Here is a 144179-nt window from a genome sequence, read left to right as displayed (position 1 = left end):
AAGCATATTTTGATAGACTCAGGCAACTGGCAGTGAGAACTCATGGGAGGCAATTAAACTGAAAATGGAGTAGACAGCTGTTTTTGTAAGGAAATGCTCTTAAAAAACAAAACTGCCAAATGTCCCAGAGAGTAGGAGGTATGCAAAGTTTAGAAAGAGGTGAGTGTGTCCGGTTACTGAGTTCTTCATTGACCTAAGATCACAGGGCACACAGACAAGAGAGAAAAGATTACTGAGTGTGACTCTAAAACAGGGAAATAGGGAAAAGAAAAACATGATATGAGATGCCTCTGTCTCTGGTCATAGAATTTCTTATTAGCTTCTGTAGGAACACCAGTAATGAGGAGACAAACAGAAAATGTGTAATCCCTTATCAGTAGAAGTGGACTGTGTTTAATGCCTTTTGCTTGCAACTGTTAAATTATTTTTTTTGCTCCCCTTAGTAAAAAGGTTAACTGCAATCAATTGACTAATCGTTTCACACCCATGACACAGGGACAAGATGCACCTCAGGGTGTATCGCAGCTGCAGCAAGGGCAGAGCTCTGTGAAGCCATGAAATAGATGAGCTTCTGGGGGGCTGGGAAAGGCAGGAACACTGCTGAGCCTGTGTGAGAAGTCAGGGAAGAGCCACGAAAATCGCAGTCTTTGGGTCTCAGAAAGATCCAGCAACAAAAGAAGCTTTCTGGAAGCACTTAGAAGAAAGCCAGATGTATCAACTGTCATGGGTTTACTGAGATTGCTTGGGAATAAATGTCCCAAGACAGTTTGCTAGAAGAGAGGTTGAGCTACAATTACCCCTGAATATGAGGCAGGAATTGCATGGTTTTGAAAAGCAAAGCAGACAAACATCAGCCCTCAGCAGGAAAATAGCCTACCCACAAGGAAAGGAGTTGTCTGCTTCTCTCAGCTGTGGGATGGTCAATTCTGGATTTCTGTGACCAACTTTTAGTGCTGGAAACACCAAAAAGAATTACTGAAGAAGTGGGAAAGATATGGATGATGGGGAAAGATCAAATGAATTGGGGTTGTTTAGTCTGTACAGAGGAGGCTGGTGTGTAGGTATGAGGCTGAAGACAGGTGTCTACCAAAAGGAAAAGAAGTTGATCTCTGCCTTGTGTGAGCTGGTGGGAAGTCATGGGCTTGCACTGCTCCAAGAAAGCTGATAGCTGTCAGGACCCTTACAGGCTGGGAAGATCCTGTCCTCTGCCCTGTCCATCTTTCAGCTCTGTGTCCTCCAATTCTCTGCAAGAACTGCAGTCCAAAGACCTCACAGCCAAACAGCCCCATGGAAACAGTATGGGTGGGTTTGGGTGGGCTGGATGAGAAAAAGATAGTGTTTCACCTTCAGGCTCCCTGATGGCATTGCAACCACTTGAGGACGAGCTGTGTTTAATAACTTCAGTGACAAGCTGAAAAGTCTTGCAGGGTTTTTTGGAACAGCTGCTTGGAAACATCAGGGAACATCAATGTCATTGAGGCAATGCAACACAAGCAACCAGCCCTGCGTCTCTAGACAAGGACCCTAGTGCCCCACAGCTCCTCTGCCTGGCAGAGGGGCTTGGAGCTGAGATGTTACTGAACTCCCCAGAGCTTTGCAGCTTTTTTTCCTATCGCACCAGTGACTGTGAACAGCTTCCAAATAAAAACTACACTTGCATAAATCTCTCTAAAGACCTTGCCACTGCTTTTCTCATTTGTCATGAATATGGTGCTGAGCCTGAGACAGGACACAGGAAAAGCAAATGGACATTTGCAATTTGTCAGAAATATCTATGCAGCTGAATCAACTGCTACACAAGGGTCCCCATGGAAATAGGCCCTTTTTGTGATGTGCTAGTGCCAAATTTTGGCTCTGATTATCAAATTTCAGCCTTGTCAAATCATCTCAGCCAGTGAAGCCGCTTATTTAGAGACAGCCAGATCAGTCCCCTGCGTGAAAGGCTGGATCTCCGCACTGCAGATGGATGGATGGAGCAGCCACAGAATGAGGCCCCTTCTGCAGCAGACATCAGTGCACAGAAACTGACATCCAGCTGCCATTCAAGTGGCTAAAGCCTCTGAAATGCTGAGATAAATAAAATGGGTAAGGTTTTTTGGGCCAGCCAAAGGTAGCTCTGAGGAGTTGTGGCTCAATTAAAGTCTGCAGCAGCAGCCATATGGGATGAATCCAGCTCAAGAGGTAGGCATGAAATAGATCTAAAGTGAAAAGATAGCTCAGGTCCTGGTAAAAGGCCAGGTTACCATCCTGGCTCCAGTGTGGCTGGTTTCCAAAAATCCCACATGTATTTTAGAGGAGTCATTGTCTTCTATACTGTCCCTACTTTAGCAAGCTCTGAAAGGATTTTACTTACATAAAATGCAGTTTCAGCATAGGTGTGCTGTGAAGATAAGACCAGAATGCAGAGCAGGGTAATTGTCAATCAGGCATCATCTTTCCGTGTGCCTTTGACACATGGCACTACCTTTCAATTTCAGTATGCAAAGTTTGCTTTGGTCAAACTGCTGAGCTGAATAAAACACATATGCTACCATCAAAGCTGAGAAGAAACATTGCCCATTTTACAAGTGGCTAAACTAAGCCTGGAGGACTCTGGCTTTCAGAGGCAGGGACGAATCATCTTTAATAGGTCCTTTCCATCTCTGGCTTTTCTGAAGCTCTGAGTCTTTGAAGACTGTGACTGACAGGCTCATTAACACTGCACAGCCTCAAATGCACACTGAATAACTCAGAGAGCTAATTAGAGGAACACTGGGATAAAGACAGCATGACAATAAAATATTTCTGACATTAATTAGTGGAAGCAAAAATGGGAGGCTGAACTTCCCAAAAGAAATGTGAATTGAGAATGACTAATCCTGCAGGATGCCAAGTACTCAGGGCGACTTCAAGGCACACTCCTGGGAGCCATTGTAGCAGGGCACCAAATGGGGATGTTGGGGTCTGCACATGGCAGAGGGATGTGTCCCAAGCAGATATCTAGTGGAAGAATGGGAGAATAGCACATGGAAAGAACTGTCTGAAAAAAGGAGTGATTCTGGAGTGATTCCTTTCTGTCTCCAACCTGATATGAAGGCTTTAAGTTATGCAGGCTTATGAGAAATGCAAAACAATGGGGAAGAAGTTAATTTAGCCCCAGCATAAGCAAAACTTAGGTTAGGAGTAAGGAAGTACTGGAATTAGAGAGCATCTGTGGGGCCAAAGTGGTATTGGCATGTGTTGCTGCACATCTAAACCATTTCCCACTGTTTAAAATGCACTAATGTTTCTTTCCTGTCTCTGTCTCTCTAATTGTTTCCGCTTGGATATCTCCAAGACACACGTTTTCACAGGTGTGCTTTACAGCTTCACACACTCATCTTCCTTTCTGGGAGTCTTGATAGCAGTGGCTCTGGGTTCTGCAAGATTCAGGGTCAAGTGTAGCCCCCAGGGGGAAAGCATCAGTGCCTGGCTCCATCCCAGCCCTCATCCAGTCCAGATTGTCTGTGCTGATCCTACTGCTCTGTCCATACACACAGACAACCACTTCAAATAGGAACAATATTATCCAAAACTGCTAGCATCAGTCTGGGGGAAAGCAGCACAGGGTGATTGCTACTGCAAGGGCATCCAAGAATCTCAGTGTGGTGGGAGCACAGCCCCAACACCCCAGAGTGTGGAGATACTCCAAAAGAAGTGCAAACATACCTGCATATGTCTTGCCTTTTTTGTATAAAAGAGAAGGAAAGGTGGTAGTAGGATTCAGAGACTAATCCTACGGATGGAAACAGATGTTCAGTAGCAGATGCAATTGCCATAGAAAGGTGGTGCAATTTCACCTCCCACACGTAACACAAAAGGGAAATGATGTGTTTTCCTGACTATTCTTTCTTCCTCATACCCACTGTCTCATTTTACCTCAGCATGACGTGTGTTTTCTTGTACTGGGCTTATACTTAAGCACCTTTTCCTTTATGTAAAATTAATGTATGTATTTTCACTTATGGTGGTATTAATATCTTCTTTGTGGTGTCCTCGTATCTGCTCAAAGAACAAAGAGTTGAATGTCACTCTTCTTTAGTGTGTAAAACATTCAATTTTTCTTAAAATTCACAAAATTGCTATTTCCCATAACAGCTGACTGTAGCATTTGTCATAATTTTTTTATGCTTATTTCTGATGAAATAGCTTGGAAGAAGCCAGATAGAATGATTTGGATAGGGATTAGAGCAGTATACATGACAGAAAAATCATCTCAAAATGTCACCAGGGAGATTGTGTTGGTTTTTTTCTAAAGGCTTTTATCACCATCACATCCGAGCAGTGTTTTTATATTTAATGACCAAAGAAAAAGAGTTTTCTCCTTCAAGGCGCAGTGTCTGTGTTGCATAAGACTGTCTGAAAGCACAGGAGATGGTCAGCCAGCCATCAAGGTTATATCAGGAAACCCTGTCCAAAGAAATATGGTCTGCATAAAGCTTAAAAGCTGGGGATGTGACAGCCTCCTGATGAGGCTGAATTTCAGCAGGGAAAACACTGTCACATCCCAGCTTCTGCAATGTGCTTCTTCCTTGCTGGGGTAGCCAGACCCCTCTTGGCAGCTCCAGTCACTGCCATGGAACATGACAGTTCTTCCTTTCAGGGGTATAAGAAGTGACTAAAACTTTGCATTTTTGCTTCTGAAAACCAGAAAAAGCCAAGAGCCCAAATGGAAGCAAAAACTTGGGGAACCAGGAGAAGAGATTATAGTATTTTCATTCCTTTTTCTATATTACTTACCTGTTTTGCTTGCAAAGAAATGGGCTCTTGCTTTTAATTAGAATTAGGAGTGTGAAAGTTTTAGCACACTCCCTCCTGGGGTAGTCACTGCTTTGAAATAATAAGAGATTGTTGATTTTAACAGTGGGCAGAGGATAAAAGGAAAGAATCGTGTGCAGGTGCAATTAGTGCCTATGAAATATCCTTTTGCTTCTTTGTTTTCATAGCTACTCTGTGGGCAGTGCATTGGATGAAGAGCTGCATGAGAGTAGGTGCATGCTTGGACCAGGAAGGAGAATGAGATCCCCAGCCACCACTAAAAGGCTCCTAGGGCAAATCGTGCCAGGAAACAAAAATTAAAATTGGGCAGCCTCCAGCGCCTAGAGCTGCAGACACCAAGCAGTTTTGTTTCTCTTAGTGCTGGAAAACAGCACCTGCAGGTCAGCAGAGCTGGCAAATGGCAAACCAGTTTGGTGTTCAACTGAGGAGGAACCAAAAGGGAAAAGTGATAAAAATCACTTTAATGAGAGAACACACTGCAGGATTTTCAAGCACAAACAGATCCTGACTCCTGCCCAACCCCAGAAGAAGGGATGCTTTTGAGAAGACAAACATTCTCAAGGAAGGCAGGCATACCAATTACTCATTTCTCAGGTACAAGGAGGGCAGCAGCCTCACCACTGTGCACTGTGCAAGGACTCATCCCTGGACCTGTTCATAAAGAATCAGTACCTTCCCCCAGCAAAACACTGGCAGCACTAAGTGCCCCAAATATTTACCTACCTTGGCTTCTTCAGCTCCTATTATTCCTTTTCTGTAGGAGTGGTTCATACTTTCTCTATTTTCCTTCACTTTTTAGGAAGTTACCCATCTATTTTTTTAACTACGCTGAAATTTTTAAACATGTAAGGAGCTGTAAATACCTGCTCCATTTCAAAATCATGGCAAAAAATTTGTATCTTCAAATAATGCTAGAAGCAAATATGAAATATGAAATGCAGAAGTATAAACACAGGTTACCATGTCTCCCTCCAAATACGAAAACATGGTGTAAAAAAGGAAGACTAAAAGCTTTGATGTGGGAGCTTTGAAACTCTTACCTAGTCTGGAATTTCATTCATTTAGGGAAAACAAACAAACTAATGAACAAACAAAAAAGGCAACAGCCTAAGTGCTTAAGCACGTAAGCTACTGACTGAACTTACTTGGGGTCACTAACATTTTTTCTGGAAGTCTCTTCAAATCAATACTTTCTTTATGCCGTAGAAGATTACTCCTCTGTTTCTGGAAACCAGGAGAGCAGGATGGTAAAACAAAGAAAGCTATTTCAAGGGGTTTGACAACTGAACTGGAGAAATTTTGTTATAAATGTGTTTCCAGAGGCTTTCTGCTAACAAGGGGCAAAATGCTATCAGGATAAAATACACACAGAAAAAGGTCTGAGAGGATGTATCGGAAAATTACAGTCCTTCTACAGCTTTTTAAGTAAGTTATAAATACTTGTATGAGTCCTGTCCTGTTCAAGCCTATACGTTCTGCTAGAGCATGAAATGAATACTCAGGAAAGAAGATAAATCCTCTGGACAAGTTACTTAAAAACATTGCTGCATGGATACAAAATATCGATTTAGCATCATAATAATCTAACATTATAATAACATAAGTCAATATCTACTGACTTCACCAGGCTTTCAGGATGGTTTCTGTAGTCATTCTAAAATGTATCAAAATTTTGACCTTGTGTGTTCCACTCAGACCTTTCCATGTAAGAAACAATCTAGATAGGTGTATATTTAAGGTTTTAATTTTTTTTCCTGTTGTTCTTCCCAGTTATGGTAAGGACATTAGAGTTCATCCACACAGGAAGGAAGCTCTAAGGCTTTTTGGCTGTGCTAATTCAGCTGTCAGCAGGCTCAATATTGACTGAGTAATGCTTAATGGCTTTCTAGCTATGTACGTGTAGGAGCAAAATTCTAGTTTTCAGCATATGTCAGATATATATAGATAAGGATAAGGAGAGTAGCAAATAGTTACACAACCCTAAAAAAAAGAAAGAAAGCTATAGACCTAAAATGGGATTTTTCTCAGCCACCTCAAGTTGTCAAAGAGTATCAGCAGGCTTCTTTCTTATTTAACTGAGCTTTCTAAGAGGTTCCTTCTAGTCAAAGAAAACTGTCCGGGCTTTATCAAGCTAGAGGAGACACTCAAGTGCCTCCAAAATCTGGTTTGTCTGTTTAACCAAAGGTGGGAGGACCTGGAGAGCCTTTCTCCAGTTGTACCACTGAAGCAGGTCCTGGTCCTTGGATGACTAAAAGTAAGAGAGATCCTCACTCACAGTGCTGCACCAGCTCCTTTCTGTCCACATCTGCCCTGCTCTTCTCTGAAATGAATAATTTAATCTGAGAGTGCAAAAGGACATTTATTGCGGAAAGAAACAGCAGCATCTTGACCTTCTTCCACAAATAAATGCTGGTAGGTGAATGGCAACCGCCCCTACATTCTCTAAATCTCTCCATCCATTTTTAAATTTGCTAATTAGATAATTGGCAGCTGATTAAGTGCATTTATTGTACCACGCTCTTCCCACTCTTCCCACACAGCAGCCTTTGTCTTGTTCTAGACATTAAGAACTGTGTGATTCCTACAAAAATAAACATGATCTCTATTCATACTCAGAGACTTTTACAGGTATTTTATCTAAGAAAAAACCTGTGAAACAGGTAGTAAAAAAAGCATGTTAGGATTTTAACTAAAGCCCAGACCATTTTGCCTGTATGCTTCACACTGGAATGAGATTATGGAAGCCAGTGATCACTTTTGTTTTGCAAGGTTTCAGGTTTTGGCCATTAACTCTGAACTTACCACAAAACCCCAGGAGATAAAAGTAGCACTCTTGATCATTGACATTTGAAACAATACTTTCATAAAGCAAACCTTAGGCAGCAGCTTGTCATCCCTTTCCAATCTGCAATTTTCTTGACCTAGCAGGGCAATATATCTGTCATATTTTAAAGGTATTGTATTTGGGGAAATGCCAAAGAATTGCTCCAGTCACTTATTCTTTTACAACCTAGATGATGTAACTTAAATATATATTTCTCTCCTGTCATGTATTCCACAGTGCATTTGGGAAACCTCATTTCTCTGATTAAACATGGATTTATTTATATTTAGGTGTTTCTATTATAAAAAGTTACTTGGGTCCTATATATATAAAATAAGTATATAGTAAGTATAGAAATCACCACCCCAGCTCCCAAATAACCACACTGGTTCAAGTTAAGCACATCCTGTCCTAACAGTTATGATTTTATCACCCTCTCACCTGATTAGCACAGACAATACAGCTACCAACCAGCTGCCTAGGGACAGGAGCTGGCTGTCTTTATTCTTAGACATATTACTATGCAGGACTAATTTCTTCTTTGCCCTTCAGTTACAGCTGTTGGCTCCCAACAATCTAGAAATACCTGAGCATCTGTGATCTCTCATTTGTTTTGATAAAAGACATATTTGATAAAAGACATATTTAACTGTAGATATGGCTTGTTAAAAGAGAAACAAATTTAACCCAGTGCACTGGCCATGAAATTACCTATTTTTGTGGTGAGCTCTTCCTATTACATTTTCCCTGAGTATCTTTTATATATATTCTATACATAACATTGGGTTGAACCTAAATAGCCTTGTTGGCTCTCTTTTAATCTCAAATGTCAACACCAGACAAAGGTCTGGATGCATATGTATACCCCAGTAATAAGAAGGAGAATGACAATTTACATGGTCTTGTGTATTTTGTGTTGGGATACAAGAATCATTCTCTGACTGAGCAGCACCACCTGAGCCACAGTTCAGGAAATCACTCAAAATTATTTATTTTTTATGCTAGACACATAGAATGGTTTGAGTAGGAAGGCACCTTAAAGACTGACTTGTTCCAGCCCCCCTGCCATGGGCAGGGATGACACACACCAGAACAGGTTGCTCAAAGCCCCTTTCAACCTGGCCTTGAAGACACAGTTCTCATAGTTCATCATAATTTGGCTACTACCTGCCAGTGAACTGTGTGTCTCCATAAAGCATAACATCCAGTGAATTTGTTCTGAATTCTCATTTACCAGTTCATCTCTCTGCCTTCCAATAACTATATGGTGAAGAAAGATAAGCTTCTACCCTGCTTTTCTTTCATGAGGTGCTTTCATTTCTCTACACTGACTGACATAAAAATGCTACAGGTACATTGAGGACCATGCTCATCCTCTGACAACACCTGCCTTTGGTCAGGGTAACTGGTTTGTCATGGCCTGTTTTTAAACTAATTTCAAAAAATACCCTAATAGTTTACAGAAAAGCTTGTATTATATATTGGTATCTGAGCACACCTTATTGGCTAGAAACTTCATTTGGGGGAGAAAAAGAAGAAGATTGTTCCTGATTATTAGGTGGTAGGTGACACCTGGAAAAACAACTTTTGTTGACAATTCCTTTTTCCAGTAAAATTCACATAAAAAGACTGTGCCCCAGTGGAAAAAAAATCTAAAGCAGGCATAAAGTAGTTGTGATTTTGTATCTCAAGGAAGGAGCTGCTTATTTGTTAACACAGTAACTTTTATCACTGAATCAGAAACCAAGTAATGTATAACCCAATCTTCTTGGGCTGCAATGTATCCCATATCAACCCATGAGTTATTTAATTAGTGTAGCAGTTAACACCTCATGTGAGCCCTGTAGTGCGCATCAGGATACCCTGCGGTGTTAGCTAACCGCAGTTTGGTTTACCCTTACCTCACATTGCTGTTATGGGCAATAATGTCACTTCTGCTCACCTTCCAGTGAGTGTCAGGAGAAACAACCAAACTCTTCTAACTGCCTAACCAGTTGCCACCAATTAAGTTGTTTCAGCACCTTAGTCTAAACATGTTCTGGCTTTAACACACCAGCACATCAGAGGGTTTGTTACTTTATTATCCAATGAACAGAAAGAAGCTCCTTTTGTTTTTATCCTGAAGGTAAAATTATTCATGTTCCAACCTCTTCAACTACAACTATTAAAACCCCATTTCAGAAATTAAGTTCCTATTAACTTACAGTACTAAAATAACTGGAATCTAAATGGAGAGGAAATAAATCCTGTATCTTAATGGATAATAAGGAAAGACAAGGCAATTCATTTATCTTACATGTTTTCCTCCTCTTGTTAAAAATGGCAATAATACACAAAAACATTGCTTTTTGGGAGCAAATTATGACAGATTCCTTTAAATGCAGGTTTTGGTGTGTATTTTGGGACTTAGGATTTTAGTAGAATTATAGAAATGTCAAGCAGAAGGGCTATCATCCCATCACACTGAGAATCAGATATCCTTGGACTGTACTAGAGAAATGTTTGTTTAAATTTCTTTATAGTGGGTCAAATAAGAAAGATTTTCCTCCATTCCTAGGCCATAGAAAGGATGCCAAGAGCAAGATTTGTTTAAATATTACTAGGTGGAGTTCATCTGACTTTAGGGATAGGTTTTAATATGGGACTGGATGACCTTACAGGTCTTTTCCAACTTAAATGATTCGAAGCATGGGCCAAATGTCATTTTTCAGTCATCTTGTACAAAACATGTACAGACTGTACAGTACACAGGGTAAGTTACCTAACCATGAACCTCCTCTCAGGATCATTTGTATTCATACAAGGCTCTGGTGGGGCAAGCAGCTGACTACTGTAATTTCTGGGTTTGCATGTGATCAGGTATGAGACACATGTTCTGCTGCGGCTGATGAAGCACAGCAGAACTGCACCTATGCAAGGTACAGTCAGTATGATGGTCTTTGAAAGCTTGTCAGCAACTGACTTAAAACATCAAGTCAAGGCAGGCGTGGGAGAGATCTGCAGCAGGGAAATTAAATGTTTCTGGTGCCATAAACAAATGGCATATAAATAGGAGCAATTCTCTTGGAAAAAGTGAGGACGTGAGTGCTGCAAGCACAATTCCCTTTGGGTAATGTATGGAGATTTCATGTTGATGTTAAATATTAATGAGTAATAATTGATTTGACTTAGTTATTTGAGAGATAAACCCACTGATTTTTGAGCTACAGGAGTTGGTAAACCAGCTAATATGATTATCGCCTTTGAGAGATCCTATCTACCACACGGCATAACAGGGATTGCAGCCTAACCCTAAAAGGTAGTGAGAGAACTCCTCCTGCAAGCCAGCCTACATCACATACCTAACATAATCTTGCTGCCATGGACACTGAACAGCTAGGGGAAAATATTAGCTACAACAAAATGCTTTGATAAACAATTGACTTAATATAGTTCTGCATTAATGTATTGGTAAAATGCCACCCCAGCACACCAAGAGCCAAGCTATAGGAACACAGAGGAAAGACATGTGCTGGCTCTTCCTTTTCTAATGTGGCCACAGGACACCAGCAGTCAGAACTGGGCACAGGCAGCAAAAATAAGCCCTGGAAACCCATTTGGTCTTCCCAAACACTTCACTAAGCACAGCAAAATTAGAAACAAAAGAGAAAGTGTTGGCCGGCTCAGGGATGTCTTTTGTAACTCTTGGCATCCAAAGAACACAAATAAAGAACAGGGACATGTAAGTGGCACGGAAGCTTAAATGAAGAGAATAGGTAAACAACGAATAACAGTAATGAGCAGTAAATGTAGCTCGGGTCCATACAAATCTTAGCACAAACATTGGGAAAATGAAAGAAAGGAAGAAGAATTTTCTCGACTTACATGAACGAGGATGAATGCAAAAGCCACAAAAGCAGGACAAGGCAAAAAAGGAGCGTCTTGCTAATATCCATGTGTAGGTAATACTGGGCATGTAGTGTGAATACTCTCTCAGGCTAATCAAAGCAGGACAGGGCAAGAGAGCTTCTTGCAAATAGAAGGCTTTTATTCAAATTTGGATGGGGAAAAAACTGTCAAAATAATGGAATGTATGCACTAATTAATCCTACAAGCAGGAAAGTAGTGCTCTTTTTTGCATTGTATCAAACAACACAACTAAGTCTGCTCTGCCAGTTGGCTTAAGAAGACTTCAAATCACTTGTAACCAAGCTTAGTTCTGGCTAAAGAAAATCCTTCATATGAGAAAGCAGACTCACAATTATTTGGATAAATTAAAGCAATATTTAATTTAGGGAAATGCACAGAATTTCAAAACACTTATAATCCAAACCAAACTTTTAGAATAAATTTCAGGAGGCTTATAGGATTCATTTGCACCTCATGGTTAACCACTGGAACTGACAGTGCTAACATTGGTGATAATAAGCTAAAATATGCCACATGTGATATCTTCCTCGCTGAAGTGTGAGAAAAGTCTGGACAGAGAAAACCTTACCTTCTGTATACAGGCTTGTTTTTTCCCAGAAATCTAAGCCAGTGTTGTAAATGTTGGTTGAAGCAGAGTAATTTTTCTATACAAAATCTAGTTGCCTCACATTTTTCATGTAATAAATAGGTCCAGGGGACTTGATCTGTCGAAGTGAAATTGAACCAGAGAACACATTTTCCAGGAAAACTGAAAACAGTTAATCCATGAAATAGAACATGTTTAATATCTTTTTCTGTCCTCAGTCATCACAGTAAGTAGAAAGGCTGATCTGCACCATCAGGTTTTTGTTGAAAAGATTTCTTATTGTGAATGTGAAGGACTGGAAATGTGCAAGTCCCTGAAGCCCTCTGAGAATCAGAGCCAGTGACTGTGACAAATAACACTTCCATCAAAGTGATAAGAGGATGAAGAAACAAAAATTCTCTATCACCCGGGGGAGGAAACCACCTGCTAAAGAGACATACATGGAGGTTTTCATACAAAAAATGTGTGTGTTTTTATTTTGTGCAGAATAATTTAAAATAGGAGATCAGCTCTTCACTAGTGCTCTGCAAAGCAAACATATTTTCTGTAATAGAAGGGCTGAATCCCCATTTTCTATTTTAGGCAAATTGCGCTCTTTTTTTTAGAAATGAGGGAATCAAAAATAATAGTAACATTTAAAGAAATTGAGAAGTATTTTTGTAATGTGAGACTGGAACAGATTTCTCAGAGAAGTTGTGATGCCATGTTTCTGGAAATGTTGGATGGCCAGGTTGGATGGGGCTTTGAGTAACCTGATCCAGTGGAAGGTGTCCCTGGCCTTCCACTGTGACTGTGGCAGGGAGTTGGAATTAGATGATCTTTACATCCCCTTCCAACCCAAGTCATTCTATGATCCTGTGACTGAAGCCATGGGCTGTTTGATGCCAGATGGAAACATCAGCAAATACCTGACCAGGATATCCTCTTCATACAGCACTACCTGCAATTAGTTTTTTGGGAACAGGATTTTTGATAATGGAAAGGTAGAATGCAAGTTTCACTAAGCAGGAGTAGTTATTGGGATATGCATCTATAAAATTGGCTAAATTAGCTCTAGATTCTATAGAGAATTGCAACACAAAAATCTGCTTGGTGTTAGAGAGAAAAAGAAAACTGTGGTATTAACAAATAAATAACACATAATCAACAGGGAACTTTAATTATCTAGAATTTATTCTTCAGCCCTGCAAGTATTAGAATTTTACTAAAGGGAAAGTAGCTTAGTAGCTGTTATTTTAGAAGATACAGGTCTTCTATGTTAAAATATCCTTACTCCAGATTTCATTTTCGCTCCCTATATATGAGTCAGTGTGGGACGAACTATAATTATGCCTTTTCCAATCTCTGTAGTGCAGCCATTATCCTAAAAGAACCCCACTGTGAGAATGAAGTTGACATGGTATATAAATAAGTAAGCTTTTGACATAATTTATGAACCCACTCGCCTTAAAACTTACAGTATTATTTTATTACAATGATGGTAAAATAGGCAATGCACAAAGGAGGAAAAAAACCCCTCAAAATTATATTGTATGTGATGTTGATTTAGAAACATGTCTCTAAGATTTGCACAAAAATTAGCTGTTCTTCACACACCCTAGTACTCTGCACACCAAAACACTGAAGCTGCACCACCACAAGGACTAGTGAAAGTCTGTATTTCTGCACCATGGAATAAGGGCAAGAATGTGTTATTCAGATATGCAACTGAACTTTACAATTAAAAGTCCTTAGATGCTAGAGTAAATTTAGAAAGAACAGCAAACTCAAATAATGGTATACACAGTTTATTGTGGTAACACCAACAGAAGTTTTTATTTCTAGTGAATAAAATAATTTATTCACTATTCACATTATTTATTTCTAGTGAATAAAAACAATGAGATGTTGCATTTAGTCCTTAAATAATGACATTCCACTTCTAATATCTATTTACTTGTATTTCTGCAATTTAATCCCAGGTAAGATTCTACATAAACCATAGTGCAAAACCACAGCTATACTTCATTGATTCCTGTCTTTTATGCTAAGCATTACACTACTGAAACTAATTAATAGTTGAACTTTGTGATCTCAGTTCTTTGCACATAGAGGTCCAGCAGACACAAGATGCATCTTCCTGTGAAGCCTTGGGAGGCAGAATTAGCACAAGGTCCTTTGAAAGTTTGCTAAAATCTGAGGTGCTAGGAACAAAAAAAAGATGACGAAAAGGTGGGTGAGATTTGTGAGACTGTGAAGAAATATCTGATGAAAACAAATAAACAGAAGTGATAGTTTTAAGAAATTAATAAATTCATAATAATATGTAAATTATCTCTCCTGTTGGTAATATAGGGACCAAAATATATATATTTTGCAGCTACTAAAAACCATTAAGTGACAATGACATCAATCTTCTGAGTTATCAAACCATTTTTGTTGCTGAAGTGGAAATTCTTTGCATCAGATATTTCCTACCTGTATGTAGTTATAATCCTACTAGAAGTCTGCCCCATTATTTGACAGGAATATAGTCCCATTCCAGCCAAAAAAAATGGTTCTTTAATACTTACATTGAGAGTTATAGGAGCAATGTTTCTTGCAGTACAAGAAGGTAAATTTTACAGATTGCATGCCTGATCCTATGGAAGTAGAGCTGACACAATCTTGTCTGTCTCACCTGCGTATAATTTCCTGCCTCTTTATATCTTTTCAATGTTGGCCAACTTCAGTGAAAAAAAATCTCAAAATTACTAAATCCCACTAATTTAATGCAAACCAGCGATGCGGGGAAGGGAACAGATTTGAATCAGTTAATGGATGGAGGGAAAGCCTGCTCACTGTCACATTATCAAACACTGGAGAATCCACAGGGCAGGAAACCACGGAGGTGAAGGCGGCTGTTTTGTTTTCTCATTCAAACCTGAACTGAAGCCTTAGGAAAGAGGCAGCCACTGGGCCGGTATCTGTCCTGTTGGGGCACAAAAATGCTGACACTTTAGACCCCAGACTGGCAAATAACTAATATCATGTTCTTACATGTTTCATGTCAGCTACACTTTTGTAACAAATGCATGCCGAGATTCGGCATTTACCCATGTCGAGTCTAGTCTTTTTATCATTGGTTATAATGATCTGTAAAATTAAAGAATCCAAGCCATGCTGTTGATAAGGATTAGAAGAGGGAACAAAAAGTGCCTGAAGATAAAATAATGTGAAATTGCTGTATTCAAGAGGAGGGGGAACTTTATAAAAAGGTTCTGCTCGGAAGAGAGCTTTGGGTTAGCAGATTTGTCAGAGCATACACAAAAAAGCAAGTGGAACACTTGTTTGCTGCTCTGCACTGGGGCTACAGGGAATTCAGAGAACAAAATTTGGTGAAGGTCTGGAGAAAATCTTACACTAGTTGAAATCTTTGGCACAATTTCCTCTGTCAACATTTATAAGATATACAAAATGTATTATGAAATTGTTCTGAATTTCAGCAAATGTAATGTCACTTTTCCATATTCAGTTGAATGAAAAACACGAGCAGAGGGTCCATCTTGAGATTGAAAATCAACCAAAAAACTCTGATAGTCAGCAGAAAATATGAAAGAATACAATTTTTTTATACATTAATAAAGATAAACATTAATCTGTTTCACATAATTCAATATTAAGAATAATTCAGCACTTCACAAATCTTCACTTGCTTTGTGTATACATGTACATACAAATGTAGCCATGCAAAATTTTTCAGTATGAAACCTCTTTTTCTAGTTGCAAATAATTAATTTCTGGATTAAAAAAAACCACAACAGTACAATATGTTAGTACAGGCTGGAATGGTATATTCACATATGCATATATATTCCTAATTCTCTACATAATGCTCTTTAAGCGCTACACATGTACAAACATCAATGTACCTGTGATGTATGTACACTGGAACCCAGAAATGCAAACATTTATAAATCAGATGTTATTATACTAGCATGGATACTTTTTTTTTTTTGTGAAGAAGGAACACCCCAGTGGTCCAAATACAAGCTATATTGTAAACCAGCAGGAAAAAGATGAAGCAGCTTTAAGTTCTTCTGAAGGTCTGGTTAATATCTGACACATTTCTGACACCTTTGCAGGGCTGGGTTACCACACACCTTTGACATGCAATCTGCTGCTGCCTTGGTTTTATTTCTGGAGGGTGCTGATAGGGTTACCTGCAAGAGATTGGGAATATGTGGTGCCCACAAAAAGATGATGAGACCATTAAGACTGGAAGAAGTTGATACTGGATTAGCTGGCCTTTGCATCCTTGAAGGATGGGCATAGACATGCCTCTTCCCCTTGCTTCCTTTCTCTGATCTGTGTTTATCAGATTTTTCAGACTCTTTTTGACTCTGACTTGAAGTTTTTCTTAACTACAACCAGAGAATGGCACAAACCATCCTACCCCAAGAACACTACTACTAACAGACTGGTATTTAGCTTAAGAGAAAACAAGAAGTCCCACAAAACAGAGGGGGAAACAAATGGCCCAAGCACAAACCAACTGCTTTTGCCACAGTTGCTCAAATGGAGCTGGAAACAGTGAAAACAGAGGGTCTTTCACCTCATTGGTACCCCGTGGTACCACCTAAAAACCTCAGCCTGATTCCCAGGGCTGAATGCTGAAAGCGGAAAGCTGAAGTGTGGATCAGTCAGTATGCTATATAGCAGCAAGAATAGGAACTAATGTATATTTCAATGTGTTAATTAGTGGAACATTGATTGCAAGCCCTGGGAAATGACAGAAGAAATAGTTTCTCTTTGAATTTAAAAGCATTGTAAACTTGTGCCTGAGGATTATTTCACAACAGATTTCCTTCTATCAGATAACTAATAATTAAACACTTTCAAAAGCAGGAAAATTGCAAAATTTTAAACATTAATATCTGATTTAACTGTGTTACTCTAAAGGTCCGTACATACCCTCAAATGAAAATACTTCAGTTTTCACAGCAGGAAAAAGAACACCACTGGGAAGAAAGGGAAAGGTTCACTTTGGAATAGAAGAATCACCCCCTAGAAGGATTTAAAATTCAATTCACCTACATCAGGTCCCGAACAATTGGAAGAAACATTTTCATATTTGTCCTCAATAGATTTTAGTTTGGCTTTTCGTTGCCTGCAACCTGAGGTTGCCAGAAATTCTGACTGACCCCAAGATGTGAAGCACAATGTTAAGTGCCTGAGAGATGCCCTCTGGTTTCTCTGGGCATTTCCTCATGTCTGGACACCACTTCAAGAACAATTTACCCAGAATGGCAACCCTCTGGCAGTGCTCTCTCTGCTCCAGGGGTGAAAACTACTCTCCCTCTTCACGGTCAGCATGTCTTTTTTCCTGGATGCCAAATATACAGCTGATCTAATGGGGATCCCACATGAAAATCAATGCCTGAATAACTCTGCAGAAAAAAAATTATGGTTTCCACTCAGATTTTATTGTATTCTAAATAGGAACCTCAGACTCCTGCATCATGTCAGCCCCACCTCTTCCTACCAATACATCCTGAAAGGATTTATGGAAAACTCCACCTGCCCATACTTGGCACCTTACCTGCTCTTTCCTCCTGGAACAACTCCACCAATGGGGTACCCCCCTGCATCAATGCTTTGTGTTTCCTTCTCCAGTATATGGACTAGACTGAACAGGGAAAACCCTAAAAAAAAAAAAAAAATTAATGTAAAGAGCTGACACCTTCATCTTTAACTACTTAAATATTCATAGTAGTGGTGGTGCTACTCTTCAGCCTCTTTTCCAGCTCTTCCCTTTCTCCCTTCCCCTTGCTCTAATCTGTCTCACTCAGGCTTTCAGAGAGCCACATATATCTTGGGATAAAGAAGTAATAAATTAAGAAACAAATAGTATTACCCAAAGAAGCAAAAGCTCCCAGGAATGGATATCTATTATTTATTTCATACCATCAAACTAATAAGTGTTCCTAGTCTTTCATGATTTTGCTTTAAAACTATCTGCTACATGACTTTTATGAAAAAAAATTAAGACATCCATTATACTAACAGCCCTTAGCACTTTCATATTCTTTTCTCAAAATACTTTGTAAGCATTACATGATATTAATTATATGGTATAGATTAAACTCCCTGCAACAAACTATTGTTTTCTTTCAGATACAATATGGCATATAGAATAGGGATAATATGAAGACGAGCATCCACAAGGGAGTGGCTTCAAGGAAGGCTGGATCAGAGGGCTGGAGCTCCTCTTCTGTGAAGACAGGCTGAGAGAGTTGGGGCTGTCCAGCCTGGAGAAGAGAATGCTCCAGGAAGACCTTACAGCACCTTTCAGTACCTGAAGGGGGCTTTCAAGAAAGTTGGAGATGGACTTTTTACACGGACATGTAGTGACAGTACAAGAGGGAATATCTTCAAATGGGAAGAGGTTAGGTTTAGATTAGATAATTAGGAAGAAATTCTTTTCTCTGACAGCTGTGAGGCATTGTAACAAGTTGCCCAGAGAAGTTGTAGATGCCCCATTTCTGGAAGAGTTCCAGGCCAGGTTGGATGGGGCTTTGAGCAACCTGGTCTAGTGGAAGGTGCTCCCTACCCATGGCAGGGGGGTTGGAATTGGGTGATTTTTAAGGTCTCTTGCAATCCAAACCATTCTGTGGCTATGGTTCTAAGACTGTTACTGCATCTCTTCTATTTTTAGTGCATATTCTGAACAAAATCTCTCAAAAGCCAACCTCAACTGTAGCCTCTTTTGCTTACCTGTTTCTCTTAAAGGTAGAATCAATGTGTGTGACGCATCTGGACTTGGACATTTCTGCTCTTTAAAAAGTGCAGATCCATAAGGTGTCTGGGGTCCATTTCCACATCCTTACATTCCACTGCCATCCTCCCCAGTCCCTCCTCCTCCATGCCATCATGGCCCTCACTTGGAAGAGAGGCCACAAATCCCAACCAGTGCTGCCGCTTCTGTGTGTAGCAGATACCCAGGTCTTACATGGAGCACTTTGATCTACCAAGCTATTCAATTATATTTGCCTGTACTTATGTATGCAAAACACTGGGTGCAATTCAGCTTGATGAATATATTAATGCTAATTAGATTTCATATTATAACAGATGAAATTCTGTCACCAGTTCATGTTTAACCACTGCTGTTCCCATTGTCATTGCTGCTGACTCTTCCATTATTGTCATTTTTGAGGATCAGAAGTGAAAATAACTCTGGCCCAAAAACTCGGAAAAAGGCAAAAAATCCAGTATGCTTTTGCATTAAATTTTTCACTGAAATGTGGAAGCTGGACCACTTGAGTAAAATTGAGTATCTTTCCTTTGATTTGCTTTGAATGGGTGGGGATTTATCCACTCAACTTCCTTTAAATTCATGGCTGAGTGATTCCCATATAACCAGTAATTTTACCATCAGCTACCATTCTGCTTAACTTTTAAGTAAAATAACATGGAGCAACCCTACAATCAGGCTTTTTATTGTCTCCAAACTTGGAAATACTCACAAAAGCCGATATAAGCTTTATTACTTTTTTGCATCCTATGTTCCTTTCTGCCTACAGAGTGACACCTGAGATTAAAAATGCTATTAATTACTGTTCTCTGCATAGCTTTCAGAGACTACTCTAACTAAAAGGAGACAAAATGTAGCTCAGAAAGGAACAATGTTAAATATTATAGTAAAACTATCTGATTAACAGAAGAGGCCCATATGAGACTGCTTTGACAACTTTCAATTTCAGACATAGCCTTGTTGTCCTGATGCATACAGAGCAGCATTAAGTCACCTCATCTTGTTCCTCCTTGCAGCAAGTTTTGATCTCCAAGACTGTGGCTATAATTTTAGTTACAACAGTGATGAGTTTAGAAATAGTCTATGGTCTTTAAAGCTGGTATAGTGGCATTTCCCTCTTCTGACTTCTATCTAGCAATTTAATTTTTCTACTTAGGTGTTCGTGCTGTGCTTTTGTTTTCAGAAAAGCTAATGAAATTAAGCGACCTCTTAGAAATGCTTCAGTGTCTTGCAGAATAAGATTAAATGAAGGAAAGAATATTCTTAACATATAAAATAGGACAGCTAGGAGGGATAAATGAAGAGCTGAGGAATATTCACACAAGACTGTTGACATCCTATAGAAGCAAATACATGTGGATTCCAGGTTGGTGACTGTCTTAGATGAAGATGGGAGTTTAAAGTACTATAAATATTTCCCAAATTCAGAATAGTAATCTGCTACAGAAAGTCATATACCCTGGTAAGGTTTAAGGGATAAATTCTGGCCATATAATCCTACCATGGGATATAGTGTGCAAAAAAAAAGTTCAGATAGTAGAGCAGTTTTAATGCCTCTTGAGACCTCTGGCAATGTGCAGGCTGTCTCTGCTGCAGTTGCTATATGTCCACCTGTATCTCTGCAGCCCACAAAAGGGTGAGAAATAGAGGAAAATAAGACTGTTCCATTAGGCAGTGACAGAATTAATTTGAAATGTGTCTTTCACTAGCACAGCTAATTTTTTGTACCTGAACCTTATATTGCTTTTCCTGCTTTTAGATCTCTGTCCCTCCACCAAGCACAAAGGTGATATTTCAGAGATATATCAACATACAGAATTAGTGAGCACATTATTAAGGCAAAGATATTATCCTCTATCAGCTTATAATTTAGTACCCTTCAATGAATAGGAAGGTAGGAGGCATAATGTCACAACTTGCATGATAGAAAACATGCACAATAGTTTAATAAAAATTTATTTTGGGGGAAAGTATGATGCCTTTGTTTTAATTCAAGTGACAACTTTGACTTTCTGTGTCTCTGGTACTTGTATAAAGAACATGTCAAAGCGATAAAACACGAGCATAGCCTCCAAGTCTCCATGGGGTTATTGCTAAAGCCTACAGAAAGTACACTGGTACAATTTAGAGCTATAATACACATTCAGTACTGTTCCCTTTGTGAGGTGATTTGACATGAAAAGAGCTGTGCTAATCCATTCAGTTTGGCATGGGTGATGGTTTGAAACAATCAGTCCTCTTTCAGAGAGACTAGCAAATAAATAGAAAGGGGTAAAACTGAAGACTTTGGCCATTACTGACTTGGGTCTTAATGGAAGTAAATTACTCTGGGATAAAGGCTCGAATATATGCCTCACATTGAAAACCAGTGAATTTTTAAAACTAATTCTGATATTTTTCTCTTTACTAGGTGGAAAAAAGGTAATAATCAAACTCCTATATTCAACTTATTGTCTGGGAATTTATTACTGATGCATAGTAATAACTCATTTATTATTTTTAACTATTTTGTGCATATTAAAAACAATTACTTCAATTTAAGGGCAACTGAAATAATAAATCAAATTCTTCTTTCATTTGTGATGTTATTTGCTGAAGACTTTGCACCCATTACACTACAGATTGTCCAAAACTTAAAAAGTTGACTAAATACCACTCTTGGTGTTTTCATGCTTCCAAATGTCAAGTACTTCACAATTCATGTGACCATAACCAGGGATGAGTTTACCTTTTTCTGACAATCAGGACTAAAGACCAAGAAACTCCAGCAATTTACTAAAATGCATGCATAAATACATGTGTAAATTATGAGAAAGCAACAATGGGTTGTGTCTGAAAAAGCTGGTGGAATTTTTCATTTCATTTCATAAAAAAATCAGATTTTAAACAGTGACGAATTTGTTATAATGGCAGAGAGTGAAAACCGGCATCAGCCAGTTTTAATTAATTATGAAGGACAACTTGGAACAGAGATTATAAATAAGCCAAATCAAAAATTCATTTTCCACAGCTCTTCTGTTAACAATCAGAAATAGCTGCCAAGCAGAATACTTTCATGGATTTGAATATTAGAAACCTGGCTCAAGAAATTTATCTTCCATACTAAGCAATGGGAATAAATCAATCAGTTTGTGGCACACTTCTCCTTATAGGGCCTTCTTCTGCCACTCAAGTGAATCACTGCTGCCCATGGAGCTGCACATGCATAAAATTATATGAGAAGTGAATCATCCCTAATATGCAGCTATTAGCCCACCATCCTGAAACTGCTAAACCATCTTTCTCAGTCATCCCTTGAGCCTTTGCAACAGCGATGCGTTTAGCCTTGCCCCATTTCATTGAGTAATAACGTATCATTAGGAAATGAAATCTTTTTATAGCATCTTTCATTGAAAGAGCTCTTACATAACCTACCACAAAAGAAAGGACATTGGGAAATGTCATGAAGAAGGCTCATCAGACACACCAAGTCAGGTCCTATTCTTCACATGCTGCCTGTCTCTCCCGCTACAGAGCTGGCCCTCCATACACCTTGAGTGGTTTTTGAAAAGAAAAGTAAGGTTTTCCAACCTTACTTTTCAACCTTACCTAGCAAAAACTGAAAATCAGGAAAAGGAAAAAATTAACATTAGAATTAATCAGACTGACAAAATACAGGACATTGTATTCATGACACAACCTGCATATGTCTAAGTGTTGCATTACCCTCCCTGTGTTGGGTGGCCCTGGGTAATTGTAATCGGCGTGAGCCTTGGCTGGAGACCACAACACAAAAATCTAACGTGATCTTGTTGATCTGCCTTTCACAAACAAACCCATCCCTTCAAATGGCTGGGTCAGGCATCTTACCTTACTGCTCTGGTTTACGCTTTAGCAGAGCTTTGAGCTTCCAAGCCTCAAAGCTGCAGTACAGGAAGACTTTGTCTGCTAGGTTTCCTCTGATCTGAAACACAGTCAAAAAGGAATAGCAAAAAAGAATTGCCTCTTTTTAGGTACACATGAAACTGGATGAGAAGTCTTCTGTTTAAAATTTGAGGAGAGACTATAAAAGAGAAAACCTAAGGAGGCAGGAATAAAAGAATTGTAGTTTATAAGAGGCCTGAAGGACAGCAGCATAACATAGGATATATTATATGCTTGCTTTATGGTGAGAGTGTAGAAAATTGCAAAGCTCTACTTTCAACAAGGAGGTAAGCACGTCCAGAGAATATTTATTTGCCTCTCTATCACTGTTATGCTTTAGCATCCTTGACTGTAGTGAAGAGATTCCAAAGGCAAAGGATCTGATACCAGTGCCAAAAGAGTACTCTCCTCATATATTGCTAAGCACATGTTTAGTACTCTTCAGAATCAGATCCAACTTATTGAAACACTGTCTCAGTTGAAAAGCTTATGAAAATTGCACTTGTCATTAACATGGGTGAGTTTTGAGAAGAAAAAGAACTGAAGTCCCTTTTGTGTATCTTTGGCATTTCTGTCCACAGATAACCTGTGATTATTTGCCTTCAATATTATAAGACTCTAAACCAGCAGGGAATCCACTTATTTTTTCACTAGTGCTTCAAATGTGAATAGATCACAAAAAGAGGTGGGAACAGCTGCTATTTCTTCACTCTTGGTTGGTGACAGAACTTGCATTTTATTATAGGGTTGGGATGAAAAGCTGATCTTCTCAGTGTATATGTTCCTGGGCTGGTATGTGCAGATGCACTCAGGAGCTGATACATTATCAAAATTATTCTATCTCAGTTCTGATATCACAGCACATTATGCTACCACTCCAAAAAATTACCTAAGGTTATCACACAGTTCATAGATTTTCTCTGACTTTGATGAAAAAGAGACACTACAGAAAAAGGCAATGTTACCTCAGGGACAAAGAAGCAGCAGCCACTGACCTTTGAGATGTTAAAATTATCAAAAAACCTCACATTTTAAGAATTATAATGAACAACCTTTCCTTACACTGCTTTTTTCCCCTCAGCTCAGAATTTATTACTGTATTAAAAAAAAAAAAAAAAAAAAGATGCCTCCTAAAGAGAGAGAGGACTCCTTTGGGAATATTTCATCCAACATAAAGAGATGGGCTGCAGTAGCTGTGCTTCATCCCCTGGGTAAAAGGCAGCTCCACGTGAGATCTGTCTTGCGCTTTGGGTTTGTTTTCCCTTCTTGCTGTGGGCTCTGCGGCTAGCTCTGTAGGCTTCAAACAGGAGGCCCCTGAAGAGATTTGTCTCTACTGTTGTTGCTTCTGCTATTTTGTGGAGATGAGATTGTTCTTTTGGTGGGATCATTTATCTTTGTGATGGAGGTCCTGATTTTCAATTATACTTAGGCCACTTTGGAGCACTCTGGCAGTGTAATTGGTCTTTAGAATCATCTCAGATGAAATTTTTACCCCCCTTTAAAGCACTTCTGCTCTGACAGAATGGTATTAGATGATTGCTGAGTACATGGGCATCAGATTTGTAATGGTTTGATTAACTGACAGGTATGTAACTATCTTTTGAAAATGACATGGACATTAAGATGTCACAGGTAAGGGTAGCAGGGTAGTTCTGCCTTGCTATATCCAGTATTCCTAAGTGGATCATCTAATACAGGTGCAATAGCAGCCAAGAGTGTGCCTGTGAACAGATGAAATACAGAATTATTCCTCAAAAGGCATATCTCTGAAAACAGTGGTTGTACTGACTGATGCAGTGCTGTGCTTTTGGGAGAGCTTGTGGGTTGCAGTGACGGCAAACGCACAGAACAACACTGGAATTTGGAAATCCTGGCTTGGCACTTAAAGCTTTTCTGGCTCCACAGTAAAATCTATGTGAATAGAAAACCCTTTCCAGATGTCAGTCACTGCCCCCTCCCCCTGCAACATAAGAAATAAAATAAAGTGTATATATGTGTGTGTGTATATATTTTTTTTTTATTTTTTAATAAAAAAAAGGTTGGAAGTTGGCTGGATTTTCCTTAAAATATTTAAGTATACGCGTACATTTGGAGATGAGTGCCCAAGATTCCAATACAGATACTAAAGAACTGGGGCTCAGCTCAGTGCCATTTGAGATGCCCTTAGGCATCCTGCCTGCATCCCAGTTACCAAGTGAAAAAATCTGAATGCTTCCTATAGGCCCTGCTCATATCTGCCAGCACTCCACAATGTCTCTGGCACCCTATGACATCTAAAAAGTCATGGATGGTATCTGTGGGCAAGATGCCCCCGTTTAATAGGTTTAATCTGATGTTACCAATACTTAAGTAAATCAGAATCAATTTCACTGAAACAGGCTAATTAGACCTTATGAACTTAGGGCAAGAAACATCTTGGTCCTTCTCACAGAGAGACAGACCATAAGAAAAACTACATATACATCCACGCCACCTTATAACTGCTCTGCCTAGCAAAACTTCAAGTGGAGCTTGTGTCTTTGTGAAGACAAGAAGTAATTAGCCACAAGACACAAACCTCCAAGAAAACAAACCTTCTGCAGTTGCAATACTTGGAGAACTATTTATTCATCATAAGTTATGTATGAATTTCATTGCCTTTAAAAATCAAGTGCAACTTTCTCATCTGGCTCCACACAGGATTTGCTGTTGGCTTTTAATGAACCCTGATTCCCAGAAGAAGCAGCAGTCCCTGGACATGAGAAGACACCACCATTTGCCCTTGGACATTATCCATGTACTTAATGTACCTCACTGCTGATATGCCCTAAACAAAGAGCCAGCTTATAAAATTAAAAAGATTCTATGAAAAATGCTGAGTACTAACAGACAGAGCTGATCCATGCCAAGGTTTTATATCACAGATAAGCAGTGTATGAGCCACTTGTCCTCTTATTAGAATGTGAATCTATTAATATGATCCAAGTGACATTTAGGGAAATGAATAGACCATTATTCCATAGGGGTCTCATTAAAGATAGCCTCTCCTGAGGTTGCTCTATGGCAAAGTTTGTAAGTGGATTAGTAAGAACCATGGAGAAAATGAATGAACTTCAGTGACTGCTCCTTATAATGACTCCAGGTAATTAAAAAGACCAGAGGTATCTGGAGAGTTCTAAGTCTAATAGTGGTCTAACAGTATTTTAAAAACATCTAATGATGGAGTTAATTGAGCTTTAGAATTCATTTAACTGGTCCTTGCATTAACAAGTAGCTTTTATGTGATGGAGGAATTAGAAGTTAAATATTGTCTCAAGAAGTCTTCAAGGATGTTTCCTATTTTCTGTGTTGGCCATTATTAAATAGTAATGCTTATGCAAATTATAGTGCCAAAGCCTTTTCAGTATCAGAAAAGGTTACCCTCAAAACTCATTAACTTTCAGCCACCATGTTCACAAAGAAGTACAAGACAAAATGGGTGCTCAAAGCAGTGCTACAAGCTGAGTACAAATCCAGGCACTAAGAGGACATGGTCAGGTTCAGGAAGGCATAACTATTCACTGCCTTCTCCTGGGATCTTGGTAAAGAATGAGGGGAGAGACAGTATTCACTGGTTGTCCAAATAGCAGAAGGTTTTATTTTTAACCTGGGTCTCAGTAGAACTACATTCTCTATATGTAAGTGTTTGAAGTGGAGAGCTCAGCTGAACAGATGAGGATCTGATTTTCTTGGGTGGGATTTAGTTCATTTAACTGCTATGTTCCTGTATCTTGGGAGTGCAATGAAGCAGACCTGTCTGAGGAAGTTCCTAAATTCCTTAGATAGTCAAAATGAGAAAGAGAAATGGCTTTAAGTCCACTAGAGAAGGTCATGTGCACCTAACTCCTGTACTCAAACTTGGATGAGTAAGAATTCCCTCTGGAAGTTTTTACAGTCACTGTTTGCTTATTCCACCAGCTAATGACTCTGAGAAGGTACAGGAAATCATATCAAGAACCATCAAATCAGTCATAATAACAATAATAACATTTAATTTTCCATATTTTTCTGTATTCTAAGAAAAGCTATTAAAAGCTATCCACTACAGCCATGCTGTCTCATAGACAGCCTAATAGCAGCAAGAATGACACTGAGCTCCAGAGGCCCAACCACACTAAGCATCAGTCAAGCTACATCTCCTTGATGTGCTCTTGCCAGAACCTCAGAGGCAACCAGACTCATCCAGACCCTCAACCTGTTGCTCTGACTCCAAGGAAAAGTCAGTACTTATCTGACTGCAATTGCATTAAAAAAAAAAATCTCTATTTGTTACTTTTTTTTTTATTCTCACCATCTCAAGACTCCATGCATTTTTTTCTTCTTTACTGTCATCTTTCTTTCTTTCAAACCTTCTCTGAAAATATCTGTCTTCCCATTTCTCTGTTTAACATTCCTGGTATATTTTATAATTGCAAAACATTTTGAAACACATTTTGCATGAAAGACACTGTCCTGAGGAAGGGCCAACTCACACTGTGTTGTTTGCATAGAGAGCATGAAGGAGGAAGAGCAATAAAAGAGCAACTTAATTACTTTGGAGCCGTGGTGCTTCCTGCTGCCACAGCCTCTGCATGAGGTCCTGACGCAGCCACCAGCCTTGGTGAGAGAGGCCTGATCTTGCTGACAACTCCTCTGGTGCAGCTTTACCCAAAGTCACTGAGCAGCTCACAGCAAATGAACAAGCCACAAAAAGTGGCAGGACATCAGTGACGTAGCACAGGCTAAAAAACTTACAGAAACAGCAGTGACCTCCAAAAAGAAACAAAAGCCTTTCTGCCCTGTTCCTCTTTCCGCACTGTTCTCTCTCCTCTGCTGAACAAATCATAACCTCTTCTAGCAGTGCTGTTCACCTCCCCTTGAGAGGTGCTTTATCCATGAAAAGAATGAAAAATCAGAGCACAGCTGCAAAAAGTAATTCTCACTTGTGGCCTAAGTACTCGTATTTTTTGTACCTGAGCATGCTAGGATGATATGACCTAGCCTACATTGCATATGTTGAGATTGTGAAACACAGTGGATAGATCTGGATCAGACTTCTCAGTTTCTTCCAAAGCCAAGGATTACTAGTGACTATGCCTGATGCTCTGGGGTAAGCACATTCATCAATAGGAAGAACTTGAGAATTTTCTCATTCTTCAGTGGATTCGGCTTTGAGCAAAAATCCACAAAAGTAATACAAGCCCAAGCAATCATAGTTTGTTTCCTTTAGAAAGCACCAGTGGTTTTTTTTTGGCCAGTCCTAGCAACAGCATGCCTGTCTTAGCAGCCACTTCAGCTCTGTTGCATTTGCCTTTTCTTCTATTCATCTTCCTGCTTGACCTTGGGAAAATTCTTTCTGCCTGTTCCAGGTTGCAATTCCACTGCTGGAATAATTGAGCTATAACAGAAACCCTTCCATTGACTTCTTTCTTATTTTCAAGATTCAAACATTTTGCTTTACTGCTTTTGGTTCTCTTATCTCCCTAGAATTTTATACCTGGGAACTTATCTATATGCAAAATCAATGCTGAGAACTTCAATGCACCATCTGTCTCTGTTTATACCCAGTGACATCCCAGACGCAGGGCTTGTACCAGAAAGTCTCTACCTCTAGTCTGAGTATACAAATAAAAAAGGATATAGCAAATTCTCTGTATTGTTTTAAATGGTTCCAGCAGGATTATCCACCTCTAATCTAAGCACTGCCAGTACTGTAGTAGGTGTCTACAACATTTCTTTCCCCATAGTTTCAACAGGCTTTGTTTGCTATTTCCACAGAAGTTAATGCAACCAGCAAGTTCACTGTCAAATGTGCCCTTTTCTGCAGTGGCTGCATGTTGAAGTGAGCCAGTGGTCTGCTTCCAGGTTAGGAATATCATGGCACTAACTGATGCTGTATTCTTTTTTTGTTCATATGCCATGCATGTGGCTTTCCACACTGAAAAGCCAAAACTAAACAAAAAAACCACCCCACAAAAACCCACAAAAACATTGATTTCCTTTTTCATAGGTGAAATATGGAGCATTTTTGCCATTTGAAAGCCAACCCATCTCTTATATGCCACTGCATTCACTGGTTATTATCAAGGAGAAATAAGGGTCATTCTTGGGAATTATTTTTCCTTTAAGTTTTGTCTTTTTCCTATCCATTCATATGTCTTGTTACTCCAAGACTGGCTGTTTCATGACATTCCAAGTTACTCTTCTACTGAAATTGTGTAGACTGTATCAAAGAAAGCACATCTCACAGAAGTGCCTCGGCAGCACATTATGGACTGCACATCTCCCTAAGAGCAATTTAAAATGAAGAACATCCTTTTCCAACATCCTTTCAGAGCTGCACATGGACATTAGCCAGACACAAGACTGAGCTGCACAGCGTGCATCTGCTCTTCACAGTGCTCATCACTGATGTCTAACCCACAGTAAAGTCATTTGGCCAAAAAAAGCGTGGATGAGACAAGCATACCAGAAGCCAGATGAACCTTTCCTTCCTCAGTGTCCATGGAAGGAAATGTATCTGATCCAGCCAACATTTTCTCAATATTTCATTCCAGAGCATGTGATATCTGTAGGCAAGTCGTTCTCCAAATGAACTAGGGAAGCCAGGTTTTGTTCTCATTTACACTACCTTATTATCTCAGTTGATCTTAGCACAATTAATATCACTCCAGTGTACATGATGTCAAAGTATAACTGAAGGTCTAAGCAGCCAGCCGAAAACCTGGCAGTATTTTCAAAAGTCATCTGCAAGTTTTCACTTTCCAGGAAACCTCTTTTCTAACCCACTCCTTCGCTTGGTCCAGTTCCCTTTATGGTGCCACGATCTGACCCTCTCTGCTCCGAAGGATCTCGCATTTCCCACGGGCAGCTCTGCCGGGTGGAATACGGACTTAATATGGGATTTTTTTTTTTTTTAAGGGACCAGCCCCGACTCGTTTCAGGGACGTATGCTGTGCGACGGCCGCGGGACGGTAAGAGCCAGGTGTCGATGCGGGTTTGTACGATGCCCGGTGCCTTCCATCGCCTAACGCCGGTGAAGTGGAGGGCTCGCCCCACTTCCAGCACAGCGCCTCGCCGGGACTCTCGCACAGCCCCAGCCCCCGCCCCAGCACAGCCCGCCCCGTCCGGGCGCTGGGGCAGCGGCCGCCCCGCCCGGCAGCGGGGCGGGGGGCGGCGGGGACGGGCGAGGGGCGGGCCGGGGGCGGTGCCGCCTCCGCGGCCGCGCGGGACGGCACCGGGTGGGGGGGCCGGGGCTGGAGCCGCGCCGGGGAGCGGGGAGCGAGGAGCGGAGCGCGGAGCTGCCCCAGTGGGGCGGCAAGGGGCCGCGCTGCCGCTTGCGCCCGAGCCGGAGCATCCCGAGCCGGAGCATCCCGGCGGCGTCAGCCGTCTGCTTTTCGAGGGAGGTCGGCACTCCAGGTGCGGGGTGTTTTTTCCTGCCCCTGCCCTCACCCGGTGCGCGTTGTTCGTGCTCTCGGTGCCAGCGGAGCCTCGGCGAGCCCGGCTGCCCGACTGCCCGGCGCTGTTGCTCGCACGTTCCCGCAGCGCCGGGGCCTCTCGCTCCCGCTGTCCGGCGCCGAGGGTGCCGCGCCGGCTGAGGCGGGTCCCGGCGGGTCCCCGGCGGGGTTGGGAGGTTGCTGTGCGCCCTGGAACAGCTCCCGCCGCGCCTCGCCCGTGCTGCTGCTCCGAGGGAGCATCTTTAGCGGTTTGCCTGTCCTGTGCTGTAACCAAGGGCATTTGATGTTCGTAAGTGTTTAACCGAGGTATGTGTTTTGTGGCCTGCGCGTGATCGTTCACAAACGTCTTTTGGAAAGAACCTGTATTTAGCCTAACTCACTTCGCGGGTTGGCGAGTGCTTGAATTGAACGAACGCTTCTTGGGTTTGGAGAAATTGCTTTCGGCGGAGGCAAAAAAGGAGAACGCTCTGGGAGAGCGTGGTGACAGCACGGGGCTGCACAGCTTCTGGAAGGAGGGATGCGGAGAGAAGGGAGGCACGGGCTGGTTTCTTTTGCTGAAAGATGCTGCAGCCCAGGGATGTGATAGCGCAGACCATTGGGTCATCACTATGTAAGAAAATTCTTGGCTCAGCGGGCATAAGCACAGGCTGCCACTCGTGTGCTCTTTCACAATGCTTGCAGAAAGATGACGGGGAAGGCATTGCTCCCTCTGCAAATAAATTGTAACATGCTTATCCAGTGTAGTGGGAGAAGAGCTGAGCTTAGACAGCACAGCATGGAAAAAAACACAGGATGGATGCACAAAAATATGCTCTTTGCAAGCATTTTATGTCTGCCTGAAAGCTGCAGGCTGTTTCAACATCATCTTGCTAGATGCAATAAAGTTTGGAACAGAAATCAAGTGACGCAAACTCTTCCTAGCCTTGCAAATACTAAACAGTTAAGAGGCAAATTGTGAAAATAGTGGTAAAGGGCTGAGAATTTGCAACGCTGATTAACATTTATATAAGCAAAGACAATTAGGAATGCATACTAGCTATTATTTAATTAATTCTCAGCTAATTATAGCAGAATGGGAGAAAGATGAATACGAGAAATGTATAAAATCTGGACCATATAAGATGCATATAGCACTGGCACTTTTATTATGATAAGGGATCCAGCTGGAATGTTACGTCTGTTTCCTTGTGCTTTTGCTTCTTACAGTCATTTTGAACCCACTCTAACTTTCCTGTGCCTGAACAGACTGAAACAAAAGGCGGCCTGAAACCACCAGCTGCCTTCTCTCTGCTATTATGCCTAGAGGGGCTTGTTCCCTTAGGGATGGTTGCTGGTTGTAGCTGTGTACGGGCTGCCTTCCTTTCCCACCTCTTCCTCAGACTGGGTCACCCCTATCTCCCAAGGTGGGGAAAGAACAGGCAGGCATGTCCCCCCTGCCTCCTTCTCGTTTCCCCAGCTTTCCTGTGCTCTGCTACACTGGCTGGCCTGCCTGCAGGCTGCTACTTGCTATATCCAGTATGTGTGCTTTGCTGTCAACAGGATATATGCTGCAGGCCCTGGAACTGCTGGGGAAGGGGTCTTGGGCTATTTCAGCATCCAGGTTTAATCTAGTACTATCACCATGTGTGTATGTATGTGAATTTATTTGGCATAGGAAGTTATTGTTGTGGGCATTTTGCTAATATTTTCAGATGTAGAAGGCCGGACTGGGATAACTTGTCTCTGCCAAGTGTCTTTGTTCATAATTGGGTCTTACTGGTGCAGTGCAAATTGTAAATCGTATTCTGTAAATTCCCCATCAGAGGCAGGAAGCAACAGCCTTTCCTTCTTGCACCCCATCTACACAGAAGCAGAAGAGGAATTATCTCAACAACAAGAATTACATTCAGAAGTTGCTGAAAAATCTGATGTTTTTTGATAGGTCTGAGACTTGGAATCTAAATACTAAAAAGTCGGTATATTTTCACCTCTACCTCCTGCACTCTTTTGCAAGCAGTCCTCCCCCTATGTCTTCATGACTGCAGTTGCCTCCTTTTCCTGGCTTGCGCAGAGGAAATCCTGTTACGACAGTCGATCCATGTCGCTGCTGCAAAACCCACTCCTTAGCCTGCCACTTTGCATCTCCCCTCTGTCAGCCCTTCTGCTGCTCCCTCTTTCCCCCTGCATCTGACATGAAAGTCTGAGGCTTCAAGTGTCCTTGGCAGTCACCCTATACATGAGGTACCAAGTCTCCTGTTTCCCCAGGATGTAGCCCTGGGCTTTGATCAGCCTGTGCTCTCAGCATCTTTCTCCCTCAAGCCGTCATCTCTTCATTTCTTCCAGCTCCACCTTGTGCTTACTTGTAACTTCATATAGGCACTTTGTCCATCATTCCTTTAATTTCCTTGAAATGTCCCAGCACATTTGCTTTGGTTTGATGCCTTCAGCAGCCGTCTGGTGAGGTGCTAAGACAAGCCCTCACCTGGTCTGTCATTAACCTTGCTGCTAGAATTACACTTGCTCTGGACTGGAGCACGACTGGAGCAGTGTCCTCTAAAGCTAGGACATCTGAGAGGCAGTTGTTGAACAGATCACTCTATCTAGCACCAGCAGAAACTCTCCTTCCATGGCCTACATTATCCTGACTTGCTCTTTTTTGGCATTTCAGGCGCAACCCTGCCCCCTTATGCTTGCACAGCACAGCGTGGCTTGCTGCAGCTCCCTTTGCAATTGTGTTGACTCTTTGCCTGAGTCGTTGGAGGCTGTTTTGCAAACAGGGATTATACGTGAATATTTGGCACACAAATATGCCATGGTTTCTTCATCAGGGGAGGGCATGCGTGCAGCCTGTGTCAGTAAAATAAGGAATGGTGAGGATAGGGATCTTCTGTTACAGCAGTGAGGGGAAGCAGAGAATCAAAAGAGAAGGGTGTTTTCTTACTTTTCTTAGTAAAGCATAAGGTACCCAAGTCAGGAAGCAGTTATGGTGAATGGAGTTACTGTGATAGCATATCTGTGCCTAAAAATCCCTTGACATTTAAGTGTACAGACATTTAAGTGTAATTAATACTGAATCTGCATTTTTTTGGAGAGAAAAAAATAAATCTGAAAATGATACATTAACAGAAATTTCTGTTGAACCAAGTGTGAAACGTTGTGTCCTAGCTTTATATTGTGACAAAGTTCCTAAGAAGGTTGAAATGAAATCTGCTTGACATTTTTGGGTGTGATATGGATTTATAAAGTTTGTGATTTATAAAATGTGTGATTTATACCTGTTGTTTTTATAAAATATATTGAAATCACCATATCAGCTGAATTTTGCAATAGAAAGGTGTTTTCTTATTATTCCGGACTCTACTTTCTGGGTCACATCTTTGCTAGTTAAGGACCAATAACCCCATTGACTAGCAAAGTTCACTTTGCTTTTGCTGTTCAGCAAAGCTCCTTGCTGTAGTCTGCCCAGAATTCTCCTGAGACAGGAGTGGATGTTCCCACATGGAGTGTGGGAGATGAGGGCTCTCAGGTACGCTCGTGCAGGCAGCCACGTCATCGGCTTCAGCAGGAGGATGTGCTGCAGCACAGGCAGAGACAATGGAGAGCTTAAGTCCATTCAGTTCCAGATTTAGCCACACTTTGTCCTAAAACTGCATTCCTTGTAGATTAAGGGGGTGGATATGATACTTACGAGGGGTTTTCCCCTTCTACCTGGAGGTGAACCTGAGGGTCTAAGTGCTGCAGGTTTTTTGTTTCACACATGAGTGTGATGGAAAATGAAAGCAAGCTCTGATAACAAGGACTGCTTGCCCTGGGGCTTGGTATTTTATCTGGGATGATATATCTGGTATGATATATCTGGTTTTGGTCTGAATAAGCAGTGTGCAGGAGCTGAAGCACTGCCCCATGGGAAGTGTGGTGGCTTCAGGAAGGGTGAAGACAGTGCACAGCCCTCCACTGCACTGGCCACTCGGTCTCAGTTGTGGAGTCCAGTGCTCCTCTGCCTGTGTCAGATAAAAGAGGTGGTTATTGGGAGCCCATGTGAGGAGTCAGGCGTGAAGTGGCAAAGCTTAATTAACTTTTCTTTGTTCTGAGATTAATTACATCACCACTATGCCACACAGATGTATGCTGGATGGAGTCTCCTGAGAGGCTTCTCAGTTGGTGGGACGCTCCACACAGCCTTTGGAAAGAAGGGGTAGCAGGAATGGGAGACTCAACCACAAAAGAAGGCAACAAGGCAGAAGCAGTTGAAATACTTTCATATACTTGTTCCACTGAGGAAAATGGGTTCTAATGGAATTTTCATTTCTCATTAAGCAGCCATTCCACACTACACGAAATTTTCTGTTCAAACAAAATTCCAAATCAGATGTTGCAAGAAATCAAACAAGAAGTCATTACACAAAATGCAGAAGTTAAGGATTTCTGACACCTGCTGGTTTCTCCTCTTCCCTGGCTAACCTTGCCCTGGACCTCCTTTCCAGCTGGGATCTGTCACTTTGACAGTGACACCTTAGTGGCTGGTTTTGACTGTAGAAGTCAATTACCAAGATTTAAAGCTGTTGTGAGCAACCAAATGACTGCATGAACCTTCATGTCTTCTCTGCCTGATCACCCACTGTTATTAAACTTCAGGAGCTCAGATCTGTTTGAGGTTTCTGCCTGGGTTGAATTTTGAATTTGGCTGAGAGTGGCAACAAAAGTTATTCAGAGTGGCAATAAGGGGAAAAGATTTGGGACTGGACACCAAGAAATTGAATATGAGCCATCCCTAAGGTCAGCAAAAATTAGGCTGTTGAGTTTTGAGTGGGTTTTTTTCAGCAACCTGTATTTTTCCACAGGATATTTTCAAAAGAGAAATAAATATTTTTAACAAACCAGCACAGGAAGGAGATTGATTTCCTTGGTGACTGTATCTTTTGGGTGATAGTCTCATAGGACGCTAGACCAGGAGGGCCCTATTTCTCTATCTAAGGTCTCAGAGGCACAGCAGTGAGACTCCTTACGCCTCTCCACATCCTGAGAGATACAGGGAACAGATAGATCCCTACTCCTTTCATATCTTACTGGCACAGTGAAGGAATACACTGTTTGGGCCAAATCCTTTTATAGGCTGCTACTACAGCTGAAATGGTAAAAATAGCTGTGAGGGGTATTAGAGTGGTGCAAGAGGATGAAGGACTGTGGGATACAACTGTGTATGGCAAGGGGTCTTCTGAAGATAGCTTGTTGATGTTCTGGTCTAAGTATTTCCCTGATCTTCAAAGATAATTAAAAGTTCTGCCCTCCCTGCCTCACTGTGTACACTTACCATTTGAATATGAATGCCTGCACTTAGGAAGCCTCGAGGATGTCTTGTGTTTTTCACTTCGTGTTTAGTGTTTAATCAGCCCAAGATTTGGTAGGCTCTGGTCCCCTTGCCTTGCTGGAGATTGTGGCACTGTTGTCTTGAATGAAGGCTAAAGCAGTGCTCTGTGTATCTGGGGGGAGAGGGACTAACAAAAGATTCTCCCAAGAGAAAAGAGCAGAATACGTTATATTTGCTTTGGTTGAAGATACAGCCCTGTTGCAGAGATCTATGCCTCTTTCCCCCAGGAAAGAAAGAAAGGGGAGGAAAAGGATCTCTGCTACAAGCAGACAAAACTGAGGGGTGTAGGGTAGAGCTCTTGGCTATGTGAGGCATATTTACCAGAGAAAATGCATACCAGGGCTGCTGTACCCCCTCTCCATCCTGTACTGCACCTGCCTCAGCCTCAGAAGCAGTTCTGGGCAAGATGACAAGGATGCACACCCTCACATCCAGTGCATATGCTGGGTCCATCTCTGGGGCAGCTGACTTTGGGATTCACCCAGAGCCTCCTACCTCTCCTTCATAAAGAGATAGTCAGGAAGCTGTGTGACTCCCTTAGGTGGAACATTAGTATAGTCAGTGTTATCAAAACATTTGGATTTCAACAATACTGTCTTTTAACAGCTGCACTAGACAATTTTCTTTATTGAACTTGGAGAGGCTTAAACCAGAAGTGATTCAGTGACTGAAGGGATGAAAGCAGCACAACAATGCATCAACATCCATCCCCAGAGATCTGCTTCTCTAACACAGTCAAACCAAATGTGCTGAAGGGGCAGAGCTCTAAGATGTACAATGATTGTGAAAGTGTCTTTTGTCTCCCAGAGGGGAAAATCTGTTTGAGAGTGGCCCTCTTTTGCTTTAATCTGCATCATTTCTTCATACACAAGAAATTTAATTTACTTTATTAAAAACGATTCAGGGGCTATGTTTTAATTTTAGGTATTGAATGCATGTAGCACACAAAATCCTTCTAGCTATTCATGTGCACATAACATATTCAGTTTGGATATTTCAAGTATGTGAAAATTTAAACTGCAGATAGTCAGAAATAAAGAGGATGAATAAATAATAGTGTGTAATCCAAAAGACCTGATTCCTGGCAGGAGTCTTCAGGGTATAATGTGAGATGAATTGGAGAGCAGATTCAGTGCTCTAGTACTTTAAAATGTGCCAGAGGACAAATGTCTGTCTTGGTCCTTGAGCATACTGCAGAACAAGAGTAAGGTGTTATCAAAGCCTGTCTGTAAAACAGTTCAGGATCATGGTTTTGATGCTGTACATGCCATGCTGTAACAGGGCCACAGAAGGATTTTGTTAGCAGGAATAAAACGCAAGCCAGTATTCCAGTTGGTTGGGCTTTTTTCCCCTGAAATTTCTGCCAGTAAGAGTAGTCAAAATTCAGCACTTGTCCTCCCTTTATTTTATTATTATTGTTGGAGTTATTACTAAACCCTTCCACTTTTATTTGCTTTTTTATAGGGGCTTTTCTCAGCATGCAGTCCCTTTGGATTTGGGCGTGATCACCAACCACTTCCTCTGCATTGGACATTTAGCTTCTATTTCCATATCTTCTTCCTGCTCGTAAGTATTTTATTCTTTCTCCTTGCACATTTTTCTTTTACTTTTAAAGACCAGATTTAACTCACGAGTTCTGGGTCTGATCCCAGGTCACAATGTTTTTGATTTACATTGATATAAATGACTCTATAATCCGCAGATCCATGGGAAATGTAAATTAGAGAATCATTGGAGCCTATCTGAATTAATCTAAGTATCCTTATGGCTCAGAGGGTTTCCTTTTTACAGCCCCACACAAACCCTCAAACAAAATATAACTTGATTTTAACCTGCAACCAAGCCATATGGGCACTTGTCTTCTTAGATCTTCAAAGACATACATTTAAATAATATTAAATCATAATTAAAAATGAAATTAGATAATAAATTAAAAGGAAAACTTTGCTTGTGGCAGGAAATAGTTTTTCTTTTCCTTCTGTGCTCTATTTTATTGAGTCAGTTGGCAATTGATCCTCTTTCCCAGGCAGAATGGAAAAGGGATTCTCTGCTCCTGGCAGGTCCATCTGTAATGGAAAAAGGAAGCATCCTACTTACTTGTGGTCTTTAATTGCCAAAGGCGTGTATCCGAGAGGAAGTATTAAGGATCATATTCTTGTTAAACTGCAAGCTAGAAGTCATTCTTTGCCTTTCCTACCTACATTTTAAATGGAATAAAGTGTTGCTCACATCTTTTTTCCTGTTTAGAGCTACTGTCTTGTTTAGTTGCATGATGTTAAACTGCTACACTTTTCCAGTCTAGAGCATATTGCCTTTCAAGACTGAAGTGCTCCTGATATGTAAAATTTATTCAGCCCCTTAGTATGAGCATGCAAACATATTTTTATTGGCATTAAATATTTTGTGTTACATGTTTGCTGGAAGGGAAATATTGGTAACTGTCCTGGTTCAGGACAAAATTAGGGGAAATCTCCAAAAGGGAGTTCCCCCCCCCCCCCCAAACACCGGGTTCGGGAAGGAATTCCTCGGAGGAGCAAAGTGGAAAACAAAACCTATTTATTGACAAATAACAAAAGAACACTCCCCAACACAAGAAAAGAAAAGAAAAACCAGTTCAGTGTTGTGGAGGGTGCCAAGCTTCTCTTGCAGGCTCCAGAGATCCCGCCGGACGTCGGACGTCCCAGGTCAGGTCCAGAGCCGGTCCAGTATCTTCAGGGGAGGGTAAGAAAGAGAGGACGAAAGAAAAGGGAAAAAAGAGGGAAAAAAAAAACAGCGCAGAAAGCAGCAAAGGGAAAAAAAAGCAGCTATCAGCTAGGGCTAAGGCAGTAGCAAGCAAGCGAAGCAGCAAGCAGAAGCAAGCCGGCCAGCCAGCCAAGCAGCTCAAAGCCAGGAAAAAAAAACCAAAAAAAAAAAGGCAAAGTGCACCCAGTCCCCGCTCCCTCCTCCCTCCCCGCCCCGCCGCGGCAAGACGGCCGGGAGGGGGGAAGAGAGAGAGAGAGAGAGAGAGAGAGAGGGGGAAAAAAAACACAGCTGCCAGACACAATACACGATATTGGGATAAAAGCGGTCATCCCACAACAGTAACTTAGGAAGGAAATAAATGTAGAAAACAAGACTGGGAGGATGAAAGAATTAAACCAGGAGCTCCCTGGCCTTCATACGTATATCAGTCTAGTGAAGACTTGCTGCCAGCTTTTGGGACCAATCACTGAGATAGCAGAACTTGGGGAGGAGCTACACATTTTAGGGATGAGTAAGTCTTAGAACTGGCATCACCATATCACCTGGGAACCTACACAGTCTTCCTCCTGCTCTTCCTGCCCTGCTACAGCATATTGAAGTTTGGCCAGACAAGGGACCTCTCTGTTGTAACTATGCTAAAGGCAAATAAAGATCTCATCTGTTAGGAGATGTTTACCATAAGGGCTTTCTAGGATACCTTCTACCTGTAAAGAAACAGTTCATAGGAGATTGTGACAAAAGTGTTAGTTTATGTAATACACAAACATCGATTTTCTTTGATGTCAAGTTCTCTCTCTGCTTAAATGTTTTGAAGACACTGAAACAACCAAGATATTTCTCAGCTTGTAGTCACGAAAATACAGGAAGAGCCAAGAAAATGAAGTGCTTTTCTGTGGCTGATAAACTCACAAGAAATTGAGTCTACCAGACCTATCTTTGCTGCCTGCTCCTCAGTTTTTAGGATTTCAGTGGCAAGTGCAGGCCATTAAATTATATCTGACTGAGCCTGGAGAAGTAGAGTTGTTGCATCAAGATATATGAAGAAATACAGTACAGACAGTAAAGCATTTACAACATTGGGATGATGAAAAACCTCTGTTCATGCCATCCTGCAGAGTGTTGCAGTCTCATTTAATATTCACTTTAGTCTGAACTGGGAGGTGGCTACTGTCTTAGCAATGCTAAAGATTAAATTACGCCTGTTACATATAATTTGGCACTCAGGGCATATGCTAATTGTGAGGCCTCTGCTCCTGACCACATTTGCATTTCCTTACAAAATGGATTTTCTAGCAGATCCCATCAGATATGCAGTAGTGGCTAGCTTTGGCATGGCTGCTCAGGCATGGAACTGCTGGTACCTGCACAGTGACACAAAGTGACACCTTGCCTGATCCCTCACCTGCTCAGTTTGCCCTTCTTCTGGTGAATGCCACCTTGCCCATCTCCTGCTTACCACAGGATAAAAGGAAACGTGAAAAACTCAACTGAGCCTGCCTACAGTATCTGCCAAGTTGGCTTACCCCTGGAGTAAGAGTGGTTGTCCTCCCCTGTGAGAGGTATTTATACCAAGGACATGAATGAAGAAACAATGCACAGCTGGGAGAATATAGCTAAATAGTGGCTCTGGTTGAAAAGCCGGGATGTATAAATGACACCATGTATCTAGGAGAGCCTTTCCTTTTGTGCCAGTGCTCATATTTGAGGGCCAGAGTGGAAGAATGAGGTTTTGCTCTCCTGTACATCTAAAACCAGCAGAGTGTGGAGGTAGAGTCTATGCCTTCTTGAACCTTACTGAAATGTGTGAATCTTCTAGGCAAATTGTCCATCAGAGCAGCAAGGCTGTGTAACAAAGGAGCAATAGCAGCAGGAAAACTCAGCCATGGTCAGAAAGGCAGAGTATGATCTGGGGCTTTCAGCAGTGAGGCTGCACTGGAGGACTCATGGAGCCTCCTCAAGTGAAACAGCCCTGTCCTGGCATTGCAGAGGTACCTCTGACAAAGTAATCCAGATCCAGCTACACCACAAAACCTGAGTACCCCTGCAGAGAGGTGCCAATTCTGCTGTCCCAGGAGTTTTCAAGAGTGGTTAATTGGAAAGACACCTCCTGTAGGACAGAGTTCTCCATCTGCAGTCATTCAGGAACAATACTTGCAATTCATTCTTTGTCTTAAACCAACTCAACTTTCCAAAAATAGGTGAGGGAAAGGCAGGGACCACTACAGAATGTGAAAACTTAGCCTCCGCGGTTCATTTCCTGGGTCAGTTTACAGCTCTCAGAACGACAACAGGTTTATGCAGTTTACCAGTTTTGCCATTATGCTTTGATGTCAGTGGCAAAATTCGCAATCATTTTTGGGACTAGGTTTGGGCTAAATGTTATGATGTTGTTGTATTTAGTTTTCAGAAATGCAAAAAACACTCAATTACCTAACAAGAAGGTAATTGGATAAAAGCCCATTTACCTAACCTGACTCTCTGGGGTTATTTCTTCAGAAGGATCGGGGTAAGAGAGACAGACAGTTCATGGCACTTACCTTCTTCTCCCAGCAGAAGCAGGAACCTGAGCTGAAGTGGTGGCTGTGGTGCACTGAATAAAACTACTCATGGCTTCATTTGGAATCAGAGTTTAAAGTGTCTCTGATGTCACTACAAAATACTTATTTTAAAATAGCCTGGGTAATGTTGTAAGACCTGTAAAAGCTCTGATTTAGCAAAACACATCTCTGCTTAACTGAGGTTCTGATTAGTCCTATTTAATACTACAAATTTTCCACTCACTTCAAAAAAGTCCCTAAAAATGCCAAAGTTATTCCTTGTACCAGGGTCAAGTGCTAGTAGTAAAAGCAGAATGCAGTAAATTTCAAATTTGTGAGAAATTTAAAGGCCTTCAACTTCTGCCATGTTAAAGAATTCATGTGAAGTAATTTCTTAAATTATTATGGAGTAATTCAATTAATAATGGATCTAATTTTCATTATGACACGTAATTAAGAATAAACATCTTCTACATCAAAGCCTATCTTTTAAAAAGGATAAATTAGCTGTAACACACTTAACTATTTCCAGAACATGAAATGAACACATATTGTTCCATTAATTAATTTTATATCACCAAATTAAAGACAGTTCAAAAGGAGTTTAATCTCATAAGGATCTCTCTTTGTTCAGTCTGTTGTGACTTATTTCAGGAGGTACAACAAATACGGTTTCCTATGGGGCTAAATACTATTAGGGTGATAAAATGGTTTTAGTTTAGTATATTTTATGCATCACTATGAGTTGTATACCACAGTGGTAAGAATATTTTATCTGGTATTTGCAGATGCAGTTTTGCACTCCTGTGTATCTTGCAGGCTGTTGGGATGCTTGATTGAGACCACCAAAAGCTCCACTATAAAACAGCAAACACAATAAATAAACAATAAAACAACATCTGGAATGTAACCTTTTTTCAATAGCCCTTAGATAGTCCTGTCATGCTTGCTGGGCTGGCAGGGCTGCCCGTTCCTTGGGATTTTGCTTGGAGGGGTCAGTTCACTCCACTGAAACATGCCTGCCGTTGATATCTCAATGGCAGAATTGCAGCAAGGTACATTTTCATGTTTGAAACCATTCAAAACATTTAATAAATACACAGCAAGAAAGCAAGTCTGGCAGATTTTCTAATTCTGGGTACCTTTGGCAAGACATTATGGAGTAAGTAGCTAATGGAGTTATTGTCAACTGTGATACTGAGTGGCTTTACTCATCTAGGTTGAGGAACTGAAGTCTTGAGAGGGAGTTTCATTACTTGACTAGATTTTTTATCACAAGATAAATTGGATTCCAGTACCTCAGTCCCATATAAAGTACATTTTTGATTGTGCTGTTCTTCAATTAAACAACTCATGGTTGGAAAGAGTCAATCCATTAGGATTCAGTAGGATTTCTCCTAATCCCTGCATTTTGGAAAATTGAGATATAAAGATAATTGCTAGTTAATTCTTTAAGAATTGCATCTTCGAGATAAGAAATGTAACTCTTAAGACCTAAATTATATCAGGTGCACATCATCTGCTAGTAAATTAACCTTGCTTCTTTTTTTTTTTCCCTTGCAGTTCTGAAGGATGAAATCTTAAATTGTCCTGGACTTGAGCAGTAAAGGATAAATTCATTCACTGGCTGACTTGTCATCTCACCGTTGTGATGGAAAAATGTTCGCTTAAAATAAACCCTTTTTATGCCACTAAAACTGCCTTCGAATACAAGATCTGTTGTGATTTTTAAAACACAAACCCAGTAATGTCAGAACCTGACCCTTCATCTGGATTTGTGGGAAACATGGAAAATGGGACTTTTCTGGAACTGTATCCCACATCCCTTTCAACTTCAGTGGATTCATCGCCTGGCCGTTTATCCAACGTCTATGTCTATGTTTCTATATTCCTTAGTCTCTTAGCTTTTCTCCTTTTGCTACTGATCATTGCACTTCAGAGGCTGAAAAACATCATTTCTTCCAGTTCCTCCTACCCTGAGTACAATAGTGATGCTGGAAGTTCGTTCACTAATTTAGAGGTTTGCAGTATTTCTTCCCAGCGCTCTGCTCTCTCAAACCTTTCTTCATGAAAACAAATGAAAGGAAACACACAGGGAATGGAAGAGCTTTGTCTGGTTTCTTGGGGAGTTAGTGCATGTAACATTTGAACATTTGCCTTAGAAGACTATTATCAAGAGGTGTTTTTAAAAGTTTCCTTGTTTTTTTCCCCTCTTCTTTTCGAGTTTTCATTTCCCCTTTAACTAATTTTAATTTTGTACAATGGATAATGAATGATACCTGATCATCATTTCTTGCCTGTAACAGTGATGCTGTCTCTTTCTCACGCATAGACGGTGTTCATTAAGAGTATTCCTGCCAAATAGTAACACACTTCTAACTGGATGTGTTATTTTTCTGCTTTAATTGTGACCCCTTCCCTGGTCTTGTGTCAGCAATATGCTGACTGTTTTTCTTTTCCTTTTTTTAATTATATAAAGAATTCTGGATGAAATCTCTATTGCAAAAGTACAAAAAAACTGCTTAAATGATAAATACTGAGACAATTTACAGTTGTTGATATTGTTTCCTTTTTTTTTTTTAGTTTTCACATATTTTTCAGTGTTTATTGATGTTTATAAAACACAACTAATTCTCGAAGAATGTTGCATTTGTTTATTGTACTCCAAACTCGTTCTGTATAAAGTCTGTATTTCAGTTTTTGAGTCTCTTTGGTTAACTTAGTAAAGCAACCACAATAATGATGCTCACGGTTGAATGTGTGGAGGTATTTTTGGACCCCATTGCATCTCATTACCTTATTTGCCTAATAACATGTTCCTCCAGGGGGCAGCTTTTGCTGCTGAATCATAAATACCACACAACTCCTTTTCGTTCTTCACCGATACTGCAGCTTATTCTTACTGGATACCAGAACAAAGTAGTGGTTTCCTGTGAAAGACCTGCATTTACCAAATACAAGTAGCAAGTGAAGAGCTCCTAAACTGTCCTTTAAGCACATGATGTTTGTATTCATGTGAGCAGGGCCAGCAGGGACAGAAATTGCTTGTACTGGCGAGGACTTTCGGGGCCAGCCTTTGTCCTGTGATTTCAGAAATGTGCATTGGGTGGAGGGGGGCACACAGGGATCTGCACAATGGCCAGGAAGACCTGAGCTCTGACCTGCAGGAAGTGCAAGGTGCACCTGCAGAGGGTAGGAAGGGATGGGCAGGATAAATGGCAGTGGCTCTGCCACTTTTCCCCATCAGAATAAGGGAAGGCCAGCAAGAGGGGAAGAGAAATGGATTCACTATCTCATTCCTCTTTGTCATGTCATTTTCTGGGTTATCATTTCCCCTGCTCAAAGTGTAACATGTCACTCCATTTCTGCAGTAAAATAATGAGCTGCTTTGTGAACTGGATGCTGTGGTCAGCTGGGTTTTAAATCAAGCCAAACATTCAAATTTATGATTTGAAGTGCCAAGTGTGACTAGAACTGCAACCCCAGACTGGTGCAATGCCACGTTGTCCTTACTACACTGTGTGAGCACAGCTCTGTCCTGCCACCCAAGCCCATGCAAATTTTGTTCTCATGGCTGGATCCAAGTCACTGGAGAGACCTAAGAAAGGTATGGCATTGTCACTGACATAACACAAGTGTAGCTCTGGGAGATGGGATTATCTCAGCAGGAGCAGCTGCCCTCCCCTCCCATGGCACCACTGCCCAGCCGGCCGAGGGGTTAGGGAACACTTCCCAACCACATTTATACCTCCTGCCAAGCTGTCTATGCATTTGTATGCTAGACAGACTCTGCCATTGACTACACAGGCTTTAAAATAGAAATTTGGAAAGTCTAGTGTAAATATAATCATTAGAAATGTAGCTGTTGTTGCCAAACACTACAGATGATGCTGGAGTTGGTGTTCTCAGATTTTAAAAGCAGACATGCAGTATGGTAAGTGGTAATGACTTATGGTGGTGATTAGTTCCTTACAGAGGCCAAAGAACTTGCTGACTAATAAAGAATGTAAGCCTCAGATTCTCTGAGCCCAACTGGTTTGATGGATATATTTACAGCTTGGAATATTCTATTCATCTAGACAAAAGTTTCTTGTATGTCACTTTTCACTGTATTTGACAACTGGCCTTGAAAAAAAGGTAGTTGTTTAAAAGGGATCAGAAAACATTACTTCTCTTCTGAAAGCTCTTTGAAATCTCAAACCTGTTACAGAATGTATTTGTATGTTCACTGGCAGATAGAAATAAACAAGCTGTAAATCAAGACAGAGCAACTGTTTGACTATCTTCCCTTACTGACAAAGCTGTAAATTTGTTGCTTCCTTTGCTGCAAATGGAGGCATTTAATCAAAACCGGATATGAGACCACAGGTCAAGATGGGTGTTTGCTCCCAGCAGTGTGTTTATACTTGCAGATATAGAGACATTTAATATTAAAAATACAAACTTGAAACCCTATGGGCTGCGTTCAATGGGCTGTTGTCAAACTTCACCAGAACAGAAAGCATTTTTCCAACTGCAGAAAATAGCAAAGATAACTGAAACCACAGATTTGATTTTGTAGTTTACTAGATGCTATTAACTTTTTTTTCCACTCTGCAGTGACATACAGGACTGTATAGTCATCACGATTTCAGTTGAGTTGCATCTGTTCTCTTCAGGACAGATTTGAATAGAAGCAAGTAGCTTCCAACAAAATAGCATCAGGAGAAGTCACAGGCGAAAAGCACAATGGCATTTTTGGGGATTGTTAAACACCAGTTCTTCAAGAAAAAAAAGAAAAGAGGAAGAAGAAAAGAAATCCAGCTGAGAATCTGAGCCTAAGTTAACCTGAGGACACTGGAACAGGCTTCCTGGAGAGGTGGTGGATACCCCAAACCTGTCAGTGTTTAAAAAGCAATTGGACAATGCTGTTATCAATATGCTTTAGCTTTTGGTCAGCCTCAGAATGGTCAGACAGTTATACTGATGATACAGATGATCTCTGTAGATACCTTCCAGCTGCAAATATTCTACTATTCTATTCCTACTAGAGTTACAGAGATATTTTTTGCTGTATCCAGTTCTGGGTTCCTAGTAGAAGAGAGAGAGATGTGGAGATACTGCACTGAGCCCAGCTCAGGGCTGCTGAGATGATTAAGGGATTGGAGCATCTCTCACATGAGGAGAGGCTGAGATAGCTGTGACTGTTTAGTCTATAGAAGCCTCTCAAGGATCTCATCAGTGTATATAAATAGTGTATATAAATACCTTATGGAAAGAAGGAAGAAGAGGAAGCTGGGGCCTTCCCAGTGGTGCCCACAATAGGACAAGAGGCTAAACTGAAACACATGAAATTCCACAAGAAAATAGATTATTGAGGGGGTAGTCAAACAGTGGCACAGGTTGTCCAGAGAGGCTGTGGTTCTTTCTCATGTTGACCTGCTTGCAGCCGACCCTGCTTTGGGCAAGAGGACTGGATCCAACAATCCTCAGGCAGCCCCCTTCATGTCAGTGCAAAAACTCAGAGGCTTCTGGCTTGCTGCCTCCTCCTGATGTGTTTTCTCATCCCTGGAGCTGAGTAAGCAGTGTCTTTACTGGGAGGTAATTAGTTCAGTAATTTGTTGCTGAAGAGCTGCTCAGCTCCCCCTCCTCCCTGCAGCCAATACTTTTCCAGCTTCTCCGCTGCCTTTTTGTGGTGTGGGTTCACATGTCACAGTCAGCTTTTTCCCTGAGCTGTTTTCGGTTGTTACTGAGCTCTCTAACTCAAACACTGCCATTAGCTTTTTTAAGATATGACTCCAAGATTTCATAGCATCAGGTAGTTGCAAAGTATACTTAGAAATCTATAGAAAAAATAATAAATAAAACAAGGATGAGAAAATAACTGGAGGAGTTTCTGGAAAACACAGAAAAATTATTTTGCTTTAGTTCATCAAATATGGTCTATTCAAGCATATTTAATCAGAGTACCTGCTGAAAGCTGTAGCAACCTCTACATCTAAGACTCTCTTGCACGGTTTGTCACCTTAGCCCTACTGTCAAGTCAACCCATTATATTTATCTGCCTTGAAGATTATCACATTATTCCCATCCTGAAACAGTGTCATGCTCTTCATTTAGCAACTCTTCAGCTCTGTGGAGAGTTTATTCCACTGAAATTATTTTCAGTGTTCAGCTCTTCTCTGCCAGCTCACCTGAAAGATTTGTCTCTGTAAGCTGAAAGTCTTGCCTGGATTTCCAACAAAAGTCTTTTACCCTGGGAGCAAGTGTTACTCCTCTTCTGTGCAGCGTGTTTGCCTTCCCCTCGCTGTCTGACCCCATGGTACTCCAGCAAGGCTGAATCACCAAGGAACATCATTTCCCACTGTACTTGATCTTTTTCCCTTCAGCGTTTTTAATTTTTCAGTGAGATCCCTAGCAAAGACATCTGCGTGGGAAGATTATTTACGAGCTCCATGTACCTCCCATTCTTCTTGCTGGTTTTGCTGCATCTTCTCCAGCTGTCCAAGGAGATCTGGTGAGTTCCAGCCCAGCTGCTCCCAGCTCAGTGACCTTTCCACATCCCCTGCCCTCTGCAGGCTCCCAAAGACAAGGACCCCACTCTGTGGCTACAGCGGACAATTATATGCCCCGAATGCAGGGCGCAAAAGTAGCCTGAAGGAGCCCTTCTTTTTCTCTCCAAGAAAAGTGGGCTTGCTCTTGCCTGGAGCATTCCTCAAGCTGCTTTACACCTCAGTGATGCCAGGCAGTTTGATGTGCAAGTGGGACACAGCCCTGTGCTCGCATCACTGCTCCGCAAAGCTCCTGGCTCGCTCACAACTGTCCAAGAGGGGCTTGGCCAAGGTCACTTTCCTGATGCCAGATACAGGTGTTCTCCCAGCTCCTCCCCGCACTGTGCTTTGCAGAAAAGCAGCACCAACCTCCTGTGTACCCCTTTCCAAGGGCAGGTACATCCATTAGTGTAGTCATGATAATCACCATGCAGGTGACATCAAGGACCAGGTGAGTTGAGCTATTTTTCACTTCTGTTTTCTTTGGTTTAGATCAGTGGGAGCTGATCACCCTCTGAAAGTCTGAAAAGGACTGGTGGCTCGTAGGCTATCAACATTTATAAAATCTCCAGGTGCCTTCTGAAAATTGGGCTGGCTCCTTGGCATAGTTTCAGTTCACCTTCTGTCCCTTCTAGAGAGCAGCAGAGTGGCTGCATTTGTTTGAGCACCAAAAGATGCAGTTTTAATACAATAAATGTATTTAAACAGCTTCAGTTAAAAAAATCAGAAGCAGAAAATGAAACTTTTTAAAAGTATGATCTAATGTATAGCTTTTTATAGAGTTAGAATTTTTCCTTTGTAAATTTAAATTTTTTGCCAAAATATCTGTTTCTAAAGAGAAAAGCTACATGATTGAATTGTTAAAAATTGAGCACTTTATGCCAGCATAGCTGGCATAATTATTTTTGCCCACAGATTTTTCTAGGTAAGACATTCTACTGTTTTAGGGGGCAAAAAATTACTCTATCAAAATATTTCTCTCCTCAATAATCAAGTATATGTGTCTGTCATGGCATTTTTTTGCCACATATATTTACTTATGATGCTGCACTTCTAACACTGAATGCTGATCTGGTCACAGAGACCTGGACCCAGAGTACAGTTATATCTCTCTTTTTTGGGTTTTTTTTTTTTTTTTGTTTTGTTTTGTTTTGTTTTGTTTTTTTTGGTTTTTGTTACAGAGTATTATTGATTAAATATAAGATCGAGACTAAGCTTCTAGTTAATGAATTGTGCCCTCACTGCTCCTTCAGCACAGGCATCAATTTGTCATTTGTTTTAGAATATTAGCCAAAACCCATAAATCATTTGTGTGGGTTTTTCCTGAGCTTGGGCTCAGCAGTTGCTGACAAGTAAGAAATTAGTGTAAAGGACACATTTATGATGGAGATTCCCTGTGTAGTTCATTCAGGGCAAATCCTGCTCCAGCTCCCTGGATGGTCTTCAAAAACTGTTCTTTACATGTCCAGAGAGGGCTTTTCAATGAGAAGTGCCTCTGTCCTCACATTTAATTTTGCACGGTGTTGTAATATTGCTGGAAAACCCACAGGAGTGGGCCCAGTTTCCACAGTAAGAAGTCTAAAGAATGAGTAATGCACATTTTCACTAGTTTCTTTAAAACAGAAGCTGCTTCATGGTTTTCAGTTTCCATTCATGCTTTGAGGTTGGTTTTATTCAGAAGTTAACTTCTGAGTGAACATGTCACTGCATCTGTGCAGGAATAATTTTCCTTCACTAACTTTTCTATATTTGAGAACCTCGCAAATACACTATTTCAGATTATGGTCCTATGTTATATTCCTGAAGAAATGTCTAAATTTGCCATTTCAGCCATCACTATAACAACAAGTGCCTGTAGGGGAAAAGGGCAACCCTAATATCTGCTCCTAACAATGAGTTAAAGGCTGAGTTAGATCTGCCAGACAATTCCAGGTGGTCCAGGTTTCATGGTGTTTGTTGTAAGAGACTGTCAGTCCTGGTGATGTCAACTGAGGGGCAGGTCTGAGCTTCACAGCAGGTGAAGTGAGATCCTGTGGTCCCATCCTGCCCCAGAAAGGGTATTGAGTACACAGATTGCCTCCCACATTGCCACATTGTCCCTATTCATCTGCTCTTGCACGGGCTGGTGGCCCAGGAAGGATCTGGAAGGACCATGCCCAGATAAATATGCACACTGAAAAGGGACCCTGCAGCCCTATGCTACACAAAAAAATACTTCCATGAAAAAAAACTTGATAAAAGTTTTAGAAATTTATTACAAAATATTGTCGTTAATTTTGAAAGTAAAGAAGACTGCGCTGACAGATTTATAATTGCTTAGATCTACTGAGAATTCAGAACAAGGCATGTTGTTTGACCAAAGGCACTTTCTAGTGTCTAACTCATCAGTATTCATTCAGTGGAAACAGAGCTTGCTGTGATGAAAAAAAAATATCAGATACTGTAACTTGAACTTTGGCAAGATCAAAAGCAATTAGTTAGGTACTAGAAATCCGAGTGCTTTCAGCTGAAGTGGAAGAGAAGGCAGCGGAAAAAAAAAAAAAAAACCAAAAACAAACCTGTATGATTTTGCATTACAGAAAATTGTAATTTTAATGCTGGATAATAATGCTGCAATAAAAGGGTTGTTGCAGAGGGAAAAAGAAAGTGGGAGAATCAGGAAGACAGACTGACCTTTGCTCAGCTTGGGTGCTCCTATCCTTTCTCATCTGGATTTGTTCAGTGGTTATCAAAAAGGCAGAACTCTGCTGTTGCTCCCTCCTGTGCCCTAGTCCATCTGTGTAGCTGTCCTCTTAAAGTAATCCTGCTGGGTTGGTCCTCTGGGATGCTCTTTGGTTTCCTTCCCCAAAGATTATCTCAGCAGAGGGAAACGTGAAGAGCAAAAACCAAGAAACTTTTAATGAGACTAGAAATTGATATATAAATAAATAGGTATACAAATAAATAAACAGAATAAGCAAAAGGAGTTGAAAATTGTGATTTTCAGATCTGAACTGAATTTGCACCTCTTCTGTCTTTCTATCTTAGGAAAAAAAGCTTGCAGTAAAACAAGAGGAAAAAAAATAGTTTTGCTTTGAGGCAAACCACCACCAATTGCTTCCTATTTACAACTAGAAACCCGCCATGCAAAATAGATAAATGGAAGGGTAATTAGTAAAATGGATATGATTAAATGTTTGGGGAGCATGGTATCTTCTCTGCCCATGTGTGTTCAGCTGCTGCAGGAAATGCACCAGAGAGGACAGAGAAACAGAGCCATCTCTGCGGACCAGCAATAATGGGCAGGCGGACTCTGCTTTTGGTGACAGAGGGATCCATGAGCTCTGAGGGGAATTTGAGCAAGCAGGATCTGCTCCTCCTCTGTTTCCACATACACCCCCTCGAGACAGCCTCAGGGACTGTCCTGGCATCCTCACATGCCCAGGGCCAGTGGGTACCGTCTGTGCCTTCCCTCTCCCCAGCAGCCAGGATGCTGTAGGAGCTGCCGGAGTCAGTGTGACTCCTGTGAACATCTGCACAGTGACAGCTATAAATGCCTTAGGACAGCTTCGTGGGTACCTGAACTAGTTATCTAACCTTTCCCTTGCCTGGAAGGAATAAAGAAACAGAGGTTTGTATCACTCACTTGCGTCTCAATACGCCGACTTGTGTTAGACTGGCAGTGTCTGCTGCTATGAGGGCTGTGGCAAAGAGAATAAAGAAACAGAAGGAGAATGAGAGTAAGGCAGTGTACAGAAGTGAGGGACTGACTTTGCCGTACATCATCCTCAAAGATCACAGGATTTACAGTGAAGAAACCCAATTGTTCCCACCAGTTTTTCTACTGCTTCATTAAATCCAAAGATAACTTAAAATTTCTATGCTTAAAACAATGCAGCAGCTTGGAAACCAGGGTAGGACGCATGGTTTTCAGCAGAAAAAAAGATTAGATACCTGTTCTTTTTCTGAAACAAATAATGTGCAGGCACTGGGGAGTGCTCCTACTGGAATTAGCCTCCAAGCAGCCAAATTTGCAGCAGAGTCCTATGCAGATATTTCTTGTCTTCTCTGCTCGCTGGAAAACACAGGTCACAGTTTATTGTCATGAGCTTCATGCATTTCTGTCGAAATTATTTGAATTAAATAAACACCATTATTAGTTGAAATGTTTTATTACAACATTTTGGGAACAAGCACTGTTCTTAGATTATTTTGCACTATATTTAAAGGTGACTCGGACATATTTATTTTAAAATGAAGTATTCAAAGCATGTCTCTAAAGATTAAATGAAACAATCTTGGTTAACCTGTTTAAACAAACCTGTTTAAAAAGGAGATTTTTATTTCTTTTTTCAAAAACAGAACAATTTTTTGTGAAGAAAATTTACTTCAAATGGATCTGTGATTAATTTTTTTCAATTATTTCCTCAATCAAGGAAAAAAAAGTCATTTATTTATAAAACCTTAATCAAATTTTCCTTTATGACTAGATCCTAATGCATGTTTGCACACAGACCTCCTGTTGACCTCCTTGGAAGTTACACATCTAAAGGGAATGCAGAACCAGACTCAGCAGACAAAATTAGTGATTTTCTAATTGCTCTAATTGGTGTTTAATTTTTCCGCTGTTTAGAGACCAAGTTACTGATGTTTAAAGGGGGAAAGTAATATATGCTGGAATGAGAATGTAATCAGACAAGAAAAATAGCTAACATTATATTAGAGCTCCAGAAACAGAGCAATTGGTAAATGTGAATGTTTTCATTTGAGTTACAAATACCACCGATTGCCATTTCCGTTGCCACTTCTCCTAATTTGTATTCAGAAAACCACATCCCTGAAAATGTGTAAAAACATCTGCTTTGAGAAACTGAGAGTCAGTAGCTGAACTATGTGCACTGCCATACAGAGACCCTCAGAGTGGTGCAGAGGAAGAATAGATAATTTCCATTATGGGATAGATATTGGTGAGCTGTCCACAGGATGGATCTAATCACATTATACATTAATTCAGCCTCCATGGGGGGAAAGAAGGGACTCAAAAGCATCAGCAATGACCTAAAGTATGTTGGGTTTTATTCAGGTGAAACATGACAGTGACTTCAGCTGCCTCCCCTTGTATGGAGGTACTTCAGGAAATACCCCATTTTCGTATTTTCTTTGGATTTTCCTAGTTCCTTTGTTTTTCCTGAAATTACTGTCTGTCCTATGTACATGACACTTTATGCTAAGCCTAGAAAACCTCTGCAATAAAAGCTGCAGTGAAACAATTGGGTAATTTGACAGCAGTAATACATGGTCTATCCCCTCTCACGCCGCCGTTACCAATACCCTTTACTGAGCAGTACTGACTTTCTTAGCATGCAACACAGACCTTCTGCTGATAATCTGTAACATCTGCTTTAGATCAAAGGGGGAGGAAAAAATATTCCTTGCAAGCAGACTCTGCTCATCTTGGTTGTCTGTAGCAAATTTCAAGTGGGGCTGGCAGATAACAAGAACCACATTTGACAAGGGATGTTTTCAGCTACATACCTCTCATCTGGATATCAACATGCAGAAGCTCATTTGGGTTTTGAATTTCTATCAGCAATTATTCTCCAAGCATCTCCTGAGATGAAGATTCAGTGAGCCTACCTGATGAGCATGCTATTGGAAAGTCTCTACAGTTAAATCAGGAAATGCTGTAAATACCATTTTGGGCAGTATGTTTGATAAGTTAGATCAATTAGTTACAACCTTTAAAGGTGGTGCTGCCACAGTTCTGAGCATTTTTATCAAAATGCCCTTACCACTATTACATACTCTATTGCCATTCACTGGGACTATTTAATTTCTTCAGTTTGGTATTAATTAGTTTTAAAGATAAGTAGATAGACAAAGAGATAGAGAGATAGATAGACAGATAAACAGATAGATAGACAGAACTATAGATAGACATCCCAGGGTGGGTGCTGCAAATAAAACTATTCATTGCTGAGTATGCACAGTGAAGGAATTGTAAAGTGAACTTGTAGAAACCTAGGCTTTATGGGATGGGATCACCTCTGAAAGAATTCTTTCTTTGTCTTTCTTGCTTGTGTTACCCTAAAATATACATTCTGAAAACATTATTTCAGATACATTTTATTTTCTTTTCATACCCCCTTGCCTCCCTCCTTCCATCTGAATAGTTAAACCTCTTCACCACTGCACCCTGGTTTTCTGGAAATGCCCAAAGATTTTTGGATTTGCAGGGTTGAATTACCGAATTTCAATTAACAAGCCATCTTTATAATTTAGGGATTCTTTTTCTGCCCTGCAAAATCCAGTCTGGATTAAAAACATTAAAGAAACACTTTCAGTGCAGGTTTTTTGATTTGCCAAGGCTATGATTTCACAAAGCTATGGACCAAAACAAGTTTCCCAGTAATGGTTTTTAGTACATACGTATGAAGCACAAATTTGCCTGACATCCTGCAAATGTTTGTTGACAACGAGAAATTAGTTCATTCTACTTTCTGTCACTCTCACATACACCTCTATTTTTGTGTGCTTGTGTGTACACCTCAATCCTCCCAGCCAATTCTGTCACTCTTCTCTGAATTCTCCAATCTCTTCTAGGAAGATGCTCAGCATCCCACTCAGTGGGGCAGCTCCTGCCACCCCAGAGTCACAGAGAGTATTTGCAGGATTCCCACTTTGCAAGGGGATGTTTCTGCACAGAGACCCAAACTGGCCATATCTCATAGTAACCTCATATTTAATAATTTTTTGGCTTCAAATCACCTGTGTGAGTCTGGAATCAATCAGCACCATTGAAAATCTGGGCAGAGGAATGTTGTGCATGGTATAGTCAGAAAACTGGACCCTGGTCCACTCTAAATCCAAATCCCAAACCATCTTTTCTTTTAAGATTCTTTCATCAGTGCTTTGCCTCCACTGTGCTCATCTTGTTCCATTTCAGCTCACCCTCAGGATTTTTTTAATACTCCATTAACACCTTCATTCAGATCATTAAACAAGTCTGCATGTAATAGCAGTCTCAGCATTAAGCCACCAAGGTCCAACCAACACATTAATGTCTATCATTGCTCTTTGTTTACAATTCAGGGAGGTTTTATCCCAGTCAAAGTAACTATCAAGACAATTATCTGAGTAATATTTCATAAATGACTCAATCTAGTGCATTACAGAAATGTAATTATATTGGTGTAAAGTGTCAGAGCTGTCAACAGAATTAGGCATGTTACATTCAAAGAAGACCTGCTGCTGTTACGTCCCCTGCTTTTCTTTTCCCTAATTTTGCTTGTTTGAGGCAGAGCCAGGGCCTGGGAGCAAGAAGCGTGCCAAAGCAGTGCATGTATGGAGCCATGAGATACTGTGTGGCAGACACAGCTGGGAGAGTTACAGACTGCTGCACTGGACAGGAAATGTCTATAGCACTGTCCTCAGTGGTTCCTGCTTTCCTTTCACAGATATCTGGGGTTTTCTTTTCTCAGAATCCCCTCCACTGCATAAAGTGAGATGGGAGCTTATCCTCATCCAAATATAACTGCCAGGATAGTTCCTCCCTTCCAGAGAAACCAAACTGCATCTGATTTTTTCTTCTTGTTCACACACAACTTAAAGCTTCAGTTGCCTTCTGGGAAGTTTCCTGCACCCTGAGGTCAACACCACCAACTAACAGGCAGTCTCTTCACTGTTCTTCATCCACTTCTTTCTGGTCCAACCCTTAAACCACTGTTGGAGGTCTCTTGCAAATTGTTCCTCTTCTGCTGTGTTTCAGCAGACAGTCTTTGTCTGAAAAGCACATCCAAGTCTGGGAGTGTCACTGAAGCTATTTGGGATTGATGGCTTCTCCCAGACACCATCTCAGCTGGCTCAGGCTCTGCAGGAACTGGCAACGTGGCTGCTCCCAATTAAACCTTACAATTGCTGCATAAATACCACAGTCCCCATATGACCTGAACTGACTGTCTTTTTCATGTTTATATTTTCCGGGAGTCCATGTCTGGTTTGGCAATTAACAGGTCTTTTATTAGATCTCCTTTACTTCCTAAATGCTCCTATTTTCCTTTCTCATTATGACATAACCTTTTTATAGTCAGATAAAACTCTTGTGCGAAATTTAGTCCCCTCACCAATTTCTGGATGTTTTCCTATGTGGCAGCCTTTTTTCAGGCAGGAAGTGGCCTTCATTAAAATGTGTTGTATTTTTCATTTGTCCTTCGATCATTTCCAACTACATTTCTACTGGTTTTGTCTGCTTACACCCTTTTCCTTAAAAGCCTTAGTCAATTCTTCCTTTTTATTTTGTTCTATTGGTGTAGGTTTTCTTTAATCTCAGTTCTTTTGTTTATCTCCTTATGACAGCAACAGCTCCTTAGTCTCAACCTGAAGATGGGGGTGATGGGGAAGAAGCAAAACAAATAACATTCCTGAGATCTCAGCCTAAATCACAAAATCAAACACTTGATAAAAGCACAAGCATCTTCTCATATGAGTTGTTTAACCATGCTAAGAGAAAATATCACTCCTGGCCACTGAAGGCACTTGGCTTCCCAACCAGTGGCTTTCCCCCTCTGAGCGCACACCTCCACTTTTATTCAGAGACTACTTGCTGAAATTGCTGTTAAGCACCTGGAAAAAAAACGTGACAATCACAGAGGGGCTTTGTTCTCTTCAGAATCACAAATTCAACTTATCTCAGCCCTGCCAAGGTGTTAGAATTATTTGCTACACTAAATTCTGTCTTACCTAAGTCAGGAGTGACAATAAATACGTCAAGGTATTTTGTCGTATCAGAGGCATTTGTCTTACCAGAAGGTGTCATGCCCTTTGAGGTGACCACAGTACAGCAGTATTGTCTTCTACTTTCCTTTGTTTTAAACACAAAGATTTTGACAGAAGACTACCTAAAAAAGTGATTGCCTTTCTAAAGGAAAAGTTAATAGACCATCAGATACCACATTTCAAGCCTGACTGCATTATTCAAAGTGGAAAAAACGCTTCAGTTTTATTTAAACCACTCAAGGTGTTGTTTTCAAATCTGTGGCTTGTCTTAGTTATCAAGTACAGTATCTTCTGCAATGACTTGCAAAGCTACCTCTTAAAGTAATAGATAATTTTTAATTGAAGCAAATTCTCTGAGAGAGTAATAAAAGGAAAATCTTCTTGAAAGGATTTTTGGAACATTTTGCAATCCAGCCTGAGTCTCAGTGTGGATCTGAATCTGAGGCATGAATACATTTGCATAAATAGATAAGAAATGTGGGAAGGTCATTGAATTTACAGAAGTGTTGGGCTTACTGCATGGACTGAAAGCCTTTGCCAAAGCATTACTTTTGCTCCCTGTTTCCCGGCTCATCCATTTCAGAAAGCAACAGTTTTTCACAGTGTTGAAGCTCCTTCCTGCTGCAATCAGGCTGTGTAACCACCACTTGCTGCCTGCTGAGTCCTTGTGTTAGGCATTGGAAATCACTGGCTTTTGGGTATCACAGTGAGACCTCACTGTGGGATGTACTAGACCAGGATACCTTTGCAATGTGTTTCAGTGGAGACATCCTCACCTCAGATTTTGTTCACCAGCACTACTCCTGAAACAGACTTTTGGACTTGTTTATTATACTTGCAGCCCCAAATGAAATTGCAACAGTGCATAGGACAATCCCAAAGTATGCTCAATCTAAACAAAGTGAGAGGGAAAAAACCCCTCCCACAGCTATTTTTCTTCCTTCCAGATAATTGATTATGTCATTCAAGCGGGATGTTAAATGTCTCTTCCAAGGTCATATTAGAGGTATATATCAAACTTTGGATTGGACCTCATTACCTTGAATCCAGGACTGCTCTCCTTTGAATATTCTTTTAGAGCATAGATGTTCTTTGTGTCTCTAAGCCTCTGATTAGAGGCCCTTTAACTGCTGTCCCCATAGCAAACAAAAGCCACATACACCCAGTGCTAAGTAGCCGTCTCTTTTACACACCACTTGATAAAATGTGAAAAAACTTTATCTTTTCAAGCTGTGCAACTGTGCATCTAAATGACTTTCAATATTTCCATTTCCATTATCTCAGGATAGGGTTCTTTTTCTTTGGTTGGCTTTGGGGTTTGGGCTTGTGAGTTTTTTTTGTTACTAACTGCTAGTTAAGGGTAAGCATCTCCTACTGAAGATGAGACAAAATGGCAGTCAAGGGAGCCCTGACTGACCAGCTCAGATTGCCACTGCAGAGGTTTACCCTGGGGTGGGTGACTTCCACAAACCTCTGCTCTCTGAAGGCCTTACTTGCAAAACTATCACAGAGCAGATGTAGTGCATTACCTTTGCATCTCCCTTCTTTGCACAGATCAAGCCCTACCAAACAGAGATCAAAGACCTTTTTTTTTCTTTGTGTAATAGCTGCAAACAGTAGTGTAGGAATAAAAAAGAGGGTTTTTTAAACACCCTACTCTGTTTAAACATTCTCCTTTGTTTTTTTTAACTCACAGTGCAGCTTCTTCATCAGTGTGTGATGAAGCAAGTTCCACCCACTTTATACAAAGTTAGCTGCTAGATAGTTAAAAAGCTTCTTTCGCAAAGAAGAAATGGAAAGATTTTTCTAGTGTTATCATGCACTGTCCAAATAATGAAGCAAGGGAAAACTGTCCAGCTCTCATAATTTAAACCAAATAAGGATTAAAGCAATGTATTGATTTATTAATGACATATAACTCACTTGCAATACATTCCAGATCAATAACAATAACACCATTATTGGTATAAATAAACCAGAGATAAACCATGTCTCCCATAGGCTAAGAAAGGTCCCTCCACAAGCCCCCTTACATGCACCTTGAGTGCGGGTCCCCACTTCTTGTGCCTCATTCAGCCATGCCACCTGTTGAGCACCAGCTCCATGAGGAATTCCATAAGGATGATGATCTGTTTGAGGTAAGTAGTGGTAGCAATGCTGACAGGGCAGATTCTGGCAGTGTCAAACCAGGTTTGACTACTGATGGTTACCCTTCTAAGTACTTCCCCCAACCCCAAACCAATTTTCAGTTTCTTTTATCCTTCTTTTCAGGTTGACTCCTCCTTTGTTTCAAATATCTCTTCAAAGTCCCCTGGCTATTGTTTAATCCATTGATTGTCACTCTTCCTCTTTAACAGCATCGGATTGGGGCTTATGGTTGTCTTCATCTTGAATATGATCAGTTAACATGGACAAATGTCCTCCAGACAGTTTTGTGTATTCAAAACACACACACGCGTGCGCGCGCACACACACATGCACACACACACACACACGCGCGGGCGCGCACACACACATGCACACACACACACGCGCGCACACACACGCGCGCACACACACGCGCACACACACACACATTTTTACCTCACACTGTTGTGTTACCAGGTGTTGTTATTCAGGCCATTTGCCAAGCATCGGCTGTGCAAGCACCTACACAATTAGTTTGAAAAGTGCTGTGAATATTAATCTCTTCCCTGGTAATTTTTGATTGTTTAAAGTAGTTTACAATTTAGTTGGTATCTTGGGGAATCCTTGAAACTCTGGGCTCACCTGCACATTTGTTTCTTATTTAAGTAAAATTAATGGCAGCCACCGAATTAAAGGTTGCTTTTGTCACTTCTGCTAATTATACAAAGATAAACAGCTGTGGCCAAGCCCAGCACATTGAGGTGCTAAACTGTTTGTAAGACATAAGGCACAGATGCCTATTACCATCCATCAGCTTGGCTGCACCCTAGTGGACTGCACAAACAGTGAGGAGCTGAAGAATCCTTTGCTTCCACACTTGCCCTTGTTTCCCATGTACATCAAGCACAGAGCCAGTGCAGGTTGCCAAACTCTACTGAAATCTCTTCAGCAGCTTGAACAGTCATTTACAGCAGCGGAAGGTTGTGTTCCAACTTCATGGAAGCATCCGCTGCACTTGGCCTTTATAAAACTATGTTTTCATCCTTCCTATCAGAAACCTGTGACTAAGAACTAGCCCATGTCATGGAATTGTTGTATTCTGCTACCTTGTGATCCTCTGCCCTCCTAAGCTGGGCTTTGAGCTCCTTTTTACCACTACATGAACTAAGAGCAGGATGCTTTCCTTTTTGCTGGCTAGCTTCTGAACCATGTGCAGATTTTTTCTCCCAGTACTGTTCTGTTGGCTTCATGGCCCATGCTGGGAAACCACCAGAGACTACTCAAGCCACCTGAAGTTCATCTGCAGAGCTCCATTGTGGGACAGGTCTGGACCCAAGGAGAGTGCACAGGCAATATTATTAATATTTCCCTAGGTACTTATACAGTCTAGCTATGGCACAGTGGAGCAAATACTGCCTTGCTTTGGTAACCAGGTTGCTGCAGGTAGGAAGGGCAGCAGTCTGAATGAGAAACAGTCCAAGAGGGAGGGAAAAAAAAGAAACTGAGATAAAACAATTAGCTATTGCCTGCAAAATGGGAATATCAAAGCTCCACATCAAGTTAAATAATGGTGTAACCAAGACTGAAAGCTTGCTCTCCAAGGTTATTAAAGAGTTATACTGTTTCCTGAAGAAATACAAAAGGTGACTTGTCAGCAACTGGTTGCAGGAAGCCCAGCAGAGACACTGACAAAATAAGTTATATGATGACTTGCTTGGGTTAGTCTGGAGGAACCAAAATTTTAAAATAGAATAACTGAGCTGGGAAGGAAGGAAAAGGATAAAGGCTCTGCTTGTTTCAATCTTGTTCTCTCTGCTTGTTATATTTCTATGAATAAATAAATCACAGTAGTCTGGGAAGCTGTTGTGCTGGATTTCTTTCATACCAAAAACCTGAAGGGTGGCAAATTGGTGTGATGCCAATTTTGAAAAAGATTCTGGAGGAGATTTGAGGAACTCTAGGTCTGTAATCCTGATGCTTCTGCTAGGCAAATTAAATGAAAGTATAATGAAGATTAGAATTAGTGGACACTTGAATAAAAATTATCTAATTGAGCAGAATAACCAAGGTTTTTATAAGGAGAAATATTGCCTTATGAACAAGGTCTTTAAGTGATTGAACAAGAGTATGGATGGAGATTATCAAGGTCATTCTAACTGCTTGGATTTCCAAAAGACTTGACTAAGCCCATTGCCAAAGATCGTTTAGGGAACTAAGCAACCATAGACCAAGGAGGACAGCACTTTTATGGATGAGTAAATGGCAAAGAGATAGAAAACTAAACAGGAGCAATTGTTTGCTTCTCAGACTAGAGGGAGCTATTTTGGTAATTGACATGAAAAGGGAAAGAGCTGGAAGAGTAGGTGGGTAATAGGTTGGTGTGATATTTCTGATGAAACTAAGTTAGTTAGGGTTGTAAGGATGAAGTCAACAATGAACAAAGATGGACATCCTATAATGTTATGTTACATGAATTAATAAAGAAATGAAGCAACATGGTTAAGAGAGCAGCCTCACTGAAGCAAGGCTCTTGCAGAATAAAATGTTACATTGGACAATTAGAGATTAATTTTACAGTGCGATTTGAAAATGGAAGACATTTAAAATGGCATTCTGAGGTTCCACATTTGTTATATATTAATTACTTTCACATCAAACACGTTGCTTCTGTCAGTAGAGATGTACTCTGCTACCCTGGAAATTCTGCCTGCCTTCTAAAACTCAGACTAGATTATCTTCTCATTATGTCTGCTTTGATGCCTATGGAAAATCAAGCTGTGAATTCACTCAAGATTCATCAGCACTAAGATCCCCCAGCTGTGCTTTTCTAAAATTTGTGTACAACTCCATGACCCCAGGTTCAGTGATCACAGTGATGAGAATGCCCTTGAGGGATTCAACACATTCAGTGTTATTGATATTATGTAAACAAGGTGCTTGAAGAACTGGAACACATAAAAGAGTATTTCTACCACAAAATAGGCAGATCTGACAGAAAGCTCACAGGAATGATCTGTGTGTAAGAAGATGGCATTTTTACATATCTGCTTTCCAGAGCATGACTGCACAATAATTGTTTTTGACAATACATCAGACTAATGCACTCTGATATATTCTGTACAATTAATGAAGCCATAGCAATGGCAGGTAGAGCAACAGCATTTGCTGTTAAATCCTCAGTGATCAGTTAATTATAGAATTAAGAACTATAGAATTAAGGAATTTTTCCATTCTCCTGCTACTACAGACAAAATCTCATAGGCTTTGGGGAAAATCTATTTTGGACCTAATGAATCATAATTTTTAAAAATAGAATAAAACTAACTAGTTACTAGAGTTCCTTTGTAATACAAGATGGCAGATCCTTTATAGAAAGAGACAAATTATTCTGTTTAAAGAATCAATATGTGTACACCTGCTAAACTGATTTGTTTACTGTGAGCAGTTTTCTTTAAATGTCAGCTGTTGTTTTCAGTGTGATGGTAGTCACAAAGATGCACAGTCATTTTAGCTCCTTCACAGAGCCTTAAGAAAATTTATTCTAGCTGGTTTTTAACTCAAGAATGAACTGTCTGATGAGAAAGCATGTTTTGCTCACATTAGTAATTTTAAATGTGGGAATAAACCAAATTGCATATTCCTTTTTGTTGGATGCCTTCAATTCAAGACACAATGTTCATTTTGTCTTCCCGAATCAATAAATCTCTTTCTAAATCCAGGAGCACCTAAATCTTGCCTTTTAAGTCCCTGAGGGTTTTGTTAAGGGACAATTATTTCTAAAACTACAGGAATGTACCACAAATGTGGTATTGTGTCACCGAGAACAAAAACTGACATCTTCCCAGAGTGCTGGACAGTTGAAACACTAAGGGGATGGCTCAGCAGCTTGGCAGATTGTAGGTTCATACTCTGTCAGTCTACTTTCCTAAGCTTCTTAACCCTGTGCTAGTTCACACAAAAAGACATAAAACCCACATACAGTGCTGACATACCATCAATGTGTTCTAGCAGTAGCACCACTTTGAATTTGGTATTTGGCACTAATAGAAGATAAGTCATCCTAATTACCTTCAGCACAGGCTGGTGAGCCAGGAATTCTTTATTTCTCTTGCAGTGTTGTTGTTCTCTACATCCCTGCACAATTCTGCAACTTCATGTGATTAGGCTAACTTGATGTGTGACTTGACACAGGCTCACTGAGAGCAGAGCACTAGAAAGGAACTTGTCCCCTCTAATACTCTGCATAGTATTCACTGCTCTTTCACAATAGATTAATGCTTTTCAGAGAAAGATGAACCCAAACTGAAGGATGTCTCAGTCCTCATACACACAATTATTGAGAATTAAACCAATTTGTCCTGTTGAAATACAGGTTTCGCTCATTACAGAGATTACAGACAAAAAGTGCATCCATTTCAGGTTTTAAATTAATCTTCTCACTGATTTAAAAATGTTAAATGGTCTTGAGGCATCCATGGTGTGAATGTGCCTAGAATGAAAAAAAGGTTAGATTCCTTCAGAGTAGGTTTGCATCCAGTTCACAAGATGTAAGTTTGTTTAGTCATCAAAATCCAAAATAGGTGTCACGGAGAGCTTCATTCCTCATTGACTGCTAAGCAAATGTGGCATATACCCCTTCTTGGGCAAACAGAGGAAGAAACACTTGAATGTGACAATCAGTAGCTGGAAATTTTTACAAATTTTAAATGAGATGGTTTGGTTTCAAAGTGACAGCCACCAGAGGAGACAAATGCTTTTTTGTCTCTGCAAAACCTCATAGCATGGTCTCCCACCTTGGAGCTATTACTTTGAGGAAAAAAAAAAAAAACAAACCCCAAACCCAAAACACAAAAATACCTACTTCAAATCTAGATCTACAATACATTGTGGTCACTGCAGTAATTGTAGCTCATTCCCAAACACACTGCATAGACAAAAAAGGATAACAAGGATGTTACTACCTCCTGCTATTATTCCTCAATTAAGGAAATGAAGGATAAATCCTAGACCACCGAAGTTGATTAATCATTAATTCAGTGGAAGTGTGGGACTAATTATCTCTGAGGATTGGAGCCAAAGTGGTTTGCTAAAGGTCATCAGGAAGTCTTTGACCAGTCTGTGCAGAAAAGAACCTAGGAATATGATAAATATGCATCCAAAAATACAACTAAACACCATCTCTGATTTCTGTTTGCAGCATTTAAGCATCCTAAGGAGACCACATCAATGATAACCTCTCTGATACTTTAATGCAGCAACTCAAACAACTGGCAGGCAACACAAGCTGTGGTTTTGCCACTGCAGGGACTGTTCTTTAAATTGTGGTCAAGTGTCAAGTGGTTTTGTACCTTCATGAGTACAAGCTAAGCTACCTCATGTTGGCTGTGGGTTGAGAACATTCTGACAGGCTCTCACAGCAGAATAGCAGCTGTGGTATAAACTTATCCTGCAGTAACTTGTTCATGCAGCCAGCCATTCCTTCTGCTAACTCCCAGGGATTAGCAGAAGATGCCCCATGGGTGAAAAGTGTACACCTCTTTTTATTTTATCCTTTTTTTTGTGATAAAATATAGAAAAATATTTTTATGGGTTTTTTTTTTCTCTTGTCTAGTTTTGAATATAAAATAGGTGTAGTGAAATTCTCTGACAGCAGTTCTGTCATTGCTAAGCTGATTAGAAATTCAGGAGCAAAACAGCTGAGCTCTAGTATAAGCTATCAGTAAAAATCACCACTGGGAATTACTGTGTAATTCTGAAGAACAAAATCCATTTCAAATCAGAATGAGAGATGTGGGACAGTCAAAGAAGCTTGGAAGGTGACTGCATATCAGTTACCAGTTAAATGAATTTTATAAAATATCAATTTTTCAAAGCTTTACTCATTCACATGATATAAGACCAGGCCCTCAGGGATTCTGCATGTCATCAGGAGCAAAACATGGCAGCAGAGAGAGAGCTGGGCCATAAATTGTTCCTGATGTCTCGGTTTCTTGAAAGCCTGCAGCAGTGTAATCACTGAACTTTTCAGAGTACTTGATCACACAGCTGGCACGTCCTAAAAGAGGGTTCCAATAAAATGCCTCTGACATGCATTATCAGGCAGCACAGAAAACTGCTGTACAAGCAGAACCCTTGGCATGAATCAAAGCTTTGATAGTTCCATTCAGATGATGAGAAACTTCCTGGAATTTTTTCTCTCTCCTCGTTTTTGCCTGACATCATTGTCACGATTCGGGTCTGGATGCGGGCCAGCTTTGTGCTGCTCCGTGAGCGTGTGACCTGCCAGGGAGCACACCAGCAGCTCTGTTACAGGAGCAGCCCTGATGGCTTCATTCACTGAGCAGCTCTGGGTGATCCTTTGACAGCACATGGTGGTGTGGCTACGGCAGACAAGCAGAAAGCTGAGCACAAACTCTCTGCATCCACGTATTTGTTGTAGAACAGGGAGTCCAGTAACTGTTGCTTTCTCCTTACCTTCATTTGCCTCTGAAATGGTTTGTTGTTATTACTTTGCTGCTATTTAATCCTTACCATGATCTTGGCCATCTCCCTGGGCCATCATTCTGCCTCTCAATAAGAAAGTGTGGTCTTACATAAGTAGCTAGGTCATCAGACATTAATGATACAGCAAAATGACTGCACATTTACACAGACTTCTCTTTTGAGCTACTTCCTTCCTAATTTGGAAGAACTAGATATGTTTGCAAGCAGGAATGAAAGACTCCTAATAAATCCATTATTTTCTTTGTTCAAATAGCTAGTTCACACAGCAAGAAAAGAGGTCTAGGGCTGAGGCAATTCCATCTCTACACAGACCACTAAAAACCCTTGACATTCTTCATGGCATCACTTTAAAAAGTATCTTGGATCATGTGTTTGCTTGCATTCACCTTTGAATCTAAAGGTGAATGACAACTTTTCACAGAATCATAGAATGATTTGGGTTGGAAGTGGCCTTTCAGATTATCCAGTTCCAACCCCCTGCCTTGGGAAGGGACACCTTCCACTAGATCAGGTTGCTCCAAGTCCACAGCTTCTCTGGGCAACTTGTTCCAGTGCCTCTCCCCCCTCATAGGACAGATTTTCTTCCTAATCTAAATCTCTCTTCTTTTATTTTAAAGTCATTCCCTCTTGCCCTATCACAAGGGTCATCCCAAAGCCACAGCTCCAGCAGCAACCTCATCTAGAGTTCCCTACATCTGTTATCCCACCAATTCCACAGCACCCTGCACTTGAGCATGTTTGCTGGCCCTCCTCTGGGGACACAGAGGTGTAGTTTTTTATGTCAATCCCTAGACAGTAAAAGCTGCCATACCAGAATTCAGCACTGACTTACAAAGATCAATTTACATGATAGACAAAGTTTGCTGCAGGGCGTGGGGAACTGAAGGTTAGGGTTCCTGTAGGTAACTTCTGGTTTTACCTAAGGACCCTGTAAGCTGGTGATCACTTCAGAGGCGGGAACCTAGGCCTTCTTTACCTTATAAACTTCTCAGCTGTGAGACTTTAGGTGTCTTCAAGGATTCATCTCTTGAAGCCATTGTGCTTGCCTTCCTGGCTGCTTAGGGACTTCACCTGGAGGGAGGTGCAGTGGATACCCTGACCCTCTCACAGGCACAGCACTAAGGCCAACACACTGTTGGAAGGAAGGGTAGATGACTTTCCTCCTTTGAGATCAAGGAGGGCGCTCAAACTAATTTACACACTTTCTGGATGATTTAGACATAGAAGAGGTGAACTCTGCTCTGTGAAGTACTTTTATGCAGCACTCAAATTGATGGAGGCACTTGATCTGGGTTCCCATCTCTAATGGTGGAAACCAATCCAAATGGAGTTCAACCAATCTTTCCCCACACACTAACTCCTGTGTTTTGTAGATTGCTCTTTGGAAATTACCCAGAACCTGCCTATGCTTCATGCAGAAAAGATGATGAAGTGCTGGATGCTCTCCTGCATTTGTATTCTACCACATCACTCTAACAATGGTGTTAGCAGATTCCTTCATTGCTTCATGAACTCCATGTCTTAACTCTTTACACTGTCTACCTTGGCTCCTAATTTACATGTTCTGACTCCTCTGCTGAGGCCAGAGGTCTACTTGTTGTAATACCTGTCTTGGAGGCATATCAGCAGGTCTCGTGGATCTTTCTCAAATTAACTTAAACCCAGAAGTCTCATCAGCTTCAGTCACAGCACTAACCAACTTCAGTCCAAACTCCCTGTAGTAGTTAGATTCCTAATTTCCAGAAATCTAAATATAAGACAGATATATAACTGCTACTGGGACCTGTATCACAGGGTTCTTCAAAATCCTTCTTCCCCAGCTTTTGAATACATTACCAATATTATGACTGCATGATGAGATTCTTACTTTCTCACCCTCAGTCACCTCTCCTGGGGTTGGTGCCAGCTGCATCTGCAAGAGAATTATGAGCCAATCATGAGTCATAACAAACCAAATGCTATGCACAATTAATTGCCAACTTACAGTTTTAGAGATGCTGATCCTGTTAGGGTTGCAGTGACTTATGAGTAATTGCAACTCCTGGGATATATCTCATGTTTTCTGAATTGACACAGTCAAATCACAAAATCACAGAATCACAGAATTGTCAAGATTGGAAGAGACCTTCAAGATCATCTGAGTCCAACAGTCAACCTAACACCATCATAATAACCCCTAAACCAGATCCCCAAGTGCCCCATCCAGACACATCTGCAATTCTTCCAGAGACAGGGACTCTACCACCTCCCTGGTCAACTTATTCCAATGCCTAACCACTCTTTCAGTGGAAAAAAAATTCTAATATCTAATATGAACTTCCTCTGGTACAACTTAAGGCCATTTTCTCTCATCCTTTCACTTGATGGCAGAGTCTTACCAGCGCAGGCCATTCAGAAATATGTACATATCTACATTCTCATGCAGGAGAATCAGGTGCTACAAGCCAAACAGGAATCTGCAGCTTATAGTACACACTTGTAATTCCAATACCAGCAGTTGAACACAGAATGGTTATTCTAGAAATTTTGTATGTTCTATTCTTTCTTACAAATGGCTCTTAGAGACTCGAGGCTCACCTATGCTTTAGACACCACTAATCCTTGCTGTAACTGATAAGAACAGGTCGATGATATAGGACAGTGTTTGTATAGAAATGCTTTTTTGGATGCCAGTTTTATTTGCCATGTAGTTCTAGAGAAACACAGACTAGCTTGTGTTGGAAGGGACTTTAAACATCATTTAGTTCCACCCCTCTCCCCATGGGCAGGGAAGTCACTCACTAGATCAGTTTGCTCAAGGCCTGATCCAGCCTGATCTTGAACACTTCCAGGGCTGGGCTATCCACAGCCTCTCTGAGCAGCCTGTTCCAGTGCCTCATTTTCCTCACAGTAAAGAATTTCCTCTTAACATCTAAAGTAAATTAACATCTAATGTAAATCTCTTTTACTTTAAAAATGTTCCCCCTTGTCCTGTCAATCTGCCTGTGTAAAAAGTCACATTTCTCTTCTTTATAGACTCCCATTAGGTACTGGAAGGCTGTGATAAGGTCTCCCCAGAGTCTTCTTTAGGCTTAACAGGCACAACTCTCTCACACTACTATGTTTTAAGTTTTTCAGGTGAGACAAAACCGACCATAAATGAAAATATTTTGCCTGCTATGGACACAGTTGGACCTGACTTCACTCAAGACCCTCAAGTCTTAAGGTACCCCATGTGGAATGTGGCATCTGGGGAGGGGGTTGCCCCACCTCACTTTGAAGATTTGTCTTTGAAGATCTCTGTAGACTTTCCTGTAACAATGATAACCTCTTCTTCAAATTGTTTTAGTGGAAGAAAATCTTCTCATACTACAGTTGACAAACACAATAGACTTCAAGACCAAAAGAAAACAGAGGTCCCATTTTCCTCTTCTAAAACCTTTCTATATTAGATATGGTATGAAAAAACTATGACCCCCATCAGGTCCACTTGTCCATCTTTTATTCCAAAACATTTCACAGACTGATTAATAGATAGAGATTAAATGTGTTTCTGATAGCAAGAACAGCAATCTGCAAAAAAGGATGGCCAAGCATTAAAATTCTATGACAATACATCCAGCATCTGCTACTGATACGATGCCATGCATTCCTTATTGCATATAAAAATGGCATGGCCTGCTGCTTCAGTACTTTGTTGGTGTTCGGTTCTTGAAGGTATTTGTCCCAGAAATCTGTTACAAACAGTATCCTGATGTCTTTTTTCTGATTCTATCAACTATGAGAATAGTCACGTACTTCTATTTCCATTTTTCTCTTGTTTTTCCACTGAATTTTTCCAAATCAGTTCTTCACGGGAAGATCAAGTCCAAGACTTATGTGGAGTTCTGCTAACAGAGAATTTGGCCCCAGGTTTCTCTTTGTGTATGATGAATTGACAGTCTTATACCTGTAGCCAAAGGGAGCAGATGGAAGAAATTATAGTGGCAATTTCGTTCTAGTTGTATGCTTCAAAAACCTGCAAAATATTGCAAGGAAGTTTTTCCCTCATAAGATTTTATATATCAGATGGAGGTATTAGGAAGCCAAAAGTGTCCATTTTAGCACAATTTCCCAGTACCACTTTCTTAACAGCTTGTGCATTAGTTGTTTTGTTATTCCTATTTCTCTCCAGCTTCTGAAAAAGAAAAGAAAAAAAAGAGTACTGACATTCTGTTATATTTTTTTAACTACAGTGAACTCCATTGATTACTCTGATTGTGGCTAATGCAGGACCCCTGGGATTCAATCAAGTCTCCTGCTGTGGATCTGGGGCTGTGGACTCAAGCCTAGTTTACAGATGCAAGTCTGGAGCTAATTCCTTGCTGATCCAGCTGTAAATGGATATGAAAGCATGGCCAGACAGGCTGCAAGCTGCTGTCTACAATAACCACAATGCCCTTTCCAAACTAACACAGCAGCCTTTTCAAGACACTTGTCTCATAAACCTCATATTCACTAGGATATTTAGCTATTACTCTGAATGAATTCTCCTAGAAATGTTACTGTGAAAGAGTCATCTTAAGAAGAAACTGTAGTATGATCAGGAAAAATATTTTCCTCATGTTATTTAAGGATATGAAACTGGCCAGAAGAGTCAGAAAGATCCAACTAGCCCAGGATTCAGACTTACAGAGGTGTTACTGTACTGTTTGTCACAGGTAGCACAAGTGTAGCTATGTTCCTTTTAGCAATAACTGTCCTTTTCCCAGCAGCATGGATTATAAGTAATTGTCAATCTCCAACAACTGGTAATAGGACTGGTGCTTCTGGAAATCACAGAATCTGAATACAAGGGCAGTGATAGACAAGGTCCTAGGAAACCCCAGCACCTCACTTCTTTATTCCTTTTTCTCTCATTCACTGACAAAAGCACCATCCAGTGGAGTGGAGCAACATTTTAGTAAATCCTGTGCCTGTCACAGCAGCCAAACTTCAAAGGTGCCAGGAACAGGTGGTAATATCCCCTAGTTATGGGATGTTTGGTGAAACATTTTATAGAGCAGATTGTGGCACCAAATTCAGTAAGGTTAGTTTTCTCTTGAGAGGGAAAAAAAAGAGGAAAAAAAGGAAGAAAACAACAACAATCCCCAGGAGAACAGCAGTTAGCATACTTAATGAAGGCAATAAGAACACTACACTCGCAGTAGTGCTTCCTCCAAATGTTCTCATGGCAATCATCCAGCAAATAATCAGTTGAGGACTTCCTGAGCCAGAGATATTGTCACTATGTTTATTAGACCTGTATTATGCAATTGTTTAATGCAATTGTGGTGGATAAACAATGGATATATTTAACATAAGTTGTATACCTTTATGCACAGTACCACGGCACATAACACAACAGGTTTGTATTTTACTTTGGCTGAAGTTCTCTTTCATGAAACTGTCCAGTCACTCTTAGAATTATGTAAACTTGTAGCCACCACAGCTTTCTGCAGGAAAACTTTTCACAGCTTGATTGAATATTGTATAAAAATTCACTTCTTTTGTTTGCTTTTTCTAGTCATCTGCTTCTTTCATTTGAAGGTCTCTTGCTTTTGTATTGGATAAAACAAGTTATAACAAAAATTTGTAATTGTCTTTTCTAGCCACTTGTTTTCACAGACTTTTCTATAGTTATCTCTCAGCCAGTCTATTCAACTTGTCTATTTATTATATAGCAGTTCCATACCTTTTACTGTCCTTATCCCTTATCTCTGTACCTCTTCCAGTTTTGTCATCACCTTGAGACAGAACCAGAACTGTACTGAACACCTCCAAGAGGCAAACTATGCATATTATTTTCTGTTTTGATTGCCATTGCTGTGCTAATAATTTCTGATACACTAGCTGCTTTTGGCTAGCAAACAAAAAAATTAACAGAAAAATATTAGAAAAATAATAAGAAAATAGCCTAGATTGTTCCTTAGCATCAGTGAACTGATGCTGGGATAACAAATGCAAAGGAGCAAAGATGCTAGAGGTACTAAGAAGTCATACATATGCTCATAACTCATGTCTCTTACTGACCTCTGAGGAACTGTCTTAAATGAGAGGTTTTATTAGAAATAAAGCTTTGATTAACCTCATTACCTTCTTGACAGCATTTACTGCTCTCTGGAAGGGCTATGACATTTCCAGGGGGCCAGCATTTGAGAAGTATTTCAAGACTCGCTGCACCAAAAGATTTAGATTAAGACTCTTCAGTTCTCACAGAGAACTGTCTCTTAAGGAGATTTAATTACCTGGCTTCTGAGGCTACTGCTCCCTGACACTGCTAGCTACCACCCCAGAAGGAGGAGCCTCCTGTAATTCCAAGTTTTTTATTTGGGAGGAAATGCTTCCCCATCTTATAATTACAATGATCAAGATGGATTTAATTTTGATTCGGCAAAAGGTTTTGAATACTAAAGTAATTCTTTTAGTTCAGTATTTTCCATACAGATTTGGTTGGAGTCAACACAAACACAAGGCACTATTTGGAGAACTGCACTGTGAAGAGGCTTCTTAGAATTTTCATGGTTTTGACAAGTAATTAGGGTTTTAAATTTGAGTAATGACAGGCAGAATTTTAATCAGGAAAACAAGAAAATGAATATGTAAAGAAAAGAGACGGTTTAGCGTCAACTGAATGATAGCAAAACCAGAAGTGCCATGGTTGTGCTATCAGAGATTTAGAGAGACTTTTATAGCACTCATACGAAAACTGGGAAGAGACACATTTGAAAAAAATGTGGCTTTGAGAATGACCAAAAAAGGAAAAAGATGCTAAAGGAGAGAGGAGTAATTAAAAAACTAGGTATGGGTGATCCATAATATTTTCAGTACCAGGTTCACTACCTTGATTTACTGAAGCCATTCAGAGATGCTGATGCTAAAGGGACACTCCCAGTTCTTGGGCCTTATCTATGAAACAGATCTGTTGTGGAGAAAATAGAAAAGAAGTAGAAGTTTTAAAAATATATTCACTTGTCCACATATCATTCTACATTTAGACTCACCAAACTAACCTATCACAGCTCCACCAGAATCATGTGGCACTCACAATGTCAGGCATCCCTTTCTTGGGAAATTTGGAACATTTTAATTCACTGGAGAATCCCATGAAGTTGTCTGAAGACAAATCTAAATCCCTTAGCTTTGAATCAAGAAGATAAGTTAATTTCTAGTCAAGATTAGAGTTTGCTATTTCAGTAACAGCTCTCTAGACTTGGCAAGAATAAGGGGGGGAAAGGAAATTGCCTCCTTTGTTACTGCACTGTAGTTTGCTTCCTGACACCACAACCTCTGAGAGAAGCAAACTCTACTCAGCAGGAGACCAATCGTTCCTTCTTATTATCACATTTTCATTAATCTAATTGATTCTTTTATTATTGTGTTTTGAGACCGGTGAGAAGGGTTGATTTCTTAGATTTTTTTCTTCATTCAGGCATTTAACAAAGGGGTTTTCGCCTGTATGTCTTTGATTTTAACTTATTTAGCCTGTTTAACAGGTTTTTAGCTTATATAGATAATTTTAGCTTATGCCATTTTCTTGTGATGATTCTTGGCAGTGTCAGTTGATGATTCTGAGACTTTTGGTAGGTGCAGCACGGCAAATGGCAGAGACATCTCTGTGTCACAGCAATTTCTGGGCAAGTACCAGACAGAACAGGATCCAGTAGGTAAAACACACCTCACCCACATGAGAATAGGAACCTCACACATTTTCTTTTCAAGAAATTTTTCTTGATGGATCATACCTCATCCCTCTCCACTCCTCCCTCTCCTCTGTGAAGTACAGGAGTCTTTTCTGCAAATAACCTCAAACATTCACAGATCAAGCTGCAAAACCAGTTTTCCTCAAGCTAGAAGCTTTTAACCTTTAATTTTGGAACATATTAATTTCTTTAGACGGATATTGGTATGGACTGTTATCAGATAGTGGGACTAGAAAATAATTAGCTTTCATACTAAACTTTTAATGGGAAAACCCAGGCCAAGAATATTCAGAATTGGAATTTTGTCCAATTTCTTTCCCCTGGGCCAGAAGTCACAGAATGGCTCTAAAAAAGTAGCAATGACACTCTGCATGGAACAGAGAATTGTGTCAATGTACATTACACTTCCTGATTTCTGCCAGCTATAAACCCCTTAGCCAAGGCTTTCTGCTGGGAAGCTTGTCTATTGGCATACATATGGAAAGAGCAAGAAGAAATGCTATTTTAGGAGAGAATGGAACTCAAAGTACAAAAAGCTTCAGAAAGTGACCTTTGCTTTGTCCTTTCATGGCGAGGACTGCCAGAACTAGCAGCATCATGGGGTTGCCTGGATCTTTGGAAAGATAGAGACAGAAAATGTCGCCTGTTTCTTCTATTGTTCCCACATAACCTGCAAAACCTGTCCCTCACCTGACTGTGGTCTCATCCTGCTGGACAGTGACTAAAGCAGCAACTTCTCTGTAAGGAAATGTTCCTCTTTGTAAGATCATTCAGGTTGGACCATTTCAGATATATAATTGGTTGCATGCAAAGCTACCAGGTCTTTCTTTGCTGGGTCTATTTTGAAACGTGAAGTCGCACCATTATCTGAATTGCAGTTTTGCATGAGCTATGCTTTGTTCCATCTAATTCATAAAAGAGCAGATACAAATTCCCAAGCTGCTGTCCAGTGTCAAGAAATTTAAAAACCTTGTGGAAAGCCCCAGTAGTTGCACAGAAGAGAATGACTGCACAAACCCATGGAGCCTGTCTCCACAGCTGAGGAAATACCCAGCTGTCAACATCCCATCTCTGCTTCCCTTAATGGTCTAGAAACAAGCACAGCACAGGTAGCTGTGCTGACCGTTGTCCTGCTGCAGGGAATTCCTGTGAGTGAGTACAGGGAACAACTACAGAGGTAATAAAAGGGAAGAGAAGGAAAAGAAGATAAATTTTTTCTTTGCTGGAAACATGACTTTACATAAGAGAGGAATGTTTCTTTCCAAGAATGGAGTGAAAGGAAAAGAAATCTCTGCCAGACATTTTCCCACTATATTTGGTTTGACCAATATATTTAAATAGGAGTTTTACAACCTGTTCTAGCTAGTATGACTAATATAGTCTTTTGATATTAATAACATAAGCACTATCAAAAGTAAAATTTTTGGTGCCTCTAGTTGACTGAAGGAGGTTCACAGAGTTTACCATGAGAAGTGGGTATTTGATCATCTGATTTGAATCTCCAGTATTTCACAGACCATTTCACAGATGTATCACACAGCTCCCCTGTTATTGTGCTACCTTGTGTTGGACTAAACACATTTTCCAGCAATTTAGCTAGGCATGAATCAAAACACAGAAAGCTGGAGAATCTACCTCTGTTTTATTAGCTTAATCCAGCCATTAATCACCTTCACTCTTAAAAATTTGTGCCTAATGCCATTTGAATCTGTACGACTTTTGTTTCCAGAAAATTGTGGGGTTTTTTTGGTTGGTTGGTTTTTGTTTTGTTGGGTTTTTTTTCTCTTGAGGTTTTCCCTATTTAATTCAACTTAATTTAATTAACTTACTATTATTTTATCTTAAAAATCTACTTACATTGATGTTGTATCATGTGTCAGGTTTTGGGAGCATTTTTTGAGTGAACTTCTACTTTTTTTTAATTTTTCTTTTGCAGATGTTCAATATTGCCCTAAGTTGCAAGAGAAATGGAAAACACTTTTAATTTCCTCTTATGATGAAAAAAAGCATGGTATATTTTCAATGAATTAACATAAATATTTATTAAGGCTTTTTTTTTTCCTTCCTAATAACTTTATCATCTCCATTTAACAGCAGGCCTAGGAAGAACACATTTTCTAAATATCTTCAGCTTTTCATTTGTTTTGTGTGATGCCAACATTTTTCTACATTTCATGATCATATATGCCTCCTTACCTATTTTTCATTACATGTAATTTAATATTCACAAGGCCTGCCGTGCTTCATTACTGGGCCTGATGCCTTGTGAAGGCTGGCCTAGAACAGAGACTAGATGGAGTTAAAGAATTAAGTAGGTTCTTATTAGGGGAACTCAATGGATACACCTTGGGCAGCAAAGAGCCCAGCCAGGGTCACACTCTAGGTGAACCCAAAATGGTCACAAAATGCACGACTGGTCATGGGGTCTCACACTTTTAAAAGTTCTGGTTCATTAGCCTATTGGAGCTAATTGTCCAATTACAGATTTAGCCCATGAAGTCTTATCCTTGTCTTTCTCTGTTCAGTCCACCCTTGTTTATGCTCTTGGGCCTTGCTGGATTCCGTGGGTTTCTGGGCTTTACATGATTCCAACCGGCCAGCCTGAGCTCAGGCCCAGCATGGAACCAGCATAGACAAAGGACAAAAGACGAGAAGCGCTCTTTGCCACGTGGGTGCAAGAGTCCATTTATTGCGTGGGAACTGCACACTCCCGTGGCGAGGCCACCCAGGCAGGAAAGAGGGCGCAGTCCCCTTGCAGTGGAGTTTTGTGCCCATGGGAGAGGGGGCAGGGAAAGAGGACTGTGGCCAATGGGATGCCAATGGGGAGGGGCCACCCCTGGGACAGACCACAGAACCAGGTATGGAAAGGGACACCTGGGGGAGAGACCATCTGATAGGAAGGGGGACCACACCATCCAGTGACTCAGTAACATTTCTCCCATCACCTAGTGCAAGAACAGCTAAATGCAATACAACAGGGCCTGAGATCTGTATCGGCTGTCCTTGGTCACCAGCTGGAGAAGGAATTGTTTTGTCTACCTACTCTGTGAAGAGAGCTTACTATTCTTTAATATGAAGCCCAGACCCACACACTAAAGCAGCACAGAATCTGAAATATATAAATGCTAAAACCTGAGGCATTAGGGCAAGATTGGCTGTAAGCCAAAGATGTCCCTTCTGATAGATTGGAACATTTTTAGCCATCTAATAAAATTTTCTTTTCAATCAACTATTTTCTATTTTTTTCCTAAACTATGCTCAAATTTTTTCTGTTTTAAAGTTAACTCCTATATCCATGATGTGCATCCTTATGTGTAGCATATGTATTTATAATTACTATTTATGGTGATTTTTTTTCCACAGTGACTGCAATTAGTCTTGATTACTGGCTTCCTGATTTTCTACTCTGTGATTAATTTTTATTTATCATAATCTGGCACTTAGTATCCCTCATGTAAGTAAATTGCTGTCTCTAATTGTTAGAAGATGTAATAATGCCTTATCACTGGTAGTCTAAACCTTTCCTTGCTACTCTATGTTTTTAATGTAATAGGATGATGTATTTGCTATAAACTGTTAAAAGATCAAAATTGTTGATTTGCCTGACTAGGACATGCCTGAAAGACCATTACTTTACTCCCACTTTATTATGTGGGAGTAAAGAAGCAGATAAGACCAACAAGGCTAGACATGGGTTAAAGAGCAATTCTTGTGGATTACATTAATATACACAAAGTCATGCTGGCTGTCTGGCCTGTCAGCAAGCTACCAAGAAATTAAGGATACTATATACAAGCTCAAGTCTGATGCTTGACTTGACGGTGGAAATAGGCCAAACCCAGTTGCAATTGGTCATGTAATTGCAAACATCTGACACACTTACCCTTGTAACAAGAGATCCAGGTCATGGGGAAACTAGGAGGACTAAACACAGTGAAATAAATTGTCAGCCTTCGGGGATCCCACTGTAGTCAGGAGTGGTAACTTATTTTTGTTTTACTATTTCTTTTTTTTTCCACAAGAAAGATGGATCTTTCAGACATTGCCTGAGTAATTGAAGGTATTGTGATTTCCCTGTGAGTAAGGCTTTGTGAGTTGTAGAAGAATTTTTAACAATTAAAGGGCTTTAGGTCCAAATTCTGCTTTGAGTGGTATTTGTACAATTGTGTGGGAATTGGGAGGGTTGGCTTTGTTCTTAGTGATTTCAGCATAGCTGTTAAGGCTTTAAATCAGAGCTGGATTTTGCAATTAACCATTCCTCATACTAGGCAGTGAACAAGTATATGTAGACATATACTGACTTTATTCATACTGTTTTGAAAACAATCAAATCAATAGCATCTATTTGAAAGAGAAAAAAGGGCAGAATGTAACATCTAGATTCTCTGCATCTAAAAATCTTTTGAAATACAGGCAGTTTCAGGGAAGCGCATTGATTTAAATTTCCAACTTGTGTTTGTTATATAAAACACAGAACTGGCATTTTTCACCACCACTAATCAAGTCCAAAATCTGCTTCTGTGTACTCCTTACACTGCAGAATGTCAATTAGTTTTATCCTCAGAGCACTGGTCCAAAACTACTGGTCCTCCTCATTTCAGTATAAAAAAAAAGAGAAAACTCTTGATCAAGTGACAGTGCCAAAGAGAAGCAAAGAGGAATGAATTTACAATTTTCAGATTTTGACAAATTTCTAAGCATGAATTTTAATTCTTTATTGAGAAAAGGAAGTTGAGCAGGAATTACCTGGTTCTTAGTCAACTTTTAAAAGTTACTTGGAATAAGACTGTCTTCACTAAGCTGTTGTGTGACAAGTAATTTATAATAAGAAAATAATACCATGGGAACCATTGTCTTTATTACAAATAATTGTTCAACAGTTGCAATATAAAGATTGTACAACAGTTGCAATATAAAGAGGAACATTTAGAAGTGGTGGGAATTTTTTATGTAAAATATTCTGTTGAAAAGAGGATAAGTCATAATTATCCTTACGTCAATATATGGGGAGCTAAACAAAATGTTTTCATGGTTTGAGAATATTCAAATTGCATTTTATGCTTCCTACTCTGCTTTCAATAGTTTAAATGCCCAGCTCTGTACAGGATGCACTAGTCTAGGAAATTGAGAGTGGAGGACAGAAATGTCTAGGTTGCACACTTTTCCCTTCCAAACACTCTTCAACAGATTGTGTGGCACAGACCACTATGAGACTGTTCACAAAACACAAAAAAGAATGTTGAATGCTAACAAATTCAATAAGCCTACAAGTTCCATCTATTTAGAACACAAAACCAACTTCACAATTGCACATACTAAGTCCTCATGGAGGACTTGTCCTTACTTCTCTCAATATTTAATATGCCAAGAACCCTCAGCACTTTACCCATGTTTCCCACACAGTTATCCATTAATACCTCTGCTTTCAAAGGCAGACTTGCAGACTCAACATTTTCTCCTCTAGGACATTACTTGTGGCCCTTGGGAAGTGAGGAATCCTACTTTTCTACAAGTTACTCTGTACCATTCATAATCTTTATTACCTATTGTCAACTCAAAAAAAAAAAAATTACAGAGAACTCCATCGCTGCAGCCCCAATACTTTGATTCTCCTGTACTGAACAGAGTTACAGAAAATCTGCAGCAGCTAGGGTGGCATAGTTCAAAGGGAAAATTCTGCTTCTTTAAGGAGACTGTCTGCTCTGCATGTTATAACACAGCATCTCCTTTACAAAGATCCATGATCATCTGCCTCTTCTTGGAAAAATTCTGTATCTGAAGATGATACTTATGTATCATCGATATTGATACATATGTATGATACAATTATATGTACCAATGTACAAAGGGACATAATCTTCACTAACCTTCCTGTACCAGAATATGCAACTAGTAGCACTTCTCAGCATAACTATTAAATCTGCGGAGACAAAACTAACTTCCATTTTTCTGTATGCCAGTAGCTACTTCTAAAACAATAACCAGGATCCAGACAAACTCCAAGTCTCTCCTGAATAATACTAGCCATTGACCCCAACTGGGAGAAGTTCAGCCTGTGGATTACAACATTTATCCTTCTGGCAGGAATGCATAAAAAATTATGCAGAAACAGATGTGCCTCAGCCAAATGGTGACACCAGGGATTTTGGGGTTACACAAAAACCTTCTGTAAAAATGCATGGAAGAGCTCTTTTGCCTAGAAATTTTGATGCTTAAGTACAAGTGTGTGACATGCCTCTGGAAATACGTGCATATATATATATATATATATATATATATATATATATATATATATATATCTCAATATATGTACTGCAATGCCAAAATAACTGTAGATCAATATGAATGCTTGAGGTGATGATGCATGACAGAACCAAGAAATTAAATGTTTGAGAAAAATGTTCATGTGAAGTAGCAGTCCCAGGGCATCTGGTAACTAAGCAAGGAGCTGTCCCCAGATCTCTGCAAGAGAAAAAGGATGAAGGCAATTGTAATTAGAAGACATAAGCTAATGACTAAGGCATGTGCTAATGGCCCCTTAATAAATCCCTTTTGAGCTTCCTGAAAACTGGTTTCAGGCTCCTGTACTTGGAACCAACTTGATGCAGTTGGAAGTCTGGGTCCTGACTGCTCCAAAGTTTAACTGTTTAAACATCCAGCTTTAATAGAATGGCTTTGAAAACAGCTGGGTCCCCAAGGGCGTTCCAACAGGCTGTTGATCATGGATGTTTCAGGGCCAGCATTCAGACAAACATGGTCTTGTTTGCCAAGGTGAAAGGCAGAATAGCTGTATGCACATGGCACAAAGACAGCACACTTGTCTAAAAAATGTTATTCCTGTACATAAATAAAGTCTTGTAATGTCAGTCTGAGAAAGGAGAGAATAAACAGCTTCTTAGTCACAGATACACGATTTACTGAGAATCAACCCTTCAGTCTTGTACAGTGATAACTCCTTCCCCTCTATCATGCAAAAATTAATTCATTTCAGTCTCTGATAGTCTGAATCTGATCATAATAATGTCCCTACATATGGACTTCCTTTGTACCTGTATTTGCCAAGAATTTCAAAGAGAACAGGTATAAGTCATTGAGCAGAATACAACAAAAGATTTGACATTCCATGAACTAGACTCCTTTCTCCCTGACTGTCTGTAAAGGAAAAGGAGAGTGGGCTAGGAAAACATATAAATGAGGAGCCAACAAATCTTATTTACTGACAGTTGTTACTATACAATTTCATAAACCAGGGCATCTTGACTTTCCTGTGTCCGGAACACTCTATGCCTCTGCCCCTCCCTTTGTGGATACCCTCTACACCACTGCAGTACAAAGAAGACAAAGTGATTCTGATTCTCTTGCTCTTTAAAGAACTGTCGCTTGAACAGAGCACATCAAATAACACCCACCCCACCCCACCCCCCCCCCCACACACACACACACACACACACGATATTGAAAAACAAAACAAAAGAGCCTCCATGACTGGGAAAAAGAAGGGACAAAGTTGCTATTTCACAGCTTCAACAAAATGCCAGGGAAGTGTGCAAAAATAGCCCTAGTTCAGGAAAGAAATTCCTGTTAATAGGTTAGAGGCACCCTTTTCACTAAGGGGATTCTCAAGTGTGAAATACTTCTTTCAGAAAAACTAGACATCTTTGATAACACTTATATGTGAGAAATGTGCGGCATTAAGCCAAAACCGAAAATATAAATTTTGCTGTCCAAATAACTATGCCAGAAATAAATATTCCAACTTTTGCTTGAAATGACATGCAAAACATACTTGTGAGAACTATACAGAAGATAGTTCACTCCTTGATTAAAGTGATAAATTATTCACAGAACAGAACCTGTGAATAAGTTGGTGAGTGACCCCAAGGTGTGACTCCCTTAGATCATGAAACAGAGTCTCTGGTGAGAAGCTCAACAGGACTTGGCAGCGTTTACTCACAGAAAGGTAATCATATCCTGGGTTGCACCAAAGGGAATTGGCCATCAGGTCAAGGGAGGGAATTCTGGCCCTCTACTCCACTCTTGCAGGATCCCACCTAAAGTGCTGCGTCTAGCTCTGAGGTTGCCAACATAAAGGTAGTCAGACTGTGGCACAGGCTGCCCAGGGAACTTGTGGATGCCCCATCCCTGGAAGTGTTAAAGGCCAAGACTGCATGGGGTTTTGAGCAACCTGGTCTAGAGGAAGGTGTCTCTGTCCATGGAGGGAAGTTAGAACTAGACAATCTGTAAGGTCCCTTCTAACACAAATTGTTATGTGATTCTATGAACATTAGCACAAAGGCCAGAACACGTGATCGATGTTATCAATTACAAGATAAGAAGGAAAAGATGCTGACGTTCAGACACAGGTATGAGTTGATTGTATTTGGCAGCCACAGCTGTTGGCAATGGACAGAGCAGCTAATCATGTATTTCCCCGCCAGGAGAGGATTGCTTCCCTTATCTAGAGCTTTGCTTCCATCTAGTTTTAACTTTCTTAATAAGCAAGGCTCTCCCTACTTCCACTGAAGGACAATGTTCCATAGTCTAAAATTCAGTTCACTGCTTTTCTTTTTTCATTTTTGCAAATGTATCCCATTTTTTATATTTAGTGCTTTATTAACCACAGTGACTATACCTACATTTTTTTACAGTAAGTAATTTTCTGTTATTTATGGTTTGTTGGCTATAAGGAGAGAAATATTATTTTAAAGTAGGCCTGAATTCAATTATTTAGATTGAGAGGGAATCAACCTGTAAAACAGTAATAATTAGAATTAGCAATGCAGACTCCTGCCAAGGTACTCACTGTTCCATACCACGAAGGCATATATAACAACTCACATAGACTAGGAGACAGTTCAGGACATGTCCAGGGATGCTGGCTCTGCATGGGGGGACAACATCCAGAATGACACTGACCCTACCCAGAGGCTAAAAGCAGTAAACATGATCCATTCATTGTGAATGGAAATCACCTAGACTAACAAAATGGCCTGCAGTTAAGTTTTACTTCAGAAATTTAAAAGAACATCAAAGAAGCACTGTTTTGAAAATTTGTAGTGTTCCAGTGACTAAAACTGTGGAGAGGACAGGGGCTAATAACTGTTCAGTGTGAGATTCAAGGTATAGTCCAATGCCTGTCCTGCACATTTTTATTCATGTCTGTTTTTGATTGGTTTTACTATCTTGTAAATCCTAATTTTATTTAAAATTTTATTTAAAATTTTATGTTAAAATTTTACTATCCTGTATAAATCTTAACTTTATTAAAAAGCTGATTTACTTATGTCTAATTATGTGTAAATATATGGAAGGGGAGATTTTCTTTCAGCATACCTATTTAATTTACCTGTTATCATGGGACAAAGGTAACCATGCAAAATGAGAGGGGCATGGGGAAGGAAACCTATTTCTAATGGCCATTTTTGTCATACATATACTGAAACCAGAATACATATCATAATGCAAACCAAACTTCCGTTTAGTTCAGTTTTTTATTTCTGATTGCAAAAGTTAATTTGTCTGTAATTCATAAAGCTTAATGAGTTTCCGATAACACTCATTTTGTATACTTGAACAGTGCAAAGAGAGATGTTTATGACATTTTATGAAATTAGCATAAAATTTTTGTACACTTATCTGAAAAGCAAGCTTTAACAGACTGATTACAGTAGCTAAAACTCCTTTGCTTTGCTATTTGTGGTAAGATTTCAGCCCTCATTGGCACCTGGGCATTTGTATCAGTGAGCACATTGATCACTCTGCACATCACCTTACTTTGAGGGCAGATTTGTTTTCAGACTGCTGAGCTTTTGAATCTTTCCATGACTGTATGACCGTATGAATTTGGCTTGAACATCAAGAGCAAGTAGGAAGAATAAATGGGGAGTTGGATAAGCAGCACAAGGTACAACAAAGCAGAAAAATCTCTCTTGAGTCTATACTTGCATTTGAATTCCTTATCAAACGATGTGTTTCTGAAGAGATGTATTTTAAAGACTATTACTTCTCAGCTTCTTCCAGCAGTCTTCATTCATTCCTGTTTATCTTTCAAGTACTACTAATTTCTGTTTTAAAAACCCAAATGCTCTCCTTGACTCAAGCTGTTAATTTTATGACAAATAACCAACAGCAATAAGGTTACAAGATACTTTGCATTTAGATTGTATTTGTAGGGATATCACAACATCACAACACTAGATGTATGAATTTCAGAGTCCCATGTCTCACAGACATTCTTAGTGTGGCCTGTGCTCCTACAGCACATGATAAAGGCAAATGCATTTTTGTGTGATAGATGATAGATAGATAGATAGATAGATAGATAGATAGATAGATAGACAGACAGACAGACAGACAGACACACACACACACAAATAGATATTAACTGAACAAAAGTCATATAATCCCTTATGGAAGACTGCTAAAACAACTTTAACAATTTGAAAATATTACTTCAGCTATAATCATTAGTACTATCTTGGTTTGTAAGGAGGACAAATCAGCTTCTTCAATTATTATTACCTTTCTGGATCTTAACCTGTATCTGTTTCTTAAAGCATGTTGTTTCCAAGACAATTAAAAACTGGATGGTAAGAACTAGCACAGAAATCTAAATATTAAAATGAACTCTTTCACAAACACAAAAGAAGAGACAGCAGAAAATCAGAGAATTTATTTAAATATTTATTTAGAGATGTCAGCCTGAGGACAAATGAACTTGTTATATTTCAGTAAATGAACTTATTACATTTCAATAATTGTATTTGTCCTCTCCTTTTAATTGCACCTGGGAATACAAAACACGATGCAACTGCACCTGGCTGGATAGCAATGATGGACAGACTGGTGATAAAATTTTCCAAACATGACCTTCCTTCTCCAGCAGACAGATTTACAGAAGTGCAGCCCAAGGAAACAACTACTTTTTTTATTTCCTTTCTACTGAAGTGTTTTTCTTTTCTGAGCAAACCGGGCAGAAAAGAAGAAGAGAACACCAGTGGCAGATTTTTAAGAAGGACTTGCTTTGTTAGCTGTCACTAATTTACTACCTGTGTATGTTTCTGTGCCCTCAAGCAAGCAGATTACAAGGTTCTGGGTTAAAAAAAAATGAATAATACTTATAATACTTCACATTCCAGGACAGTAAGAGACTCAGTAAATATCAAATCAATTTTCTAATTAATTGACCCCTTCAATATCTTTGTAATGAACTGTTAGTTTTCTGTGGCTTTTTGTTGCTCTTTTTTCTGCAGAAGAGGAAAATGAGAACCATGGACCTGAAGTATGCTTCCAGGCATAGTCTCCAATGAAATCCCCATGTGTTATCAGAGTGTCTAAGGTAGAATTCAACTTACTCTACAAGAGAGGGAGTTTTCAGCAGAGCATTTGGTTGGAAACCTTAACTCCCTGAATAATTTTCTCATGTAGTCTTTAACTGCTCTGGTCTGCTGGTCAGACTGGCCCATGCCAAACCCTGCTGTCTCAGTGGGGCTTCACAGAAGTGGATGAAGGGCCCAAACAACTCTTCTTCCTGGAATTGAAAGATTATCAGTTTCCTATTTCTTTTAATTAGTTATCATGTGTATACATGCCGGGAGTGTGGCTGGAGAAAAATGTGATTTATTTTGATTCATTATTACTTTGGATTTTTATTTTAATTAATGTCAGGAGAAGTTAGAATTTTAGGAAGACATTCTTCCAAGATGCATTTAAAGCAAAAGAAATAAACTAAAATTATTTCAATGGGCCTATAATGTGGAAAAACCACCCAAACATTTTGTGATGACATCAAAATAGTTAAGAAGCAGGACATAAACAAACCTATGTGTGTAGTATGTTCTGAGTTCCTCAGACAGAGGAGGAATTGATGAATCTGACTCCATGTTCTTAGAAGGCTAATTTATTATTTTATGTTACTATATTATATTAGAGTATGCTATACTAAAACTATACTAAAGAATAGAGAAAGGATACTTACAGAAGGCTTAACAAGACACTACTGAAAAACCTGCGACTCTCCCTTCCAGAGTCCGACATAGCCTGACCGTGATTGGTCATTAAGTCAAAACAATTCGCATGTTGGATAAACAATCTCCAAACCACATTCCAAAGCAGCAAAACACAGGAGAAGCCAATGAGATACTATTGTTTTCCTTTTTTTCAGAGGCTTCTCAGATTCCTAGAAGAAATCCTGGTGAGGGGATTTTTCCAGAAAATATGACAATGACAATGTGTAATTTTTGTATTTTTCACTACTGACACAGATCAAGGCTGAGTCCTAAAGAAAGCTTCTGGCAAGTTGTCCTACCATGGCCGTAGCAGAGATGAAAGACAGTGAAGCAGATGTGGGGAAAGTAAGTCTTCACTTACAAAAATAATCTGTAATTCCTGTTTAAACCCTGGAGCTGGAGTTCATCTCGCCCATGATTGCTTGGTCAAAGGCAATGAGGACAGAGTTACTCAGTTCACAGCCATTTTTCTAGGACTACACCATCATTAACTATTTTGACAAATGAGAGAGAAATGTATTATGACAAGATTGAGGGTGAAACAGAATGGCTACAACTTCGAACAGTATAATCATTTGTCTTAGTGATGGGAAAAGGGAGCTGCGGTAATTGCCAGGGAATAAATGGAGTCAGCAGCATTCTTTAATATGGGATGAACTGCTGTGTGCAATGAGAAAGGCAAGAACCCACGGAAAGTAAGGAGGTAAGACAAATAAAGAGGGGCAGGTGATCAAGGAGATGGAAGTCAGTGGGACTTCTCTGCAGCCATGCAGAAGTAACCCAAGGAGAGTATTTGTACACAAAGGAGGAAAGGGCAAGGAGCAGCATGCCTACAGCCACATGGGCTGTCACTAGAGGCAATAAAAAGGCTAAGTGGGAGAAGCCAAACTGCATCCCTGTATCCGCACTCTCAAGTGACAGTGGATGAAGAGCAAGGATACAAGTACAGCCTAGAGACAGCACTTGCAAAGCTCAGCGTCAGGAAAGCTTGGATCTGGACAGCCATCACATGACCCCAGCAGGACAGGAGGCTGAGCAGGCTGACAGGGCATAGAATCCCAGAAGATGATGGGATAACATGTATGTCTTAAAAAAACAATAGCTGGATAGCAATGGAGCAAACCAAGGATTGTTTGCACTAAAAGACGAGGATTGCTGGTGTTAACGCTCTGTGAGAAAGAATAAGATGTGGCTGGAGATGGGGGCCATGCAGAGGGAGGGCAGCACTTTTCCTGGACTAACAGCCTTGTTGTAGTTCCTGGAGATGAGCCCAACACAGTATCACACAAGCGTGGGAATGAGGGTAAGATGTGGGCATGGGCTGTGGGAGGAGATCAAGACCATTGAAGTTCCTTTAAGCTGTGAAAAATGCATATTTTATGATTGGCTTTTCACAAATATTAAAATTAATATTATATGTGTTATGCTAGAAAGTTATCTTGTATTAATTTTCTTAAGTAGTGTGTTAAATATCGTTTTAGGTTATAACATAATGTTAAAATAGAAACTATGCTATCTAAGATACTTTTCTTAAAGAGAGGACTCACACTGAAATAGCAGCCACAGGACATCTAAATCTTTCAGAGAAAGGGAATTTATTGGTCTCCTATCGAGTTCTTCCCGCCTTGCTCAGCCCTGAAGATGCCGTCAGGATTCAGAGGAAGAAATTGACACTGACCAAACAGAATCCTGTATTTGAATGGAATTTATGCATCATGTATGAGATGTATGAATATGCAACAGGCTATTGCTTATAAGGGTTAATCCTCTGTTAACGGGTGTCCATTTTCGGTACCTGGACTGCCCGTAACTCTTTGTTTTTATTGTCTCATATTGTCCTAATCCTAATTGTCCAAATTTTTATTACTCTAATTATATTGCTATTTTTATAACTATTGCTAATATATTGCAATTATATTATTATAACTATTGCTATTATATTGCTATTTTTATTACTATTAAACTTTTAAAATTTTAAAAACAAGTGATTGGCGTTTTCCACAAAGCTCTCTGAGCTATTTCCCAAAAGATCTGAAAAAACAGACTGCGCACGATAATTAATTTGCACAGAAAGCGAGAAACCTGTCCATGAAAAAGTATCCCCCTCCAAACATGGGCAGCACCTCGTTTTTCTCTTTCCTTTCTTAATTTTCTTTTCCTCTTCTGACCCCTCGCCCCCTCTAATTCATCTTGTGAAAAACACCAATCACTTGTTTTTAAAATTTCAATAGTTTAATGGTAATAAAATGTGTATCAGAATAGTCATACAATTAGAGTAATAATAATTTGGACAATTTCGGTTAGGACAATATGAGACAATAGAAACAAAGAGTTACGGACGTCCGGGTACCTTTTTCTGGGCAGCATAAGCCCGAAAAAGGACACACGTTAATAGAGGATTAACCCTTAAAAACAATAGCCTGTTGCATATTCATACATCTCATACATGATGCATAAATTCCATTCAAATACAGGATTCTGTCTGGTCAGTGTCAGCTTCTTCCTCTGAATCCTGACGGCATCATCCTGCCCAAGCGAGGTGGGAAGAAGTTCGTTTCTCCTGATAATGGAGCAATAAATTCTCTTTCTCTGAAAGATTTAGGTCTCCTGCGACTGCTATCTCAGCGCGAGTCCTTCCTTTAGAAAAAAAAGTATCCTACATAGCATAGGATACATAGTTTCTATTTTAACATTTTGTTATAACCTAAAACTATATTTAACACACTACTTAAGGGAATTAATACAGCATTACTTTCTGACACAACACATATAATATTCATTTCAATATTTGCGAAAAGCCAGTCATAAAATACGCATTTTTCACAATCTTGTCGCTCTTTCCTTTCACCCTGCCCCTATATCCAAACCCACTGCCGTGTGCTTACACAGTAGGTCAGGGGCTAACAAACCAATTCCCACGCCAAGCGTGCAACACAGTAATGTAACTTTCTGATTGCTTGCAGACCCTCCGCCTTCCATCGCTCCTTTCGACCACGAGCATTTACCACCCGGGCCAAACCACACTGGTGGCTCTAACACAGCCTCAAACGCTTCGCGCCAGCGGTGCCGCTAGCGCCCAGACGCAAATTCCCCCACAGCGCCCCGGGGGCGGTGCCGCCATTACCGGGGCCCCGCCCCTGAGCGCGGCCGGGGCGCGTGCGCCGTGCGCGCAGCGCCTGCGCGCGGGCGGCGCGGTGGAGGCGCGGGAGCGGTTCCCGAGCTCAGGGACCGGCCGGGCCGGGCCGGGCCGGGCACCGCCGCCCTGCAGGGCAGCCCCGCCGCCGCTCCCACCTCCTCCGCCTCTGCCTCCTCCTCCTCGTCGCCGCCGCAGCAGCAGCAGCTGACGCTGCTCGTGATGCAGCCGGGCGGCGGCGAGGAGGAGGCGGCCGGGGCGGCGGGGGTGGTGCTGCAGCCGAGCGCCGACCCGCAGCTGCCGCCCTCCGCCAGCGGCGGCCTCATGGTGTTCTACGAGCTGGGGGCCCCCGGCGAGATCGAGGTGGGGGAGGAGGAGGTCGAGGCGGCGGGCGGCGAGAGCACGGCCAGCCTGGAGGAGCTGGAGGAGGAGGAGGCGGCGGTGCCGGGGGCTGCGGGCGGCGAGGCGGCGGCGGGCGGCGAGTGCAAGAGCTGCACGTACGAGGGCTGCAGCGAGACCACCACGCAGGTGGTGAAGCAGCGCAAGCCCTGGATGTGCAAGCGGCACCGCAACAAGATCTACAAGGACAAGTACAAGCGCAAGAAGAGCGACCAGGCCCTGGGGGGCGGCGGGGCGGCGGCCGCGGGGGGCGGCCCGCGGGCCGAGGTGAGGCGGGGGCGGCGGGGCGTCGGCCGGGCCACCCTCGGGTGCCGCGGGGTCCCTCGGAGCTGGGGCTTCCTGGGGGGGCTGTAAGGATCTGTCAGACGGCCAGAGGAGAGAGAAGAGGTTTAGGGCCGTCCTGCAGCTCACTCTTCTTTCTTCCTGTTTGCGAGAGCAAACTCCGTTTGTTTTCAGTTCGGACGTAAATTGTAGAAGCTTACAGCTATACCAGATTCCAAGAAAAGGAATATCACTAGAAGATGCTTGGCTTGCAGCGTGGCTTTTTTCCCGTGGTAGGAAAGTATAGACTAAGAGAGATGTCAGACTTGTTCCTCAGCTGGTGCTGAAGTGTGGGGTTTTAAAGTCACAAAGGGTTTGGATATCAGGTGTACAAAAATCAGTTGTGTAGGTTCTTCAGGATGCTTTTTGGCTTTCACTTTGATATTAAATGGCAGGTAAATATTTCGACCGCTGCTAGTTCATACTTAACTTGTATAAGCTAATGCGTGTTGTTTAGATGGGGAAATACTATCAGTGGGAAAACTGATGGGAATGTACATTTTTTTAAATACTCTTTTTCCTACAGTTTGTGACTCAGCTAGGACCATACACTTCTGTGATGGTCGCTTGTACAGAGTTAGTGTTTCAGGTCTTGTATTTAGATGAAACAGAAAAAGGGAAATAGTTTTACACTTGAAGGTGCTGAGTTGTTTGTGCTCAAAGGGGTAGGTGTGAAATAGTGATTGTCAGTAGAAGAAAAAAATCTTACCTGGAGCTCCTGCTAAAAGCAACCCTTTTATGTCATCACAGCTGTGTCTGGAGTTGTGTGACTGGGAACAGATCTAACTGCAAAGTGACCACCAAAATCTTTTCCTGTTTCCATTTTTCTTCATGTAAATATAATAGTAACGATTCTGGGTGTCACACGAAAGAATCTTCTATATGTCTGTAAATGCCATGAGGCAGGTGCTTTAAAAAAGGGAAGTGTACATGATGCTGCTGGGGAATATTCTCTCATTTTCTCTTTCAGTTCAAAGGACTTGCTGAGGTTTTCCTGATGTATTCTGTAACTATAATTGATAAGTGTTCCATATGGTATTTTGGATTTTTGTTGAACCCTTGTAAGCTCTGTGGCTCTGTTACATTCTGGTGGTTTTTTCAGGTCTGCTACCTGGTGTGAATACTCACCTTGTTTTTGAATCTTGTTAGCATCAACCTAATTTGCCCGGTAGTGTTAACATTAGAACAGTTCCTCTTGTGTTTGTGATACTTACTCTTAAGTTTTTTTCCTTCTCACATTGAAAAGGCATGTCATGCTTGTTTCCAGTGAAAAAGTTACACACTTTTATCATCCGTGCTGTTTTGTGAGCCTTTTCTAATTCTAGTAGCTACTTCTCATTTCAATAAGAGAAGCTGCACACATTATTGAAAAGGAGAATGATTTCTAGGTTTATATACCAGCATTACCTCTCTCTTCCTTCCCTGATAGTTCATCTTTCTCAATTCATGATGTGTCTACACAAATACTTGTGCTAGTTTAGGAAAGGGGACAGTATGGGTGGGAGAAGGGTAAAAATGCTGCATGTCATGTAGTGATGGGTTAAAAGTTTTTGATCTGTAGCATGAAATTGTGATTATTGCATGTTGGAAGAGGGTGGGTTTTCTTTTCTCAGTTTGTGCAAGTGGAGATTGCTTTGAATGTAAGAAAATTAGAGCCTGAACTTGCAGGAAAAAAACAGGGTATTTAGTGCTAAACTTACTTTTTTACAGTGGTGTTTATTGAGGCCATTTTCAGTAAAAGTTCCAGTAGAAGTTTCATGTTTCACTTCTGTGGAGAGGATAGAAGTGAAAGGTACTGGGATAGTTTTTTGTTGTTCCTGCTTTTGAACCATTTCAGGTAAATAGAAGTATCAGTAAGTTTTGAATGTAATAGACATAGGATTTGGCATTGGTTGAAACTTTCTAAACCTTTCATATTTTCCTTAGAGCAGATTGTAGAGCCACGTTGTACTAGTATATCTAATTCAGATGACTGGTGATTGTACAGGGAACAGAATCAACTTGGGGGGGAGAAAAAGGCCTGTGGCTTTGGCGTGTTCATCATAGTGTTCTGAAGTATGTTTTGGTACTACAAGGATTATTGTCATTACTGCCCAATTACAAATGGTAAATATCATTCATTTCCACAAGCTGGAGGCTGACCTGTTGTGAATTACTTCATTTTTAAGAAATGCAATCAAATAAATTGAAGCCATTAACTAGCCCTAGTAACCTGTTCAGTGTTGCAGTATAGAAGACTAACTCAGCTGCATTGCTTCACTCTTGCTGGTGAAATAGTGAAAGGAGGTGGAAAGAAGAGGCCAGGTCTTGAAGAAACAGATTTCATTCCTGTACTGTTACTTTGCTCTGCAGATTAAGGAGGCAAATGTTCTTTACTCTTGGGATTTTCTGTGTATGACTGTATCAGAGTTCATTGTCTGACCTCCCTTGTTTTTTGTTTTCTGTCGTGTTCAGGATAGTGCTGAAGGTTCAGTGTCTGTCACAAAACAGAGAACAGGATCCATTGGAGATCGCCCAGCAAGACCTACTCTTTTAGAACAAGTATTGAATAAAAAGAGGCTGGTAAGTCTTGTTTTTGAGAGGTTAAGAATTCAAATAAGTAAAGGCAATGTAACAGTGTTTACCTGTCACCATTGTGAAAAAAGAAAATCAGTTTAATAAGCATGCACTGCAAGTGCATAATTTCAAATTTGAAACATGCTTCAGAGATGTGTGCTTTGGTCTCTCTGTGAAGAATATTAAGATGACTGAATTCAATGATCCGTAGTTTTGGCAGTAACAGATGGGGTGGTTTCTTTAGGGTAAATACTGCCTACAGTGTAACTGAGATGGTTTTAGCTTGTTCAACCAAAGCTTTAGGTAGAGCAATGAATGGACTTTAGGTATGATGTAAGCTTTACTATGGTGGGTTTTAGAAGTTGTAGATGTATCATATCAAACTTAAAGTTGTGTATATACATGTTGATAAAGCAAACTCTAAGCAAACAGTATGATTTATAATACTTGCAGATTGCATGAATGGTGTGTCTTGTAAGTTTTTTAAACTCTGGTTTTTCCTTTAACAAGTTAAGCCCAGTGCAGGGAAATCATTCCGTACCTACAGTTTGTTCAGCTTCTTCACTACAACTTTCTTTGTTGCATGTTTTTCAAGTCCCTATTCTTCAAAAGCTATTGGGACTGTTTGTCTTCCTCTGTTACTTGTGCAATTAATGCAATTTAACAATCCTCATTATAGTGCTATAGTGCTTGTTCAGAAATTTCTTAAAAGAAGCATCATGTCAGTCTTAGGTATACAACTACCTAGATGTATTTCCTGATAGTTCTTTCTCAATGACAGCACTTTTTTAGTGATTGTGTCTAAAACTCAGAGGAATATTCATAGCTTTTCAGTTTTTATGAGGAAAACAAGTAAAGAACTACAGAGTAGTTGTCATATAATCTCTTGTTCTTCTCCCCACTTACTGGCTTGCTGTCCCCTTTCCTGGCTGTTTCTATGGACGTGGCTTTTAATTAAAATTGAAAGGTATCTTATGAATGAAACATTATTTTTATAGAAGTACAGCAACCAGAAGCTCTTTAAATAGATATTCAGAGCTTTTTCACTAATTATGTCAAAGCTTTTTAAGAACTCAGGACTCCTCCCAGTATTCCTGAAATTCAGATCCTCTTTGATCTGGTTCTTGCTTGTCTCTTTTTCCTCTGACTTGCAGTCGAAGTACCTCTTTGGTTAAATCACTGAAATAACCATGCATAATGGGCCAGCATCTAGGGAATTCATTCAGCTGAAAAATAACCCTTTTCCTGTATTAATTTTTGGAAGGAATCAATTCCCAACCTGATTTGCCATTTTACCTCACAATCACTTGTGCTGCCACCATGCAGGAATGAGAGTGAACAACCAGAGTTGGATTACAGACTGCAGCTATTCAAGTCAGGAGCCAAACGCAAATACTTTTAGATATTTTTGTCTTTTGCTTGAATGCAGAGGAGATTTTTAAATCATTCCATGTGGATGAACTGCTCTTTTGAAATGTTTGGAAATTCTGGGCAGTCAGTGAAAACCATAGAGTATCTTGAGTTGGAAGGGATCCACAAGGATCATTGAGTCCAACTCCCTGCTCCTCACAGGACTGCCTAAAACTAAAATATGTGCTATGGGCATAGTCCTGATGCTTGAACTCTGACAGGCACATGAGCTTTGCTGCAACATTACAATTTTTTTTCATTTATTAAACTGGTTTTGAGTGATTCACAGTGAGAAATGTAGAAATGAGATCAGATGAAGCACAGCTGTAGAACTGAAGCACAACTGAAAGATATTTTGGTTCTAGTATGTCAGTAAATTGCTCCTGTTTGCTATACTTACAGGATTTTTATGATATTAAGCAACAGCAGTAGGTAATGTGCAAATTCATGTAATGGAAAAATTTTACTGTGGTAGCTATTTAACGTATGTGAGTTTTGTAAAATAAAGTTCACTTTCTCTCTCTTTCAGTCCCTACTCAGAAGCCCAGAAGTAGTGCAGTTTCTTCAGAAACAACAGCAACTGTTAAGTCAACAAGCTTTGGAACAAAGGCAACAGCAGTTTCAAGGAGCACCTGGGTAATGAGGAAAGATCAATGATCTGCAGATGAATCTGGTGCTGAAGGAGGGACAGGATCTGTATTTTGTATAAATACAAAGAATCTCAGTGTTTAAACAAAAATGGAAGTTGCTGTTGTTACGTATTTGTTTCCTGTTGGCACTTTTGAGGTTTTGAGCTGCTTGGCTGTCTGCAGACTTGTGAGCAAATCACAGAATGGCCTGGGTTGTGTTATGGAAACTTCCCAGTCTGACTATTCACAGAACTCTTTGACAGTCATTCTTCCAGTGCCAGAGACTTCAACTTTGGGACCGAAGCTCCTCCACTGCAGGTAGCTCCAGTGATCTGACAGGTGCCCCACTTGACTCCCTGCACACCTGGCTTGCAGTCAGACCGGGTTTCCTTGCTGGTTTGACCCCAGGTCTTTATGGAACCCTGTTCCATAAAGCAATTTATTAACAGTGTAATAGCACAGAAACAGCCTGGGCTGGTGCCTCTGAGGAGCGATGTCAGACAAAGGAACTCCTGGGCTTTTATACCATCACAGTCTAAGGTCTTTCTCCTGAGTCTTCCATTCCTGCCATGTCCCTCTGGCTAGCCACTCACCTTCATGCCTTTTGTTACACGTAGAAGAGTTGGCAGTTCACTGCCTCCTGTCTTTGATGCCACCCAGGGCTCAGTTTGCATCTCAATCTGCATCTCTAACTGCAGCTTACAAATCAACTACCTGCACCAGATGTATTCCTCAACAGTTGGAAGGGACCTTGAAAGATCATCAAGTTCCAGCTCCCCTGCTGTGAACAGGGGCACCTTTCATAAGACCAGGTTGCTCAGAGCTCTGTCCAGCCTGGCCTTGAACACTTCCCAACTTCTCTGAGCAACCTCACCTGTTCCAGTGCCTGACAACCCTTGTAGTAAAGAATTTCTTCCTAGTATTTAATCTAAATCTACTCTCAGTGTGAACCCATTCCCCCTTACTCTGTCCCTACATGCCCTTCTAAAAAGTCCCTCTCCCATCTTTCCTGTAGGCTCCCTTCAAGTAATAGAAGACTGCAGTTAGGTCACCATGAGGCCACCGCTTTTCCAGGCTGGACAATCCCAATACTGTCAACCTTTCCTCAATGGAGAGGTCTTCCATCCCTCTGATCAGCTTGTGACCCGTCTCTGGATTTGCTGTAACAGGTGGATGTCCTTCCTATGTTGTGGGTTCCAGAGCTGGATGCAGTCCACCAGATGGGGTTTTCACCAGAGCAGAGGGGCTGTGATGAGTTGACTTTGGCTGGATGTAGAGATTTATAAATTTTCATTAACTGCTCTCTCCTGCCCTTTCACAGATAGATATTATTTTCCCATCTCAAGAGCATCCTCCACCCCTTCAGATGTCCAAAATCAGGCCATGACTTGGGGTAGATTCCATCAAGATGGGTGCTCAGGGCAGGAGAAGCTGCACACTTAATTATTGGACATCAGTGTTGGCCCTGTGCCTCCCACTCTCCTTACTCCTCACAAAATTCATCCTTTGTCAGTTCATGTCATTTTTGCTGCTTTACTGTTGCAACATACAACTTACAAAAATTATTTTCCCCCCAAGGTTAAATCTCCTTGGATTACACACTGGGTCTCCCCATCCTTCTGCATTACCCACCAAGTACACCCAGGTATTTGAACAAAGACAATCCCATAAATGGGTTGGCCTTTTCCTGTAGGGAGAGGAATCCACCCCGATTTTCCTAGTCACTTCCCATGTATTGTATGGGGACTTTATCTCCTCCTCCGGTGTGTAGGGGTTTTGTTTGGGCAGGACCAGGGAGGTTTGCAGATCTGGTGTTAACCAGCCAAGTGGCTTCTGTTAAATTTACACCCCAATCCTTCCATGCCCATTACCTAACAACGCAGTCTTCAGCAGTCTGTTATACCACACAATCTTTCCAGAAGGTTATGCGTGATAAGGGATGTGATGTCCACTCAATGCCGTGGTTTTTTGCCCAAGAGTTTATTAGGTTGTTTTGATGAGTAGTCCCATTGTCTGATTCAATTCTCTTGGGATACCATGTTGCCACAAAATGTGTCTCTCAAGACCTGAGATGGTGTCTTGAGCAGTGGCAATTGTTTACAGGGTATATTGCCAGCCAGCCAGTTGTTACCTCTACCACAGTGAGTATGTACCACGTATTTGGCGTGTTCATGGCAGTGGTCCAGTTTGCCAGGTCTCACCACACTGGAAACCTAGCCGCTGCCCTCTATTCCAGGGAAAGTTTACTTCAGTGGCTTGGTTGATTGCAGCACATGCTTCTCATTCATGAATGATCTGTGCAATGGCCTCCATGGTCAGGTCAGTCCCTCATTGATGAGCACATTCTGTTTGTTGCAGCTGATGTTTCATGACCCCATCAGGTTATAAATTGCTCACCATTCCACTCCCAGTCCAAGTACCTAAGTTAGTTCAGTTTTGGCAGCCTTATCTACCTGTTCTTCAGTGGAGTGGTTTTTGGGCATGTGAACATCTCCCTGATATACCTTTCCCGTCATGTTTTTGACCTGTGCACTGATGTCTTGCCCCAGCGCAGGTGCAGTCCAGCGCAGATGGGTTTATCCTTGCCTTGCTAATTGGTCTTCCATTTTTGCAGCCACCTCCATAGGGCATTAGCCACCATCCAGGAGTCAGGGTAGAGATAGAGGCGAGTCACTTTTCTCATTCAGCAATCTCTCTGGCTAGTTCAGATGGCTTTCACCTGTGCAAACTGGCTGGACTCACCTCCTTCAGCAGCCTCAATGACTTGTCCACCTCTGATGGTTTCCTGCCCCAGAGCAGGATCCATCACTAAATAGGGCATAGCCTCTTTCATCTTCTGGCAACTCGTTGTGTGAGGTGCTTCTTGTGCACAAGTGTCCTTCTCTGGCAATGCTCCAAAATCTTTGTCTTCTGGCTAGTCCGTGATTTTTTCCAGAATTCCCAACTGAGCTCACCTAATCGATGCTACCCTCTTACTCCATGTAGCACTGGCTGCGTGATCTGTTAAGGGGATGTTTCCTTTGAAATCTGGAGAAGTCTTTTCCAGTTATTTTTAAACCTTCATTGTAATATTTAATTTGTTAATAAAAGCTTGTTTATGGTAGCAGTGTTTAGCTGTACACCCTTTTCTACCAAAATTGGAATAAATTAACATTTTTCTTTATAAACATATACAGTTAAGTCAGTCTTTGATGACAATCATTGATGGAAGTTAGTTACTTTCTGTGGACATTGTGAAACAAAGTTCTGAAGCTGAGCCAGTCCAGTGGCATTATCTAACAGCAATTGCTCAGGGATATGAGAGATTTATGTCCAGTAGAATCTTGCACTAAACACAAAGACAACATGCCATCAAGAAGTCAATCCAGCAGTTCAGAAAAGTACAAGTAGGTGATCTCTTTGTTACCTGCAAGTTGAGTAGGTTTGAAATGCTTCATTGTGCATAGCATCTAAAAGAATTTGCACTTAAAAGTTCCTAAAGTGATAAATGGCAAAAAGCTTTAAAAAGTATCACGTGAAAAGTATGAAACTGAGAGTTGGACCTTGTTACATGGAGTTATTTGAAATTACCAACTTTTTATATGTAAAATATAACTTAATTACAGATTAGAATACCACTATTTTTAAGTGACTAAATTAAATATAAAGTTTTTAACTCATAACAGTAAACAATTCAAAATCTAGTCTTTTTCTTCTCAAAAAGCTATAGTTAAAATTATTTTATTTAGACAACAGATCTCTAATCAGCTGCAGTGCTAGACTTCACAGGTTTTCAGCCAATTAAAATGACCTTGCAATTGATTGGGTTAAGAATCCAAACACTATATTATGTAAATGTTAAATCCTATGTTTTATTTATAAAAATCATTTTAAGCCACATTTCTGAACAGAGGTTATTATCCAAATGGATTAGGTGCTTATTATCAATACTTTTATATTGCAGCAGTTTGATCCACTAAATAATATCTCTTCAGCAGTATTTGTTAGTCTTACGGATTTTTACATGGTCTGCTTTTTGTATTTATACAACTTGTTTTGTGGGGATTTATTGTGTTTAGCATTGTGCAACTTTTTCTTTAAAAAGTAACTTGAAAAACTTTGTATAAACAGTTCTGGACCAATAAGTGAGTAAAATCTTTGGTTTTTCTTTAAAAAAAAAATCTGTTCTTTTTTGTTTTGTTTAATTTGTATGGGTTTTTCTTCCTGTGCTAAAACCGCCAGCTCTGACTAGAATGAAATTTTGTGTTTCAAGGTCTTGTTATAGAAAATTATTTTAAATTTACACAAAATTAGGTTACTTTTCAGTGTATAAGAATATATGTGAAAACATAATTGGCAAAAATTGTAGAATAATGCATTTGATTTTGTTTTAAATGGTCGACTTTTAAAAGGTGAACAGATCATTTAGGTGGACAGATCTGATTAAACTTTTTTGAAACCAAAACCCTCAGGGCAGAAAATTGGCACAGGGAGTGTTTGTTAAGACAGTGCAGAACAAGTTGTCTATGTCAAAACAAATGTCAGTTGCTGAAGTTGTGCATAGAGATGTACAGTAGAGCGCAGCTCACCTATCTGTATTTTTGGTAGTCAGGCTGGTGCAGACACTGGGAGATGTGCTGGTAGCAGCGCTCTCCTGTTCGGGCAGAAGATTGGATGGGATTCCCAAGCCAGTACTGTATGCGTAGCTCTGAGGCCCATTATGTTGTCTACTCCCTTCTGTTATTGCAGAACAAAATCTGAATTTTAGGAAGAAGGAAACACCACTTCTCTAAGAGTACATTCTTACTACATCTCTCATTGTCCTTGAGCAGTTCAAGAACTGCACAGCTGCAAGTCTGCCTTTCCACTAATGTTGGTCTGGTCCAGAGGGAAAGCTTCTGTCACAGGGCAGCATCACTGTTCATTGACTGCCTGTCAGATCAGAGCTGTCTCCATCCAAAGAAAACTGAACCATCCTCTTGAATCGTCAAATCTATCATAGGACAGTGAGGGATTCATATACATGGAGATTTTATGCTGAATTAATTTTCAATACATTTTCTTGTGTCAGTCATCCTATACTCACTTAGTGCAATTACTGATTCCTCTTGCCTAAGACTGATTTGTATGATAAAGGCTTTCTAAATGCTCCAGTTCCCAAAGTCACTGTGGTCATACTGGGACCTACAGCCAATCTCTTTAAAAAAGTATGGGAGACAACCAGAGAAGGAGCTCTTAAAACAGAAATATCTTTATTAACAATAAAACACAAGACGTGAATAATCCCTTTTACAATAGAATAATTCCAGCCAAAGAAAGTGGAGTGCGTTAAAAAGTGTATTGTTCAGACTAAATGCGTTGTCTTCAGAATGCCTCAAATCAAATGCAGCAGGAGGAATGCTTGGGAAAGTGTCCCCTTGGTTGGCAGTCATTCCGTCTTTCTTGGAACAACACAGCGTGGAATAGAGTGCTGTAGGGCTGGTTGGAGGACTCCGAGCTGCCCGCGTCTCTCGCACTCCTGAAGCTATGTCTGTGATTTTTCATTCTGCAGAGGCAAGAGCCCAAGTATTGTTCTTTATACAGCGACCTACACTGGTTGACAGAATATCACAAACCATGAGTAATACTTGTGGATAGTGCAGATGTTTTGCTTTGTTTCTGATGGAAAAGAGAGGGCAGAATTATTCATAGACATGAGTGACTCTTGTTAATCTGTGGATGACTCACAGTGATTTTCTCACCAGACTGATAGGTCATACATAACACAACCCCATAGTTAACACTCCTTGCTCAAATCCACCATTTTAGCCCCTTGCATAGAGCTTTGCAACTTCATGGCTTCATTGATCCACACAAAAAGGCCTGTTTCTTCACTTTCTTGTCTCATTTCTCAACCTCATTTATATCACAAAGGTGGTATGAAATGAAGGTTTAAATTGCTAACACTGACTTATCTGCAGAAAGCAGGCTGTGGTACATTTAACTCGTGCTTTAAAAGTATTACAAATAATTAAAAACTCCAATTGCTTAAGTGAAAAAAATTTATCTGAATGCGCAATTATCTCTGCTCATCATTGTGTTTGTTCCCTTGCTCTCATTTGCAAAGCTTCTCATGGACATAACTGTGGATTAATAAGACAACACACACTTTAGCATCAAATAAACCACTTTGAATATGATGTGCTCGCTCACTACTGTGAAAGTGCAAGGGGTCAGATTTTACCAAGTTTTCTCTAGCTTTTCTTTGCTGATGAGGTCTGTATTTAAAATTATTAACTGGTTGGTCTATTTTACCTATGCTATTCATATGCAATATTATTTGAATACTAACACAGAGTATAAAATAGCAGCATCCATGGATAATAAAAACACTATGACTGAAGATCTAAAATGTGTTCACAATTAGCTGCAAATGTTCACATTGACTGTAATGGAAGAGTAGCTGATTCTGGAGGACATAGTGGTTATGTCTACCTTGCGTGAGAGACATGGCCTGCAAATTAGTTTTGTTATCTATACAGGCACCAAGTTTGCAAGCATGGCCCAGGTGCAAGTAGAGGTGTCCTCTTGCTAGGATTCTCATGTGCCTCACCTCCCTGGCAGAGAAATGTGGCATCAGTATGGCAAGGTAATGTAAGGCACGCCTGGGCAGGGTGTCTGGACAGCCCTGGGATGAACACATAACAGGCTGTTCCTGGCTGTTCTGGAGCTTCCTATGGGTAGATGATGGGTACAAACCAAAGGCTGTGTTCTGTGCTGGTCCCCAACATGCATAAGTGTCTGTCTGTCCTAGAGACACAGAGATTTCTCTCAACTGAACAAGGCTTCCTGTATCTTGCAGAAAGGTACTCCTAGAGCTGCCATGAGGAACAAGCCCTGTTTCAGTGGCTGCAATGAAGCCTCCAGGTTGAGAACTTCTTAATTCATAGATCTCAAGTCTTACAGAATCTCTCTCCCTGCTGCAAGATGAGACTAACTCTGTCAAGCTCTTTTTTCATGGTAACTTGACCTCTTAGTTGCTCTTAGGGAAGCACACTTGTCCATCCTTATGTACTGTTAAAAATCTGATTTCATAGTCAGGAGTCCTCATGAAGGTTTTTGCTGACTGTTTTTCTTTGGGCACTGCAATTTCCCACCTTATCTTGAAATGAGCTGGTTTGTCGCAATTCCCAGGTTAGATGCTCTCTCTATATATAGCCCGTATCTTTGAGTTGTGCAGTTTCTGTTCAGACTGCATCTTTCTTTGAGGAGCACTTACTGGATGTGTTTGTTGTGTCCTTGAACAGTGCCCTGAAGCTGAGCTCCTCATTAGTCTAGTGGCGAGGCAGAAGATAATCTTCCAAATTTGGTTCCCAGATGCAACCAGAGCTTACTCTCTGGAGCACATGGGACACTATTTGCCCCACTACATTGGATGGCTTAATCAGGAATCTGGCACATTCTCCCAGGCCAGGTATATAGGAAAAACCCAAGCAAGGACTGTGGTACTTCAAGCTGCTCCTAAAACAGGCCTTGAGTAGTTGCCTGGGCAGGTACTGCCTTATACCTCCAGTGATGACCACTGGGCTTTTCTGGTTGTATGCTCCCTCATCCTCCTCAGTCTCTTCATCATCTCAGTGCACTTCTGGCTACTGGAACACCCATGAACTCTAAATCCTTTATAAAAATTCTCTCAGCCCCTTCAGTGAGGTCTCCACTCACTCAGAAGAATTTGGGTTCAGATGTTCAAGTAACAACCAGTTCTCCAGGTTTCTCCAGGGCAAGGAAGTCTTGTTTCTGGCTTGGTGGGCATCTGGGACATCAGTGTCATCAAATAGTTTGTGTTGGAAGTGACCTGTAAAGATGATCAACCTCCTGCCATGGGCAGCGACACTCTCCTGTAGATCAGGTTACTCAAAGCCCCATCCAACCTGGCTTTGAACTTCTCTGGGACAGCTTTTCCTGTGCCAGTGTCTCCCTACCCTCACAATAAAGAATTTCTGCCTAATATCTTAACTAAAACTACCCTCTTTCAATAAAGCCATTACTCACTTGTCCTATAACTACATGGCCTTCTCGTGATATAAATCTACATTTTAGGCAGCACTTCTCAACTTTGAAAAATGGTATTTAATTACTCTACCTTATGACTCATTGATCTTTTTTTGTTGTGTTTGATTTTGCTTGTACTAAGTTAGGTTATGGGGAGCTAGGGGAAGAGGTGAATCGTACAGAGGATGTAATGTTTCTTTCCTTTGCTGAGTACCATGTAGTGCTAAAGTATTCCTAAAAGTTATATTGTACCAGAGCAGTCTTGATCCAAGAACATGAGTCTTATACTTGATACCCCTTTAAAGTTCCTAAATTGATCAGGCTTTTTTATTGTTTCCATACAGTGAAGAAGCCAAGTCTCTGCCTGAGCTGCCTCTGTAAATCCAGCTGTTTGTGCAACTCCTTAGTCACTGGTGAGATTCATTTGTAGAGCTGATAGACAAAGGTGGGTGTTGTAAGTCAGGAAGAACAAGAGCAGATTAGATAAGGTTACAGTCACAATTGCCTTGTTTTCTGCATTTTAAGAGGGGTGTGGTGAAGATACGTTTACAGTGAGAGATGTTTGGAGTGCTGATTTTATGCTGAGGGAACACTAATATGAAATAGCTAAGGAGAAACATGTTTCATCCTGAAAGTGCTCCTAACAGAGAGCTCCTTCCTGTGGCAACCAGTTATGACTGAATCTCCACAGAGACCCAGAGGATGATGTATTTTGGAAGGGATCTCACTATGGCATCAAGTCTGACACCCTGTTCCAGACAGGGACTGCTTGAACAAGGCTGCTCAGGGTGGTGAAAGTCTTGACACAGTACCTGCTGGAGACATGGAAGGGATTTCCTCAACTCCAGCTGATGCTACTTTGGACGACAGTTGCCCTTTATGCTTCTGATACTTTACCCTTCAGACTGAGCTTGCCGAAGCATTCTGATGAGGAGTAAACATGTTGGTGGAATAGCAGCTGATGGGAAGGGCAAGCACGTGCTGCACCTTGCAATGCTACAGCCACTGCTGTGCCTGGGCAGCTTTTCCTAGGCAAGGGGATGGGACTGACCCACCCAAGCAGCAGTGCCGTGGAATGGCTCCAGGCAGTCAGGGTGTGAGATTTGCTCCTGTCACCTCTGGATGCAAACAGCACATTAATACTGGTGCTGCTGAAGAACTGGCAGCAACTGAAGTCATCTTCTCTCGACTATTTAATAGGAAAACAAGTGGTCTATATACCATGCTGAATGTGCTTTATGACTCTGCCTCATTAGGCTCCCACCGCTGCCTGCTGATGCATGGTACTGCTCCACAGAAACTTTTAAGAGGCTATGAACTGTTGATGACTCAAAAAAAAAAAAAACCACTTTAAAAATCTGCTTTCAGCTAAGTAGTCTTGCTGTAAGTGGTTTTAAATCTCTCAGGAAGACTGTCTCCAAAGGCTGAGCATTAATGAGTAGAACATTTATAAAGACCTTAAAGTGACTACAGGTTTAAAGGTTCATGAAGACCTTTGAGTAGAAATTATCTCCTTCCAAAGTGGGGAAGACATTAGAGATACAAAGTCATATTGCTGTAAATTTTAAGAAACCTGAATTTTAACCAATTGCAATTCGTATATACTAGAGAAGCCTGTAAAAGAAACCTTGTTAAAAAAGAAAGGGAAATAAATGGTTTATTAGACTTACTTTTTATCTGGGCAGGTGTCATCTTATTTACTTTTTTGTCTCATCCACGTTACCGCTTCTCCCATGTACTGTGGGCTTTGGGGAGGAGCTGTCAGCTTTTGTGTGTTTACACAGCACAGTGAGCTAAGCCTCCAGAAACCATCACAATAGGAAACAACTGACACAATGGTATCAGCCTTCCCAAGGGCTAAAAACAGATGGCTGTTGCCAGAATTGCCCAGAATCAAGTGCTTTGATCCAGTTTTCAGCAAATAGTTAGATTTGCTGAAATTCATCTCATCCTAATACAGGTGTTTTAAATGGGTCAGAAGAATCATGCTCCAGAAATGCCTCTTTCCTTATTAGTAAGGCAGTTATTAAAGTGACTACCTTAAATGAGATGCATGTATGGACTACATGGAAGCCAAATCCTATTTGTAAAATGATTAAAGGTAGACATAAAGGAAAGGAAAAACTGCTCTAAATTGACCGACTTCCATTTAAACCAAAAAAACACTTGCTGAGCAAGCATCATAACTAGGCTGGGAAAGTCATAGCACTGTCATTAGGGTTCCCTTCATCTATTTTTGAATACATCCAGTATGGCAGTCTGCATTTGAGCTAATGACCCTGAGTTTGCCTTATACTCAGTGGGAAGACACAAGCATGCTCATACAGGTATGAGTGTATTTCATCTGCTTGAAATACCTTGTGATGAAACAAATAATGCCCCAGAAGAAGCTGCTTCTCTTCACTAGCCATCCAATTTTTCTCTGCAGCACTGACAGAAAACTGAGTTCTGGAACTGCCCAAGAGCAGATGCACCTCAGAACATTTCCCTTTGCTCTCTGTGAGGGAAATGACAATCCTGGGAATGTCTAAAAGGAACTCCTAGGCTTCTTTCTATATTAAAAGGGAAGGAGGCTTCAGCCTAAAAGACAAGGAAGCATCTAGGATAAGGGATAGAGCTAGATGCTGGACAGTAAAGGTGATATCCTCTGTCCTTAGCTGCTAAAAAAAAAAAAAGAACGAGCAAAATCAAAATGTGCTCATCCTGGAGCAAAGGTGCAGCTGGAGAAGAGGGGCAACAAATGTGCTAAAAAATGTTACCAGTATCTGATCACTTGTAACAGAGAGAGCTGAAGAAAATGCATTTTTCCACACTGATGTCTCTAAAGTCTGCTAAATAGTAAATGGCACACATGGCATTTCTCTATATGATTATTATTGTTATTGGATTTCATTGGTGCAAGAGACTGTAAAGTTTTTCCTATCTCACAGTGACCCTGCTGACGTCAAATGGTGACAGAATAGGGTTCTTTGCACTTACAAATTTCCTATACAACTAGCTATTACTTCTCAAACTTAACAACAATTTATTCTTCTGTGCCCTGGTAAAGCTGCAGGCAGCTGAAGATGCATTCAAATGAAATAACACTGTTAGTTTACTCACTGTCTTTCCGGTGAATATTATTTCCTTTTGCATTTGTGATACAGCGGAAGATTTCAGGAGTCTTCTAATTATGCAGCAAAATGTCCAGCACCAGATATTGTGTGAGAAGAAAAGAAATATTCTGAAAAACATTTTTTTTCCACTAATATTTCTACTTGTTCTATGGAGGAATGATGTTGCAGATGTTTTCAGTCTTTCTGACCCTTAAATAAAAACTATTTTCAGTGGACTGTTATGCCTGGCAAGAAATAATCTCAACTCTTTCAGCAAAAGGAAAGACCATCAAAATGTAGTAAAAGTTTCACCTGTCTTCTCAGGAAAGGTTTCCAAGTGAACAGGTTGCAAGGATGGGATTAGGGTATAGGCAATAGGTTTCCCTGCTTACAGAATGAACACAGACAAGGTTCTGCACATAGATTCACTCTTTACTTGTTCATGGCTTCACCATGCCTCACCATCCTCTGCAGGCAAGGCAAAAGCTCAGCAAATGAAGAAGCCTGTACCTAAGATGAGAAACCATCCACAGGGATGTATGGAGTGACTGGCAGGGAAGCCCTCTCAGTCAGACCCGAGCAATGCTGTCAGATCCCGAGGACTGGCCCAGTACAGGGGATGGACATGGCTGACTCCCATCTCCTTCTCGTTGCATCCTTTGAGTGTAGGGCTTTCTGAGCCCAAGATGAATGATTAAGTAATTATTTGCTTCTTCAATGTACAATTAACGTCCCTTTTCTGAATCACAGTTCAAATCCCTTCTAGAAGTACCTTGATATCAGCACAGCAGTCTGAATACAGACTTTAAAACAAACTTTAAAACAAATTACATCAATACTGTAGAATGGACAGGATTTAGTTTACACGCTGGACACATATGCAAGTATGTATGTACTTTGCAAAAAAACCACTGGAAGTTAATTAATTTCTTTAACTCATGGCCATATATTTAAATTATTATTTTTTTCTTAGGAGCTTGTTGCTTTTCAGTGCAGCAGTATCATACCCTACTATGTTAGCAGTATCAGACTACTCAGATTGTCCAGAATGCTCTGAGATAAGGTTCCTGTGCAGAACATGCTCCCTTCTCCTGCCAAATCCCAGGAGAGACAGTGTGCATCAGCTCTTCAAAGGATTTGTTGTCCCATCATGTTTTGCAGTAGGGAGACAGACTGGAATGGCAGTTTAGTCCTTCAGTTCGCTAGATTAAAGTCATCTCTATGCATAAGTCCTGTGCACCACCTCAGGTCCTCTTCTGGACTTGAAATCAGGATGTAAGATGAATATAAATGGCACAGAGATCTGATTTTGGTTGCCTGCAGAGGGGTGAATTTCACCTACTAGGAGCAGTGACAGACAGGTTTCTGAACCCATGTGAAAGTGCTGGGAATTTGCACCGTTTACTGGCTTGGCTGGGGAATGAAAATGCTCACAGGAAATGTTTGACACTTCTGCAGGAATTTGGCTTATTTTGTACTACAGAACAGATATGCTATACCTGACTTTCTAAACTTATTTTACTGGCATCAGAGTAACTAGAAACCACAAAATGAAAAAAAATTAAAAAAGAGAGTAGACTATGTATAGATATATTTACATCTACATACATCTACATATAGAAGCTTCTGTTCATGGCAATTCTATAAGCCACTGCCTGCAATAGCATCCATCTAGGGGAATTCTAGAGATGATTCTTAAGAGACTGAGGAGATGGGGTTGTGAGGTGAGCCCATCTGTGTCAGCACCTTATCCAGCCATTGCAATGGTCCATGCAGGTGGATCTCAATCCAGCAGGGTGTGCTTGTAACATCTTGGCGATGATACTCTGCTCCCCAGCCCTATAAAAGGACCAAAAAGTGAGGTGGTTTTTTTTTTTTAAAACACCCAAAACATTAAATCATAACTCCAGTGCTGATAGTCTAACACAACTACAGGCAGTCCACCACCCAAGTTCCCAAGATTTAATGCTTTTTTCTAGGGATAATTTTCTTTAGAAACTTAGGTCCTTTTAAGATCATTGTTATCATAATTATGAGGGACTCAATGCTATTAAATTAAAAATCTCAGTCACACTTCCAGGTGCAGAGAACAACTGGCATGGAAAGGCCTGTTTCCAAGCCTGGCTGCCTGGAAACAGCCTGTGGGGTATGGTCCCTGTTATTTGCACCCCAGGGACATGTCTAGGGAAATCTGGCAGACTGCTGTCTGGCACCGACAAAAGCAGGCCGGCCTCTTTCATTAACAGGAACTAGGGATGGTCCTGGGCACTGCTTCATGTATCGGTAGAGATTCATCCTGTGATTCTAAGAATTTGGAATTTCTAAGTATTTGTCTAAATGTCTGGAAACTTCCAGCAGTTCCTATGTACCATACTTAGCCTATGTATAAATGTTTTCCGCAGGTTTTCTTTCCTTGATCATGTCCTTTTTGCCAACAAGAGTTCCCAGCTGTCTGCTGTGGGAAGTCCTGCAGTAATTTCTCCAGCTCTCTTGGGGAAGATAAGGGATACGAGGCATCTGAGAGAAGGTGGGGATGGGTGCTGGCAGGGAGAAGAGAACACCTGAAGTACCCATGCTTCAAGGAGCAGGTTTAAGTTAGGAAAAGACTTTTCTCCCAGAGAGTGGTTGGGCACTAAAACAGGCATCCCAGGGAAGTGGTCACAGCACCAGCCTGACAGAGTTCAAGAAGCATTCAGATAATGCTTGTGGGTGTGATTCCTGGGGATAGTGCTGTGCAGGGCCAGGAGCTGGACTTGATGATCCTGATGAATCCCTTCCAACTCAGCATATTCTATGATTCAAGCAGGCACAGTGTCTAAGCAGTGTTAAGCAGGCAGCCTGACGTCACAGCAACACAAGGCATGCGAGTCACAGCCCAGAGTCTTGCAGCTCACCAGATGTCTCACTGGCAGAACTGATCTCAGATTTCCATAGGGCAATGTGCAAAACATGGTCCCACTACAGGATGAGGATCTTCATTTGTGGGATGCTGATCAGACACTGAGTCATACCTGTCATTATGATAAGCAGGCAGGTTGGTATTCTTGTCACAACAAAAGGACATGGAGGTATATTAAGACTGATGGTTGCCAAAGTCACCAAAATTTGAGAGTGCTGAGCAGCTCAGACAACTGTGGCTGCCAGCGCAGCTACTTCTTTAGATGATAGCTGGAACACTAGGATCAACACTAAAATGAGATGTCACCATAAGTGGTCTGGATAAAATCCATGCTAATTAATGAAGAAAAGGTGAAAGAAAGCAGAAGAGTAAGATATGGACCCACCAAAGCCCAAAGAGTACTTCCAAATAGACAGCATTTTTCTGAGCTGCAGAGCATTTATCAGACTAGAAAGAGCCTGTGTTCACAGAACCTCAGATTGATGTCCTGTAAATGTTTGCATAAAATGCCAGCAAAGTCAGATTTCTGAGATGGTGAAGTCACAAGTACTCAACTGCAGTGAAGATACACAGCCAGGAGAGCAAGTGTCAGAGGAGCTGGCGCACCTTGCTGACAGGCAGGACAGAAAATCTAGAGTAACGGCAATTACAGTATTCAAGAACAATGTGCCAGATCTGGGGGAGCCTGGCAGGTGGCTGGCCATCTCCCTCTGCTGGCAACTCCCAAACACTCCCAGCAATGCTGTCTCTGGTTGGAACACCCCCAGGTGAAATGCCAGGAGGGCAAGGACTCTGATGCTCCCTGTATATCATTCTTGGGTTGCAGGTAGCCTCCTTCACCTCAGGAGTGAGAAGAGCCCAGAGCTGGAGTTCTCTTAACGAGGGAATGGAGTACAACTTTCAAAGTTGCAATGGCGTTTTCCACAGGTGGTGGGAAGAGGATATGGTACCCTCATGTGTCCTGCTGCTCCTGCCAAGTTCCCTCCTCCTGTGGGCAACAGCTCTCTCCAGCCCAGGCTCCGTGTCCCAGAGTGCTGAGCTTTCAAGTCTGCTGGGTGTTCCCCTTAGCCCCAAGACCTGAGGAGATGTGGGAGGGATTGAGCTGGGTTCAGACCTTGACTTGGAGAAGCTCTCCATCTCTTCCCTTTTTGCTTCAGCTGCCTTAGCTGTGGGGAAGTGGCAAGAGCCTTCCTGCTTTGGTTATCAGCAATGCTCAGTGGATGAAAGCTGCTCTCACTGATGATACACCCACATTTGAGCTCCTCTAAGCTGCTCTCTGGGCACAAAAAGGGCATCAGAGGGGACAAGACCTTCCCCTCCCTCTGTCCCATGCCCCGCATCCAGAAGATGGCACAGCCTTGACAAGTTTCTCACGTCTTGGTCCCTACCTATCCATGCCTCTCAGCTGGTAGCTCAAGCATTGGTGGGGTCAGAGGCAGGGTCTCCAGCCCTTTGGGCTGTAGGTGACCAGCAGTATCTGGACAGGAGTCAGCAGAGAAGCCACAGCAGTGCCCTGCACATGAGGGCTCTCTTGGACTATGGCTCTGACAGACAACAGGCCCCTTTGGCACTGCATCCCCAACATCCAGGATCCAGGATCACTCCTGACCCCAGACTGAACACAGGAGGGCTCACTCCTTGAGAGGGAAATATTTTGGGAAAACTGAATAAAGGAAAGTGTATTTGCAGGCCAGGAAGAGAGAGCCTAGATGAGATTTGCATAGCAATTTTCCAGACGTCATGGGAAAGAGTTCAAAATAACTCCTTGCACTGGCCTTCTGGTGCCTGAGGCACAATAATAGCTGCTGTTATTTCAACAAAGCAAGGTGATAATATGGCAGCAGCATTATATAGTGCATCAACACCACCATTTCTGCTGCCATGCTGGGCATGGAGGCAGATAACACATCAAAGAGCTTGCCCCTGAATCACTGAGATAATGAAAATATTGTGTAACTGGCTACACTGCCTTTACAAACAACATGCCCATTCATGTCTTCAATTAAAGAAAATGCTGTTTGTTGGGTTTCTTGCTTCCTTTTTTTTTGCCCTAATGCTTGTATATGAATAAGATATCAGTTCACTCTCAAGAACAAAGCAACAGCATGGTCGTGGGCATAGAGATTTTGGCTTGGACTCCTGGGAGAGATTACAGGGCACTCCTAATGCTCTTGAAAATTTAAGAAGATGGGTCCCCAAGGATGGCTAGAAAAAGTTAGGCCAGAAAGATATGTAGGACTGAACTCATCAGCTCTGTAGAACTTAAGGAAACTGGACTTGAGCCTCAAGAACTTTTTGGTATCTTAGATGAGAATTCAATCACCTCAATTCACACATTTGTATAAAAACAAATCCGCAAGACAAAGGAACATACTCAAGCCATTTTTATGGTACCTAGCAAGACCAAGAGCTTCTAATGGTGCAACTGCTCTAGTTTGTAGGCTGAACATTGCTGCCAGCTCTCCCCAGCAGCACTATAGCAAGTTGGTCTAGCATCATCTGGAAACTATCTCGAAACACTTGCCATTCTTTGGGAGTTAGATGATACAACAGGCATGCAAATAAATCCTAAGTGCTAAAAGGAGTTGAGAGATCTTGTTCTGGTGAGAAGGCCATTCAGAAGATTTGCAAAAGTCACACAAAGACTAATAGATTTCCCACAGAGCAGTCAGATTGTGAAATTCAAATATGAAGGACATCAGAACAGTAATGGATTTGGTAGCCTCTTCTCTCTTCCAAATAACAGGGGCAAGGTAAAATATTCTCTTGGGTTTTCCATTCTGCTTGCAAGAAGCCCTTCTGGTTGTGTGGCTGGTCAGAGTGAATATCATCAGAAAGTATGACAATATTTGTCAGGGATTGGGCAGATGGCAATCAACAATTCTCTGCAAGCTCAGTAAGGGATGAAGAAGGACCTAGTGTTTCTTGATTAAGACAATATATACCAGTCCATGGTACTGGTGAGATTGTAAATTAGTCTAAATACATAAGGACATTCTTTTCAATGTCTCTATTAAGCTCTATTGCAAACCAGTAACAATAGGAGAGATCACAACTGCCTAAGATATGTGCTACAACATTTATATGTTGCTAAGCTCTTCTGAGTTGAGCTTTTTGAACAATCAGTGGGGGAACACCACCATGATTTCTCTGACTATTTTCCACAGAGAGTCTATGGAGCACCTGAATTTTGTAATCTCAGAGATTTTCAGGTTGACCACAAAAGCTATTGATTTTGAGTGTCTATAAGTTTAAGGCAATAGTGGAAAACAGGCAATATGAATTGCTATTCAAAAGTTGGGTATCTACATCCTCCCTTGGAACAGATTTGATGTGGTCTAGTTTTGCACCAAAGGATGCAAGAGAAAGCAAAAGCAAGGATGAAAGAGAAAGCAAAGAATCCTTACTTTAACAAAGCTCATTCGAATCGTACACATCTTGGTCAGCTCATACACCACTTCGAAACCATGATTTACTGACTGGGCAAGAAGCTGGGCAAAGAGCTGGTTGTTGAAGATCTTGAGGCTGCAGCCACTGGGGATCTTGCAGACCGTGGCTGGATGGAAACCGTGCTGGTAGTTACAGTTGCGGCTTTGCACAAAAATACTGCTGTCACTGACGCATTCAGCATAAACCTCCCCACCGACGTAGTAAAGATGAACACCTTGAAAAAAAAAAGTAACTTGTATTATTTCTCCATTTTCACAACACTCTTCATGCCAGTAATTAATTATTTTACTTGTTTGGGGATACAAGCCCAAGATCCTTCCAGGATCTTTTTTTCTCAGCGCTGGTTTCTTTACTTTTACCCTACAGCACAGTTGTACTAAAGTAGTAATCTTATGACAAAATACACATACATAAACATCAAACATATGTCAACAACAACCTAAACATCAATCAAAACTATCCAAGAATGGAAAAATCACTATTGCATTACACACCTAAATGTATTTTCACTGTTAAACAAATGCGCACTGGCCAAGACCCACTTCACTGCGCACTGTTGTTTTATTACAGGATCCTACTGTCAGACATTTAAAACACAGCATGGCATGTACTTAAAATACTTTTCTGTATTTTGCTTTATCTGCCACATCAGAACTGTGTATTTGCATTTACATGATGTGACTTACTCATCAGATCCTGTTCCAAATGACCTTTAGCAAGAAAATTACTGATTTTCTTCAGAACTTTTCAGTGCCCAAGTGACTTACCAATACTAACTCAAATTTTGACTGTGACTTGAGGAAATTAAGGTGGAAGCACTTCTATCCCTTCAAATATTCTGATGTATCAAGGATATCTGCCTGCATGAAAACATACCTGAACTGGTGGGAGAATTTATCTTAGCCTAATTCAGCAACCTTGAATTTGGGGATCATCTGTAAGATGATAACTGTGTAGATGCCTTCTCTAGCTGATAGCTAGAGAGAGGCACTGTGACCAGATGATTCACTCCATCTGCTACAGAGTGCAGGCTCAGAGCCAGCTTAATGCCATGGAAGTCTGTGCAGGTGCTGAAAAGGCTCTCCCATTCCCTGCCCCTGCTGACACACCTGCTTTCATGCTGGCAGCAACAGCTGAGGATTGGGCTGCTGTCCACGCTGAGGAACTGAACCAGCTAATAAACTTAAAAACAAGCAAAACAAAATTTATTTTCAGTGAGATCTTGTGAGATCTTCATCAGTACAAGTGTGGCAATGGGGATCCTAACTGCTTGAAAAGTGAGCATGAAAACTGCTTGGAAAGTGAACATGAAGCCACAACCTGAAAGGGGACAAGTCATCATGTGAAAATACCCAGTCACCCTTCCCATGGCTAGATTAGGAGAAATGAACCCTTCCCAGGGCCAAAAGAGGTGGAAAAACTCAATTCTTTGTTCTTGTAAAAACCACCACTAAATAAAAATTAAATCCTCCTCTCTAATATTAGGCATGCTCTTCAGACACACACAAATGTTCACAGAGCCTCAGTAGACTGCCTGCAAAGCTACTGGTAACTGTGCTTTAATAATGCATCTGTAATTAGTTTTATTCCTGCTGTCTTTCATACAAACAGACAGGTTACATATTCCCAGTCTGTTCATCATTCTGCAGTCATAACAACAAGGGGCAGCAGCACATCCTTAGGACAAAACCAGCCTCTAAACAGAAGTGGGAATGGCATGGGGGAAAGCAGGTTGAGTGGGAAAAGAATCTGGGAAAAAATACACTCTCCCATAGTCTTCCAGGGTGACTCAGATGGGAACCTTAAAGTCTGTCTTTAAGCCATCACTTGACTTCTGAGCACCCACAAGATCTGAAATGAGCTGTGAGTGGCAGGGCTGTGGCTCGGAGCACACTCTGGTGCTGCACTGGGAACAGCAGCGACAGGAAAGCATCAGCTCCAACTGCACCAGGCACTGTGGGGTGCTGCACAGCGTGACTGATACCACTTGACCTTACTTCCCATGGAAATGGATAAAAGGGAAGAACAGAAAGGATCTTGATGGAGTCCATATAGCTGTCTGAAATAATCAGATGAAGTGAGAACAGAGGGTAGGAAGAGAAGAAGAAGGACGTAAATGTGCACCACATTTCAAATCTTCAGGAATAGTTACTGACTTAGGGTCACCACAGGGGATGCTAAGGTGAAAAAATTTAAAGGCTGAGTTTTCAAAGTATATTAAGTAACCCATTTTATTAAAAAAATGAAAGCTTTCAAAGGCATTGCCCAAACATTGTGCTACAATAACAAAAACATCAATGCCACTTCTGAAAGCAGAGGTTACAAATTGTTTTCTTCTTGTGAACTTTTTAAAAGCAGTAAATACAACACTAATCAGTGTGTATTCCTATTATTCTAGTACTCATTTACCAGAGGAAAACACCCTAAAGGAAACCAAGGAGCTAAATACATATTCGTAGAAGACCAAATCAAAGGTCCATATGTTTTAGTGGTATTTCATTGCCTCTGCAGAAACTGAAAATTCAGCAGTCTCCAAGCATCCACATCTTTTTGACACTGATCAAAAGTTACTTTTTTGTCCTTGAAGTCTGACTGCTGAAACAGGTCCAATTGCTCGTAGATGTTGCATTGTGTTCTGGATTGTTTTTAGCTTTGATGTGGTATTTCCAGGAAATGGTTTCATGCTGATACTCTAGATGACAATTCAATCACATATCCTTATCCTACTGAGCTAATCTTGTTTACTCACTCTTTTTTTCTCCAGTGTTAACATGTGACAATTGTATCAATTTCAGCAGCTTTCATCTGTCCACCATGCCTTTGAACTCTACACTTCTGGAGCTGCTCTGTGCTCTTCTGCAGGCCTGCACTGGTGCCACTTCTATTCCACTTGTATATGGTTTTTCAGAATTTGCATAAACAGAGAAGAGCAGTAAAATTAAGGATCTCTGATATATTAAGCTCCTCTCTGGGAAATCTGCTCCCTTCCCTTGGGCACATTCCTAGTGTAGGACTTTAAAGGACTTCTAATCAATTAAGACAGATCTTCACATTTAATGAAGATCTTCACAGTTAATGAAGACCATTAGCATTAACCTAACTTTATTTCTCTTCTGTCTCCTCATCTTTTGGGGGCAGAAAGTCACAGACTGTAACATTGCCAAATGACAGCTGGGATCTTTTGTCATTCTTCTTTTAGGGCCAGGCTCAGCTTTGATCTACATCCCTCTGACAGCTTACACTGATAGGATGTAAAGCTTTGCTTTATTTTCTAAGAAAGTTAGAATTAGATGTACAACACATTTGCAGTCCACACAACAAACCACTATGGCACACACTTGTATCATCTGTATCATAAGTGTTTTTCATTCTGGGGAAAAGTGCAAGAGCTTAGCACAACATTGCCTGCTCCAGCCTTCAGGTTCACTGCTGTTTGCAAAAAATGTACCACATTTGTCTCAGAGCTTCCTCATATTCAGTCATTCAACACTAGACTATCAAGAGCCAATTAAAATATTGCTCTAGGCCTGGGAAATGAGGTGAGGTTGACAAGATAATAGGAGTGGAACAATTAGAGTTAATTAGCCCAGTGGGAAATGCATTCCCAGGCAGCTACTGGTGAGAGGCTGGGTTGGCAAGATAATGAGTTGAGACTGGATGTACCAGAACAGGCAAAGCTTCATCTGCATGGAGAAGTGGCTGGCACAGGGCTTCTGACTCACCACCACGAACAACAGTAAGTTCTGGGAGAATATCAAACCCTACACAGTCCTGGGGAGCTGGGACAGAGTGTGTGTGGCCATGTGTGTCCAGGTGAGGTCTCGTGGTGCTTGGCCCCAGCAGCATGTCACACTGCATGCTGAGGGTATATGTACACCAGAGACCAGAGCTGGAGCACACAGAGCTGCACCAGCAGCCAGTGGTGGGAGAATACAAACCTTAGTTTTACCAGTGAAAAGCTGACAAAGCAGGGAATCTGACTGGCAGGAGGTGGGTGGGAGGGGAAAGCTACAAACACAATTCCACCAGAGTTCTTCAGCTAAGTAACTCAACTACTAAGTGTTTCATCCATCTCCCTTTGTTATTTGGTGGGAGGAGAAGCAGCCCTGAGGCACCAGCAATTATCCTTTTAGTGGCATTTCAATGGCAATATTCCCAGTTGCCAGAAGCTCTAATAAATAAAATGAAAATACATACTGCTAAATTAGAACACACAACTATAAACAACATTTTTCTCTTTGCTGGCCAAGTAAATAGCCTTTGTAAGGAGTTACTCTGTTGATTGTTATCCAGTCAGAAAAGAATCCTCTGCTTTTCTTCTATTTCAGAAGTTATGTCAAAGGTCTGATTTTAAGGCAAGCACATCTGATGAATCAGCTAGGTTTGTTCATGCAATGTATGGATCTTCTGAGCTCTGAATATTATTCCTGAGGAGAGGTGATTTCCTCTTACCTTTTCCTATGTGTCTCCTGGTGTTTTCTATAGTAGAATTGCGGTTTACATTTGAGAGCAGACCCAAGCAGAACCTGTTTTTGTTATTTGAAGGATCTGTAAATCCATCTATAAGGATACTTCGAGAGGAGGCCTGGAAAGTCTCCCCTACCCGGTTGTTGAGTTCATAGTAGGCAACTGAGCACCAGTGTTGGGGTTCCTCATAACAAACAGGCCGAAAATCTGTAGGAAATAAAGTTAAGCAGCTGCTCAGGTTTCAGCAATATTTTTTAAACAATCTTGCTCTGTTTTCTTTCATTCCCTCCCACTCTCAGCCCCCCATCTCTTTATCTAAACAGTCACTTATGTCATACTTTATCCCAACAGAATCTTCCATTGCTTCTTGATTTTATGACTGAAGTACCAAACATGAAAAGGTTGGTGCATCAGCTTAACTCTAAGCCTTGAAGAGCCCCACTTCTTCTTAAAAGTGGAAGCTCCACTGCATTAAATCAACCACACTGACATTCCTTGCTGAACTGGGACCCGAAATATACACTGAAAATAGTAAGGGATACATCTGCTCTGCACATCAACAGGAGATAGGGATGACAGATGGGCTCAAAGCAAGTCAAAACTGAGCCAAGTTTTTGGTATTAGGCTGAAGGCCTAATACCAAAACTCTGGAGTTCAGAAGTAATAAATCACTCCAATTTTTGCAGGCTTTCAGGCTTTCTGCTTCCATGTGGGACTGTAAGCAGAAATGTCAGCAAGGTCATTTCTTTGGGATCTATCCCTGCTCAGGTTTTCTAAGTCGGAGACAGAGAAAGACTCAAAAATGTAACAGAATCTCTGAGCCTCATTTGTCCTACAGGAATTAGTAGGAAACTTTATCCTGCCTGCTCACCACAGGCATGTGAGCCCGCCTGCCCCCAGAGCACCTCTGTGCATAACCTCTAATAAACTTCCAACTAATATTCACTAGGATAGTGATCAGGGATGGTAGGCAGTGATAAAGAGATTAAACTAGCTTGACAATTTATTTATAAGTATGGGTGTCTGATAACTTGTTATTATCCAGCCATTCTGTGTCCCCATCCATAATTAGCACTATCTCCTCACATTCCTTCTGCTCCAGTTCCATGCTACATACACACTCCTCACTGTTTCAGAAGGCTGGCAATATTTTTTAATGTGCATATGTGTGCAGTGTTCAATCCTCATTCTTGAAATGACACTTCTTTAGGAACACAATATGATGGACTAAAAGAACAACAGTGATTTTTCATTGCAGTAGCAGGAAGCCAAAGCAAAGTCAGCAAAGGAACTCCATTTCCCCTTCCTACTCTGCAGCAATGGGCTCTGAATGGTGGGGGCATCAGGACTAGCCAGTACTAGCCCAAAGGTAGGAAAGGCCATCAAGAAGAGAGGTCATCAAGTTGTTTGAGGGTTGCAAAGCCCTTCTTTGACCATTAATGCCTCTCACTAAAGAATTCTTATAAGACGACAAAGACTTTGGAGTGCTGTCAAAATATCTTTGTACTCCACTAGAATATGTCCTTTTCTAGCCAGCCAGTACCATAACATTTATACAAAGATGGCAGTAAAAAAGGCCCTACCATAAGGCTTTAAAGTACTTGAAACCTAGAGCTGAAGGTGATAAAGAAATGAGTTCTGATATTGATAATGCTTTTGTGTGCTATATTGCCCCACCATCCCTGATTTGATATGTTTATCTTTACAATGTAGATAACAGTGTTTTCTTGCATTAACAGCTTTTTAACTGTAATAGTCCATGGATGCAAATAAGGCCTAAACTCTGTAACTTTGCACATAATTCATGGAAATATTACATCAACCTCTCCTGCTAGCTAATAGATGGGTCTAGCACACAGCCTTACTGCAAAACTGACTGAAACTTATTATAACAGATCACTAACCCTTCATGTGCAAATAACAATTTTTTTAGAACAATTTTTTTCTTAAAAGTTTTTATTCAAAGAATAGTACAAATGGTATTTACTTTCAGCTTCTCCATCGGCAGATTTACCTCCATTGGGCAAAGACAGCACTAGCTGACTTTCAGCTATTGCATCCATTGACCGTCCATTATGGATTCCTGGAGGTTCTCTTGCATGGTAGGGCGGAGGTGGAGTTTCCACTACAGAAAGAAAGAAAAAAGAAAGGAGAAAGAAAGGAAGAAAAACACCTAAGTCGCTATGTTGATAAATTCCTCCTGTTTTTTCCTGGTGAGTATTTTACTATGTCAGTACTGTTTGTCTTGAGAAGACTGGAAAAAGCACAGATCTGAATCTAACCTCCCTTCAGTCTCCAGATTAAGACCATTGTATGTTCAGCAAAGATGGGAAGGAAAAGCTGTCATGTTGGACATGCAGTGCTTGAAAGAGAGAGGGATGGTCACAACAGTGCCTCAGGCCTAGACCCATGTAAAATCAAGTTCTCTGTTAACACTGGTTGTTACCCTAAGAAAGTAATGCAGTTTCATCTGTTATTTCCAGAATTCTGTCTTTAATTTAAAACTTGAGGAGGACGATTTAAGAGCAGAAACTGACTTTATTTCATCTTCTGAGAGAAAGCTCTCTTCCTTCATAAACTGTAAAAAAAGCCTATGGAAAGCTGCAGAAATCAGACTTGACAAAACTCCCTCCAGACTTGTCTTTTTCCCCCTGTCCTGCAAGGGAAGTCTGTCCCTCTCCTGGTTAGTTCAGTCTCTCATCAAAGAGCAATAGATATAATGAAAACATTGGGAGGAGAAGTATCAAGTCACAACTGCTCGGTTCCTGATTTGTTTCATTTACAGCAACATGAGCTAGAAAACAGAAGGTGACTCTACAGTGGGGATTATCCAGAAAGGCTGGAGGCTTTAGAAAGCCAAATTAAAAAGGACTTCATTTTCATATTATAAAATGACAACGTTCAATGCATAAGCACAAAAAGTGTGTAGTTCTGCCTCATTTAAACAGAAACTCAAGGGGCTTATATGAAAATTATAGCAACATACAAGCTTGCAGGACAAAGGGCCTCTTTAGGAAGGGTTTAACTTGGTTCCAGACTGAAATTCCCTCTTGTGTTTGGGGTCTGCTGGCTGGCCCCTCAAAATGGAGCAACTTGACCCAAAGTGGATAACTATGAACTGTATCATGAGACAACCACTGAATCTTCCAAGTAAGCCATGTTATTCTATTCTATTTAAGCACTGCCCAGGACCTAGGAATTTCATACACTATATGATATTTCTAACACTTAGATGACATAATCCTTCAACAGAAACCAGTAAAACAAAGTCAAGAAATAGTGGAAGAGAAAATAAGTTACAGAAAGGAATATAATCACAGAATCATGTGGTTGTATGGATATTTTTGATGTCTGCTCCTAAACTAGTCACATTTAGGTCTCCTTATATCCACTAAAGAAAAACAGGAACCTGCAGGCACATTGTATTGGACATATACAAGAAGATGCAATGAATCCTTTTCTAGGAGTGTCTGTTTTCCTCTATTGGTTACAGGGAGAGTATAGATAATTCCATGAGATGCAGAAACCTGCATTGCTGACATCTATATTTGGTCACAGCAACCCCTCTCAAGGTTCTTGATGTAACTCTAGTTTGCTTTAGATAGCCTGCCATCCCTAATTGTTACACAGGCAAATTTTGCTTATCAGTAAGCCCTGTGCTGTGATATACTGAAGCTCAGGTTGAGCCACTTCCATTATTAAGTAGCTTTGTGAGGTCCCAAGTTCAGTTAAATGCACGAGTCAGAGTCATTACACAGCTGGAATGGGCCCGATTTACCTGTCAGGACCAGCTCCACTGAATCCAGCTTAGTTACACACAGGTGAAAGAAAAATATTGGCAAGACAAACAAGTCTTGCTACTTGATGAAATGTTTCAGTGTTGCTAAATATGATTTAATCAGAAATAGAGATCTAGAGAAAAAATGAATGAAGGCACATTCAATGAATGAAGAGGGAAGGAAAAACACACTGTGTTGAGAGTATTCAATTTAAAAGGAAGTTCAAATGCTACAAAAACCTTGTAAAAAAACCTTCTTTCTTAAAATGAAATAGGAATATCATTAAGGACCTGAATTTAAATGCTTCATAGTTAAGACACTAAAATCTTAAATGACAAGATTCTGACCTGAATTCATCTTTGTGAAAAAGCTGACATAACTGAAACTTCTTGAAAGTTAAAGTGCTGAAGTGAATCTGAACCATGTTTTGCTATTAAAATTAGCTCTTAGCTGTGTTGCATTAGCAGCAAAAGCACAGTTAAATTTTCAGGTAATTAGAGCTGTACTAAGTCAGGAGTTCACAACACAAGCAATCTGAGTGACATAAGCCTGCTAATCTCAGAACTGTGGAACATGTTCCAAAGTCACAGGAACTTGCCTGGTGACTTCTCCAAGTGTTGGGCCAGATTGTTAAACACCTTAACTTTCTGAAATTTATACAGTCAGTAGGTTGCCATAAACTTAAAAAACTTTCTGCACACCACTTTCCCCATTTTATCCTTTCTCCTTGATGGAGTTTCTAAAGATTCCTACCCTGACCATCCTAGGTCCTTAACTTAGGTCTTGCAAGTACTTTTTTCCATGAATTGTACCAGAAGCTTGGATGGGCAGCTTTGGACAGAAGGGTGGCCTGCCACACCTGCTTCTCTCCTCAATTTTTCCCCAGAGTAATCATGACATCTCACCCAGGCACTTCTAGGAGCAGGATGACTACAGTTCTCAATCTCTTGAGCATCTGTCAGAAGGACTGAGAGACAATATACAGGAAACAGTCACAAGAAATCACATTCCAAGTACATTCTATCCAACAGTTCAATCTGCACCTACAGTCTGGGGGGAGCACAGAACTGTCACCTGAACCCAGGCCCGGGCACGACCCTCAAATGCCTCAGTCAGGGTGTCCCAAAGCTCATTCTTACCTGTGAGCTGATAGGGACTTCCTGGTCCAGAAGAGCTTTCTGGTGAGTTGGGGTAGCTGATGCTGTTAGGTGACTGGGAGAACATGTGGCTGGGGGATGATGGGAAAGGGGTGCATGGAGGATGCTGGAAAGAATCCGGGTAAGTGGCGTTGTGTGGCATCAGTGGCTCGCTGTGCAGAGAAGTGTTTCGAAACTTGGCAAGGAGGCTGAGGTGAGGGTTAAATTCACTGTGTCTTGGAACAAGTACAGGAGGTAGAACTGAAAACAAAAACAGAAAAAAATTGTTAAAGTTGTGTTCTTGAAAGTATATCTTGTTTTAAGTTAAAAAGAGGCATATTCCATGCTGCTCAAATATTGCTCTCTGTATACAAGTCATTGAAGAGTAACAAACCTGTCCAAACCCAAGAATCAGAAGCTGAATTCTTGGACATTTTTCCTTCAGATCTGCAGCCAGTTACAGCAGTTCCACATGCAAAATAAGGAATCTTGACTTGAGCAAGGTACCATAAAATTCATAAATACGGCTCATCTCTCTCAAAATTACCTATTCCTCCCTTCTTCAAAAACTGAACACATCAGAAGTTTTCTAAATATTATCACCAGGATGTGCCAAATTCACAGCCAAGTTTAATAACAATTAATAATGCTCTACAATACACTGCATATTTTACTACCAGTGTGTTACAGATGGGCAAAAGGAAGTACAGACCTGAAGCCAGACACCAGATCTAAAATGTTGTCAGGTACTTGAAAATGCTGCCAGACAGACAGTGGGATCTTTGAAAGGAAATGTAAATGACAATTCAAACATTGCAGCAATATCAATTTAGGTCTTGCAATATAGTTAGAAAAGATCTAGCATAAGAAGGCATATGTCAGTGGTTGGTATTTAAGACATGAAAAATGCAGGCCAGAAAACTGAAATCCAAATTAACCCATTTAAAAATTAGTCTAGTAGAAGATACTGCCTATCCACAAAGTCTCTTCACTTTCATCTCACACTGTCAGTGCTGCTAACAGCACCGCCCTTTTGAGAAACCCAAAGCTGATCCAAATTACTTTAGATTCTGACATATGAAAAGCATGAGTAGAATTAAGACTCAAAACACTTTGAAAATCCTGAATAGTAAGATACCTATGAAGATGCAGTCCCTAGGCTGGAACACAAGGAGGCTTGATGAATAATTTTCAATATGAGAGTTCAACCTGAGGCTTTAACTGTGTCTTCCATAGTCCTTGGTGGGGAGAGCAGCCCCTACAATGGGTGATTTCTGTACCTCAAGATTTCTCTATTAGTTACAAGCTCACATAATGCCTAATTATCTTAGCTAAGGCTTTCAACACAGGTAGGGAGAATGAATTCCCAGTTGGTATCACGTAGATCTAAAAGTCCCCAAAAAAGATAAGGAGGCAATTTGAGTTATTGTGAGAAGGATGAATTGTCCCAGCATCAGGGACAATTCAGCAGGCTTGTATTGACTGACCTAGTATCCAGAGTTCCTCTGGCCTAAAACCCAGCAGCACATCATCTTCCAGTCTATCCTTACTGGTTTATGGAAACAAATAGCAATGTACGCTCTTGTTCTCTTGTTTTTAAATGTTGATGGGAATATACAGTTTGAACAAGTTTTAACATATTGCTTGGGCCAAAAAGCTGTCTAGGTAAGGCAAATTATTTTTAGGTAGGTTAGCTAACAACTTTTAATTACAGCAAACTCTCATTTATCCAGCTTAATGAAAGAGTGGAATAATTGCTATTGAATAAAGCAAATAATGTATAGATAATGCAAAACATGTGCATGAGAAGAGGCTGCAGGAACTCTGCTTGGAATGCACATCAGTTGCTCAGAGAGTTGGGGCATTTACAGTGCCTGGTACCAACAATGGGTTTACAGCTTCTTGCTCAATGTAGCACCGTGCTGCAGTAGAGGCAGGGTTAAACAACTTGTCTGCCCACCCACTGGAATATACCACTGGGAATTCGCTAGTCACCCATGACCTGAGGAACTGAGCCCTAACGCTATGCAAAAGATTGGACTGATGGCAGGGAGTTCACTGCAGAAGTTATCTTCTCCTCTGCCCAGAAACACAGGCACTGGGATACCTGCTAAGACACCACACATGCATGGTTCTCTGGCCCAATGCATTGCTAATTAGCCTCTGGCCAGGACAAGAATTGGTGCTCTGAAGACTACTTTCTTTCCTCTTGCCTCTCATATGCCCCTATTTGTGGCATGAAGAGTTTGCTGCCACTTTCTTAAATTGTTTGGTAGAGAAAGGTATTTCTGCTTCTTTACTGTTCTTTTAGCTTTAAACATCCAGGTAGGACTCATACAGGCAATACAAGTATTCACATCTGGCATGCACTGCCCAGTCCCCTGTGGATCTCTTCACAGCCAGTGGAGAGGAATAAACTCCTTAACTCCTATATACTGGGACAAGACCAATACCATCACTGCATATATAGTTTTGGTGAGCTGTATTCCTCCCATCCCATGCTCCTATGAACAGCTCCAGGCTGTGAGCTGTTGCTGCTCCTGGAGTTTTCCACAGCAGCTCCATGAAACTGGTAGGATGCTTGTAAGGTCTGCTGCTGATCAGCCAGCTCTGACCAGCAGCCTTCAAAAACGAGGAGCTGGTGATCCCTTTGCACCCAGCAGAGGTGCTGAGCAAGGCACAGCTGTGTGCAGCAATGTCCTGCAGTGTTGAGAGGCTGACACCTCACTGTGGGTACCACAGCTGAGGGAGCTGCTTCCTTCAGCCCTGTGAGAACTCAACTCCTTCTCTAAATGAAAGCTGAGAATCTGGATGTGTGAACAGTGCTTGCCAGGGAAAGCCTTTGATTTGTCTTGAGTGAGTCAGCAGGAAGAATTTTCAAGCCTTGAACTCCTTCCTGGCTCTGACCATGGCACTCTTAATTTCTGCTCTGCTGAACAGTTTGTTTGCCACCTCACTCACTCTTTCCACTGACTGTTCTGTGAGTGCCTAGAGGGATAAAGCCTCTGTGGTGGGGAGGCATTCCGAGATGTTCTTGTTTGTGGCTAAGAGTATCCCCCAGGGCCTCGTTCTCCTTGTTCTTTTGGTAACATGTCACTCTCCAGGGCTCAACCACTCTGAAGGATGTGTGACCAGAGGCATAAAACTGAGTAACTGAATGTGTTGGGACCTGTCTGTCCTCATAAATTACCCAAATTTTCTCCGCTCTTTGGGGTTCTTTTCTTCTACGTGCTACTGTCCACCAAGAGCCAGAGGTGGATCCTTCCTTCTGTGCATGCTGATGTGTTGCTGATCTTTTTCTTTGTTCAATTGAAGACAAATATGGTCATGTCCTAAGTCCTGCCACTGCTTTTCATACCTTTCTCCCATTCCCTTCAGCTTCAACAGTCCTTGCTGGGAACCTGGCTGTGCCTGTGACTTCAGATGCTAGCAAGCAAACTTCTCTGCCTCATTTTAATTTCAGGTACAACATCCACACTGCAATTTCTCACACATTAATCCATCTCCGCATAGTTTACTGCTTTTGGAGACCACTCTCCAGTGAGATCCACCTCTTCCCTGTGCCCATGGCTACTCCCAAACACATGGCCAACAGTGAAGCCATCAGGTGGTGTTCCACCTTGCAGGCTATCACATCTTAGTCCCACTCAGGCTTCATGAAAGCAGTCAGTCTAGTCTAAGTCAAAAATTCTCCTGTCCACAGTGCACCCTCAGATTTGCAATACTTACATATGAATGATCTCTTACAAAAACAATAGGGTACATGTTTAGGCAGCTTCTGCTGACAACAAACCAGATTTCTGAGAAGCTCTTCGAAGGCAACGATGAAGGGGGAAGCAGAGCATAACCAACATACCTACCTCCTTCAGATTAGGTGGCCTAACTCCCTCTGTAGTGGGATGTTGCACACATAGAGGAAATATTTTCTGCCTTTTTTTTTCCTAAGTGGCACCTGCTATTCAGCAGACCTGAGAAGAAATCTGCCAGGAATAGTTGTAGCAGCAATAAAAGCCATGTGCAATCTGTGCAGCTTCAGTAGGAGAGCCTAAAATGGGACTGAGCAGCCTGAGGACACAGCAGAGGTAAGGAAATCCCTGAATCTCTGACCAGATTTTAAAGCTGTACTCTAGTAACAGAGGTCTTGGGATTTTCCAGGCTGTCAAAGAAAGGATGAGGCCCTCCCTCCCATCTTTGACACAACTCATTCATTCTGGATTGAAGTTAATGGATCTGGTCATGGAGTGGTTGACTCAGCAAGAAAGATGGCAGTGATGGAAAATGATCCCCAAAAGGGTGGACATTCGTATGAAAATAATGCTGGTATGTGGATTATAAAAAATATAGTGTTGAATTATTCAGTGGGGGATTCTTTAGCTCCAGAGGATGAAACTCAGAGAATCTCATATAAGCCTAAGATCACCAACAGCCAAGATGCAGATTTCCTGCAGTTAAAAGAGGACTGTTGTTTAAACAGACTGGCACCTAAACCAACCACTCTCAGCCTTTTCTGTGGTGACTTCACTGCTACCACTTTCTCATGAAGTTCATTTGTTCTCTTGCCTTGCCAACACCTCCTTGCACCACTGCAGCTGCTGCCCCAGAACACCTGAGTGGGTTGCACTCTGCTATACTTTACAAATATATACTATAGCTGTGAGCTTCAGCTTCTGAGTTGTGCCTGTAAGCAGAGTTGTAGGAGTGAATACAACAGCCTGAGAGCAATTCCTGGGTCCTGTGTAGAACTGGCACAGCATAGCTTGGATCCTCACAGTTGCACTCACTTTCACCTCCAAAACAAGGTGGCCAAATCCAAAGTGCCCAAAGTCCCTCCGGTGGGCTAACCCTGCGCTCTGAGAGCTGCTAGTCCACAGAGTCCACGTGGGTGAAAGCTGTTCCTGGGATCGTGTTACCAATTCAGCAGTACCCAGACCTGCACCTTGTCCTCTTCTACTTTACTAGCACAGATACTGCCAGTCTGCTTCATAGACAGACAATAGAGACCCATTCACAGCTGAAAGCTTCTGAGTTTCAGGATCAGAACAACAAGTTTTGGCAGCCATTTAGCAGCTGCTGGACTATTCCATTAGCAGTGTTTGTTAGCTGGCACTGAACAGATGAGAAAACCAGGGTTGAAATCAGCACTGTTCAGTGCTGTCAGCTTTGAGGAGACTCCATTAACCGCACCAGAACCAGAAGAAATGAGAAGACACTAAAGACTGCAGCCTGCAAATAAAGAAGTGAAATAAAAAAAAAATGTGATATTTTATGAGCATCCTTTCTTAAATTATTGAAGAGTTTACTTTAGAAAGGCGTGAGATCAGCTTTTTCCACTGAAAACTGTTGACAAGCACTACTCAGTGTAGCTGTAAAATATAAAAGTTTTGACAATGTTTACAGGAGATTGGATACAACTTCACAGTGACAGCTCTGCTGCACTGGAAGGATTATCAGAAGAGGAAGCAGCCGCTGGTGTTTAACAAATGTTAACAAATGTCTTTCCCTTATTTCATCTGTGTGAAAAGAAACATCCCACAGTTCACTTATCTGATCCTAATGTCACCTCAGAGTAAAATTCATGCCAGACAAGGAGTAATCTCAGAATAAAAAGTATACACTTACCAACTGTATCCATTAGTAAATTAAATTACTGTGATTTTTGGCAGTAAGGGAGAGCTAGGTTAGACATTAGAAATAATTTTGAACTGGAAGGATAGAAAAGCAATAGCTTCACTTGCCTGGGGAGGTTGTAGAGCCTTTATCACATGGGATTTTTAGAGCTCATTAGGAAAATATCTGTCAGGAACGTTCTTGGTAATTTGGTTTGGTTCAGGAGTCTGGGCAGAGGAAATCAGGATGACTGCTCAAGACCTTTGCCAGCCCTTCTTTCCAAGACCCCTATAGAAGTCAACACTGAACACTAAAATTTTTTTAACAGCTGTTTCATTGACATAAAGCCCAATTAAATGACCTTTTAGAGAGGTCATAAGTTTTTAGTGCAATCCAAAGAGGGTTATCAGTAGAAAATGTCAAAGTTTTATGGGAACCTGATGGATTTATTTCACATAAACTCTCCATTTAGGTAAGTAAATCCCACTTAAGGCAGGCCACCAGGTATTTTAGGAAGAATCAACTGACCTGGTTTTGTATTCACTGCAAAATATGCCATTTTACTGCAACTCTTATCTTTGAAGAGAGAGCTAGTGTTTCCTGGGGCTTAATGAGTCAACTGTTGGTTTTCAATGGGACATAAATCTCACCACGGTGGTGAGGCCAGGCTGGTGCCCAGACTTCATGCAAACCAGTTCAGACGGGGAGGATTCAGCACCCACGCACAGGGAAAGGAAGCTGCTTTCAGCACCTTGGACAAGATCCGGGTGCCCTCAGGGGTCCAACGGGATGCAGACCCCAACGGGAGAGGGGCTCCTTACTCCCTCCCCAGTCCTGGCTGCCACAGCTATGATAGCAGCAGGCAGGGTAAGACCCAAGATCCTTCCATCAGATGGAGCCTGCCTTTTCACATTTCAGAGCGCTGCTGTAGGATGCACTAAGACTAGGCCTGCCGGAGCAAGAGCTAACAAAGAGATGCAAATCATCTGCAGATGACATAATTACCTGGGGTTTCCACCCGCCGGTAATGGTAGGGGTTGATGCACACTTCTTTCTGTTTCGAACCGAAAGGGAACTCACAACATTCCAGTGGTTTCAACTCATGGTGAGATTGTAAGTCAGGCCAGCGCCACACTCTGCAGTATATGACATGGGGAAGCCCCTTGCGGTGAGACACCTGCAGCCGCCCGTCCAAGGAACGTGGGATCGTGACACATTTACTGGGCTGGCCCGGGCAGCTCAGAGCCCTCTCCAGTTCTTCCATGGCTCCTTTTTTCTTCTTTAACTTCTTCACCAAGGAATCAACAGCTTTTTCTGCCCACTTTTCTTCTTCATCTCCTTGTTTCCAGCCCAGCAGCCTTTTCACTGCAGGGCTGGTGAAGGAGAACAAGGAGCTGATAGGGGTGCTGGAGTGCATAAGAAGCAGAGATTGCGCACAATCGTCAAGGGAAGCACAAACTGTTCTGCTGCCTTGCAAGGCCTGCACAGAGTTTCCACAGTGTTGTGATGGACACTTCCTTCAGTGGAATAAAGGAAGAGAGGTTCTTTCACACGTATGTTTTTGTAGTCTTAGGCACAAGTAGTCCAACAGGGTGGGTCTCAGAATTTTCCAAACATCAAGAAACTGCTGATGAAGCCTGGAACAGCAATACAATACATGGTTAGGCTTCACACACTATTTCCATTGTTCCTTCAATAAAATGTTTTGAAAGAGAAATCATTCCAAATGTGTAGTTAATTTTCAGTGGTTTTCTGTTTGGTTTTTAATGTTTATTTTGGGCCCAAGCCTCTCTTCCACACTATCCACCCCACTCATTTTAGAGTTGGGGATTTCATGGAAATTGTAAAGTACCCAGTCACTTCAACTTGTGTTTAGAGTTTAATGCACCAGGCAAATGGTTGCAGGACTAAGATTATTATAAGAACAAAATAAAATTTACCCTCTTTTTTATATGCTGGTAGCTGTAGGTTCAGCTCAATCATCTTCTATGTAAATAAATCTGTGATATCAAATTCTATGGAAGCAATGTGTAGAACACTGTTCTGATTTCAACTAGCTCTCTGCCACTCCAATCTAACTGTACTGTCAAGAGTTGTAAAATATTAACTGCAAAATTAATTTAAACTTCTCCTAGATTTCATTTAAGGCTTTTGAAAGATTTACTAGTATTCTCTAAAGTTATTTATATTTTTTTACATGGAAGAGAAAAGCCTTTTTTGCCTATATAGCCTGTTTCTCTCTCTTCAACAGTTCACAGCTTTCTGGATCCAAATCACAGACTTTTGGACACAGTTTGTGCTGGATGGATCCTGAGTTATTTTTGCTAGGAGTTGCTACATCTGACAAGGTCCAACAGAAAGAGTTTAGCTCTTGAGGGCTTTTCCTTTTTTTTTTTTTTTATATAGCTGGAGCCAGTCTAATTTTAGCAGAAAATAACATATTTCCACTGACTGGAACTCTGAGGAAAAAATGTCCTTGTATGTCAAGCTATTTACTGCTTTAAATATATTTCATGGACCCCCTGTGCATAGCAAGTCCAAAGGTCTGAACTACATAGAGGGCACTTAAAAGAGGAGATGGGGCCAGCTTCCAAATGCATGCCTCTAGAAAAGCAGCTCCATGACTGCCCTAGTCCACCCTGGTGGACCTTTTTGCCCCACCAATAAAGGCCTGCTCACAGTCCTCAGCATCACTTAGATGCAGCCACTGGGGAGACAAATGTTGCGCAGCACAGGGAGTGGCAGAGCTTCACAAACCATATTTTTGTGCAATTTCCTTGAATATACAGGTCTTGTAAGAGTTCAGAGGGCACCTGGGGACACCGTGTGCAGGCACAGGTACAACACAGTGAGACAGGAGGCCAATCCCAAGGACTGGTTCTTTGGCATACTCGGATACCTTCGGCACCACGCAGCTCTGGAGCATGCTGCAGTGTGAGCACACATGGCCCAGGGCAGCACAGCCTCTTGGACAGTCTGTGATGTTTACTGAGCACCAAGGACTGCCTAGAGCTGTTTTTCTCCCAGCTCTTCTGTTTTGTTCTCATGCCCATCCCTATGCCCCACTGCATTTCCCTTTGAGATGCCCATCACCCTTAGAAATGCAGATACATGGAAACATAACAAGTTTTCTCCCTTCCTCCACAATAGCAGCAGTGGTGGGGGAAGGAGTTCAAAGTCCCAAAAGCCTTCCACTGCACTAGGAGGATGGAAGCACTTGGCCTCACAGAGGAGAAATCATGAAATCAACACTTTGGCATCAGCTGCTCTTCCCCAAGACTTTCATATGCCAAGCACCATAAAAACATGCACAAAGGAACTACAAAACAGGAAAGCAGAACGGGCACACCTTGCTTCAGGCACCCACCAGAGCACTGAGCTCTGGCTTATGCAATTTCTACATTATCAACTTATGTGTGTGCCCATTTGTCCTGACTGTCAAAAGGGGCTCTTGACAGAGCACAGCAGAAACCCCCTCATTCATGCCCTTCATCAGTCAAAGATCAATTCCACAGAACTGTGGAAACCTGTCCTACCATACAAAAAGAAAATTCAGATTCCAGTTTTTTTCCCTGCTCTATATTAGTAGAAGCCCAATGATCTGGAGTATTTAACTGTATAGTTACTAATGCCTCTAGACAAAACCAAAGTCTATTCCAAACACTTAGGGGCTACATATGAGAATGAAGGAAAGTCAGAGTGATTTATCACAGGAAAAAAACCCTCAATCTGTTTGTAAAATATAAAGTGGATAAAACTTAGGCAGGCAGGCTCCAGTCCTTGCAGGAGCAGGCTCAGGCTACAGAGCCCAGCACCAGCCCCATCCAGACATCCTGGGCAGTGGAGGTGTCTGTCCCTCGCTGCCCTGGTGAGAACCTGTGGAAGATCCACCATCACATTGCTGTCATTGCCTGGTGGCACCAAAACCCATCCTCACATGAGAAAATGAAACAATGCTGGGATCACTGTGGATCAACTCTGAAAGCAGCAACAGGAAGCAAGGAAAGCCTGGGATGAAAGCCCACCGGACCAGTAGCAGTGTAGAAGTCTCTGCTCTATGCTGAGAGAGAAAAGGCTCACACTTCTTATCTGAGGGGGTCTCCTGGGCATTGGCATGTGTAAACAACTACTCCTGATAAGTTAATGCAACATTACAATCAGATGTGAAAACATACATGTTCACATAAAAGTATTGTCCTGAGATTTTCTTTTCCATTTTGACCAAGGTTTTAAATAAACACATTAATCTCATTCAGTCAAATTAAATAACTCAACAGTGACATCAGTATGAGTCTGAGCACTATTGTTGCTGGTGGGAGAGTTGCCAAGACTATGTGTATAAAAGCAAAAGCCGTGCTTTTCAGACCATGTGATGTAGTCTCAGATAAGTACATTGCACAATTTCCTACCGCGCTCCCTCCAGTTTCTTCTAAAATCTTTTTTCCCCAAATTCAACTGACATATAAAATATAAATGGTATTAAATAAACTAAACAGCTTTCAAATAATATTATCAGAACATCCTAGTTTAATGTTATTAAATTACATAATACTGAACACTATTCAGCAGACTAAGCCCTATGTTGTTACGCTTAGATTGTCCATTGCAAAACAGCGAGGCAGCCACTCTGCTCCAGGGCTGCAACGACAGAGATGTCAATTCACAATTTAATTTTAGCAGTCTTTCAGGACAGCAGTTGCTTAAGTCATATACCTTTGGTAAGAGGCAGCTTGACTACCCAACTGGAATGTTTCAAACCCACACTTGATATATTTTCTGTGCTGATGATCCATGGTGTTTCTCGAGGCTCAATGCAGTTTAGAGTGGCAGTGGGAACTGTTACAGTTTTGGTCCATATTCCCAGGACATGTCCATTATACAATGATGGAAGTTCTGGTCTGGTCAGCTCTATCTCCCTCAGTGACAACATGATGTGCTATCATGAGGATGAGTCAGACATCGTTCAGGATACATTCCTAACACAATTCCCTCCCCTGGGACTACAAGGAAGGCTTTGTCTACCTGTCAGCTTAAGTGACTGGTCAACACTAAACACCGGTCAGTCTTCCATGCTGTAAATCTTTATTCCATCACTGAGTATAGCCTAAGATCTGAAGCTTGATTTAGGGAAGAGGTAGAAGATATATGGAACGTGAGCACGGACCCACCCTTTTTTTTCTGTGGCCTGCAGGAGAAGGTGGGACTGGAAACACGTCAGCCCAGTTCACTGGCTCCATTCTGCCTAAACATAGGGTTGTCTACTATTGCTGTGGCACAATAGCGGTGGGAAACATCTCTGGGCACAGGAACTTTATTACCTGTAGCATGTTATTACCACAGCATCTGGAATGGCTTTGTTCTGTGCCAGCAGCATTCCCCCAAACCACTTTTGTGCAGAATTCAAGAGTTAGGAGGGAACAGGGGCCACTCCTAATAACAAGTCAGCATAGAGCCACCATGTTTTGGAGGGTGAGACAACCATTGCACAGAAGTAAGCCTCAAGGCCAAGAACAGTATAAGGCATGTTTCATTTATTAGTATAGAAGCAGTCTTTCAATAGAATTTACTTGGCCACATAAACATGTCCAAATTTTTAACACCCATCTGACCTACTCATCTCCAAGTCCCTAAATCTGTATTTGAGAAGAATATGTGTGCACATAGCACAGAGCATTTCACATAAAGGTAAATATCTAGAAAAAAAATAGCAAAATCAGACACTGCATGCAGCTCAGGCTGTGTGAGATGAGACACCTCAAGTCTAAATGACTGCTGCTAATAGACAGCAAAATGGACATGAAGTAGAAGGGACTAGGATATTTTCTCCTCCTCCTATGCTCATTTTTTACCTTCCGGTGTAGAAATAGCCTGTAGGTCCTCAGGTCAACAGGAGAAATGTGTTGCTCCAGGACCTTCACTTCAGTAACTTCTACTGTGGTACTAAAGAGCCTGACCTGCCAGGAGCAGAGGAAAGCCCACCGTAACTGTGGGCTTACGATTTCCTAACTGGAGCCTGGTCCTGATGAAGTCAATAAGAGGGGTTCCAGAGCTCATGGAAATCAAACATGCCCTCCTCTCTGTCTAGTGCAAACATGCTGACATCTCCACTATGGAAAGATTTGGTAAGTTTAGATTTTGCCTAATGTAAAAAGGATCCATTGTGTTAGGGAAGATTCACATGACATACCAGCAGAATGCCTGTGCAGACCAACATGCTGATGAAGTTTCCTCTAATTCAGTTGTCATAGAATCACAGAATCATAGAATATCCTGAGCTGAAAGGGATGCACTAGGGTCATCAAAGCCAACTCCTGGCCCTGCACAGGCCACCCCAGGAGTCACACCATGTGCCTCAGAGCGTTGTCCAAACACTTCCTGAACTCTGTCAGGCTTGGTGCTGTGACCACTTCTCTGAGGAGCCTGTTCCAGTGCCAAATCACCTTCTGAGTGAAGAACCTTTTTCTGATATCCAACCTAAACCTCCCCTGACACACCTTCATACCTTTCCCTCAGGATGGGGGAATTTCACTCCATAGGCACAGCAGGGAAATTGTACCAGTCCTTGTTAAATATCACTCTAAGCTTTCTGCAGAAGTTAAAAAGGAAAACTTTCACAAATGCTAAAGACAACAGACTTAAGACACCACTGTGTAAAAGCAAAGTGTCCAACATCCCTCAAAAGTGTATCTGTTTATGTGCACGCAAGCAAAAGTGTGGGCAGATGTGTATGTACTCATGATCTTGGCATAAAGCTTGAAGGTGCTGCCTGCACTCCAGCATTTGCCTGGTGAGAGGCATGGCTATCTGTCTCGAGAATGCCTGACATCATCAGTCTCGGTGTCACTGCAACAGCTAAGTAAGGCCACAGAGGAGATTTCTCAGAGGGTCGTCTAGACATAAGCTGTGCAGTTCTTGGAGATCCATGCTGCTGGAAAACAGAGCAGTGAGACAATTATAGCTGGAAGTCTGACATTCAGCAGCTAAATCACAACAGAACTGGAAGGGAGAAAATTGTTTCAGTCAATCAGTGTGAAGAGGAATGCAGTGAACATGCTCTTGGTTAGTTATTTTTACCTAACACTGATTCAGTTACTTCTACCTACTATGAAAGAGAGAAGCACGCAAGTTTTCTTAAATTAAATGATTCTTGGTATGTTTTCAAATGTGTCCAGCTGGCAGCAGCCTGCACACAACCAGGGCTGGCAAAGAACCTCCCGTGTCAAATCATCACTGCTACTTGCTATGGGAATCTTCTACACATCAGCAGGGAAAAGGGTTTCAAAACAAACAAACAAAAAAAAGTGTGTACAAATATGTGGGTCTCAAATGAGTGGCAAACCTCACTAACCTTGCCTCAGGCCTCATGCACCAAACTTTTTATATTTTTGCCCGAACAGCAACTTGCAGCTGGGCAGCAGAGGTTTCACATGTACACTCATTCCAGGAGAGAAGTGTGAAAGCACAGCCTGAGCAGCACAGTCCAGTAATCACTCATGGCTCAGCAACTGTGGCTACATGTTATGTTTGAAGCATGTAAATCACTTGTTCCACTCATGGCACCCTCAGCATCAGTTGGGATCCCCCGCAGCTTCCTGTTGTCCTTGGGACCCACCCTTGGGACAAGGGTGCTGTTATGAACCTATCTGAAACCACTGTCTTTCACACACAAGAAAATACAGTGAATGAATTATTCATTAGAGCCTTCCCAACTTCTTCCACAACCACAGAACTTAACACCTAGGGTTTTAATTTAATAGGATGAAAAGAAGGTTGGGGTTTTTTAATTAAGAAATTAAATTTCTTCCCAGTTTGACCCTGGACTGCTCCAACTAAAAACAGATCCAATGATAGGAGGCAGAGTGTTTGAAGCTCAAATTTATCCATGTTTCGCACAGGCCTGGCAACATCTTGTTTATTCGTATAAGCTTAAATGAATAAGCTTCTGAAACTAATTTTCTTAAGTATTTTTCAAGTTTGTTTAGAAAACCCTTCTACAGTGAGCTTTATGTGCAGGCATCAATATCACAAAGCAAATCTCACAGCACCTCATGCTTCTCCAGCCACTTGTTCACCCTGTGGAGCCTTCACCTGAACTCACTGCCTCCCAAATAAAGTAAGAACAAAATTTGATGCTAGTGACTAAAAATTTCAGGCATCCACATAATTGTTCTGAGCTCATGTAACCACTCAAGTATTACCTCATCTACTCAGCATCTTTTAGCTTCTCGTGACAGGAATAACACATTCTTACTTGATACAAAGGAGGAAAGATTCAAGTATATAAGTTGCACACCTTAACACAGCTATGTGCACTTCCACACAAACAAACAAACAAACAAACACCTGCAGAAGCATTTCAGAAGCATAAATTCTGTCACAGAAGAAAATTAAGTACTCAGGTCATGTCTGGTATGCCCATGATGCTTGATTAGGAAGCAATTCCTGCTGTAGGACTGCTGTGGGACTGTGGATGAGCACATTGGCAGATGTTTCAACAAAGCTTTGTTGGTGTGACATAAGATGAGGAGAGCAGAGGTGTATGGGCATGGTAGCAGTATCCCCATGGGCAAAGTCTGCTGCAGACAGGATAGGGGCAATCTGTCTTTCATGTCCACTTGAAAAATCAGGGAGAGCATACGAGTAGGATAGGAATGTGTTGGGACAGTTGCTGCTGTCTGCAAGTGTCTTTTACACAGCTTGCTTCAAGAATAACTGTGCTGGTCTTGGGGAGGAAGAAGGGACTGGAAAACCCCTTGAGATGAGCCCTTATGACCCTACATCCCCTACTACAACCAAGTAAAAGGGTCCCTCTCTTCTAGTGTAGCACTGGGCTAACACAGCTACGCTGGCTTTGACCCCTGGGCTGCTTCCATCCAGCTGCTGAGGATGGCAACCCAAACCAGAGGGTTGGATGTTCCTCACCAAATTTTGCCTTTGAAAATCTCCCACAATATCTGAAGGCACCCCACAAAATTACCACAACCAAAGTCTATGTAAAAATATTAAACCGGACCAATTTATCACTATGATCTCTCTCTGACTGCACTTCCTTCCTCGGTATTAATTTTTAAAGGAAACCAGTGACTGTGATGTTTATAAGGAGTGAACCACACAGTATTCCTTGTCTGGGCCACACCAAAGTTTCTAAGATGCAATCCCACAGGGACACATCCTCTTCTCCGCTTCACACCCTGCTCCCTGCAGGCAGGAAGAAGACCCATCCACCCAGTCCCTGCCTTACCCCTTCCTGAGGCTGCCTTGCTCAGACTCAGACTGGCACCTCGGAGGAAGAGCCCCTCTCTCAGCTGCTTTCCTCCAGCAGAGCTGCAGGCTAAGGAGCACTCAAACCATGGAGGAACTCTGAGGATGTATCTGTGGGAGAAGGCAGGAGGTATTGGGATGATGAGGAGGGGCATCAACCTGCCCTAGGAAGCCCCAAATGTCTTCTCATGGCTCTGGCTATCCCCATTTTACAGCCAGTCGGTCCTGCATTCCTCACATACCCACCATTCCCAGAGAAACTGCAGCAAAGCCCATTGGTGTTTCTAAAAATGGAAGGGTTAGATATATGCAAAAAATAGAATTCCTGCTTTTAAAATAAAAGCTGATTTGTCTCTGATACAAAGCATGAAGCCAAGTGCCTCCAGAACAAACACTTCACAAAGGAAGAAGGGGACTTGAAAAGAACTTCAGCTTCCATGCTTGTCTAAAGTTTACAGCCACAATAATCGGATTCCGTAATCCTTGTTATCAATCACTGGCATTCTTGGAGTCATTCCCAAATACTCATTTAGGAAAAGGATTTGCTTAGATTCAGATGTTAAGAATGTTGTGAATAGGGATACTTGTAAAGAACAATTACTTCACCAATGATGTGGCACACTAGTGTGATAGGAACCTATTCTGGAAATTTAATGTCTTAAATTGTCAGACAAGAATATGCTTTTGCATACCTGGTTGCGCCTTTACAGTGCACACAGGGAAAAAGGACAAAGCAAATGTTCTCCTCACATTGTATGGTAGCACATCCCACCTCAGGGAGGTCTGTCTGAAGCATTACTCAGTTCTGGTGTTAAAATAGGAGACATCTTTTGCAGATGATTTAGCATCTCACAGCTCGGAAAGTGAAATACAGATCAATAAAAAACTCAAGAGCAAGAACTTCCAGAAGTGCTTCCCCTCTGACTGGCAGCAGGCCTGGGGAGGAAGCAACAATACTGCTGGCCAGGTGAGACAGCCTGGCCAACTGCACAGGGCGGATGGATTTCACACACAAGACACTTTCTGTACATATCACACTAGCAGTTGTCCACAGAATCGCATTAGCATTTCATTGTGTTCAAACCATATCACACTCAAATCTGTTTTTCCTAAAAGGCCTCCATTGTGCATCACTGTGGGAAATTGCTAATGCAATAAGATTGACATATAGGTTCTCCAGCATGAACATCCGCAGTAATCTGTGCTAATTGAGCCCTCAGTGGCTTGTGAAACCCTGCAGGGGGGAGGAAGGGTGGAGCATCCACACGGCCTACATCTTGGAGAGCTGCAGCAAATAACTGTGTGGAGAAGAGGTAAAGACCAGCATTACTGTGCTTTATCCATGTAAAGATCTGGTTCAGTGGCAAGGATTGCCTTGGTCAAGGGACCAGGATATTTTCTATGAAAAATATCTGGATATGCTTGGACTGTCTGTGGAAGTTATTTCCCAACAACAGGACTAAGAACAAAAGGAGCGAGAACTTGCCTATCTAGTTCCCTCCTGTGGGGGAAAGAAGGAGATAGCTGGCCATTCCCAGTGACTTCAGGTGAAAATGTGGGTGCTCAGATTCTCTGTAAACCAGAACATCTTCTTAAGAGATTAAACAGGTTTCAGATGCCTACATTTGAGCCTGGGAATAAAAAACCAAAGGCTGGATTCTCTTTAGCATGTAAGATGACATGTCCTGTTAACTACCAGCTTCAGACAACACTGAACAGACTGCAAAAATCAGGCCCTGAGTCCTTAGAAGAAATATTTTACTCTTCTCCAAATCCATCTCATGATTCCAAGGAATACCCAATCTCTTCATGGCTGTTGCTGCCCTTCCTTTCCCCTCCTAACACTCAGCTGTGGGCCACGCAGCCCCTACAGCCCAAGGCTCCCAAGGAGGCCAGCACCAAGAAGCCTGAGGTGGTCCTATAGGACAATGCAGCAGGACAGGCATGGGAGCTGCAGCGTCCCATGGGAATGGATTTTGGTTTCTCTACTCTAGATATCTCTGTGAAGGTTTCATGACCTGTGTGAAGTAATCCAAGATCTGTTGATGAGAGAGAGATAAATCAGCTACCTCACATACGCTGCAGGGTGAGAAACTGCACCCTGGCAGCTGGGCGAGAGTAATTTGACAGAGACAAGTAGGTTTGGATAGGCAAGACCAGCAAGGAACCAAAAGAGAGTTTTGAAAAGCCACATGAACTGCTTGTGCCTCCGGTCAGTTTTGTGCCCACTGGGCAGCGTGTGGGATCGCTCCCTGCACAGGCCTCAGGGTAAACAGCCTTCCCTCAGGTGCCTCGAGTTCTGCATCTGTCCCACAGGTGTCCTGACAGGAATGGCTTTGTAAAGCATGATCTGATGAGTAATGCTGCAAAGAAATACTTAAAAGAAAAAAAAAAGTAGAGTTTTTGGGGTTTTGTTTTTTGGTTTTGTGTGTGTGTTTTTGGTTTTGGGGTTTTTTTTTTTGTTAAGGGAAGGCAAGCAACAAAACACACATATAAAAAATTAGGCATTGTTGAAATGTATTGACCTCAGCTGCAGGGTTATTCACATTATAAAGGATTCTTCATGAGGTGGAGCTTTGCTGCTGGCAGACAAGGCCTTCTGGAAAGGGCACCTCCATGGCCAGCTCCTGCCTGCTGTTCTGCCCAGCATGGCTGCGTGACCCAGCTCACCACCAGGCCGAGCAAACACAGAACCACCGTTATCAAGAAGTGGCCAATCTGGCTCCCATTGTAGCCAGGTAATGAGGGTGAAAGGAAGCCTGAAGCAGAACAAACTCTAATGACCCACGGGTCTGTTAATTTCCTTTCCTCCTCATTTCTCTCTTTTAATAGACAGTCAGTTTGAGGCCAACAGTTGTGGGGAACTCGGGTTGTGGGGAATATTTTCAAAAGCTATACAAAGGCCAGGCATATAGAGAGACTCTAGAATGGGAGATGTTTCAGGAAGAAAAGCAAAATGGGAGCAGAACGTAGGTGGGAGAAGAGATCTTGTTGGGAAATGGGAGGTTGCAGTATCAAGCTGGAAGGTTGCCACAGTGTGGACTAACGCTTTGGCAGCTGCAAACAAAAGGAAGGAGGAATGTAAGAAGTAACACGAAGAAAAACTGTCAAGAGATATCTGGAAGTATCACAACCTGTGAGGAAACAGAAGAGGCGAAGATGATGCTAAGTTTGGTAGAGGGAGGGTGGTGATGCCACTGACAAGGAAAAAAGAATGGGAAGGAAACAAGTTCTGGATAGAAAGATATGAAAGATAAGGCTTTGCTTCTCCCAATCAGAAACACACATTTCGATCTTAAAGCTGTCTCAGAAAAACAGAGATCATTTATCAGACTTTATTCTTCTGTTTTTTCCTTGGTTTTTAATGTAGGGGTGGCTGCATAGATTGGGAAGTCTCCTTCACTCCATGTCCACCTCCACCATGTCCTTGCTGTGCCCCTGTTTAGAGGAACTGAACCTCAAAGAGAACTGCTCAACCTTACATCTGTCTAAGGTGCAGAAACCTCAAATAGTCCTGTAGAACAATCCACCTGCTGTTTCACCTGCTTTAATTAAAATGCAAACATGTATTAATCAGGATCTCTGTCTGGGCTCTGATCCTGCAATCTATTAAATCCACTCATCTGCAAAGCACAGCCAGATTTTTAGCTGCTATAATAAATACACAGGGCCCAAGTCTCTTTTAGTCACCTTTCCACCTGTGAAATTCCCACAGTATTAACCATTCAAACACTGCAGACAAAATATAAGATGGGAAATAATTTGGGATATTTTTGAAAAATTAATTTTGTTGCACTGTATTCAAAGTCTAGTGCTTCTCACAACTGTTCTCAAAGACAGCAACAGGACCGTGATGCTTATCTCAAATTGTTGTTGTTATTACTGTCCCTTGCTGCTCATGCACAGTAACACTAATGGTTCTTTACACCCATCTGTACCAGGAAACCAGGCAGTTAAACGGAACAACCTTTACTACGAATATTTTTGCTGTGTTGTTTTCAGTTAAAATATTTATGATGCATTATTTGGTTTTTTTTTTCTTCCCCAACCCAGTAATTATTATTTGTAAAGGGTATATATTGCACAGATAATGGAATCTCTCTACACTATCACTGTATTTTTTGCAGCAGACAAATTATAGAGCATGTATACATATACATATATATATATATATATTTTTGTCTCCCCTTATTCTTTTAAGTTTCTTTGAAAAACAGGGTGCCCAGTACTGCTGGAATTACTGTTAGTCAGTATCAGCACTGATGATAAACTCCAGCTAGTGTTTTGGTCAAAGGTCACTTGTAATTAGTAGTCATTTTCCTTTGAATTTAACAATGGAAAAATAAAACTTTATAGCGACAGATTAGCCTGGCCATCAAAATTACAGCACTTTAGCACTCAGGAGAGAGGATTGCATGACACACTATCTCCCTGTCTGATAACAGCAGATAGCTAAGAATTCAAACATGAGATGCAGAAAGCCTGTAAAAGAATAAAAGGAGAGAAAGGAGAATTAACTGTGCAGATGTTATGTGATACATTATATTGACATTTCCACACTCCTCTTTCAGTGGGCTGGGCCTCATCTTGTACCCACTGAAGCGAAGATGGAGCACTGCTGCCCGTTTTCGTAAGAGTGGCTTTCAAACCCAAGGTGCTACCGAGTTCCTCTATGCCACATCCCCACCTTCTGCAGATACCTGGCATGTGTGTGCATGACTATTAGTGAAATACTAATTCTCAACTTCTTCACAAAGTTGTGCAGTTGACAGCTTTGTGCACGTTCATGTCAGTTGCTGCAGGTAAATAAAAGCTCTCTCCACCTCGTATCAGTTTACAAATACTGACATGGATTTGATGCATCCATCAGGAAATCTCCTGGTTTGCATATACAATATGAATATGATAAGGATTTGTTATAAAATACACTTGACCCCTATTCAAGGCACTTTTGACAGAATTCCTGTTTATCAGCTTATGTGCAAGCTAATAAAGTAAAGAAGAAAATGTTTCTAATTCCATCCCAAAGGGCAGAGGGGAATGGGAACTACTGCTAAACCCAGCAAATACAAGATATCCTTCCTGATACAACTGACTTAAAATGTATTTTTGGGCATGTTTATTTTAGCTACTAAGTCAAATTAACTCAATATTTAAAAAACCAAAAAACAAACCACAGACATCCCCAGCGTCTGCTTTAAAATCTAACAGGAAGCAAAGAAGAACAAGCCAGACACTGGCACTTATCAAATCTGAAAGAAGGGAGTTGTCTGGCTGGATTAAAACAGATGAGGTTTGTTTGAGTGATGACATTTGTCCTACCGTTGCTGAGGAGAAGAATTTTGCAGCACTTTCTTCATCTTATGCTCCTGAAGATGGGAAGACTAGTCCTACCACACCAATGCTTGCACATATAGAGGGGCACATTTCCACACATCGGAGATGCTGAAGAGTACTGAAACTTGTGTCATCTGCAGTGCCCTTCCCAAACCACTGCCAACTTGAATTCATTCCCAAGATGTGCACACAATTTCCTACTTCTACCAAGGGAGAGCTCCTTCACTAAATAGTTGACCATTCTGGGCTGAAATATTTCTTTCACTAATTTATAAGATGCAAGTAATTAACAGCGGGCGTGCGTGTCTGTGCATCCTCACGTGTCCATGTGTGTGTCTTTTATGTTTATTCCACTATTGCCTCTTTTAAAGCAGACCTGGCTAGCATGAAATAAATTTACCCATAAAATCAAACACAAAGTTACCAAACAATATCCGAATTGTTATCAATGAGCCGAACTCCGAATTTCCCCCCACTTAGGGCTGCCTGGGCACGGAGATAAAATTGCAGTGATTTGTAATTTGCCATAGCGAGGGCTATTGTTTTTGGAAATGTTGGTTACTTGCTAACAAACAAACGCGTAACGTTTAACTTCGGAGCCAAAAGACAAGAAGCCAATCAGAGTCACCGTTCGTAGCTGGAATAAAAACCCCGAATCCCAGCAATTCTGCTCCGTTTTTCCCGGGAGCGTGTCTAGGAGCGGGATTTCTTGAACAGAAAATAACCTCTGAAAGGAAAAGTATTTCCAAACGTGCCATGTGAGGCTCTGTTTTTCCTTTTCTCTTCTTTTTATTTTTAACCTCCCCTCTCCTACTTAAGCGAGAAAGAAAGAAATCCTGACACCGGGAAGACTTGTCAACGTTTAGCCATCCATAAAAATGTTTTTCCCCGCGCTCCTCCTTTCGCTCGCCGTCCTGGCGTCGGTCTGTCTCATCTCGCTGCTCTGCGGCCCCAGCCCCCGCCCGCACACCGCCCCAGCGCAGCGGGGCCGGGGCCGCCAGCCAGGGGGACCCTGGCCCGGGGCGCCGCCGCGGCTGCTCCGGCCCGGGCGCTCGGGGGATGGATGCTGCGGCCGCCGCCGCCCCGCCACCCGGCACCGCTCGGGAAGGACGCGGGACAGCCCCGGCACGAAGTTTGGAGCGACGGCACTGTTCCCTGTCCCCTCTGCTTCCCCCCTCCGCCCTTCCCGGGGCGCTGCCGGGAGCCCCGGCTCTTACCTGCCACGGGCGCGGGCTGGGGTCTCGGCGCGCCGCGGGCGGGAGCGGGGCTGCAGCTGCGCGGCGGCGGCGGGGCCAGGGCGCAGCGGCAGCGGCAGCAGCAGCCCCGGCCGGCGTCAGTCAGGCGGGAGCCGCCAGGCTGTATTAGTGCGCCGGGCTGGAGCGCGGCCAGCAGCGCCGCGGCCGCTGGCCCGCCCCTCGGCCCCCCGCCCCCCGCGCCCCCGGCCGCGCTCACACACACACCATCGCACACACACGCTCACACACACACACGATCGCACACACCCGAGATCGCTCACACACAAGCGCACATCCCCACACTCGCACACGCTCGCACACTTGGCACCGCTCACACACGCGCATCCACACAGATACAGATACACACACACGCTCAAGCACATACGGACGAGCACACGCCCACGGTGTTACACACACACTCACACGTACACTCACACACTCACACGCACACTTTCATCGTGCACCTCCCCGCACCCGCCGCACGCCGCCCCTCGCCGGGCTCACCGCTCCGCACCCGCCGAGTTCTGCCCCTCCGGCACACGGGCTCCCCGTGACAGAACTCACCCGCAGGCACAGGCACACACGAACCACCCGCGCCGAACCCGCCCTTCACACACCCCCGTTGCCGCTCGCCCCCAGCCCCGCATCCCGCAGGAGCGCAACCCCTCGGGGGCCGCCATCCCGCCGGCCCGGGCTGCCCGCGGAGGGGGTGCCCCGATCGCTGCCCTGCCCGGAGCCGTGCGGGGCCGCCGAGGCGTTTGTGTGTGACCGCCGGGCCGCCCCGGGACAGGTCCTTCCTGAAAGTGCCCCCGCAGCCGGCCCTTCCCCGGAGTCCCTCTCGCCAGTCCCCGAGGATGGACACACTGGCCAAGCGGGGCGTGGGCCAACTTCAGCCCCGTCCTGCGCTGCTGCGAGTGCTGCTGACCCGGCTTTTGGGCACAGGAGACAAGCGCCGGCTGCGGGCAAAGAGTTGGAATCAGCGTCGTCCCTCTGGGACGGCCGGACAACAGAGCCGCAACGGGTTTGGGGATCAGACTGCGCCTTCCAACGCCGGGCTGTACGGAGGTCCCATCATTTCTCGGACTGGTCGGAGAACACCAAACTGCAGCTGGCACTGATGAGCAGATGCATTTCCTGCTCCAGAGATTACCTATTAAACCCTCATATTCCCTAGAAGTAAGCATCTCTAGCTATGTAGTGTATTGCATTAGCCGTAATAAGGAAGGGCTGAAAGAAGTCAAGCGGCTTCAAGGACACTAGACATAAAACTACTCATGAAATTGGGGCTCCAGGCAGGGCTAGGAACAGGTACTGTCTGAATCTGACCCTGGCTGCATTGAGGGGCTCCAGTTAAATTGCACCGTGCCTTTTGAGGTCAATCAATAAATATGATTAAAGATACCATCCTGCTGACATTTTCACCAAAAATTTTTACATTGTAAAACATGACAGCAAAGCTAATGTTGTTTGAGTAGACATCAAAAAGCCACAATGCAATTACGGCTCTGCAGCGCAGTTTTATCCAAGCATGCGTGTGTGAGTGCTGCGGTGCAATAGGGAGATACAATGTAATGCCCCAAAATATCTCTGTTTCCTGCTTCGGACTAAATAATCTTCAAATACCGGTGGCTTCTCCCAGCTGCTTGTTGGGCTTCTCCTGCAGGAGCCTTCTCGACAGATGAGTGGCAGAAGAGATGCTGTTAATTAAAAATCGCTGTAGATATTAATAAGGTGCCAATCACACATTCTAACTGGACGTGCTTTCAGATTTTATGTCCACAATGCTGTTTATTTTTAACTGAAGCCATCACACTGCAGATGTATACATGGGCAGTTTTGGGGGGTAGTGGGGGTGGGTCAGCAGAGGTGTGGTGTGTACCTTACTGAGGCACAACCAAATTCTGCTGGGTCTCCCTGCATCTCTTTCAGGTGTTGAAACCTCCGGTTTCTCATGCCTTTGCTCAGAGTTTCTGCTACCAAAAAAGGGGTGGGAGGACAAGGCGGGTCTTTACTCCTGCCACTCTGGTGCACAGCCTGCTGTGCCATCTCCAGTCTACCTTCATTGGTGGGGTACATTAAAATACCAGTACTGCTACTGGAGTGATCCCAGCTAGCAGAGCTCCTGCCCAGATTGAGCAGTCAGTTCCTAAAACTTTACTTTGATTGAAGCTTTCAGTTAAATAGGCATAAATTATTTGTGAAGTGATTTAATTGCATTCCTATTTGTGTGGTAGTGGTGGTTTTAACTGTCCCATATCAGAAAAAAACTCTAGCTAACAGAGGTCATATGTGTGTGTTTATACATATATATATATGTGTGTGTACATATATAACACTAGAGTTGATACATTATAGATTATATAGCAGGCAACAATTTTTTTGCATGCAGTTGTATTTCTGATCATGTGGCATGCACATATACATGTTTTATTACAAAAGTTGAATATATGCTGGTGTTACCTGTGATCTGCTTGGAACAGCCTTTGGAATGAGGGATCTCCTCAGGAGCAGAGCTCATATATCCTGCCTGTCCTTTCCACTCTCTCCATACACACTTTCAGAGCCCAAATCCCTGAGCCCAAATCATCTTCTGCATGGCTTTCAAAGCTGGTGTCCTCTTTGTGAGGCTCTGCTCCTCCTGCCAGGGTGACTCATCACCTGTCACTCCTCTGCACCACCTGGGCTCTGCTAATTCCATTTCTCATTTGCCATTATCTCTCTCCAGTGCCTCATTTCCCATCCTGCCCTTTGTAAAAGCCCTCCCTTAGCGTGCACATGATGTAACTTTCTTTCTCAAATCACCTCCTATAAAACGTGGACCAACCTTCTTTACTCATAAAACAAAACCTTATTGGAGTATTCTTCTTATTTTGGTCGGTATTTTGTCTTTTTGTACTGGATAACTCTGTAAAGAAAATCATCAGTATAAGGTTATATAGAAAATAGCAAAGACTGGAT

At 41.5% G+C, this 144179-nt stretch overlaps 3 protein-coding genes across 6 annotated transcripts; 2 read left to right on the top strand and 1 right to left on the bottom strand.

Moving 5' to 3' along the window:
* Window positions 1–30037: 30037 nt before the first annotated feature.
* On the top strand, window positions 30038–43624 carry SERTM1 (serine rich and transmembrane domain containing 1). 2 transcript variants are annotated; one of them, XM_030950225.1, is made up of 3 exons: window positions 30038–30554; window positions 37060–37161; window positions 42438–43624. In XM_030950225.1, the coding sequence occupies exon 3, from the start codon at window positions 42622–42624 to the stop codon at window positions 42943–42945; it is 324 nt and encodes a 107-aa protein (XP_030806085.1). In that variant the 5' UTR covers window positions 30038–30554; window positions 37060–37161; window positions 42438–42621; the 3' UTR covers window positions 42946–43624. The 2 variants fall into 2 exon arrangements, with proteins under 2 accessions (XP_030806085.1, XP_030806095.1); XM_030950235.1 differs by having other exon boundaries at window positions 30056–30210.
* Window positions 43625–75262: 31638 nt separating this feature from the next.
* Window positions 75263–103494, top strand: RFXAP (regulatory factor X associated protein). Its single transcript, XM_030947089.1, has 5 exons — window positions 75263–75347; window positions 87596–88296; window positions 90805–90912; window positions 92846–92952; window positions 101300–103494. Exons 1-5 carry the CDS (start codon window positions 75263–75265, stop codon window positions 101334–101336), a joined length of 1038 nt encoding a protein of 345 aa, XP_030802949.1. The 3' UTR covers window positions 101337–103494.
* On the bottom strand, window positions 98158–141299 carry SMAD9 (SMAD family member 9). 3 transcript variants are annotated; one of them, XM_030943433.1, is made up of 7 exons: window positions 141204–141299; window positions 126394–127025; window positions 119785–120042; window positions 116854–116991; window positions 114852–115073; window positions 110357–110613; window positions 98158–105889 (listed from the first exon to the last, which is right to left on the bottom strand). In XM_030943433.1, exons 2-7 carry the CDS (start codon window positions 126803–126805, stop codon window positions 105746–105748), a joined length of 1431 nt encoding a protein of 476 aa, XP_030799293.1. In that variant the 5' UTR covers window positions 126806–127025; window positions 141204–141299; the 3' UTR covers window positions 98158–105745. The 3 variants fall into 3 exon arrangements, with proteins under 3 accessions (XP_030799293.1, XP_030799303.1, XP_030799311.1); XM_030943443.1 differs by having other exon boundaries at window positions 116881–116991; XM_030943451.1 differs by lacking the exon at window positions 98158–105889 and having other exon boundaries at window positions 110195–110613.
* Window positions 141300–144179: the final 2880 nt, after the last annotated feature.

This window comes from Camarhynchus parvulus, chromosome 1, assembly GCF_901933205.1.
Source record: "Camarhynchus parvulus chromosome 1, STF_HiC, whole genome shotgun sequence".
NCBI lineage: Eukaryota > Metazoa > Chordata > Aves > Passeriformes > Thraupidae > Camarhynchus > Camarhynchus parvulus.
Note: the sequence above shows the minus strand (reverse complement) of the source record. Positions and strands in the feature narration are given on the sequence as shown.

Bases quoted from the DNA above. Each gene is read 5' to 3' on its own strand.
- SERTM1 (XM_030950225.1), top strand. From the start codon at position 42,622: ATGTCAGAACCTGACCCTTCATCTGGATTTGTGGGAAACATGGAAAAT.
- RFXAP (XM_030947089.1), top strand. From the start codon at position 75,263: ATGGGAGAGGGGGCAGGGAAAGAGGACTGTGGCCAATGGGATGCCAAT. The intron at 75,348-87,595 runs GTATGGAAAGGG...ATTCCCCCACAG, and splicing joins GGGACAGACCACAGAACCAG to CGCCCCGGGGGCGGTGCCGC. The intron at 88,297-90,804 runs GTGAGGCGGGGG...TGTCGTGTTCAG, and splicing joins GGGGCGGCCCGCGGGCCGAG to GATAGTGCTGAAGGTTCAGT.
- SMAD9 (XM_030943433.1), bottom strand. From the start codon at position 126,805: ATGCACTCCAGCACCCCTATCAGCTCCTTGTTCTCCTTCACCAGCCCT. The intron at 120,043-126,393 runs GTAATTATGTCA...TTTTGTTTTCAG, and splicing joins CCGGCGGGTGGAAACCCCAG to TTCTACCTCCTGTACTTGTT. The intron at 116,992-119,784 runs GTAAGAATGAGC...TTCTTTCTGTAG, and splicing joins AAGTCCCTATCAGCTCACAG to TGGAAACTCCACCTCCGCCC.